This window comes from Telopea speciosissima, chromosome 3, assembly GCF_018873765.1.
Source record: "Telopea speciosissima isolate NSW1024214 ecotype Mountain lineage chromosome 3, Tspe_v1, whole genome shotgun sequence".
NCBI classification, from domain to species: Eukaryota; Viridiplantae; Streptophyta; class Magnoliopsida; order Proteales; family Proteaceae; genus Telopea; species Telopea speciosissima.
The window spans coordinates 59,587,091-59,731,269 of record NC_057918.1 but is presented as its reverse complement, the minus strand read 5'-3'; the positions used below and the strand labels follow the sequence as shown (position 1 = coordinate 59,731,269).

At 40.3% G+C, this 144,179-nt stretch overlaps 4 protein-coding genes and 1 pseudogene across 4 annotated transcripts; 2 read left to right on the top strand and 3 right to left on the bottom strand.

The window, feature by feature from the left end:
* Positions 1 to 36,871: 36,871 nt before the first annotated feature.
* On the bottom strand, positions 36,872 to 37,860 carry LOC122653596 (protein translation factor SUI1 homolog 1-like). The gene is made up of 4 exons (XM_043847489.1): positions 37,741 to 37,860; positions 37,432 to 37,637; positions 37,282 to 37,335; positions 36,872 to 37,177 (listed from the first exon to the last, which is right to left on the bottom strand). Exons 1-4 carry the CDS (start codon positions 37,775 to 37,777, stop codon positions 37,133 to 37,135), a joined length of 342 nt encoding a protein of 113 aa, XP_043703424.1. The 5' UTR covers positions 37,778 to 37,860; the 3' UTR covers positions 36,872 to 37,132.
* Positions 37,861 to 74,671: 36,811 nt separating this feature from the next.
* On the bottom strand, positions 74,672 to 75,596 carry LOC122656775 (ubiquitin-NEDD8-like protein RUB2). The gene is made up of 2 exons (XM_043851424.1): positions 75,015 to 75,596; positions 74,672 to 74,948 (listed from the first exon to the last, which is right to left on the bottom strand). Exons 1-2 carry the CDS (start codon positions 75,585 to 75,587, stop codon positions 74,691 to 74,693), a joined length of 831 nt encoding a protein of 276 aa, XP_043707359.1. The 5' UTR covers positions 75,588 to 75,596; the 3' UTR covers positions 74,672 to 74,690.
* A 31,324-nt stretch (positions 75,597 to 106,920) lies between these two features.
* Positions 106,921 to 107,671, bottom strand: LOC122655362 (annotated as a pseudogene).
* Positions 107,672 to 117,982: 10,311 nt separating this feature from the next.
* Positions 117,983 to 125,095, top strand: LOC122656464 (gibberellin 2-beta-dioxygenase 8-like). Its single transcript, XM_043850980.1, has 3 exons — positions 117,983 to 118,466; positions 124,443 to 124,764; positions 124,847 to 125,095. Exons 1-3 carry the CDS (start codon positions 118,003 to 118,005, stop codon positions 125,075 to 125,077), a joined length of 1,017 nt encoding a protein of 338 aa, XP_043706915.1. The 5' UTR covers positions 117,983 to 118,002; the 3' UTR covers positions 125,078 to 125,095.
* A 14,373-nt stretch (positions 125,096 to 139,468) lies between these two features.
* Positions 139,469 to 141,739, top strand: LOC122655361. The gene is made up of 6 exons (XM_043849562.1): positions 139,469 to 139,801; positions 139,922 to 140,155; positions 140,248 to 140,776; positions 140,917 to 141,203; positions 141,314 to 141,423; positions 141,604 to 141,739. The coding sequence occupies exons 1-6, from the start codon at positions 139,469 to 139,471 to the stop codon at positions 141,737 to 141,739; spliced, it is 1,629 nt and encodes a 542-aa protein (XP_043705497.1).
* The last annotated feature ends 2,440 nt before the right edge of the window (positions 141,740 to 144,179 follow it).

Here is a 144,179-nt window from a genome sequence, read left to right as displayed (position 1 = left end):
GAGACTGAAAGGGAGCGTATGATGAGGGAGAAAGTTGAAAAGCATGAAATTGCTGTTAAGGATACGGTTCACGAGGAACTTGAAGATGACTTAGTGTTCTTCCCTGAAGGAAAGATACCCAAAGATTTCAAATGGAAATTGGATAAATTTGATGGTTCAGGTGATCCTAAAGCTCACCTCAAAATCTTTGCTACAGTGGCTAAATCTTGGGGCTTCACGAAAAATCAAATGGGGCAGACTTTTCTCTACTCGCTTGCTGGACCTGCTTTGCGATGGTTGACACAGTTGGATCAGGCACAAACTTAGACTTGGTCAATGGTGGTGAAAGCTTTCACAAAGCAGTACTCATACAACATTGAAGTGGATGTCACACGGAGAGAGTTGGAGACACTAAAGCAAGGCCCTACTGAAGGGTTCTACAATTTCATTATGAGGTTTAGAGAGAAGGCCGTAAAGATGTGGAATTGCCCGACAGAAGCAGAACAGGTGGAGATGATCCTGGAGAATCTGTATGGAGAATATCACGATTGCCTTTACTACCAACACCTCAAGACTTTTGAAGAGCTAATGGTTGTAGGGAAGCATATTGAGGACAAGTTGTTCAGAAAGGCATATGGCCAGTATAGCCACACAATACAATATCAGAACCAAAATTTGGAGGTGAATATGGCAAATTCAAGACAATGTGAGTTCACCGATTTGGGTGTGGCTAGGTCTCTTACATATGCAGAATTGAAGAAACTGGGACTTTTGGGCACAGTTCCTCCGTGATCGGTCAGGGATCCTCCACCAGCTTGGTATGACTCAGATCAATACTGTGACTATCACACCCAAGAGGGGCATCCCACTGATGAATGCATTGCGCTTGGACATGCTATCCAAGACATACTGGAAGCAGGAAAGTTCAAGTCAAGGGCAAAACAACAGTCTGTTAATCAGACAATCAATCGAAGAAGATTTAGAAGGGTTTGATCCCACCTCTTTGATCCAAGCTTTGCCGGTTCCTTCAGAAGAGGTATTGACAGGTCAAAAGTTTCCATCAACGATGTTCGCCCAGGATGTCCATGAATACTCTCTTCCTTCAACAACCGATAGGACCAAACTGACTAGATCTAAAGGCCATGAAGAGATCAAGAAAGAAGAGGTTTTGGCAGGATTGCAATCTCTGACCTTTTACCTCTCCATCTCCAAGAAAAGATCATGCATCAGGTCTTACAATCATGGAGTGAAGATTGCCTGGATTTGTTTCATGAAATTACTCTCCTCAATCGTGGGAATGACGACCTCCGAGGACTTCCTGTCCATCCAGATTTTCCTTTCTTCAATATCTTCAGGATAAGAGACCTCTACCAGTTGTCTACTGAAGCCCTTTGTTTCCTTTTGTACCTTTGCGAAAGGTACATGGTAGCATTCAGCTTTCGTGTTCTAGAATTGTTGACCTATATGAGCCAGGACGTATTGCATCCAGAATTTGTTCCTCCTCGGTCAAACACAATGAAATTTCTTCTTCGGTTTCAGACACAGACTCAATGGCTCGAGCAATTATTCAGTTATGTAAAATGGAATGTCCTCTATACCCTCCATGACCCTTATTAGATACAGGAGTCGTGAGAAGAACCAAATGCGAATCTGATCATGCGTTAACCTCACTGCACCTTTCATTTTGGTACAACATTCAATTTGGTGGATTTCTTTAATAGAGGATACAAAAAGGATGATTGAGAGAAGATAAGGAATCATTTGTGTGAGATTAACGGAGTCCCTAAGGAGCAGATTCCTCCAGGATTATGGGAAAATCCTTTTGATGCTACCACCAATTTTAAAAGAGAATACTTCTTTTACATTGCCAGCCTGCACAGTGGTAGAATCGCCGAAGAAAGTTCTCCGTATTCCTCTGATGGAATAGGGACAAACACTAATTGAGGACATCACCATTGCCCGAAGGCGTTAAACTATGATCATTAACTTGATGAGTATCAGTTTTACTGGCCGACTTAAAATGGATCCAACACTCAGCTCTAGTTAGAAGGGCATTTTTCATGGTACAAACTGCATAGTCCCATGACAAAGCAGTAATAGTACTTCACTCTTGTGTAGACTGGATCGCACTGAAGACATCATCAGGTCTGCATCCCTTAGTTCTTTAGGTCTTTTCATTCAGTCAAATTTCCTTCTGTAAACTCATCCACCGTGTATTTTTCATTAGCCGTCAATGAATATGTTCTCTTGTCCATCTACTTGTTCTCTTTCTTTTCTCTTTCATCCAAATAACAGTTTATGATGATCTCATGACTGCTAGTTTAAAAAAAAAAAAAAAAAAATTTATTACTACCCTTCTTTCCAATGTCAAAGTCTTGATGGTCAAAGATCTGGAGCTTTCCATACATCTGATCCCCTTCCAACGAGTTGGAACCCTAGATGAAGATTTCATCTCATATAGGCTGTTAAGGGAGGCCCCCTTTGGCCTCTAGTCATCTCAAATAAACCCTGAGACAATAAAATCCATTAATCCCCCAGTTGTGCCTTAGCCGTTCCCTTTTAAAAAAAAAAAAAAAACTCACTTTGGCCCACCCACACCTCATTATCCATGTGTCCTCTTGCTCATCAAAATGTCTCATTGGCTTCTAGGGTCTAACCTGAAGAGGTCTCTCGCTGAAGTAAGATGTCACAAGGGCAATACGTTTCCGAAGGATGCACAAAAAAAAAAAAAAAAGAAAGAAAAAAAGTGAGTAGCTCTGTCTCCACAATCAAAATTGGACCAATCTCAAAAAGAAAAAAATGGGAGTTCAAAATAAAAGTGTTCACAAAAAAAAAAAGAGAAAAAGGTTTTAAAAAAAAAAATGACAGCAAAAAAAAACATAAGAAAAAAAGGAGAGCAAAAAAAAAAAAAAAAAAAAGAAAAAAAGAGAAGAAAGGATGCATTGGCTCAAGGCATTGCAAATAATTGGGACCACTTAGACTATGGGGCAAAAATAGCCACTTTTCCTTTGGAGACAATATTGTCAAAATTATCAGGGTTAAAATTACCAAAGTCTTCAGTTTAGATACGAGAGGGATTGCCAAACTTCTTGATTACATTATTAAAAAAGAAGAAATTTCCCAACAAGTTCAGTTACCAGAATCTTGGTAAAGTTTTGGGAGCAGAAGTATCGAGTCATGGTTAAACCCTAGGGCCATATTTAAGCCTTTACCATCCTTTGGAACCCAGTCCTAAGCCCCATTATAACCTAGTAAAGCCCTCCCAGGCCAAATGGTGATGAGACTCTCGTCCACAGCTTCGAGCTCACCCGGCTATGATGAAACTTAATCATCAAGGCTTTGATATTAAGGCATCTTTGTCCTAAACTACGTTCGATCTGATCCCTATTTGGGGTACGTAGGCAACTTGATGAAGTGATAATCAAGTTCGGTCCTCCCACATGTATAGTTTTCCGTTCGTCCATGTACAACTTTTTATTTTTGCTCACTTGCATCATATCTATCATATTTCTACTTTTTTTCCTTTCCCACTAGTATCCCTCTCTCTTTGATGCGATCCGATGATGTGAAGAAAAAGAAGCACATCTACCAAGATCATGAAGATTTCTGAAGAGATGATTAGAGGATTAAATGCCAGCAGCATTGTACTCACCCTCTCAACCAGTAAGACGACCAAAAGAATTAACTTGTCACTGAGGCAATCTCTATCCAAGATAAGAAGGACAAAGGAGCATAAGGAAAAAGAATTTGTTTCCTTGGGGCAATCCACCAGGCAAGAGCATGTGAAATTAAAGGGGCATGTTTTCCATGAGGATCGACTCCCAATCATGAAGAGTCTCAGCCTAAAAGATAAAATGACCATATAAGAAGAGAAGGATGATACTGTCTGGGATAAACTACCATGACTCTCCATGAAGGGAGGAAAGAATGACCTATCCACCCATCTTGTTTATACACATTCTCTCAATTTACCCATTTGACTTGCTTTGTCAAAAATTAACCCCACACCCGTTCGATGTTAGACAAGCGATGTTTGACGAGTCTACGTGTGTAACGAGATGAGAATAATATGTCTATGTGGAATTGTGCATTATTAGGTCAGAATGTGAATAACCATAAGTTTACAAAATAAATTTCTCTCACGAATAAAATTATTTTTTTTTAAAAAAAAGGGTTTGAGTGAATCTCAGATTTCTCTGCCTAAGTTTTTTTTTTGGTAACGTATAATTGTGCACTAAGCTTTTATGAAGGACAAGTGTTGTGTAACACAAAAATGGAGAGCATATGGTAAGTGTCTATGGTTGTATGTGATTACTTTTCACTTGCTTGTATTTGTGTCATAAACATTTGCATAGAATTGATTACTTGCATAGGGTTATGTTTTCCTTTTTGCATGACATAATTTGCATTAGGACTGTGATTCTCTTTGCATACTAAAAATAAAAAAATATATATAAAAATATACAAAATTGCATGCATAAGATTATTTTTTTTTTGTTGCATTTTGGATCATAATGCAACTACCTGAGTTTTAATGGTAGACTTCTTTTCCATTGTCATCATGGCTACTGCACATGCATAGGTTGCATTTTCTTGACCAATGCCTTGATCATATACCATCTGAATTCTTATTTCCGTTGCACTCGCATGCAACCTACTTAACCAATCATGATAGAATTCATATACAGTCTGGGCTCTGATCATTTAGTTCCATCGGACCTGCATACTTCCTGCATTCACGTGCAGTTGGACTATCTGATCACTGTTGAATTCATGTACAACTCGATCTCCAATGATTTGGCCCCATGTACAGTTTGACCAAGTCCTTAACCACTTCTGCACTCATGTGCATTTGGTTTTTTGGATCACTATTAGTTTGATCTTTCGGTTATACCAGATTCACGTATGGTTCCGCACTCGTGCAATTTGATCCTTTTGATCCCTACTATACTCGTGTATAGTTCGATTACCATTTGAATCTTCTGGTCCCAGCTGTACTCGCGTACAAATTGATTGAACCTTTGACCCTATTAAACCCTGCTATGCTTGTGTATAGCTTGATCATTCATTGGTTTTTTTTATCCCACTATACTCACGTATAGTTTGATCACTCTGTGACCTTTTCTGATCCTTACTATATTCGTGTATAATTTGATCATCTCATTAATCTTTCGATCTCTGTTGTACTCGTGTACGGATTGATCCATCATTTGGTCCTTCTCGTACTCGCATACAAGTTAATTGTTGAACTTTCTGACCTTCACTCTACTTGCATGTATAGTTCAATCATACCATGAATTTTCAGTCTCTATTGTACTCGTGTGCAAATTGACCCATCATTTGATCCTCATTGTACTCGTGCACAAGATTGATCCAGTATCTGATCCCCCTTGCACTCGTGTGCAAGTTAATCATTGACATTTCTAATCCTCGCTATACTCATGTATAGTTCAATCATACCATGAATCTTCAGTCTCTATTGTACTCGTGTGCAAATTGACCCATCATCCTGATCCTCTTTGTACTCGTGTACAGGATTGATCCATTATCTGATTTTCCTTGTACTCGTGTACAAGTTAATCATTAACATTTTTTATCTTCACTATACTTGTGTGTAGTTCGATCATCTAGTGAATCTTTGGTCTCCATTGTACTCATGTACAGATTGACCCATCATCCTGATCTTCTTTATACTCGTGTACAAGATTGATCCATTATTTGATTTTCGTTGTACTCATGTATAAATTAATCATTAAACTTTTTGATCCTCTCTATACTCGCATGTAGTTCGATCATCCCATGAATCTTTCGGGCTCCATTGTACTCATATACAAATCGATCCATTTTAGTCTAAACCCATGGACATTTTATCATCCAAATCATTATTTTGTCTGGCCACTACTGAACTCATGTATGGTCTGATCGTCGTGATCTCTTGACCACTTCTGCACTTGTGGGTAATTTTGTCATCCAACCATTGTCAAAACTCATGAATAGCCTTTCAGATGAGACCTGTCCCTCACTGAAACCATATCTTTCCCTCGGAATGACTGGAGTGTATCGTTCCATAGGTTAGCCAGATCGGCTATAAGTACGTCATACCATTGTCTTAGATTGATTGAAGAGTGGCTTTCCACATGCCATCATTGACAGAATGATGTCTATACCATGCGAGCACCTTCTCTATGCCATAATACTTCTTCGGCATAAGGAGGGTCTTACCCTATAGAGCAAAAAAAAAAACAAAACCTAAAAAAACAAAAATTTCAAGAAAGGCCCTGAAAAGGGGAAAAACCCTAAATATTGAGGAAAAATTCTTATGCATCATGAATTATACTAACTCTTGTTCAAGATGTTAGCGCCAGGCTTAGTCGAGTCCTCTTGCTCCCAACCAAGATCAGTCGAGTCCTCTTGCTCCTAACCAAGATCAATCGAGTCCTCTTGCTCCTAACCAAGAGCAGTCGAGTCCTCTTGCTCCCAACCAAGATCAATTGAGTCCTCTTGCTCCCAATCAAGATCAATCGAGTCCTCTTGCTCCCAATCAAGATCAATCGAGTCCTCTTGCTCCCAGCCAAGATCAATCGAGTCCTCTTGCTCCCAATCAAGATCAATCGAGTCCTCTTGCTCCCAATCAGGATCAATCGAGTCCTCTTGCTCCCAATCAAAATCAATTGAGTCCTCTTGCTCCCAACCAAGATCAATCGAGTCCTCTTGCTCCCAACCAAGATCAATCAAGGTAATCAAGATCAATCGAGTCCTCGTGCTCCCAATCAAGATCAATTGAGTCCTCTTGCTCCCAATAAAGATCAATCGAGTCCTCTTGCTCCCAACCAAGATCAATCGAGTCCTCTCAATCAAGTTCAGTCTAGTCCTCTTGCTCCCAATCAAGATCAATTGATTTATCAAAAGATTTCATCGCAGTTAACTGCCTATTTGGCAACTCTGGTCGAGTGGTGCCTTATCTAGATCTTCGGTCTAGCAGTGCCTTATCACCGTCAAATTTGATCTTTGGGCCAAGTGGTGCCTTATCTAGATCTTTGGTTGAGTGGTGTCTTATCACCCTCAAAATTCTATCCCTAGTGGAGCCCCTCATATTTGATCATTTAGCCAAGTGGTGCCTAATCTAGATCTTCAAGCCGAGTGGTACCTTATCTTGATCTATGGGCCGAGTGGTGCCTTATCTAGATCTTTGGGCCGAATAGTGCCTTATCTTGATCTGTGGGCCAAGTGGTGCCTTATCTAGATCTTCGGTCGAGCGGTGCCTTATCACCCTCAAATTTGATTTTTGGGCCGAGTGGTGCCTTATCTAGATCTTTGGTCGAGCGGTGTCTTATCACCCTCAAACTTGATCTTTTGGCCGAGTGGTGCCTTATCTTAAAATTTGGGCCAAGTGGTGCCTTACCTTGATCTTTGGGCCGAGTGGTGCCTTATTTAGATCTTTGGTCAGGCGGTGCCTTATCACCCTCAAATTTGATCTTTAGGCCGAGTGGTGCCTTATATAGATTTTCGGTTGAGTGGTACCTTATCACCTTCAAAATTCTATCTCTAGTGGAGCCCCTCATATTTGATCATTTGGCCGAGTGGTGCCTTATCTAGATCTTCGGGCCGAGTGGTGCCTTATCTAGATCTTCGGTCGAGCGGTGCCTTATCACCCTCAAATTTGATCTTTGGGCCGAGTGGTGCCTTATCTAGATCTTTGGTCGAGCGATGCCTTATCATCCTCAAACTTGATCTTTTGGCCGAGTGGTGCCTTATCTTAAAATTTGGGTCGAGTGGTGCCTTACCTTGATCTTTGGGCCGAGTGGTGCCTTATTTAGATCTTTGGTCGAGCGGTGACTTATCACCCTCAAATTTGATCTTTGGGCCGAGTGGTGCCTTATCTAGATCTTCGGTCAAGCGGTGCCTTATCACCCTCAAAATTTGATTGAGCAATGCTCACAAGATAGAGATTTGGTTTTTTCGAGTTTTTCTTTTGAGGATTATCGAAAGATTTCATCGTGATTAACCGTCTATTTTTAGTAACTCTGTCGCCTTTGAGCAAAGCGTCAGCAGTACATGCTCTTGGTGATAAAATTAGTCGGTCTTTTGTCTTTACCCTTCGGCTGTTGGCACAGGCCTCGGCTAAAGAGGGGCAAATTGTAGACACTGATTTTTGTCACCCCCTAATTGGAGATGAGGACAACGGGACATGGACGATGGACGACGTACTCTCCCTCTTTCTAGACCCAAGATACCTGACCCATAAGACCGAGAACCATGCTGAGCACAAAATGACCCATTTTAGGCCCAAAAATAAGAAAAAATGGCACTGCGCCCCCACGGCGCCGTGGACTCCTTCCCACAGCGCCATAGACCCCTTCCCACGGCACCGTGGGGATGTGTACCGGATTGCCACGGTGCCATGAGAGGGTGTGACATCAGCTTGCTGACGTCACACACGGCACCATGGAAAAGTCCCCCACAGCGTCGTGGAGGACTTATCTAGTCAGGAGAGAGAGGGGATCCCTCCCTATAAATAGGAGGGTCCCCCTCCCTCATTTTCTAAGGAATTTTGGGTAGAGAGACCCTCCCCAAGTGATTTCCACCCTCTTTGTATCATTTTTTTTATCCTCTTTTCTCTCCTGTCTCTTATGAGAGTATGAGTGAGTGAAATTTTCTTGGTCATGGATAGATCCTTTGATTATCCCTTCCAGCATAGAGCACTCTTGCTCCTAGGCGTTGTTATCCCGTCAGTGCACGGATAACCATCAAAACTCTTTTATTTCAGACGTTATTTTGTCTATTTTCTCCCCTCCAAATCATTTGAAAGAGCTGTTACTTTACCTAAAAAGAATCGGCGTCAGTCCATTCATCTATCTCCCCTGAGCCAGGGGAATACAACCGTACAGGTATAATTACTGCATTCTTGTTGATTCAATGTAGTCCTTTCATATTTCATCATTTTAGTCTGTATTTCTTATATATGTAATGTAGTTTATTATGTTTTAGTTCAATTCATACCATCTGAATGTAGTTCATAATATCCCCCATCCCCGTAATAAAAGAGAGAGAACATTCGTCTTTATGTAGCATCTAATACAGAGAGACCGGCTTCGGCCGGGTGAGGTGGGTGTTTAACACCTTCCCACACTCGTAACCTGACCCCTTACCCGAACCTTTGGTCAAATCATATGGAGTCATGTAGCCCGATTCTGTTCACAACGGATAGGGCTACACTTAATGGGTCCTAGGCCCTAACCCTAGGTGGCGACTTCACATTATATTAGTATATTTTAATGCATGATCCTAATCCCCCATTTATCAATATTATACATTGAAAATATTATCTATTATCCATCCATATATATATATCAAACCCATGTCGCCCATAAGGCTAAGGAACCCTCATCCCGAGGACCACGGTACTTACAGCTACTTAATAGGAAGCTTGTTCTTGCTCTTTATTAATTATGTGGTTGTTATGTTGTCTATGTTAAAATAGGAGAATGGGTGTCTTTAATGGTTTGCTTATTTTTTTTTGAATGTATATAATTGTGTACTTGGTTGAGCTTTTATTATAATTTGTAGAGATTCATGATGAAGTACCTTAAATATGAAATATGTTTGAATTTCTCAATTCTTAGCTTGTAGCATTGTCACATGTAATTCAGGGTCAGGACCAATATATGGTCTGCCAATTCGGGCTAGGCCGGGCCGGGCTGGGTTTAGGGTTGGCTTGGGTTTAGGTTAAGGTCCCTAGGGTTGGGCTAGGGTTTAGGACAGGCTGAGTTGACACCCCTAATTTTTTAACTTGAAATATTCACATGAGTACAACCAAAACAATATCAATTTTTTGACCAGAAATACATTTGTTTGCTATTTCATGAAATCAATCCGACAGTAAATATTTTTAATGGCAGGTTAGAAGAATGTCCACGTTGTCATGGTTATTAGAAACATTTGTGCGCAAACCCTGCTTAACGTAAGTAATTTCATATATTTTTTATTTTAAATAATTATTTTAGATTATATATATATTGTAGTACGAATTTTATGGGAAGGAATTAATGACCTTTCAACATCTCATGCACCACATTTTCGTACGAGTTGGACAGCTCAGGTATACTCCCTTTTAGGTTATCATATTTATTTCTCAAATATGTGTTTGGTTGGATTATGTAAACCCTTACTCTGTTGTACTTGGTATTAATAATACCAATAATAGTTCTCGTTTTTGTTTAATATTTATTCAATCCTGTGTAGGTGAGAGTAGAAAATGAAACTTGCTTGTCTCCCCATCTTATATCCTATTCACCTAACGTTAGAGCATTGTTATCTTTTTTATTACTGCTTGTTTTGTACTGAGATAATTTCCCAAATCATGATGGATATCACACACGGTATACTCGATTGAATGTTCAGAATACAGTATTGAAATCAGATATGAAATTTTGATGATTTTAGAAAATATTACCTAGGCAATGACTCCTTGAATGAAATCAATGGAAATTAGATTTTTGAATGCTTGTCAATAGAAGTGTTATCATGCAGGCCTAATTTCAAACCCCAAACCACCCCCTAGGCGGGTCGGGCGGGTAACCCGGATGTCGAACCACATCCGCCGAAACTCCAGGATCCAGAAGCAAACACCACTCAACAGACATGCACCACATTTACAATATAAAATTGGAAACAGAGTGCAATGGAGGCTAAGTGTTATATTTACATAGAAGAGCTACCAAAAGTACAGTGTTCAATAGTAGCTCACAACCCACAGTACAACCATAATTACAATGTCTAACAGAGGCTCGTACCTACAGTGCCTTATAACAATTACTTACATGGTGTTTTCATAGCCCAACATCATAAAATAAAATATATAAAAGTTGCATCTGTAAGCTATACAAAAGAAAAGCGTCAATCGGCTATCCACAAAAAGAATGTTCTATGAATATCAAAAAGAAAGGAGAGCCGCCATCAGATAAGCTCCTCCAACCTAATCCTGTGCACCCGCATCAGAGGGATCACCTCCGTAGGGGTCCACACCAGAATAGTTATGATCACCATCACCAATTTGTTCGTAATGATCCTCCCACTCAGGGAGATGTCCACCTGCAAAATCATCTCAAAGAAACAATCCACGAGGTGTGAGCTCGACCGAGCCTAGCGAATGAATAATAAATCATGCAAGCAGGGACAACCATCACAATCATCAATCTACACGTTGGGTTCAATTTTATTAGTCTAGTCCACCTAACATCACAACTAAGTCACTAGGTATATGCTACTTGCAATGATTCGGGTAACAACCTCAGTCGCTCCCTTATCGATCTTCGGTTGCAACCTCAATCATTGTGGGTGGAACCCACGCTGGTCTGGGAGCACCGACTCCCTCCCTTGGCAGACCCCAAGTTAACTACGACAACCAGACCCGGCTTCTGCTGCCCTCTGCTGTTCAAGAGGCCATGATCACCCAACACCTGCACCCCTGCTAGGAAGGGTTGTAGCATAAGGGTATGTTCACCTAGCCCAATGATCTATATGATAAGTATGAGTTGAGTGGTGTCAACCGTATCCCATTCTACGGGCTACCACAAACCTCATTTTCAGTATGAAATGCACGGTGCTCCCGCAGCCTATACTACGGCTCACCATGCCTTTCATTTCCAAGCCGTCTATTACGGTATCTAATCTAGCAATTCACATACCATACATTTTGGTTATCAATCAATTTAGCAACATGCTCATAATCACAATCCACAGTACATCAGAATTTCAATGTCCAAAAGTAAGTAAATAATAATTATATCACAGATATAAATAATGAAAAACAATTTGTTATCTTTGGCATGTTCACAAGGTCACACCTACAAAGATGATCTAACATCCACTCACCTTGGCTATAATCTGCCGGATCCGAAGACTGCTGATCTATAAGAGTGCACGGATACGCGTTGTCGGGCCGACAATCAAAGCCTAGGTAAATAAATTAGAAAAATTATGTTAATACATACTAAATTGCCCGACGTAACTAGGGGTGACCTTGGTCAATCCTCCAGACTAAAGCAGGACTCAAAACTGTCATGACAACAGCAGTGGTCGATTGGCACTGGTCTGTTCAATGGACTAGTGGCAATGGACCAGTAGACTGTTGTGGCCAAAAATCAATAGGGGTTTATGGTTTTAGACCCATAGGGTGCCCAAGTGCTGTTCTAAGTGACTACAGAGGTTAGGGTCAGGTTCTTCATCAATGGTTTTCACTGGTTCATTGGACTGGTCTATCCAATGGACCAGTGGCAATCATCCGATTGCTCCAAGTGTACGAACAGGGCTGGAAAGATGTGTTTTGCATTGGGGTTTATACCAAAGGCTCTAAAAAGAGTGTTCCAGACCTTGGGGTAGGTCTGAGATAGCATAGGGTTAGGTTCCCAGTAGTGGTTGATTGGTACTGGTCCATCCAATGGACCAGTTGGGGTTTCAGACACAGAATTGGATGGGGTTCATACCAGGGGTTTTAGATGGCACTATGGTAGTTCTAACAGTGGTTTGGGTCATAGTTCCATGCTAGATATGAGTTTGGTTGCCTGAGACCTGTCCCGGGATGCCAGATTGGCTCTAAATAGAGGTGCAATGCACTATTTTTAGCTAAGATTTCATGTGGGACCCTATGTAGGGCATCACAGACCTAAGGGTAAGCCTGGGGTGATACAGGTTCCAATTTACTGTAGTGGTTGATTGGTACTGGTCCATCCAATGGACCAGTAGCAATGGACTAGTGCAAGTTCAGTTCAAAAATTTAAATGTTTTAGCTATTTTGGCTTAGATCTACAATTCAGGGGCATGTATGGATGATCAAGGGTTACAGTGGGGTTCCATGCATGACATCCAACATATACATGATGATAAATTCAACATCTATGGGGTTCTTGGGGGTTTGGGTACCTATGCTGGCATGCTTGGCTTGTGCACCAGATCAACAGATTTTTATACATATTTATCAGTTCTGTAATAGCTCTGGTTTAGGAAATAAGGTCATGAATTCATTATACATTTAGGTATTGAGGCTCTTGCACCTATATGGACCATTCAAGGCTAGCAATGGGAATGGGAATTAGTTATGCAAGCTGCTAATATCAGTTACAGCATGTATTCATCATGGCAGAGGTAGATAATAGGCCAAACATACCAGATTCATACTTGAATGTAAGAATCTAAGCATCAAGTTTAGCAAAACTTGATTTTTAGTATTGAACTCATGGGAACATGGCTGGACAGCCAACAACAGAGAAGAGACATGGATTATAGCCATGGTATTGGCTAGGAAGTAGCACCAACAGCTAGGTTTAGGGGAAATACCTTGTTGGATTCTAAGCACAAGGGTCCAAAGCCTTCCTTTCCTCTTCTTCTCCTCTCTTTCTCCTTCTCCTTCTCTTCTTTCTCTTCAACGAAATAAGCAAAGGAGGTTTTTGGTCTAAGGCTGGCTTATTTATAAGCCCAGCCACTAAGGATTGTTTGGCTTAAACTGATTTTTAGTGAGAATGCATTCTAAAATCTCATTCTTGAATGCAAATGGCTCCCAAATGGGCCCCACATGGTCATAGTGTGAGGGTAACATCCCCACAAGTCATTCTAAGCACGAGGAGGTGGTCCGGGGTGCGAAACACTAGGCCCTTTGCAGCTGCGATGAATTCTGAGCAGTGCAGCAGTATTGGTCGATCCAATAGACCAGTATGGATGGGCCAGTTGGTAAAACCCTGTTGTTTTTGCATTTAGGCCCCACTGAGGCCTGTGCCATGCCTAGGGCGTTGTCCTTGTATAATTTGTGGCCATTAAACCATGTTTAAACATTTAAACATGAATTTATTCTTATTTTGGTTAAGCAGGGGTTATACCTTAGGTCGTCCATCAATTTGTGTATGGAACAATGACCCAAGTCTGGTAGCTACCTCCGGATGGGTAGGTATGACATCACCGGAGATTCTCCTTAAAAATTGATCATCGGGTTGGTGCACCATAGGTTGTTAGTGGGTAAGACCCAGGATCCATCGAGTTTTGGACCTACATTCGGAGTTCGGGTCAAGGTCCAAGCACAAATGTAACATCCTCCCCCCTTACAAGAATTTCATCCTCGAAATGGACGTACCTTGTAAGCTAAAAAGGTGAGGGTATTCTTTACGCATTTCTTCTTCATTTTTCCACGATGCTTCCTCGGGGGTGTGGTTTCTCCATTGAACCTTGACATTAGTAACGGTGCGGTTGCGGAGCTTATGTTCCTTCAGAGCCAGGATCTCTTCGGGTTGCTCCACGTAGGTCAGGTCAGCGTCAAGATGTTCTGGTTCAGCCAAAAGTACATGTGTCGGGTTGGTGATGTAATTCTTTAGCATCGACACATGGAACACATTATGTACACCTTCAAATGTCGGAGGTAGAGCTAGCCGGTATGCTACTGGTCCAACTCTTGTTAGGATTTCGTATGGACCAATATACCTCAGGCTCAACTTCCCTTTCTTGTTGAAGCGCGCGATGCCTTTGGTTGGTGATACTCGAAGAAATACCTTTTTGCAGACCGCGAACTCAATATCCTTCCTTCTGTTGTTAGCGTAGCTCTTCTGCCTTGATTGAGCCACTTTGATCTTTTCTCTAATCATGTTCACCTTCTCACATGTGACCTGTACTAACTCTGAGCCTATCATGCGTCGTTCTCCAACCTCATCCTAGTAGAGAGGCATGCGGCATTTCCTCCCATATAGTGCTTCGTAGGGTGCCATTCCAATAGTGGAATGGTAACTATTATTGTAAGCTGATGAGCACATTTATGTATGAAATCTTAGGGCATAAAGCATATATTTTACCACATTGGACAGAGTTACTCGGTGCTTTCTTGTGCTTTTCAGGTTTTAGGTGAATTCTTGTGAAAATGGAGGAGATGATGCTAAGAAAATGTTTTTAAGCTATTTAGAGGTGTTAATGGCATGGATGCATAGCCCATTGAGTCAGCTTCGTAACAGTTCAAACGGCACTTGATTCCGAGTTGAAACGAAGAAGTTACGACCGTTTCCGTAACGAAGCACGAAAATCGTCTGTAGGGATTTATTTGTAATTATTGATAGTCGGCTAGACACAAAGTGAAGCAAAAGTTCGGATTCCAGGGGCCTTAACGCAATAACCAGAAGTTATATTTTCTGTACCCGAAAGATTCCATCTGGACAGTCCAACTTCAACTTGAGATATCTTGGGCTCCCAAACTCCAGATTGGACGAAATTTGGGTCTATTTTGGGTGATTTTTCACAAGGAACACAATGGTGAGGCCTATATAAGCACCCCATGCTCCACGTTTTCTGAAGGACAGAATGGGTATTTTATTTATTCTTGAAGGAATCCTAGTCATCACCCTTACTTTCTCTCTCCTCCAACTTCTCAAGGGCACTTCTGGAACTTACTTGGGATAGATTTATTTTGAAAGATATTCTCTCACCTATGGAAAGTTGGAAAATTAAAGATGCTTTGATTTTATTGCTTGGAGAAGATATCTACAAAGAAAATGAAGCACTTGTTAGAATTGGAAGTTTACTTTTCTAGAAATAGAAGGTCTATGTAAACAATCTTCTCTTCTTCTTCTTTCTATTTTTTCCTTTTTTCTTAGGATTCAAGGCATTGTAAAAGAGGAAGGAGAAGAGAATATTCTCTTTTTTTAGGGAATATTTCTCCTACACTTCCCTCTTCTCTCTTCTCCTCTCTTCCCCCTATAAATACCCCTTGCCCTCTGGGTTGTAAGAAGTTAGTTTTTTAATTCAGTTTTCAGTTAGTTCTAGCTCAATTTTAATTCCTTTTTTAGTGTAATTTTTAGTTCAATTACTTAGTGAAATTTCTTCTCTTCTTCTCCTTCTAATTTGTGATTTTTGGCTTTTCTAAGTTCTAGTTTGCTTTTATGATTTTTAGTTAATGGTTATAATAGGTTTTATTTATGTTTTAATTTCAATTTAAGTCTTCAATTGGGTTGTAATTTCTTAATTCTAGTTTAGGTTTTAAGCCTTCTAGTCTAAGTTCTTAAGTTGATGACAAGATTTGAAGATTTAGAAAAAGAGGCCATGGTAAGTTTATGCAAGTATTCAAGCTTTTCAATTACATTCATACAAGCACATCCAGGTTTTACTATCTAAACTCTCAATCTCATTCTCCATCTCCTCTATCTCTCTCTATCTTCTTCTTCTTCCCCCTCTATTCCTTTTATTTTAATTTTATATGGTTGTGGTTTATGGATGCATTTTTATTCCCTTATTTTTTTTTTATGTGGTTAGTATGTGTGGTTGCATTTTTATTCCTTTCAATTCGCTTTAGTTTGATAGGTTAGATGCTCATGTGTTCGGACGCCGATTTAATCCCTTAATTTTGTTAGATGCTTATAAGTTAGGATGCATTGATTTTCGTTAGTGTAATTAGTTTAATTTAACACTTTAATTTGGTTTACTTTGCATTACTTTTAAGTTAGTTAAATAGAGTGGCGTATATCTCCTTGTGTTCGACCCGTAGCTACGATTGATCCGTACGCTTGCGGTTTTATTTTAACTCAAACAAGTTCTTGGCGCCGTCGCCGGGGAGATTATTGTCCACTTTATTTTTCTGATTTTTAAGTAGTTCGAAGTGTTTTAGTTTATTCTCTTCTCCTCTTTTTCTTAAAAACAAAAGTTTTTGAAAACCTCTTCTTGTGTCTCTTCCGTTTCAAATAGTGTGCGTCCAATCTAAAGTCCTTCATATGCCCAAACCCAACCAATCTTGGTGCCCCTTGATTCGTTGGGTGGTTTGGATTGGCATGTGATTTATCTTTGGAGGTGACCACTCTTGATAACAGGAAAGCGACATAGTGAAAGCGTTGGAAACATAAACGTATAGTAGTCCTCCACCCTACATCAGAATCCATTTGGAGTCGCCCGTAGGTGGCTCGTGAAGACTATACGGGTTCCCTTGCTGTCAACCTATATGGCAACCTTACAGCTTTGGAACCATTGTTTCGATTTCTGAGGGATAGATGCACTATCTACCTTGGGCTCCTTCTTGTTTTTAGTATTTTTTTCTAGTCTTTTATTTTCTTTAAACTTTTTTTTATGGGAGACCTCGATTTGGGATAGGTGGTTAATTTAGAATAATGGGAGATACACTTCCATATAAGACTTTGGGGGAAAGATGGACCTATGCTAAGGCAACCATAATTTTGGAGGAAATGTTTAAACAAGTTAGGGAAGTCAAAAGTAGTGAGATAGAGAACAATTTTGCACCACCCCAGTACAATTTTGCTCCCCAACCCAACTATGGGCTTTCGGAAAATTTTGATTGGTCACTTCCCCAGACAATCCATGTTATGGAAGGATACCCTAATCTTTATGGGGGTAGCTATGGTGATGAGAATGTGAGTCCCCAATTTCAATACAATTCTTTTGGCACTTACAATCAGGGGTGGAGTGATCATCCTGATTTCTTGGGGGATCAATGGAATAACCAAGCTGGACCACCCAATTTCCAATATCATGGTCAGTTTGGTCCTCCAATGCCCAACCCTCCATTAAATCTCAATGGACCACCTCTCCTTGAACCATATCACCAACCCCTTAAGTTTCAAAACATGGGTGAGGAGGCCAGACCGAATGAGCTTGAGAAATACATAGACTTTCTCACAACAAGCCAAAATACCATGGAGAAACAACTCTCTCAACTGATAACCATGGTGCAAGAGGAGAAAACCGGTACATTACCTAGTCAGCCTGAACCACCCCATCCCTAATTTAATGATATTGAAAGTCCAGCACCCCCGTTTGAGGTTAATGAGAGTCATTCCCAACAAGCTGCTTTTCATGATGATTTATTTGTTGAGATTGAGTCTCCTCAGGATATTAGTGAAGCGAGATTTGATGAACTACCTGGGGAAGTCCAACTTTTTCCTATTTTTGATTTTAGTGAGCCTAGTGTTTTTATTAATTTAGAATTAGATTTTCATGATAACATAGAAACCCAGGAAATTCGATCTCCCCCTCTCTCTTTGGAAAACTTAGATAATTATCATTTTGAGGATTCCATTGTCTCACATGTTGATTTGTCCAAACCTCCTAGGTTTGACGATTTTATTGAGGAGGACAATGTTAGTCATAATGCCTTTCAAGCATATTTCCATGATCCTTATTTGACAAACCAAGTTATGCAAAGAGCGGATAGTTGTATTGCTAGGATTGATTTGAGTAAACCTCTAATTTTTTATGATTATTTAGATGAGGTTATTCATAATCCTTTTTATGCTTATTGTGATCCGTTTTTTGTTGGTATTTCAAAGAATGATAGGTGTTCTACATTGCAAATGGGAGAGAAGGGAAGGATTTATGGCCTGAGTTTTATTGCCTTCATTTTTCACTGTCTCATGAGGACAGATTTTTTTATTGGATATTTCTCAGTTGTGCTTAACTTCCGTATTATTTATCGCTTTACTAAAATTCATGGTCGAGTGTTTTTTGGTTCTGAAGCTATTTCTCCATTTACTGGCCATGGATTGAGATTTCTATTGCTGCTCTTAGCACTTTTTGTAGAGCTCATGACTCTTCATGATCCTCTTTGTTGATTATATCTGGTAAACCCCTTCATCTCCTCCCGTGTCCTTATTTTTTTTTTTTATGCATGCATTGAGCACACTGCATGAATTAAGTGTGGGGGAGATGTTGGGCTTAATTGATGAATTTTGATTGTGGCAATAGTTTGGTTTTGTGCATATGTCTCTTTGATTGTAAAACGAGAGAGAGAGGGAATTAGGTGTCCTAACATACGAAATAATAAAAAATTCATTTTCAAGGACGGTGGTTGATTTGTATCCAGTGAGAGTGATTGAATTGAAAAATATGAGCATTATTTCATTTGATGGTTAGATTTCTCTATGTATTTTATGGATCCTTTGATCTTTTGGCTAGTAGTTGAGATCAATTTGTTTGTGGCAAGGCAAGGCATAAAAGTGAAAGAAAAAAAAAAAAAAAAAAAAAAAAAAAAAAGAAAGGAAGGTGGAATTCCTTGGGACTAGACAGGGCACTGTGCCTCATGAAGCAGGGTGACTTGATCGAAATTCCTTGGAAGGAAACTCAAAAAACTCTTGCATCAATGTCTCAATATCTTATGGATATATGCAAAAAGCGAAGCTACCAAGTATTTGGGTGTCTGGTGTATGCTCCACCATGTCATTCAGAGAACAGTAGTGGAGTAGAAATAGAGTTTGTGGTTGAGAAAGAAAAAACTTTTGCCTTAATGCCTGAAAAAAAAAAAAGAAAGTATGGTCAACAATACTCAAAGCCTAAGTCTTTGGTTCCATCGATGCTATGAGTGGTTTACTTGAAGGTGAGTAGTGTTCAGAAAATATGAGGAGATCCCTTGACCTTGATGCATGCTTGTTACTTGAATTGATGTGGGGTGATAAAATTCAAGTGTGGGGGAACCTTTGGCTCCTTGATCTTTAGTTGAACACTTTTTGGGATTATGTGCACTGTCCTACTTATGCCATGATTAAAATTTACAGCATTTATTTACAATTGAATTTTGGGTGTACATTCACTGCAAACACCCACGAGACACAACTCGTCCACTAGGGGTAACCTAGGGGTTTAAAGGCTTGTTGCACATGCTAAGGGCAACCGTGATTCCTACGAAAGTGAGTTAGGATTTTCTACATTCTAGGTTAGTTTTTATTTTTGCTTTACTTGAGGACAAGTAACGTTCAAGTGTGGGGGAATCTGATGAGTACATTTATGTGTGAAATCTTAGGGCATAAAGCATACATTTTACCACATTGGACAGAGTTACTCAATGCTTTCTTGTGCTTTTTAGGTTTTAGGTGAATTCTTGTGAAAATGGAGGAGATGATGCTAAGAAAATATTTTTAAGTTATTTAGAGGTGTTAATGGCATGGATGCGTAGCCCATCGAGTCAGCTTCGTAACGGTTCAAACGACACTTGATTCCGAGTTGAAACAAAGAAGTTACGGCCATTTCCGTAACGAAGCACGAAAATGGTCTGTAGGGATTTATTTGTAATTATTGATAGTTGGCTAGAGACAAAGTGAAGCAAAAATTCGGATTTCAGGGGCCTTAACGCAATAACCAGAAGTTATATTTCCTGTTACCTGAAAGATTCCATCTGGACAGTCCAACTTCAACTTGAGATATCTTGGGCTCCCGAACTCCAAATTGGACGAAATTTGGGTCTATTTTGGATAATTTTTTGCAAGGAACACAATGATGAGGCCTATATAAGCACCTCATGCTCCATATTTTCTGAAGGACAGAATGGGTATTTTATTTATTCTTGAAGGAATCCTAGTCATCACCCTTACTCTCTCTCTCCTCCAACTTCTCAAGGGCACTTCTGAAATTTTACTTGGGATAGATTTATTTTGAAAGATATTCTCTCACCTATGGAAAGTTGGAAAATCAAAGATGCTTTGATTTTATTGCTTGGAGAAGATATCTACAAAGAAAATGAAGTACTTGTTAGAATTGGAAGTTTACTTTTCTAGAAATAGAAGGTCTATGTAAACAATCTTCTCTTCTTCTGCTTTCTATTTTTTTCCTTTTTTCTTAGGATTCCAGGCATTGTAAAAGAGGAAGGAGAAGAGAATATTCTCTTTTCTTAGGGAATATTTCTCCTACACTTCCCTCTTCTCTCTTCTCCTCTCTTCCCCCTATAAATACCCCTTGCCCTCTGGGTTGTAAGAAGTTAGTTTTTTAATTCAGTTTTCAGTTAGTTTCTAGTTCAATTTTAATTCAGTTTTTAGTGTAATTTTTAGTTCATTCACTTAGTGAAATTTCTTCTCTTCTTCTCCTTCTAATTTGTGATTTTTGGCTTTTCTAAGTTCTAGTTTGCTTTTATGATTTTTAGTTAATGGTTATAATAGGTTTTATTTATGTTTTAATTTCAATTTAAGTCTTTAATTGGGTTGTAATTTCTTAATTCTAGTTTAGGTTTTAAGCCTTCTAGTCTAAGTTCTTAAGTTGATGACAAGATTTGAAGATTTAGAAAGGGAGGCCATGGTAAGTTTATGTAAGTATTCAAGCTTTTCAATTACATTCATGCAAGCACATCCAGGTTTTACTATCTAAACTCTCAATCTCATTCTCCATCTCCTCTATCTCTCTCTATCTTCTTTTTCTTCCCCCTCTATTTCTTTTATTTTAATTTTATATGGTTGTGGTTTATGGATGCATTTTTATTCCCTTATTTCTTTTTATGTGGTTAGTATGTGTGGCTGCATTTTTATTCCTTTCAATTCACTTTAGTTTGATAGGTTAGATGCTCATGTGTTAGGACGCCGATTTAATCTCTTAATTTTGTTAGATGCTTATGAGTTAGGATGCATGTTAAATGCTTATGAGTTAGGATGCATTGATTTTCGTTAGTTTAATTAGTTTAATTTAACACTTTAATTTGGTTTACTTTGCATTACTTTTAAGTTAGTTAAATAGAGTGGCGTATATCTCCTCGTGTTCGACCCGTAGCTACGATTGACCCGTACGCTTGCGATTTTATTTTAACTCAAACAAGTTTTTGGGCAAATTATATCAGGGGAACATGCGAGTCCCAACTATCCTTCATCTCCAAGGTACATGCCCTGAGCATATCTTCCAATGTCTGTATGGTCCGCTCGGATTGCCCGTCGGTCTGAGGGTGGAAGGCAGTACTTAGGTTTAACTGAGTGCCCATAGCTTGTTGAAGGTATTCCCAAAATCTTGAGGTGAACCTAGGGTCTCGATCAGATACAATGCTGACTGGCACACCGTGTAGGCGAACCACACCAATGAGGTATTGCTGGGCTAGCTTGTCCAACGAATAAGTAACCTTCATAGGAATAAAGGGGGCCAACTTCATCAATCTATCAACGATCACCCAAATTGCATTCATGCCTTTCTTTGTCATTAGTAGACCAGTCACAAAATCCATAGTAATATGGTCCCACTTCCACTCAGGGACCGGTAATGGCTGCAATAGCCCATGTGGCCTGTGCCTTTTCGCCTTTATCTGTTGGCAGGAGAGACATTCCGAAACGTATAGGGCTACGGTTTCCTTCATTCCGATCCACCAGTAATACCCCTTTAGGTACTTGTACATCTTTGCGATGCTCGGGTGTATGGAGTAGGGCGAATCATGGGCTTCTTTGAGAATTAGATTCTGCACATCATAATCAACTGGAACGCACAATCTATCTCTAAATTTCAGTGCTCCATCACTAGCAATCGAGAAGTCTGGATCTTCCCAAGTTCCTTGTTGGATACCTCTAATAATCTTCCACAACTCTGGATCTTTCGGCTGTTTTTCTATTATATCTTCTCTGATTGACGGTTGGACATCCAGGGCTACCAACAATACTGTTGTCCCATCAATCATGAGTTCTAAATCAAACTTTCTGGCTTCTTCAGTCAATTGCTCACTAACAGCTAGAGAGGCAAGGGATTGTGTCGGGGCCATCCTGCTTAATGCATCTACGACTACGTTGGCCTTTCCAGGGTGGTATTGTATGTCATAGTCATAATCCTTTACTAGTTCCAACCACCTTCTCTGTCTCATGTTCAGATCCTTCTGTGTGAAGAAGTACTTCAGGCTCTTGTGGTCGCTGAAGATTCTGATTTTCTCGCCATATAAATAATGCCACCAAATTTTCAAAGCAAAAATCACCGCCACTAACTCTAGGTCATGAGTGGGGTAGTTCTTCTCATGTTCCTTTAGTTGCCTTGATGCGTAGGTGACCACCTTCCCTTTTTGCATCAATACACAGCCCAAGCCAGTTCTAGATGCAGCTGTGTACACAGCCATGCCACCTGTGCCATCAGAGATGGTCAAAACCGAAGCTGACACCAATAATGTTCTAAGCTCACGAAAACTTTTCTCACAAGCATCCGACCATTCAAACTTCGCTCCCTTCCGGGTTAGACGAGTCATGGGCGCCGATATTAGTGAAAAGTTTTCAATGAATAGACGGTAGTAACCTGCTAGTCCCAGGAAACTACAGATTTTCGTGGCATTCTTCGATGTCTCCCATTCAAGGAACACCTTGACCTTCCCGGGGTCGAGTTTAATGCCCTCACTCGAGACTACATGCCATAGGAATCCTATCTGGCGGAGCCAAAATTCGTACTTGCTGAATTTTGTGAACAATTGATGTTCCCTCAGCCATTGGAGTACAAACCTCAGGTGATGTGCATGATCCTCTGCATTCCTCGAATAGATTAAAATGTCATCTATGAAGACTATGACGTACTTGTCCAGAACGTCATGAAATACTCTATTCATCATATCCATGAATGTTGCAGGGGCATTTGTTAGTCCGAAAGACAACACCAAAAATTTGTAGTGTTCGTACCTCGTTCTGAACGCAATCTTATGGATATCACTACTCTTGATTCTCAGCTGGTGATACCCGGATCTGAGGTCAATCTTTGAGAAAACACTTGCGCCTTGCAGCTGATCGAATAGGTCATCGATGCACGATAATAGGTATCGGTTCTTGATTGTAAGTTTGTTCAGCTCCCGATAATCGATGCACATACGCATACTTCTGTCCTTCTTCTTTACAAACAGGACCGGCGCTCTTCAAGGCGACACACTAGGTCGGATAAACCGCAACTGAATTTGTAATTCCTTCAATTCTATTGGAGCCATATAATATGGTGCTTTTGACACCGGGGTTGCTCCAAGGACCAGATCTATTGCAAATTTTGTTTCTCGTTCTGGTCGTAGTTGAGTTAGGTCTTTGGGAAACACATCAGGAAATTCCCAAACTACATCTAACTCTTCCAATGGCTTTCCCTTTGCCTCTGTATCCATGACTGTAGCCAGATACCCCTAGCACCCATCATCTAATAACTTCTTCGCTTAGAGTGCGGATATCATCACCTTCTTGGGCTTCCTCACCGGTTCACTTTTGTAGGTAAATTCATCTCCTTCCTTAGGCTTACACACGATCTTTGTTTCCGTACACATGACACTTGCTCCATGAGCGGACAACCAATCCATTCCTAGGATTACATCAAAGTCCTTCATGTCAAACTTGATCAAATGTGCCATCAAGTTCCACCCGTAAATTTCTCTGGGGCAAGCATCAAATACCTCTTTCAAACTTATTACACTTTTGGCTAGGGTGCTCACTGCAAACTTGTGCCCTATATTGCTTGGAGTTATGTTCATTCTACTTGCAAAGATACTAGAGACAAAGGAGTACAATGCGCCAGAATCAAATAACACATATGTAGGGATGGAAGCTGGGTTTAGAGTACCTAAGTTTGGATTAAGATAATGATGCAATCAATAGTCTACTCAGTAATATATAACTTATCTAACTTTATTCTGTGGTTCCTTTTGAAAAAGAAATACCTGTCATTACTTTCGGATCTGACTTTGCTTCCTCGTTGGTCAGCGCATACACTTTCCCTTGTGTCCGGCCGTCTTGGTGTTGGTAGGGTTGGCCAGATGATTGGAGTCTTGAGGGTACGTTGTTTTTCCAACGCACACAGTCTCTTGCAAAATGACCAGGCTGACCGCATCTGAAACATTGGATGGGATCGGTAGATTGGGAAGGAGGTACAGAGCAGGCAGATTGAGAAGAAGCTTGACTTGCTTGGCTTGTCGCCGACTGCGGAGTCTGGACCGAGGTCGTAGTTTGACCAGAGGTCGGATGAACATACTGATTTGACTGATTAAAGGTCAAACGGTATGGTTGCGAGTTCTGGCCCGCTTCCGGCCACCTGTATTGCAGGGGACTGGGGCTGCCAGGATTCTTGAAAGTCTTGTTAGGCCAGTTGTAATTCTGGAAATTGCTAGGTCTCTTAGTTGATCCTTGTGATGCAATCGACTTATCCTTTAGTCTGTCTTCAACAGTCTTAGCCTTAACCACCATTCGAGCATAGGTTTCAATCTCCATAATTGACAACATAGCCCCTATTTCATGTTTGAGTCCTTTCTCAAACTTCTTGGTCTTGCTTGCCTCATTCCTCAAGTGATCTAGTGCAAAATGGAGCAGATCTTCAAACCGTTGTTGGTATTCCAGTACTGTCTTTGATCCTTGCGTAAGGACAGAGAACTCTGCTTCCTTTCTATCTCTGAGGCTCTCAGGGAAGTAATTCTTGAAGAACACTTCTTTGAACTGGTCCCATGTTGGGTCAGGATGAGTTGCCTTGAGATTCGGCCAAGCTGATTTCCACCATGCCGCAGCTTCATTTTGCAACTAGTACCCAGTGCATATCAGTTTCTGGGCGTTGGTACATTCTAGCACTTCAAAAGCCTTCTCCAGGGTACTAATCCACCTCTCAGGTTGTAGTGAATCTGATTCAACCTTAGAGAAAGACAGAGGGTGGAGTTTCTTGAACTTCTCCATCACTTTAGCAGTGGAGTTTTTTACTGTAACCTGAGGCACCAGAGGAGGAAAGTTTGGAGGGCGGTTAGGTTGTGGCACTGCTCTCTGCTGCATGGCAGCAATGAGTTGTGCGTTCATGCTAGTCATCAGCTCTTATTGTTGTTGTTGAATTTGCAGTTGAACTTGCTGCTGTTGTTCCATGGACTGCATCATAGTAGCCATGATTGCAGAGATCTCTTCGGCGATTATAATTGGTGGAGGTGGGGGTGCTTGAGCCGGAGGGATCACAGGTGTTGGAGGAACTTTGTGAGTTCGGGGAGGAGGGACCTCAGGCACGCTCTCAGAGGTAGCAGATGTTTCAATGGTTGGGCCCGGATCACTTGATGGTCGCACTTCTCGTACGAAATGAGGTTGCTCCTTGCTACGAGCTCTCTTGCTTGCCCTTATCCCAACCATGATTACTCTCTGAAAAGAGGGTGGAGGGCAAAGTGCTTACTACATATATGGATTGCATATATATATTTTTGTATTCCACAGTATCTAATAATTTATTTATTTTATTTTTTTATTTCTTAAAGCAATTACATATCATCATTGCACACACAGATATACACATTGCTGTATTATAAACCCAATCTAGCACGCATCTTGCACTTTATTATAAGCCTGCCCATGTATTTGTGTATACGTGTAAGCATTTTCATGTACTTGGACTTAGCACACTAGGCTCTGGAGTCGCTATCCGGTCATATATGCGTGCAGGTCTAGGTAGAAGATGTCGTCTCTAGCCTATTCTGCTAACGTGAGGAAAAACTCCCGTTCCTCGATCCTACAGACTTCAGCCTAATCTAGGTGTTCTCTTAGTACTCTCTTGGCTGCAGCCTTAATTTCACGGATTCTGTCTAGCCTTTTCCTTAACTTACTAAGGTAACGCATGCTGCTGGAATTTTGCCAAGTCCAAACAACACGACCATTACCTGTCATAGGAAAATCAGCCGTCAGTTTACTAGGGATGGTTTACTCTATGATAGGTTATCGGTCTCAAGTACTTATCAACACTTACAAAAACAACACGATTTTAGTAGCATAACAGCATACATATATATGGTCTTAGACAACCATAACAATTTCAGCATAGTACACTATTGGGGCTCACATACCCAATTTTTTTTAAATTACCCATTCCCCAGGTGTTTTACAAGAAGTTTACCATGGCCATCCATTAAAATTTTTTTTTGTCCTAATTTAGAACAGATGGATGTATTAAAACCGCTCACTCATAAGCTACTATGTACATATGCTACATGCATTTACCCCTCCATTTTTTTTTTATAGCTAATTATACAATCTTGCATATTTATTTTATTTGTACATATGCTTTTTTTTTTTTAAATGAAAAAGTTGCAAAAAAAAAAAACCCAGATTTTTTGCCATGATTGCTGCAGAAATTTATTTTTTTGAATTCCTGCTGCTGTTCTGCTACTGGTCGTTTGGTACTGGTCGATTCAATCGACCAGAGAATCGAGCAGGTTATAAAACAGCCCATGGTTCATTCCCCTTCAACTTAATTTCTATTTTGGCTAAGGGAAAGCTCCAGGAACGACCAGAGAGGCTTGAAGCACTCATCCCCCACCGTTCCTAAGGATTTTCCAAGGATCTTTGCACCCAACTCCAAGATTCAAGGTGGGTTTTCATAAAAACTCAAAATTTCCTCATCTTTGTTGCTGTTTTTTTTTTTTTTTTTTTTTGTTTCTAGTTCCTCTCCAAATAGCCTAGGGTTTTGCATCCCTATTTAGTTTTTTTTTTTTTTCATTCAAATGCATACCTTTGTGAATTTGGAGGTTCCTTGGCATGATTCTCATTGATATTCATCCCCCTTACTGTTTTTTTGTTTTTTTTTTTTTTTCTCTTCTTGCTCTCTCTAAATAACCTAGGGTTTGCATCTCTACATATTTCCAATATCCAAATGCAAAGTTGTGTGAGCCAAGGGTTCTTTAGCTTATTATCATTATATATATATATTTTTTTGGTTGATAAAAGTCTATGCCACCATGCTGTTTTATTTTTTTTACTTGATTACTTCATGTTCCCAACTCTCAAATGCTTGTCTATTTTTTTGAACTAAGGGTTCTTTAGTCTATTTTTTTTTCCCTGATGATATCCATGCCACCTTGCTGCTGTATTTTTTTTACTTATGGCATTCCTGTTTTCTCTTTTTTTTTTTTTTTTTTTTTTTTAGATGTCTACTCGCTAGACTCGAAGCAAGGGCAAAGAAATTGCAGCCAGCAAGCGCCAAAGAGTTGAATCTGAGTCTTCCGCATCAGAAACCCCATCTCCAGAGTCTGAGGAGCATTCTTCAGAGCATGACTTATCTTCAGAAGAGGGTGAATATGATGAGTTTTGGATCTCCTGCCACCAGCATGCTCGAGATTGGAGGAGCTTCCAAGATAAGAAGGTAGAGAAAGGAAAGATAGTGAAAGTAGAGGACTTCCCACAGTTTAAAATTTATGAGAGGTTCAATGCAATGGGTTGGGCTCCAATGCTTAACCCCGAGCTTCCTTGTTACCCTAACCTAGTTAAGCATTTCTACAGCAACCTCAGGCCAGCTTGTGAGGATGAGTACCAAGGCTATGGCCTTGTAAGTTTGGTGAAGAGAATCCAGATTGTATTTAATTGTGCCGATTTAGCCGCCATACTTCATGTAGCCAACATAGGCTCCAGGCTCTACTGCAGGCCCAGGGCTGACACTAGCGAGAACTTCCCCATGTAGTCCCGCGGTCATATGTTTAAGGCGTTGACTGGCAAGGAGGACTTCCCGAGTTCAGAAGTTGATTTTAAGCCATCAGCCCGGTTGTTGAGCAGGTGTGTTCAGTACAACATCTGCCCCAAGGGTGAAAACAGGCGAGGGGTTTCTATACTCCGGGCCTTTATTACTTTTTGCTTGTATAAGGCAGGCACAGGGGAAGCTCCAGAAATTTGCCTGCCATATCTGATCATGAAAGTGATGATGTATCACACCAGGCACCCATCAGACGGCAACCTGCCATATGGTAGGCTTCTATCCCAGGTGTTCAGGCACTTTTGGATTGATTTTACTGGTGAGGTTGAAGGAGGGGAGGGAAAGGCTCCAATTAGTCGGACTACAATCAAGAAGATGGGTTTGTTGGGTGCCCCAGGGAGCGATGATGAGGGTGGAAATGCAGGTCAGACAGATGCTCTAGTAGCGACAAATCTTCAGGTAGGAGACCTTCCAGGTGGGGAGCAGTTCACTGACACGACCTCTCAGGCAGCACCTCCATCTCCGGAGACCTATAGCATAAGGGACATGATGATGGAGCTCCGTTCTATGGGTGGTCAGCTTAGAGAGCTTTCTACCACTATGCACAGGGTTTTTCATCACTTGGTGGTAGGGTGAGCACCATCGAGCAGAGGTTAGACTTTTGGGATGCACATTTTCGGGTTGATTCGCATTCACCTCAGCCACCACCTGATCCAGTTTAGCAGTAGTTTCGCTTTGTTTCTACTAGGAATCTCTAGGACTTTACTTTATAATTGTTTTCTGCCTTTCAAGCTTGCTAGTTGTCCTTTTTTTGTGAACCTTCCTAGTATGTAATTTGGGAAGTAGTACTTCCAATTTTTGATGTAATGGCTTAATGCCCCCCTCTAAACATTTTGTAATTCGAAGTTATGGACTTGAATCAATTCCCTATTATGCAATTCTATTTTCTCGTTGTCTATCTATTCCAATGTTCTTATTTTTCTCACATCTAGTTTTACTTTCAATCCTATTTCCGCTGTCTGTGAGTTTAGAGAGCTTCTCGCTCTGATACCACTCTGTCACACCCCAAACCACCCCTAGGCGGATCGGGTGGGTAATCCAAATGTCGAACCACATTCGTCGAAACTCCAGGATCCAGAAGCAAACACCACTCAACAGACCCACACCATATTTACAATATAAAATTGGAAACATAGTGCAACGGAAGCTAAGTGTTAAATTTACATAGAAGAGCTACCAAAAGTACAGTGTTCAATAGTAGCGCACAACCCATAGTACAACCATAATTACAATGTCTAACAAAGGCTCGCACCTACAGTACCTCATAACAACTACATACATGGCCTTTTTATAGCCCAACATCATAAAACAAAATATATAAAAGCTGCATCTGTAAGCTATACAAAAGGAAAGCGCCAATCGGCTATCCACAAAAAGAATGTTCTATGAACAGAAGGACAGTCGCCATCAGATAAGCTCCTCCAACCTAATCCTGTGCACCCGCATCAGAGGGATCACCTTCGTAGGGGTCCACACCAGAATAGTCACGATCACCATCACCAATTTGTCCGTAATGATCCTCCCACTCAGGGAGATATCCACCTGCAAAATCATCTAAAAGAAACAATCCACGAGGGGTGAGCTCCACCGAGCCCAGCGAATGAATAATAAATCATGCAAGCAGGTACAACCATCACAATCATCAATCTACATGTTGGGTTCAATTTTATTACTCTAGTCCACCTAACATCACAACTAAGTCACTAGGTATATGCTACTTGCAATGACTCGGGCAACAACCTCAGTCGCTCGCTTATCAATCTTCGGTTGCTACCTCAATCATTGCGGGTGGAACCCGCGCTAGTCCGGGAGCACCGACTCCCTCCCTTGGCAGACCCCAAGTTAACCACGACAACCTAACCCTGCTTCTGCTGCCCTCGGCTGTTTAGGAGGCCATGATCACCCAACACCTGTACCCCTGCTGGGAAGGGCTGTAGCATAAAGGTATGTTCACCTAGCCCAATGATCTATATGATAAGTATGAGTTGAGTGGTGTCAACCGTATCCCATTCTACGGGCTACCACAAACCTCATTTCCAGTATGAAATGCACGGTGCTCCCGCAACCCATACTACGGCTCACCATGCCTTTCATTTCCAAGTTGTCTATTACAGCATCTAATCTAGCAATTCACATACCATGCATTTTGGTTATCAATCAATTTAGCAACATGCTCATAATCACAATCCGCAATACATCAGAATTTCAATGTCCAAAAGCAAATAAATAATAATCATATCACAGATATAAATAATGAAAAATAATTTGTTATCTTTGGCATGTTCACAAGGTCACACCTACAAAGATCACCTAATATCCACTCACCTTGGCTATAATCTGCCGGATCCGAAGACTGTTGATCTGTAAGAGTGCACGGATACGCGTCGTCAGGCGGACAATCAAAGCCTAGGTAAATAAATTAGAAAAATTAAGTTAATACATACTAAATTGCCCTACGTAACTAGGGGTGACCTTGGTCAATCCTCATGACAGCAGCAGTGGTCGATTGGCACTGGTCTGTTCAATGGACTAGTGGCAATGGACCAGCAGGCTACTGTGGCCAAAAATCAATAGGAGTTTATGGTTTTAGACCCATAGGGTGCCCAAGTACTGTTCTAAGCGACTACATTGGTTAGGGTCAAGTTCTTCATCAATGGTTTTCACTGGTTGATTGGACTAGTCTATCCAATGGACCAGTGGCAATCAACCCATTACTCCAAGTGTAGGAAAAGGTTGGAAAGATGTGTTTTGCATTGGGGTTTATACCAAAGGCTCTAAAAAGAGTGTTCCAGACCTTGGGGTAGGTCTGAGATTGCACAGGGTTAGGTTCCCAGCAGTGGTTGATTGGTACTGGTCCATCCAATGGACCAATAGCAATGGACCAGTAGGGGTTTCAGACACAGAATCGGATGGGGTTCACACCAGGGGTTTTAGATGGCACTGTGGTAGTTCTAACAGTGGTTTGGGTCATAGTTCCATGCTAGATATGAGTTTGGTTACCTGAGACCTGTCCCGGGATGCCGGATTGGCTCTAAACAAAGGTGCAATATTGCACTATTTTTAGCTGAGATTTCACGTGGGACCCTATACAGGGCATCACAGACCTAAGGGTAAACCTGGGGTGACACAGGTTCCAATTTACTGTAGTGGTCAATTTACTTTGCATGTGGACCAGTGCAAGTTCAGTTCAAAAATTTAAATGTTTTAGCTATTTTGGCTTAGATCTACAGTTCAGGGGCATGCATGGATGATCAAGGGTTACAGTGGGGTTCCATGAATGACATCCAACATATACATGATGATAAATCCAACATGCATGGGGTTCTTGGGGGTTTGGGTACCTATGCTAGCATGCTTGGCTTGTGCACCAGATCAATAGATTTTTATACATATTTATCAGTTCTGTAATAGCTCTGGTTTAGGAAATAAGGTCATGAATTCATTATACATTTAGGTATTGAGGCTTCTACGCCTATATGGACCATTCAAGGCTAGCAATGGGCATGAGAATTAGTTATGCAAGCTGCTAATATCAGTTACAACATATATTCATCATGGCAGAGGTAGATGATAGGCCAAACATACCAGATTCATACTTGCATGTAAGAATCTAAGCATCAAGGTTAGCAAAACATGATTTTTAGTATTGAACTCATGGGAACATGGCTGGATAGCCAACAACAGAGAAGAGACATGGATTACAGCCATGGTAATGGCTAGGTAGCAACACCAACAGCTGGGTTTAGGGAAAATACCTTGTTGGATTCTAAGCACAAGGGTCTAAAGCCTTCCTTTCCTCTTCTTCTCTCTCTTTCTCCTTCTCCTTCTCGTCTTTCTCTTCAACAAAATAAGCAAAGGAGGTTTTTGGTTTAAGGTTGGCTTAGTTATAAGCCCAGCCACTAAGGGTTGTTTGGCTGAAACTGATTTTTAGTGAGAATGCATTCTAAGATCTCATTCTTGAATGCAAATGGCTCCCAAATGGGCCCCACATAGTCATAGTGTGAGGGTAACATCCCCACAAGTCATTCTAAGCACGGGGAGGTGGTCCGGGGTGTGAAACACTGGGCCCCACGCATCTGAGATGAATTCTGAGCAGTGCAGCAGTACTAGTCGATCCAATAGACCAGTATGGATGGATCAGTAGGTAAAACCCTATTGTTTTTGCATTTGGGCCCCACTGAGGCCTGTGCCATGCCTAGGGCGTTGTCCTTATATAATTTGTGGTCATTAAACCATGTTTAAACATTTAAACATGAATTTATTCTTATTTTGGTTAAGCAGGGGTTGGACCTACCTTAGGTAGTCCATCAATTTGTGTATGGAACAGCAACACAAGTCTGGTAGCTGCCTCTGGATGGGTAGGTATGACATCATCGGAGATTCCCCTTAAAAAATGATCACCGGGTCGGTGCACCACAGGTTGTTAGTGGGTAAGACCCAAGATCCATCGGGTTTCGGACCTACATTCGGAGTTCGGATCAGGGTCCAGGCACAGATGTAACACCTAAAGCTGTCGATGATTCTTTGTGTTCCTTAAAAATCATTTGGGGGGGGGGGGGGATGGGGGATGGGGAGGGGTAAGGGATGTTGCCTTCATTTTCAATTCCGATAATTTATAATAATAATTCACAAGGATCCCCTTATCTATTGGAAAACACTATCCATGGTATCTGATTAAACTACTAAGATCAAAATATTTGAACCTACACTTGGTATTAACCTTGTGGAGGTCATTTGCATTCCAAGTGACAAGTAAATGCAGCCTATGTAAATTATTTTTTACTTTTTATAACAAAACTCATCTCATTTCAAGTGACAAGTAAATGTAGGTCTCAATTCAAATTTTCATAGGCTGTGAATTACATTTTTGAAATAAGCCTCAACATACCTTGCAAAGGAACGAATGTGAATAGTTGAAACAAACCAGTTTTCTGATTGTAAGGCTAATCTGGTTAGTCTGTTGATCGAACGTATATTGGTTCAATGCCCTGTTGAATCTCTCAAACCATTCCAAAGATCTTTGAAACAAATCAGTTTCCCATAAATAAATAAATTTCACATTAAGTCCAGCAGTTCAAAATAAATATAGGTTCCATTTATTTTCCCATAGATAAATAAATATCAGTTTTCTCATATCATTGAAGGAACTTATATTATTTCAACATGTCTTGTTGAATCTCTTAATACATTCCAAAGATCTTTGAAACAAATCAGTTTTCCTATTGCCAGGCTGGTTTGACCATAAAGAGATGATGAATATCATCACCAAACCAAAGCTATTCGAATAATGATGAACACTAGATCCATTCTTACCAAACAAAATCAATATTCCCATGAAGAACACAATAAAAGAAAATTTGATTTGAACACATAACGGTAAAATGATGAAAATTTACCGTTACTGGAATACTCTCCGGTGGAATCGGTATGAATAGGGGACAAAATGCTCTGCAAATCAAAGTGGAAATCAGCTATTTGTGATTCTAGGGTTTAACAAAAAGAGGCATTAGGTCCAAAGAAGAAGAAACAGAGAAGACGAAACAAAGAAGAAGAAGATCATCGAAGAAGTTGAAGTTGTGGTCATACGGTAACATATGATGGTATCAGAGAAGTGTTCGAAGTTCACCTTTCTTGGTGTCGCTGCGATGAGATAGGTTGTGAAGTTCAACCAAAATTTCGGGCCTCTTGTGTTTTTAGTTCCCTTCATTTTTCGGTATTGACAAATCATTTCATAAATTCTCTGCAAACATGCTACCAGAGCATTTTAAGGCTACTTTGATTAATGAGAGCATGGAATCAGATCAGACCTACCAAACAGAATTCCTCTCCAAACTGATCTAGTGAATCAAAAAACAGTGAAATCTCTTATTGAGAGTGTTACCACTTACCACTCTGGATTTCATCAGTTTTTTCATTACGTGGGGATATTCATTTTAAGCATTAGCTTTTAATGATCTTTCCTTTAGACACGCACATTCATCATACTTTCTAGTTACCAATTATACTCAAGCCTCTAAGAATTTGAGGCTCAAGAGGAATATCATTCATGTATCATGGTTTGCCCCACCCTCATTGGACATTATCAAAATTAATGTTGATGGCTTGTGCCTTGGTTCTCCAGATCACGAGAGTGTAGATGGAGTTTTTAGTTCTCACCCAGGTGGTTTCCTTCCAGCCTTCTAATCTATGCTTTTGTCCCCAAAGCTCTTGCTGTTCGGCATGATCTTTTTATAGTAGTTTCAAGAGGATTTTATTCAGTTATTCTAGAAAGTGATTGTAAACTAGACATCAATTTACTCACTAAAGCATGGCAGAAACCCCCTTGTTGGCATTGCTCCTATTATTGCTGCAGATCTCTAACTTTTGGCTTTCCGTTTATAAGATTTTGCCACATACACAGGCAGGGAAATATAGTTGCCATTGTTTTGGCTTCCTTCGAAAGATAGCTGGTTGACCTCTCCATAGGTTACCCATTAGCCTAATGGTTCTAAATTTTGTGAAATCAACATTTTCGATTCGTAAAAGTCAAAGGGACACATGCGAAATGACAAGATTTATTCTTCTTTAACATAAAAGTAAATTATTCACACTTTAAAGGATGTCAATAAGAAAATCTTAAAATTAAAACCATAATTACTAATTATCGTTTGTTATTGCTTGTATTTTATTTTCTTCCTTCAGGTTTTTTCCTCCCATGTAACAGTGGAATACATTAAAGCCTTGCTGATCTACTTCTAGAAATGATTGGAGCTTTAAAATTGATGTTAGAATTGATCATTTGTTGTATGATTGGAGCTTTAAAATTTGTGTTAGAATTGATCATTTGTAGTTTTGTTTCCTGACGCAGGATCATGCAGTCAATTGCCACTAGATCCCATGTGAAGATCATGGCTTGAACATCTTCACAAGCTAATATAAGATCTAAGAGTGTCAATTAGGTTGGTTTCGAATATTTGATTTCATTCAAGGGGATTGCTAGTGTGAACCGATTACTCGAGCCAAACCTATTAGGTCAGTTTTGGTTTGTATTCGGTTCTAGTATCCGGCTTAGTATTCAATTTACAATCAGATTGAACCGACGATTGGTTCATGACGACTACAAGCGGTGCATTTTGGATAACACTCACATTAGTACAAGGACAAAAGATTGTTAACTGGTCATGTAGCGCCTGCATTAATTCGAGGCCAATGAGAACCCATGCAAAGACATGGGGAGCATTCTGATACTTTCCCACACTCCCATGTCTTGGTACAGGAGCCACGCAATCAGATAAAACACTGGTAAATAAAAAACACTGATCCCAAATCATTTTCCAGGTGACCTTTCCCCGATCCTATACCATACCCTTGAACCATATACTATGGACTCGCAACATGCCACTATGCTCTTCATCATATAAGAGGAAATATCTGAGAAAGAATCATGAAGTGGCATAGATTGAGCTTCCCCAGCCAATTTACAATTGCCCTGTGAATCAACACCGATAGCCTACAAGCTCATGTTTTTCCTCTTCAAATAGAGGACTCCGTATGCTAAAATCAATATAAGCAAAATGGGCTGACTAAACTTATAGGACCACCATTCTGATAACCTTCTAACAAAAAGGATCCCTACTTGTTTGTCAAAGCAACTATAGATACCCGAAGTAAATTAAATATGGGCAGCTGTAGTAATCAAATAAATACAGATTGGAAAAAGAACGCGAACTGGTGTTGTGCCTTGACGTGTACCTGTTACAAGACACAATCCAACGCAGAAAGACCGGCACATCCCTGGTCCTCCACCTTTCCAAGGAGTAAGCCAGTCTTTCTATGATAGACTTTATCTGGGCAAAGCCAGATATGTACACGCAGCCCCAAGTGAGCGATTAGCTTTTTTTTTCTTTTTCAATACGGTCCATCTGGGCAAAGCCGGATAGGTACATGCAGCGCCAAGCGAGCAATTAGCTTCTTTTTTTTCCAATACGGTCTACAAACTGCAGATGGATGTACAGACATGATTGTGTAATTTGATTGAATTTGAAACTGAAATTTGAGACAATTAAAATCATAATGTACAACTAATCCAACAATCAACTGGCCAAAACTTTAGCATCCAAGTTGCTCTAAACAATGGACCAGCCTAAGTTCATCACGAAGAACCAACATAATCTGAAAGGGAAGAGTTCTCTGTAGGGGAGCATGGACCCTCAGGGAAGGGGCGATCATTTCACCACCCTTCTGTGTCTCCGCGCAAAGGCCACTCCCCCACAAACCATTTTCGCTAATTGAATTAGTCACATGTCACAGCCTATTTCATTCAAATACTCACGCCATAACTCCATATATATCTTCCCATGTATATGCTTGCCTATTTTATTCATACCCACGCAACCACCCATATATGGGCAAGCATTCATTCAAATACCCTCCTTTCAACATGCATGCATTCATTCAAATACACTCTCCTATGAACATGCATGCATTCATTCAAATACACTCCTATGAACATGCATGCATTCACACATTGATTCACCCTCCCATACATTGGCATGCATCCTTGTATACCTAAGCACACCTACCAACCACTGACAGACTCACATAGTCCAGATTTTTCAAACTCTGTTTGGGAAATCTGGAGTCTACCAGTTAACAAGAATCAACCATTTAGGCATGAAACAAAAGTAGGAAGAACAATTAGGCATGAAACTATTTAGAAATAGACAGATGGGGGAATGATCTGTGTACCCTTCGGTAGCTGTTATTATAAATAATGATAAAGGCCAACGAACAACCCATACTTTCCACACATTACAAAAGAAGGTTGAGAAAGATGACCTAAAGCATCATATGTAGAGTAGCAAATCATTCAAGAGTATAGATCTATGGTATGTTATATATTTTCCTAGTCCAGATACTAGAGTTCTTGGTGTGCACAAACACCTAAATAGATAGAGATTACTCCAGTTGCCAATGCTGTTAAAGGACCTGCTCAAAAACCATGAATCTTGATGTGTTCCTTCTTCACAATTCCAGCCTGTTAACCCATAAACAAGTGAGGGAGGATCAGTAACTATTTAATCTGCAAGTGACAAATTCAAAAGCAGCGACAGTAATTGTGTAAGTGGAGAAGAGGATCACCTGAACAAGGAAGGTGGACACATTCTTCCGCTGATCACCTTGGAGCTGAATTACCTGCAGCCACATATAACAGAATATCAATAAGACACAACTCATTACCAACTCTTTAACAGAAATTTATAAAGAAACATAGAGGGATTATCAACAAACCTGGCCTAGCTCTGGGTCCTGGACAACGGTCCCATTGCAGCAGAATTCTTTCTTGAGGTCCTTGAGGATCTTATTGTAGCTGAATTCCTTCTTCAAACCCTGTACTGTTGTCAGGCTTTTCCTACCATTTCGCTGCTGTACACGGACATGCACATACTCTTTTGTACCAGCACCCGAGTCGTCAGCATTTGCCTCTGCAAAAGGGTCTGCCTCCCCCACAGAATAAAACCAGTTAGCTTGGCTGAAATATATAAAAGAATAAAATAATCCAAAGAAATAAAGACACATGCTAGATGGAAGCAATCATACCGAAGGCAGTTGGAATCTGGTCGTCGAGTTCAGACATGAACCTTGGTTGTTGGAAGTTGAAAAGTGGCAACACTGAAGCTTTATTCACTATCAACCAAATATATGATTAGAGCTAGAACAGTAAAAGTTAAAAAATAAATAAATAAACAGCATAGATTAAAATATAGCCTCCCATTAGAAGTGTAGCAATGCAAATCCCAAACTGTGCTGCCACATACAAGTGACCAATGCAACCAAACTCAGTTAAACCTAGGCACTATCACTACATAGGAAGAAGGATTATACGGTTCTCAAGAGTTGGAAGATGATGTTCAAAGACCAGAATTTTTGATAACCTCCCCCATGGTAATTTCATGGGTATTTGTTTGGTTGGATTGGGAAGGGGGTAACTTCTTGGGTATTTGTTTGGTTGGATTGGGAAAGAGGGTAACTTCATGGGTATTTGTTTGGTTGGATTGGGAGGGTTAACTTCATGGGTATTTGTTTGGCTGGATTGGGAGGGAGTAGGGGAAGAGCTAAAAAGAGAAATGAAGATGCCAAAAAATCACCAGAAGCCGTCTTTGTTAATTTAGACAACAAAAGCGAGGAACCAGCACGGTAAACACCAACCATGCATGATAGTCCAATTTTAACAGATGGGGTAACAAGAACCTAACAGGGGAAATAGGACCCCGGGCCATAACAATCACAAATTACAGGTGCATCAGTGTTTCATAACCCCAGAATTATACTTCTTCGAACAGGGTAATCATCCTCATCCAGAGATTCCAACAAATCAAAAGCACAGCATTCCAAACTAACACTGAACAAGTTTGTACCAACCATATACAAAAAATTACAGAACAGTATTTAACATCTTGTACAATTTTCCTTCTGAAAAGGATAAATTTGCAAGCAAATAATAAAATGTATGGCAAGAATTTTCAATCCGACAGCCAGAAGCTTGTGTACAAGAACAAATAAGGAAAAACCAGCTAGCGACCATGAATTAAATCCTTTAATCAAAAGATTTTGAGATAAACCCCAAATACAACCAAATCTCTTCACTGCATGGAAAATACACTTAATAAAAATAAGGACATAATAAATACTAACAGATCAAAACTTTTGCAAGGCTTTGATACCACATAAACCAACCACAAAGAAAGGGCAGGGCGATCATCAAGAATAAGCGAAATTAAAATCTAAAACCACAAAGATTAACGCGAGAAAAACCCTAACATACAATTACAAACCTAACATAAAGAAAGGAAAGTAGAAGCCTAACACACAATTACAACAAATCTAAACAGGGTAAAAGGCAAAACATGATCTTCGTAACGATCATAAAAATGAAGTCAACGGTTATAGAAAAAATAAATTTATATAGAAGCATAAAAATTGCGCAGATCAGATCTTAAAATATTTAGATATAATAATAATAATTCATTAAAAAAATTAAATCAAATCCTAAAAGGCAAAGCGATGCAACAAGAGAGAAAGATACCTTATCTGAAAGTTTAGGATTTCGGGTGCCGAGTGTTTGGAGGATGAAGATGAAGCAAAAGAAACCCTAAATCGGAGATATCTGAGCAAAGAAGAAATTCGGAGGAAGAGAAAAAGAAAAAGAAGGCAGGGTAGTTGTTGAGGTTACAGATCTGTGTACCCCAACTAATATACGGTAGAGAGAAGGAAATAAACTCAACCCCACCTTCCTTCCTTCTATTTCCAGACCTCTTTAGATTAGTGGGTTATATAATTGGCCTTCGCCGCCTCGTGTGGTATGTCGGTTTGTTCTCGTTATTACTATCTTTTGAATCTTTCTACGTCACGTGTTGATCAGGAGAGTAGAGCATGGAACAACGAATCGGTATCTGATAGATCCGGTATCGGCTGAAGTCAATATCGATTCTTGGCCGATCTTTGTTAGAGTATTCGTATCGGTATTTGGATCAGTTATCGATCCGGCTCAAAAAAAATTTAAATTACACATCAATTTGTAAACTGACCCAGGCCGATGCAGGTTTAATACACATCGATCCAAACCTATATTAAACTGATACCGAATTCGAAAACCATGATAGTGACCGATTCCAAAAAGGGTACCTTTTTTCTCAACTCCAACCCTATCTGAGCATGGGATCAGTATCATCTATCGTGTCCAATGTTGATTACTAAATCCCTATAGTGGAGATAAGGTTTTAAAACTTGGAATCGGTTGGATCCAAATTGGATTAAATCAGTTTAGGAATTGAAAATTTAAGCTATTTTATGGTGAAAATCTAATCAGTTCAGGAATCGAGAATTAGTCATGAATTGATTTGATTCAAAATGGATTATAAAAAAATTACTACAAATCAGCCAATTCAGATAATTCGATTTCCAATTCAAGAAGCAATGAGTAGGAACAATGGGAATTAGGATCGGTGCCAGTCGATTCTGATCCATATCCGTCAATTCCCCGATCTTATTCCCGATTTTTAAAACCATGATTAGACTAGAGTCGATTTTTATTTTGTCTGCGTGGCTTTTCATCTCAATTGGACATGTCAGACATGAGAATCAGAGAGTGGGAAACCCCGCGTGGTACGCACGCATAGGTAGTTAGGTCGTACTCCGACCTTAAGCTGTTAGGGCGTGTTTGTTTGTCACGAGGGGTGGACGGAATCTTTGCGCATCAACTCAATCCCATTGGGCCGTATTCCTTATATCTGTCTGACTTGGGCTTTGTCTATAAAGGACCACATACGGCCCACTGAAAAGTCAAAAAGACCGTGAATTAGGGCCGGGATAGAGTAGTAGATGCAAAGATGTGAGCTAAGATCCTAAGCCTTATTTCAAGGTTTTTATTTTAGCTTAATTGGTAATCAGAAATCAAAAGAATTAAGGCAGCGTTTGGTATGCATTCTTGGAATGCATTTTTTTTTTTTTCCGGTCAATTTTGCATTCTTAGATGATAAAAATAATTGTTTTTATCGTCCAAGAATACGAAATCAACTTAAAATGCATTTCAAGAATACATACCAAACACAGTCTAAGTGTTTGCAATTTGAGCACAATTATAAGAGCTAAACAAACAAACGATGGGTAAAAAGATTAGGAGAAAGATTATCTCAAGTTAGTGACAAAAGACAGAAATGCTTTAAGTTTTAATGATACAACAACAACAAACTCAGCCTTATCTCAATATAATGGGGTTGGCTCCATGGATCCAAGCAAAACCAATTAGGAAAAACTGATGTCGATCTAAATAAAATGGAATAAAGAGATGGGAAAAGAGAGATAAGAAATGTAAAATATAAAATGACAAATGAAAGATGGACAACAAAGGAAAATGAAAGAAGAAATATGAAAGTAGGATGAAAGAGGCACAACCTAGCAAGATAGGAGAATTTCAACTAAATGTGGTTTGCTAAATGGATCCTTACCCTCTAATAAGCTCTATTCGAAGTCATACTTGGAACAAGACCAAGATCATGCATGTCCTTCCTTACAACTTCTACTATAGTCATTTTAGGCATGCCCCTAACTCTTTTAATTTCTTAAATCGGGATCTTATCACTCCTCCTTACTAGGGCGTCCCTAGGCCTTCGTTGAACCTGACCATGCCACCTCAAACACCTCTCTTGAAGCTTGTCATTGATCGGGGCAATCCCCAAGTCAATTCTAATATTTTTCATTCCTTACTTTGTCCCTCATAGTTTTTCCGTACATCCATCTTAACATCTTCATCTCTACTACACATAGCTTCTCAATATGACACTTCTAAGCTACCCACCATTTTGCCCCATACATCATAGCCGACGGTACAACAATCCTATAGAACTTTCTTTAGGCTTTAAAGGAATACGTCAGTTACACAACACTTCAGACACACCTCTCCACTTAAACCATCCCACTTTAATTTTCTGTGAAACATCATTCTCTCTATTACCTTCTTTATTTATGATTGACCCCAGATATCTAAAATAGCCACTTTGTGATATGTCTCTTTCCTTAATTCGCACTATGTCAGTATACATTATATTATGCCTAAAATTATACATCATATACTCCGTCTTCGTTTTACTGATCTTAAATCCTCTTGTTTTCAAGGTTGATCTCCATATCTCTAACTTTGCGTTAATCTTTACTTTTGTCTCATCCACCAAAACGATATCATAAGTGAAGAGCATAAACCATGGGACCTTGTCTTGGATACTCTTGGTTAGGTATTCCATGATAGGTGCAAACAGATAAAGGCTTAAGGTTGATCCCTGATATAGTGTAGTCGTGATTGGGAATTCCTTGCCCTGACCTCCTACAGATCTCACACTAGTCACACACACCCCTCATACATATCTCTAATAACATCTATATATTTACTTGACACCCTTCTCTTCACTAGAACACGCCAGATTAAATCTCAAGGGACTCGATCATAAGCTTTTTCTAGGTCAATAAAGACCATATGGAAATCCTTCTTGCTATGTTTATATCTTTCCATTAGTCTCCTCAATATATAAGTAGATAATTTTTGTCATGGATCTTCCTAACTGTAGATACTGAATTTTGTCACCCCCTTGGCGATGATGACAAAGGGACACGGATGAACGAGACCGCACCGCTAACCCTAGAGAAGCCCTTAAAAGATGGCCCACAGGCCCAGACAGAACCCCAACCCTAGAGGAGCCCATTTAAGGCCCAAAAGAAAGTAAAAAGTGGCACTGCGCTCCCACGGCGCCGTGGACACTTCCACGGCACCATGGAGGCCCACCACGGTACCAGTGTACTTTTTCCAAGGTACCGCAAAAGCGTGTGACATCAGCTTGTTGACGTCACCCACGACGCCGTGGAGGTGTTATCTGGCTAAGGATGAGGGTCCCCCCTCCCCTATAAATAGGAGGGTCCCCCTCCCTTATTTTTCATGGTTTTTCGGGTTGGGGATCCTCCATATATGATTTCACCCCCTTTCTCCTTTTTCACCCCTCTTTTCTTTCCTCTCTTTCTCCGGTGATTGTGTGAGTGACCGAAGGCTCTTTGGTGTGGGTGGATCCTTCGATTACCCGTCCGATGTTAGAGCAATCCCGCTCTTAGGGCTGGTTATCCCGTCAATGCATAGATAACAAGTGAAACCCCCCATTACAGACGTCATTCTGTCCAGTTGTTTACAATTAAACCATACATATAGAAGAGTCGTTATTCTGCCCAAAAGGAATCAACGTCAGTCCGTTCATCCATTCCCCCTGAGCCAAGGGAATATTCGCACAAGTATAATTACTGCATTTTTATCGATTCAATGTAGTCCTTTCCCGTCTCGTTGTTTAATGTACATTTTGTATACGTAGTGTAGTCCATAATGTCATAATGTAGTTCATAATATTCCATCCCCGTAATAAAAGAGAGAGAATATTCGTCATTATGTAGCATCTATTACAAAGAGACCGGTTTTGACCGAGCTAGGTGGGTGCCTAACACCTTCCCACACTCGTATCCTGACCCCTTACCTGAACCTCCGGTCAGACTATATGGAGTCACGTAGCCCGATTCTGTTCACAATGGATAGGGCTACATTTAATGGGTCCTAGGCCCTAACCCTAGGTGGCGACTTCACATTGTTTTAATATATTTTGATGCATGATCCCAATCCCCTTATATCATTCTTGTACATTGACAATATTACCCAGTTTGAATCCATCTGCCGCCCATAACGCTGGGAAACCTCATCGCTATGAGGACCACGGTAGTTACAGTGGCGACTCCACTGGGGAAGATGTGGACTAACATCCACTCGAGGTCAAACTTTCTAAAATAGATGCTACCAACAAATGCCAGAATACTCTCTACGAGTTTTTGTGTAAAACTAAAATATAAATATATATATATATATATATATATAAAATAAAATAACAATAATATATGTGTGTGGCTAGCCCTTGTGTGTACTAACCGCATCATGAATAGTACTCAAAGTGAAATCAGACGGCGAGGGTACTCCCTATCGTGTCTCTACCCCCGGGGAGGTGAGGCACGTCATACTAAGTACTCTGAGATCGAATGATAGCCGCTTCCTGTACCACTTTTTCGCACACACACACTGCATGGGAACCCCTTTTACCCCCGTAGTTAGTCGTTGGACCCCATGAGTAGTCATGGGTAATTCACGGTGAAGCTACAACCCTTGATATTTACTGTATGAGTTTAGGATCACAAGCGAGGGTATTCACTAGTGTGTTGTGGGGTGCTTTCGCCACTCAAAAAAGACACTAGCCTGATTACTCTGAGATTGTGTGACCTACTCTCTAGGTATATTAAAAGAACCACGTGCCTACAATTTGCGACCACGAGCGATAGGTATATCGGTTCTGTCAAGGGTAACCTTGTTCTGTTCTATTAAAGCCTACACATTACATGCATCATGTAGGAAAATAGACCATATATGATTAGGGAATGCCACAAACTAACCCTTGTTAGCTGTAAGAAAGGCCAAGTTTAGGGTCACTTGAAGATCAATTTGGCTTCAATACGAGATGCCACCTGAAGTAAGGAATTCCATAGTCCCTCGATGGTCCCTCGAAGAAAAATGGAAGCCCGCTTCCATATGATGGAACCTTACATGCCCCTCGAAATAAGGGCCTCTCGTGTTGACTCCAGACATAATCATCAGGAACCTGGTAACTAGGTTCTTTCTTTGTTTGATTACTTTTGTTGTTTCCAAAAAAAAAACAAACAAAAAAAAAATTTGCTTAGGCAATGATGGCATTCGAAGTCCGGTCTCAGAGGGGTTCTGCTAAAACTCTGATGACAGCTTCGATTACTTGAGCCAAACAAAATAACGAAAAAACAGAAGAAATTTTATGACATAAATAAAAACAAAATACAAAATATATATATATATATATATAGATATATATAATAGATAAAAGTGATAAATAAAAAAAGTAAAATACAAAAATTTTTCTGGATAAGCCTTCTTAGGATCTGAATTAGAACTTCTTCTCTTTTTCGTAGAAGCACAATTCCGTTCTTGCCCACTTGGATCCGACGCAATGGAAGGCTGACTTGGGCCAGTCCATCATTCTTCTCCAGTTCTCCATTCTCTTCTCATTCCTCTAGTTCATCGGCTGAGATATCACTTGTAACAACATGGACCCGACAGATAACCATTTATCTGAAAGTCATGTCGAGCACCAAGTGGATAGGTTGCAGATAGACATGGCCGAAATGTGACAACTCATGGCACAACTGGTGCAGTCAGTCAATGAACTCTCTAAGGGCAGATCCATATCTGGGCCGATGGAGCAAGGGGTCCGAAGAACCAACTCTGCAACCCCCATGACTCCAATCACCATACTAGTGGAGGAGGGGGATGATAGTCACCCTACGGATGCCCTGAAACTGAAAGGGAGAAGAAGATGAGAGAAAAGGTAGCCGAACTAGAGGTGGCTGTCAAAGGTAAGGTTAAGGAGAAAGATGAAGAGGATTTGGTGTTCTTTCCCATAGGAAAAATTCCTGAAGATTTCAAGTGGAAGTTAGACAAGTTTGATGGGTCAAGAGATCCTAGAGCCCACCTCAAGATTTTTTCCACCATCGCTAGATCGTGGGGACTCTCTGAGAACCAAATGGGGTAGGCATTCTTGTATTCCTTAGCTGGATCTGCTTTAAGATGGCTAACACAGCTCGATCACACTCAAACCCAGTCATGGGCCTCTGTGGTTAAAGTATTCACAAAGCAGTATTCATATAATACTGAGATGGATATCACCCGAAGAGAGTTGGAGACTCTGAGGCAAGAGCCGAGCGAAGAGTTTTCAAACTACATCATGAGGTTCAGAGAAAAAGCTACAAAAATGTGGAACCGCCCTACTGAAGAGGAACAAGTCGAGATACTGCTAGAAAACCTATATGGGGAGTACCGTGAGAAGATATATTATCAGCATATCAAGACATTTGATGCCTTCATGACAATAGGAAAGAAGATTTAAGACAAGATCTTCAAAGAAAGGCAAAACCAAGGTGTGACCCGCGAGACCACAGGAGGTTACTCTGCAAGGAAAAGTCCAAGAGCAAGGGGAGGAAATGTAGCAGGGTCCAGTAACCAAGCAGCAGAAGTCTAGGTAGTGACCACGGGAACCACACCCCTTGTAATCCAAGCTGAACCTGAACCTCCTAAAAGGACTTTTAACTTCGGAGGGATGACGCCCTCATTGTTATTTACCAAGCTTAAAAAGGAAGGGATGATCAGTTCAGTTCCCCCTAGGCCCGTGGATCTAAATAATCCACCTGCATGGTATAAGCCCAATCTTTGTTGCCGTTATCATGACCAGAAAGGCCATCACACTGATAGGTGCGCATTCCTTAAGCATGCAATCCAAGACTTGCTTGATGAGGGTAAGATAGAATTACAGGTAAAGCAGCAGCCGAATGTTACCCCAAACCCTTTGCCCGCTCATAGAGTAAACATGCTCCAAGAAGATGTTAAGCATGCGGATCCTACTACCTTGATTCATCCAGTCGGAAAGAAGAGGAGGTTGATGAAGGCACATATTTATAGAGCAATTTTGGCCAAAAGACTCAAAGAAGAAAAGAATGTCTGGTTCAGGAGGAAATTTCTCAAGAAGTGGATCGACCAGATTCCCCTTTCTATCATCCAAGGTTAGAAGGTGCCACGTGGGTAGAATACCCGATACCTGCATGGAAAGTACCACAACCACTTTTGAAGGGGACTTATTCTCCAGAATCATCTACGAGATAGGTAAACATGTTACGAGAAGAAGCACCAGTCCAGGATCCTACCACACTAATCCAGCCTATCCCATGGTATTTAGGGAAAGATGAACAGTCATGTCAAGTACGGGCAGAGAAGATGCAAGTCTGCGTCTATTGTGCCAGAACCAACTGTGATGGGAATGTCTGAACAGGTGGATAACCGTGTGATCATGGTACGAGCATAGCATCCAACAATCGACTCTGAAAGTTGGATTTCTTGGAATTTGGGTTAGAAGGTCTCGATACAAAGGCACCGTTATGCATGTACGGCTTCTCGCCATCCGAAATATGTCACTTAATCCCTGAAGAAGTAGAGGAGAATGAGATCACCAAAGTCACTCCCCATCTTCTCAAAGTAGTTTCTGCACTGGCCATTGCTCAAGTTCTATCAAAAGAAGTCTCTCTTATGCACATAGGGGGAGATACTGATGACAGTTCAGAGGAGGCAAATGATTTAGAAGTTCATGAGCAGTGGATGGAGTACGCTGAGAAAGAACAAGATACGGCAATGGATGATGAAGGATTCGGTACAATGGATTGGGTGAACAACATCGAGAGCGATGATAATAGCGATCTAACCAACCTCATCCAACCCATATCGTCAAATGATGACGAAAGCCGAGATGATGAAGAGATATCCTCGCTAGAAGTTCTAAAAGGGGATTGGACTGTGTCTAGAGAAGATTTCAAGCGATGAAGCATGAGTGTGTTCTACCAAGTAGCAGACATATTGGACATCTCCACCAGTACTCAAGAAATCCTCTACAAGGCCACTTCTTTGTTTCCAAATCTGGTGTGTAGCAATTTTACGGCATGTTGTGAGAGGTTGGTGATGCCAAATGAGAATGATGTGCTCGCTCGAACCCTCCATGAATTATAAAATATGACCTGGTTAGCCAATGCGTTAGCTCACAATCTGTTTGGAACCCCTCCTGAAGATCTTACCCTATATTCGAATTCATTTCCCTATCCTGATCCACCTCGAAGAAGTGAAACGTGGGATGCATGGATTAATGACATCAGTCTTGGAGAATTTCAGATCGACCTAACTGAAGGTATCTTTCCTATGGATGTCGACGATGGAGGTGATGAAGATTCAAAAGGAGAATAGTCATCCGAAGAAGATGAAGGTGAGCAAGAATTTGTACCAGAAGGATCGGATAATGAAGAATCCGAACAAGAAGAAGAAACCGAGGATGAAGAATCTTGGCAACCAAGAACACGTCTGGAAAAGTACGAGAACATCTGTGGGCCAGCACCATGGGCCTTGTCATTTCAGGTGAACAAAATCCATCGAAATGTGGACAAAATTCAGGAAATGCTTATGAGGACGGTGGTTTTAGATGATAAGTACCAAGAGGAACTCCAACAGCTGGAACCAGCCAAAGAATAGTGGTCACTCCCTTAAGCAATCCATCACTTGGAGAACTCTATGAAATTGACTCTGGCTTTGGCACAAGATTTGTGTGGGACTCCTCCTCCATCCCCGAACCAGGGAAACAAAGAATATCGTACATGGGCAAGAGCGCATGATGAGTTCCATATGTGTCATGTTAACGAGGAGGGAGCAGTTAATGATCCAACAGGGAACATTCACCCAGTTATTTCGAGTCCTCAGGAAATATTCGAAAGTTTGAATTTCCAAGAGGAAGAGAAGAACCTCAACTTTTACAAGTCCTTGGCAGAAGCAAAGAAAATGTACCAAGCTACCCTAAAAGTTTTTCAAGCCATTAGCCAATTGATACCAGAAGACTCTCACATGGTCCAGCAGGTTACTAAGAAGCAAGAAACTCTGTCTGAAATCCTAGACCAAGCCCAGAAGTCTATTGTAGTCCTGTCAGACAAAGGTGTAGAAGTATAAGGTCATCCAAAGGGCCCTATTATCATCACCGACAGTGATGAGGAGGATGATAACCTTTGTCCAGTCAAATTGGTCATTAAGGGAAAGGAATAAGAAGTCACGGAGACCAGAAGTGGCAAAAACTTCAAGAACAAGGATTTAACGGAGGAAAAATATCAGTCTAGTGAGTCAAGGGCGATTGTCGAGCTAGAAAATTGAGTGTTGGACCAATTGAAAAAGGCTCAAGCCAATATCTCAATTTGGGGATTGTTAATGGCCTCACCCACTCACCGAGAAGCTATTTTGAAGCCCTTACCAAGGTGCAAGTGCCCATAGAGATGGGACCAGAGGAATTGTCTCACATAGTGGGGGCCACTTATGCCATCCAGTCACTCTTTTTCTCAGAAGAAGATTTACCCCCAGGCGGAAAGAATCATAATAGAGCACTCTACATCACCGTGGAATGTAAGAAGAATCAGGTCCCCCAAGTGCTGATCGATAATGGGTCCGCTCTCAATGTGATGCCTCTCAAAGCTACAAGATGCATGGGTTTACCTCTTAAAAAAATGAGGCTATCCAGTCAAACCATCAGGGCATATGATAATTCTAGGAGGGAAGTGATCGGGATTCTCTCCACTGATGTCAAGATTGGGCTAGCCTGCTTCACCATGGATTTTCAAGTTATTGACATTCAAGCATCTTTCAATATGTTGCTTGGGAGGCCATGGTTGCACTTGACAGGAGCTCTAGCATCAAGTCTCCATCAGAAGCTGAAGTTCATATATGACCAGAAGGTAATCACCATCTTCAGATATCCAGAAATGGTGCATACTCTGGCTAACGTAGAGGTGGGACGTTTGCATTTACAGGAGGTGCAGCTGGGAGGATTTGAAATTGGTCACATTCGTACTACCTCTGCAAATGAAGAAGATTTGATTTCAGAGAAGTTCCCAATGATATGGAGCGAAGCCTCTTTGAAGATCATGAAGAAGATGAAATACTTTTCAAGACTGGGGTTGGGAAAGAATCAACAAGGAATACCAGTGTTCCCAGAAATACAAGCCAACACCAACCGTTATGGATTAGGATTCAATCCAAGGGATCTAAAGAAGAATACCTTAGGACAAAGGAGCGGTGCAGCAAGAGGTATCCCATACTTCAAGACTCTGAACGGATACTTCATGAAGGAAGGCGAGAACTTTCCTTATTGTGGAAATCAAGAGCCATGGTTTGATCTGGAGGAGGGCAAACGCCTACCAGGGCTTGAAATATTCTTCAAAAATGAAGTGAATTAAGTGGCCATGGAACTGGATCAAGCAAGCAAGAAAGAAGTTCAAGGAGATCAGGGGATTGGCGAGCTGTTCGAAGTAGCAGTGATCATCGAGGAAGAAGAAGGAGGACCAGCACCACATCTCCTCATACAGCCTCTTCAGGGATCCATAGCAAATTGGGCAAGAATGATGAAAAATTTTCATGTCAATAAGTCTGAAGTTGTAGCCAGCTCTAGCTTAGTCCTGTCTGAGTTTGTCTCCGAGTCTATATCCGAGTTTGGAAATGTTCGATTTGTTGAGTCTGTCTGTACTCTCCCTCTTATCATGAATGAAATTGCCGATTCTGATGAAGACAATATTCTTAAACATCATAACCTGTTAGAATAATTAGAGCAAAGAAGAGCTCAACCCGTCCGAGAGGACACCAATCTCATAAATATAAGGACTAACTAATGCCCTCGAATGATTAAGATTGGTTCTTCTCTCAACAATGACGAAATATCCCAAATGATCTCTCTTCTTAAGGAATTTGAGAAAGTCTTCACTTGGTCTTACAAGGACATGCCAGGCATTGACACAAAGATTGTGCAGCATAGGTTACTGACCTATCTGAACGCTCATCCAATCAAGCAGAAGCCAAGGAGGATGCGGCCAGAATGGAGTGAGAAGATCAGGGAAGAGGTCATCAAGCAGTGGAATGCAGGATTTCTCCAAGTAACCTAATACCCTCAGTGGTTGTCCAACATTGTCCCAGTTCCAAAGAAGGACAGGAAAGTCAGAATGTGCGTGGACTTCCGTGACCTAAACAAGGTCAGCCCTAAGGATGACTTCTCGCTACCCCACATCGACATCTTGGTGGATAATACTGCAAGTCATGCTCTGCTATCCTTCATGGATGATTTCTCAGTATATAACCAAATCAGCATGTGTCTGAAAGACAGGGAGAAAACTTCCTTCACCATGCCATGGGGAACATTTTGTTACAAGGTGATGCCTTTTGGGTTGAAGAAGGCTGGGGCAACATACCAAAGAGTGACCACGGCCATACTTCATGACATGATACGCAAAGAAGTAGAAGTGTATGTCGACGACATGATAGTTAAATCCGTTGACCGACAAGGCCATTTTGCAGCCCTCAGAAAGTTCTTTGAAAGAATAAAAGAATACAAGCTAAGGTTGAATCCTCAAAAGTATGTGTTCGGAGCAAGAGCAGGAAAGCTGCTGGGTTTCCTCATTAGCGAAAGAGGGATAGAGATCGACCCTGACAAGATAAAGTCCATCACAGAGATGCCTCCACCAAGGACGGAGAAAGAAGTACGAGGGTTTTTAGGCCGCATCCAATATATCAGCAGGTTCATATCTCGCCTAACTACGATGTGTGAACCCATCTTCAAACTTCTAAGGAAGAAGGAGCCAAAGGAATGGAATAACAAATGCCAGGATGCCTTCACGAAAATCAAAGAGTACTTATTTTATCCTCCTATACTGGTCCCTCCTGTGTTAGGAGAGCCTTTACTCCTGTACTTGTCAGTAGGAGAAGCATCAATCGGATCAATGATGGCACAAATTAACAAAAGAGATGGAGAAGAGCATGCGGTTTACTACTTAAGCAAGAAATTTCTAGAGTATGAAACCTACTACACTCCCATTGAGAAGACATGCACGTCCCTAGTTTGGGTAACTAAACGTCTAAGGCATTATATGATATCACACCCAGTCAAATTGATCTCGCGAATGGATCCAATCAAGTACCTCTTTGAGAAACCAGCATTGACTGGAAGGATGGCCAGGTGGTTGCTGCTATTATCAGAATTCAACAAAACCTATGTCAATCAAAAATCTGTGAAAGGGCGTGCAATCGCAAACCATTTGGCAGCATTTCCTGTAAAAGCTGGTTCTCAACCAATAAAAGATTCCTTCCCAGACGAAGAGTTGCACTCTATAGAAGCGAAACCAAATGAAGAATGGCAATTTTATTTCGATGGGGCCGCAAATCAAAAAGGATTTGGGGCCGGAATATTGCTGATAACTCCAGAGGATTTCTATTTGCCAATGGCATTCCGATTAGAGTTCAGTTGCACCAATAACATAGCAGAGTATGAAGCTTGTGTCATCGGGTTGGAAATGGCCTTGTCTATGGGGGTAAAAAAAATCAAAGTTTACGGAGATTCTTCTGTTGTGATCTGTCAAACTCAAGGGAAGTAGAGGACTAAGGACGAAAAGCTGAAGCCCTACCAAGTTTATTTGGAGCAACTGACCCGATGCTTCAAGGAAGTCTCTTTTGAATATCTGCCCAGAGATAGCAATCGGTTTGCCGATGCCTTAGGCTCTCTAGCATCCATGGTGGAATGTGATACTCGGGATAGGATTCGACCTTTTCTGATAGAAAGAAGGACTAGTCCAGCATATGGAGAGCCAATCAATGCGCTTACTGAGGATGGAAGGCCTTGGTATGCTCCGGTAATTGATTACATCAGAGAAAGGAGATACCCTGAATATTTTTTAGAAAGAGAGAAGAGACAGTTGCGAAAATATGTTACTCAATTCATTCTCCAAGGAAATTTGCTATACAAGAGGTCTTATGATGGCATCCAATTGTTATGCATGGATGAGGATCAGGCTCAAACCATAATGAAAGAAATCCACCAAGGAATATATGGACCACATATGAATGCAGAGATGCTTGCCAAGAAGATCCTCAAAGTGGGATATTATTGGGCAACAATGGAAGCTGAGTGCGCTGTCTTTGTGAGACGATGCCATAAATGCCAGATATTTGCCAATATTATTCATATCCCTCCAACAGAGTTGCACTCATTAAATGCCCCTTGGCTGTTCTCTACTTGGGGAATTGATGTAGTTGGTAAAATAACCCCAAAAGCTTCTAATGGTCACCAATTTGTGTTAGTCACCATCAACTATTTCACAAAATGGGTAGAAGCTCAGTCTTATATAGTTTTAACTTCAGCTAAGGTGGCAAAGTTCATAAAAGAGAACATCATTTGCAGATATGGTGTGCCACAGCAATTGATTTCAGACCAAGGTCTGCATTTTCGAGGAAAAGTGGAGGAACTCTATGACAAATTTGGCATTAAGAGGCATAAGTCTACTACTTACCGTCCACAAACTAATGGGGCTGTAGAAACAGCCAACAAAAATATGAAGGTCATATTGCAAAAATTGACAGATACACATAATGACTGGGCGGAGAAACTCCCACTGGCCTTATAGGCATACCGGACGTCCATCCAAACCTCTACTGGAGTAACCCCATACTCTCTTGTATACGGAGTAGAAGCCGTACTGCCTATAGAAATTTAAGTCCCCTCTCTTCGAGTCTTACTCGATAGCCAGTTACCAGAAGGAGAATGGTTAAGGACCAGATATGAAGAGCTCAACCTCTTAGATGAAAAGAGGATGAAAGCCATGGACAATCTCAAAAAGTATCAGCAAAGAATGGCTAGGGCATTCAATAAGGGGGTACGCACCCGAAGCATTGAAGAAGGAGATTTGGTCCTAAGAGAGCAGCGAGCTCCCATTCATGACCCAAGAAGGAAGTTTCGGCCTAATTGGAGTGGACCTTACAAAGTCAAGACTATATTGCCAGGACAGGCGGTTCAACTCTCTGACCTTGATGGAGAAGATCTTCGGGGATTAATCAGCATGGATCAATTAAAGAAATATTTTGTCTGAGTTGTTTGAAGTAATTTGAACTACGTTCAACCTGATTCCTCCCAAGGGATACGTAGGCATCTCGATACGTTCGAATGCGGTCTCAAAAAATAATAAAAAAAAAGAGGGCATTGTGTTGATTTCCTTCCACAATTCTACCACCCGGCATCCCCTGCAAACATGGGTAAATCTCGCCATTTGGCCTTCAATCCATTTTTCTAGACTTAGTTTAGGTATAGGGTCATTTAGAGCTGGTTATTGACAAAGGACTTATTCATTCTATGTCATAAATCCTTGATGCAGGTAGCATGCGGGGACCAAAGAAAGAAGGACTAGACGAGCAGCTGCGCTAGTGGACTCTCCGGATGCATATGGATGCTCCTACACTTCTAGATGATCTCCATCTGACGATACTGGGCAGGATCAGATGCTTCAAGCTTCATCATGACTTACTCAGGGAAGTGTCGAAATACTGGGATCCTCAGTTACATGCCTTTCATTTTGGAAAAGTCAAGATAACTCCAACTATTGAAGAATTCTGGGCTTGTATATTGGCACCCCCTTGAGGAAAATTGTTCCTCTCGATCATGCAGAAAGAGCAACTCTTCAAAAATCTGAAAGATTTCTTCGTCATGAATAAGAAAGAGATAAAACAGATTCTCAATTATGACAGGGTGGATGCATTGAAAGTTGCAAAAATCTTCAGCAACAACAGGTCTAAAGAAGAAGGTCAGATCCGATTCAGGAAGTGAGCATACCTATTCTGTATGATCGGGAAGTGCCTGCTAACAGCTCTAGGAAAAGGCATGTCTCTAATGATTACGAAAGTTGTTAAACAAATAGAAGAAGGATACAACATTGTCCCCACCATCTTAGCAGAGACTTTCAAAGGGTTTGATATCATGAGTCAGTCTCAAAAATTTGGAACAGATTTCTTTCACGGATCTCCGGCGGTGTTCCAAATGTGGCTGATAGAAAAATTGAAATTGGTAGAGCCGATTCCATGTCCTCACCTTTGACCCATACACTATCAAATGAAAAGAGATAAGTCAGAATTTCACAAGATCCAAGATTGGAAGAAATTTTTGGATGGAAGAAGTGTTCAAGAAATCCAATGGAACTGCCCTTGGATGAAGGTCAAGATAGAGAAACTGGAAACACCTGGATGCAATCACGTGAGATTCATGGGCTTGACTCACACTAGCTTTTATATTCCCTCCTTGGTGTCCCTAAAGCAAGAATAGCTTAAGTTGAGGAACTTCAGGGCACCCGAGATTTTAACTCAAGAAGTGGTGATTCTGTTGTCCTAGGCATGGGAAAAATGTTGTAAATAAGTTATATCAGACCAATGTTTCTTTTGTCCTTTCTCATGTAATTAAAACTCCTATCAATGGAACTTGTGCTTCTAAAAAGAGAGATTGATTTGATATAAGAGTGCATACACAAAGAAGGAAAGAAACATGCAATAAATATATACAAAATATATGTACAAATAACCCATTTTCCAAAAAGAAAAAAAAATATACATGATGATAATGTCAATATTATCTGTACAAAAAAAAAATGTAATAACAAAAGCCAAAAAAAAAGGGTCACTCCTCAGGAGAATAGTCCTCTACAGAGACATCCAAACCCCTGTCGTCACCACTCTGAGATGCTCTCAGGGCCTCTGCCTCTACTTGAGCGCGGGCCAAATCAATCTGGAGTCCCTCGATCATAAGCCTCTCCTCTCACTCTCCGATAGAAATCGAGCTCGATCCTCTGCAAAAAAGGAAACCGAAGAGTTAAGTATCGAGAGACAAATGCCTAAAAAAAAAAAAAGAAGAAGGCATGAGAATAAAAGGTTTACCTGCTGATGCACCGCCTCTCCATGAGTGATGATCACCTCATCCAAGCTCGCCAACATACGCCTCATGTCGGCGTATCGATCGGCACTCACCTAAGCAAGGAATACATCAATAAGGTCATCAATCTATCAAGGTGTAAACAAATAACAAAAAGATAATGATGAGAGAATCCACTCACCCCATCATACGGTAAGGGAAGGCCTAGGTCCCTATCCTCAAAACAGGGAGGCTCTAGGACGATCTTAACTCTCCCAGGCTCAGGATGCCGAACGAACCACGAACGGTAACTCGGGATGTGATCATCGAGTCTGGCGATCCGTAATGCGGGGACCCTACCAGAAGTCCCAGCCTCAGACTCTGCTCCCACCGCCCGAGAGGCATGGGAAGAGCTCCCACCACCAAAGACCCCTGGGTATAGGGGGCGATCAAGATACTGCAAGAAAAATAAATATAAAAAAATAAAGGTTAGTTTAACAATCAGAAAGGAAAGAAATAATAATAAAGGAGAAGAGTAATGAGTCATACCCGAGGTCCCTCTTGAGTAATGGGGGCGCAGACCGTCTCCCAATAGAGGAAGGTGGTGTAGTCTGTGTTGACCAACAGCAGACCAATCCCTGGCTCACCGGCCCACCAGTGGTCAATCTGCTCTTGATCCATCTAGGATGGATCATGGACCCGAGCTGGAGGCGGGCAAGGGACCAATCGAGCGTCGGACCACTGCAAGGACACTCGTTCTCCCATCTAGAAGGAGAACCCCCACAAACCCTCGAAGAGAATCTGGTAGGAGGAGAGAGCCGAGGCCTTGGTAAATAGGTCCGGCTCCAGAATGATCTCCGCCAAATATGAGTGGAGAGAAGTCTGTCAAATCAAAGGCAGTTCAGCACAATAAAACAAAAAAAAATAAAAAGGAATAAGAAAGAGGAAAGACAAGTTTGGATGTACCTCATCGAGCCGCAGATCGTTCAGGAGGCCGCATATGGAATCAAGATCCCTGTGGTGGCCACTCCTGAGAAGATGGGTCTTACGCCATTGCGTAGACCTAGGGAATGTGGTCCTTGGGTCATCCTCGATCCTGATAGTGGGGACCCGGAACCAAAGAACCTCATAGCTCCATGTCTGCAATAAACAGAAGTGAGTCAATGAAACAAGACCTGATAAATAAATAAATAAAGCACTGGGAGGACTCACCCAGAGGACATAGCAGTAGCTATATCGAAGTCCTCAAAAAAATGGATGTAGGCGGCGTCGACAGTCACCCTCCCCGTCATGTTGCTAAACACGACCTCCGCCAGTAGAAAGAGGAGGAAGCACCTAGCCATTTGGTCGAGCTGCTCAAGGGGCGATCGATCCGTCACCACTCTCTCGTCCCATGAGCTCTTCAGGACCACTGTAAGGATCTCCCTATCAGCTACCTGAAACCCCAATAATCGTCTGTAGTAGTCAAGAAGCTCTGTAGGCTCCATCAAAGCCACGACCCACTCCTCTGGGGTCAACGTCACGGAAACCCTCCAAAGGGAAGCCCGGTGATCATATAGAAGTCTAGAGGGGTGACTGTCACCTCACCCAAGGGAAGATGAAATGTGTGGGTGCTCAACCACCACCTTTCTATCAAAGCCCTCGTTGTCGGGCTATCTAACTCTTGAGCAGAGCATGCAGTGATGTACCCTAGCCCGGTCCTCTTCACTTTGGCCTGCACCTCCGGGTAGAGCGCTCTATCCCACTCGGACACCTTCTCCAGCCCACAGTACTTCTTGGGCGGAGGAAGGGGTTTGCTCTGCAAAAAAATCAAGAAGAGATGGTTAAGTAAGATAACTCAAACAATAATCAATAAGCAATAAAAATTAAACAATGAAAATAAAAATGAAAAGAGGAGTGGTGCCAATAGGTGCCTAGGGTGGTTTCTAAGGGCGTCATCTCAATTTGCATGCTAAAAGATACTAAGGGTAGTGTCTAATGGCCTCTCCTCGGTTTGTGTGTCGATAGGTGCCTAGGATGGTATCTAGGGGGATCGCCTCGATTTATGCGTCAAAAGATACTTAGGGTAGTGTCTAATGACCGCACCTCGGTTTGCATGCCAATAGGTACCTAGGATGGTATCAAAGGGCGTCGTCTTGATTTGCATGCCAAAAGATACTAAGGGTAGTGTCTAATGGCCCTGCCTCGATTTGCATGCCAATAGGTGTCTATGATGGTATCTAGGGGCATCACCTTGATTTGCATGCCAAAAGACACTTAGGGTAGTGTCTAATGGACTCTCCTCGGTTTACGTATCGATAGGTGCCTAGGTTGGTATCTAGGGGGATTGCCTTAATTTGTGTGCCAAAAGACACTTAGGGTAGTGTCTAATGGCCCTGCCTCGGTTTACATGCCAATAGGTGCCTGGGATGGTATCTAGGGGCATCGCCTTGATTTGCATGCCAAAAGACACTTAGGGTAGTGTCTAATGGCCATGCCTCAATTTATGTGCCAACAGGTGTCTATAATGGTATCTAGGGGCATCACCTTGATTTGCATGCTAAAAGATACTTAAGGTAGTATCTAATGGCCTCGCCTCAGTTTACGTGTTGATAGGTGCCTAGGATGGTATCTAGGGGGATTGCCTCGATTTGCATGCCAAAAGACACTTAGGGTAGTGTCTAATGGCCTTACCTTGGTTTGCATGCCAATAGGTGCCTAGGATGGTATCTAATGGCCTCGCCTCGATTTACACGTCATAAGTCCTAAGAGGGAGGAGTACCGAAAGGAACACCCCGTGTCGTGCCATACCGACACTTCATCCCTCGATGAAGTTAGCATCGTAGTGAGGAAACTCTTGGGGGGTCACGGAGGACACATCGTGACGGAAGTGGGGTAAGTTACTGCCCCTCTTAGTGAGAAATGGATGGATATAAACCAGTTTTGGCCATTATGAATCTTCGTAAGAAAGATTTAATGTTCTCGGGTTTTCTTTTGAGTTTTAGCGAAAGATTTCATCGTAATTAATCGCCAATTTTCAGCAACTCTGCCGCCTTTGAGCAAAGCATCAGCAGTACATGCTCTTGGTGACAAAATTAGTTGGTCTTTTGTCTTTACCCTTTGGCTGTTGGCACAGGCCTCGGCCAAATAGGGGAAAACTGTAGACATTGAATTTTGTCACCCCCTTGGCGATGATGACAAAGGGACACATATGAACGAGACCGCACCGTTACCCCTAGAGAAGCCTTGAAAAGATGGCCCACAGGCCCAAACAGAACCCCAACCCTAGAGGAGCCCATTTAAGGCCCAAAAGAAAGGAAAAAGTGGCACTGCGCTCCCACGGCGCCGTGGACACTTCCACAGCACCGTGGAGGCCCACCACGGCACCAGTGTACTTTTTCCATGACACTGCAAAGGGGTGTGACATCAGCCTACTGACATCACCCATGGCACCATGGAAAAGCCCCCCACGGCATCGTGGACACCTCCACAGCGCCGTGGAGGTGTTATCTGGTCAGGGGTGAGGGTCCCCCCTCCCCTATAAATAGGAGGGTCCCCCTCCCTTATTTTTCATGGTTTTTCGGGCTGGGGACCCTCCATATGTGATTTCACCCCCCTTTCTCCTTTTTTATCCCTCTTTTTTTTCCTCTCTTTCTCCGGTGAGTGTGTGAGTGAGCGAAGGCTCTTTGGTGTGGGTAGATCCTTCGATTACCCATCCGATGTTAGAGCAATCCCGCTCTTAGGGATAGTTATCCCGTCAGTGCACAGATAACGAGTGAAACCCCCCCATTATAGACGTCATTCTGTCCAGTTGTTTACAATTAAACCATCTAGAAGAGCCGTTATTCAGCCCGAAAGGAATCAACCTCAGTCCCTTCATCCATTCCCCTTGAGCCAAGGGAATATTCGCACAGGTATAATTACTGCATTTTTATCGATTCAATGTAGTCCTTTCGCGTCTCATCATTTAATGTACATTTTGTATACGTAGTGTAGTCCATAATGTCATAATGTAGTTCATAATATTCCATCCCCGTAATAAAAGAGAGAGAATATTCGTCATTATGTACATCTATTATAGAGAGACCGGTTTCTGCCGGGTGAGGTGGGTGCCTAACACCTTCCCACGCTCGTAACTTGACCCCTTACCCGAACCTCTGGTCGGACCATATGGAGTCACATAGCCCGATTCCATTCACAATGGATAGGGCTACACTTAATGGGTCCTAGGCCCTAACCCTAAGTGGCGACTTCACATTGTTTTAATATATTTTGATGCATGATCCCAATCCCCTGATATCATTCTTGTATGTTGACAATATTACCCAGTATGAATCCATCTGTCGCCCATAAGGCTGCGAAAACCTCGTCGCTGCGAGGACCACGGTACTTATACTAACATAAATCCAAATTGATTCATCAAGATATAATTATGAGTCTCTCTTCTCAAATGAGCTTTAATAACCTTCTCCCAAAGTTTTATAGTTGAGTTTGTGAGAAACCTAAGAAGATGAACTGGTAAGTCAATGCTGTATTAACAAATTTGGAACGCCATTAGCTTTAATATGAGGGGCAAGATGGGTACCCCACATCCTCATTATTCTTGATAATAGTAGAAACTGTCATATTTTTCTAGTTGGAGCATCGTTGTATACATCATGAATGTAATCCCCTCTAGAGCTTGCTCTTGTGGGTTTTTCTCTCCTATTCTTTCGCCCCTTTCCTACCTTCTTCAATCTCATGTGTCTTTGTATTCTTTATGCCTTTGTTGAATAAATGCCATTCACCAAAGAAAAAAAAAAAATTAACTTTGAACTTGACTCAACTTCCTAATCCTACAATAGCTATCAACAAGAATAAAATAATAATGAAATAAAATTACAAAATAACCCCAATAAAAAAATCCTTAAATATCCTTGGTGGTCCAAAAGCTAGGTTTGGAACTATTTCTTCTCAGTCGGAGTCTGCAAACTAGGTCAAGCCGGTCTAGCAATAGAAATGCAACTACAAAAGAAAAGGTTTGGATTTTTCTTTTTAGATAGGAAATATCAATTTATTGTAAAACAAGAGGAAAAAGAAGGAGGATGGGGATGTATAAATATAACCTACCTCTCACAAAGAGGCCCCAAAGAATCTCGGCACAAAATAATAGGGGTAAAAGACAACACTCTCAAAGTCAAAGAAGTTGAATGTCCCATTTCTCCACCAGGAATAAATTCCAACCGGATCTTGTCCCTTAAAAAATGGAGGCCTTGAATGTGTCATGAACATCCATCTTGATATATCTCACAATCAAGGGTTTAGGTCTTGTTTTGTTTTCAAAACGCCTTGATTTCTCTCTCCTTTCAAATTTGAAAGATAGTAAAACAAAATGCTAATTTACCAATGGGAAATTATCAGCGCCACCCCCTAAGTTACACCCTTATTTTACTGCAACCCCACTAAGTACTCAAATATTAAAACCAACCCAAAAACTAACGGGGTTAACAATGTTAAATACAAATGACTAGAATCCCCCTAAACTAAAACATATAAAACCAAATTCTTTCAACACACTCACCCTCACTGCCGAAAGGGTGAGGGTCGATAAAGCCCTTTTGCCAAAATCGCTGCAAGTTCTGACGACAAAAGAGAGATGTACTCTTTTCTCTCTGCCATTTTAAGCAAAGACGGTGGTGACGCCTTCACGTTTGAGGTCTTCAACGAAGACATTAGAACCTTTATAGGGTTCGTCAAGTGCAAATCTGGAGAAGAAGCTAACACTGGTGGTGGTGGTGGGGCATTTAGGATTGGAGTTTGAGAGGGCATTGGTGATGTCAAGAGAATGGTAGGGAGAGGAGTTGGGGTATATGTGTAGCGTTCAATAAGAATTTTTTTCTAAAATTATAGAGTAAAAGGAAGGAATAATTCAAGTTGCAGATTGGTAAGTTAAGGGTTTAGACTTGCAGATATACATGGGGCGGTGATTCGGTGGTACAAGATTGTTTCTTTCTCTTCAAGATTTCAGCCCAAGGACGGTGTCAATACAAGGGCTATTTATATAAGGTTGTTTAATCCGCAATCCCAATCTTGCAACTTGCATCCTCTTAGGCCAAATCCAACTTTGAGTCCTTTCACATTCACACCTGGGCTCTTTTGGGTTCGTGTTTGTTCAACCAAATTAGCATTCCATTATTCACAGAGGTTTAGGGATTACCTGAACTGAATGGAATCACAGTGGAAGGGATGATTGAATGTGGCTTGCAGTTACGAGCAGATCACGAACACGAACAATCTCAAAAGGTTTCTCCACGAAAAAGAACTCCACACCATAAAACCCTAGGCAATGATGGAAACCCTAGGATAACACAGAACTTGAAAGAGAGGGAGAGAGTTTCTAATTGTGTTCATCTCTTAGAGTTTGAGCCAAATAACTTATTTATAGGCTAAACCCCTAGGGCTCCCCAACTAATCCGATTCTCACTGGGAATCTAAATCAAGGGATAAGAAGGGGGGAAGGAATCGATCACTTAAGTGATCGTTCCTCCCTCTCTCAACTTGGGCCTGCGATCAGCCCTCACATGTAGGCGATCAAGCTGGGCCCAAAGCCCATATTTTATTACATCTCCCACTCGCCCACATAGGGCGCATAAATTTAATTATGCATTCAAGTTTCTCTCATTCTGTGTTTATCCTTCATACAGGCAATGAGGCGAGCGACCTGACGAGATGGTACAAGGTAGGAGTACTATATCAAACTTCCATCTAGCCAACATAGTACATCACTCTCAAAAGTCTCGAAATACCCCAAACGATCACTTACACTCGATCTAACACTCTCGACCCCTCATGATGAGCAGTGTTAATGCTTGGTATGTAATGTACTCATGAGTGCGTCGATCACAAATACGATGTGTCGCCAGGGCAATGAGTCACATAACAAAGGTGTAACATCCAATGGTTTTCCTTAAGCCCCTTATGTCAATCCAAATATCCCCAACAGCTTTCCCAATCGGTTCCTGCTAGACCGCATCATTCATGGTCCTAAGGAGAACGTCAAAGTAGTGTCATTGGGTGTCTTTTTCATGACATTGTCTCAGGTGATAAGGGTACTGTGGGATTAATATAATCCACGTGGCTCACACAGTGACGAAGCAGGGATCCATTTGGTCACTCTCACAATTGATCGATATAAGCACATGCAGTATGATGTGCATGCTATAGCGTAACTCCCACTAGGGTGGGCATGTCACTCACAATAAATAAATATTATACAGACCTTACTGAGTCTCTAGCGCAGTCACCCTCATGGTGTCTGCCTAGAACCTCAAATCTGGCTTCTAACAGGCTACTTGGAAGTGTGGTGTCTTCCAAGTTGGACCAAGTAAAGGTCTCATCTTAGCTCTAACTAAGGCGCCATAGAGCACACATGCTCATGGGTTCATCTCGTTCACTACACCCCAGCATCGAGGTGAATCACCAGTGTGAGTGGGTCGTTTCTAAGCCTGGTGACATCTTTACAAACAATGAATGTATACACACAAGATTACTCAAACAAATATATGCTCATCAATAAATGTAAGAGAAATACAAATAAATGTCCATCACAAATAAAGTGTTCTCAAAGCAAATACATATCAGATCCGCCTAAGTCCCAAGTTCCTAACGTGAACTAGGAAAATATCACTGGCAATGGGCTTAGTCAATGGATCAGCCAACATATTGCCAGTGGAGATATGCTGTAGAACCACTTCACCTTGCGCTACCATGTCTCGAATGTAGTGATACCATATGTCAATGTGCTTGGCTCTACCATGGAACTTAGGGTCCTTCGCAAATGCAAGCGCTGCCGTGCTGTCACAGTGTATAAGCACAGCATCGTCTAAGTGAGCAAAAATGCTAAGTCTCTACAAGAACCTCCTAAGCCAAATAGCCTCCTGCACTACTGCCGAACATGCGACGTACTCTGACTCCATCATGGATAGGTCGATGTAGGTCTGCTTCTTACTGCTCCAAGTGACAGCCCCGCCTCCCAGGACAAACGCATACCCCAAAGTGGACTTTCGCTCATCTCTATCACCAGCCTAATCAGCATCACTGTAGCCTCTCAGTCTCAAGTTTGAACCACTGAAGGTGAGCGAGAGGTCTGCAGTGCCCCATAGGTATCGAAGTATCCTCTTTATTACTTGCCAATGAGCTGGCCCTGGGTTACTCTGGTAACGGCTCACCATGCCAACGATAAAGGAAATATCTGGACGCGTGCACATCATTGCATACATCAGACTGCCTACTGCCACTGCATAGGGTATTTTGGACATTTGGTTTCTCTCTTCATCACTCTTAGGGCATTGGTCTAGGCTCAAAGTGCATGCCTTGTCCATTGGAGTATCAACGGGTTTCGAGTTGCTCATATGGAACCGCTTCAGGACTTTCTTTATGTAAGTATCTTGAGACAAACTAAGAAGTCTCCTAGTGCGATCCCTCACAATCTTCACGCCCAACACAAAGTTGGCCTCACCCATGTCCTTCACCTCAAAAGTAGAGGACAACCACTCTTTAGTGGCGACAATCATTCCAATGTCATTCCCAGCCAATAGGATGTTGTCAACATACAATGATAGGATAACAAACCCTGCCTTGGACCGTTTAACATACACACAGTGGTCCTCTTCAATCATGTCAAAACTCGCAGTGGTAATGGCATGGTGAAATCTAATGTACCACTGCCTGGACGATTGCTTAAGGCCATAGATGGAACGTTTGAGATGACATACTTTGCGGTCATGTCCCTTCTTCTCAAAGCCCACAAGCTGAGCCATAAAGATCTCCTCGTCCAGTTCTCCATTGAGAAAAGCAGCTTTAACATCCATTTGGTAGAGCTCCAAATCCAACTTTGCGACAACGGCTAGAATGAGGCGTATTGAGGCCATTCTCACCAAAGGGAAGAACGTCTCATCATAGACTATACCCTCCTTTTGGGTATATCCCTTCGCCACAAGACGTGCCTTATACTTGTCAATTGACGCATCTGCCTTTCGCTTGACCTTCAGGACCCACTTGTTCCCGATGGCCTTGCACCCAGGTGGAAGATCAACTAACTCCCAGACTTGGTTCTTACTCATAGAACTCCCAAACTTGTTATTGAGTTGGTTATTATATGGTTTCTTGATCTAGGGATAAATCATATTTTTATTATGCATGTAATTTGATATATGTATTGTTTATGATTTGTTCTTATGGACCCCATCAAATTTTGGGGATCTCCCTTGTAGAATTTTTTGTTTTTGGGGTATTTTATTTATGTCATATATAACCCCCATTAGTGAGAAACCATTTTGTGAGATCCATGGGAGAAAAATGGGAGATAGGGTTTTGCCCCAAATTGTCCCATATTTTTTCCACGTGTATAGGAGATCACCCAGGGCCAATTTCTTAATAAAGAAACATATGATTCCCCCCATTGCGGTACAGCCCTGTTTGACGCTGTCATTAGGGTATCGCTGTCAAACACCCTATCCCATGCACACCATGTGTTTTATTATTTTTATATCTTCATGGGATGGATTTGGTACTTCAAGTGATGTGTTTATTTGGATAGATGTGTGTTAGAGTTAGTATCTGGAAGTGATACAAAGTGCAGTGCTCGCCGGTAGTTTGTAGTAGGGATCTTAAATGTAAAGAGCTGATTGTAATTTTAATATTTTTTGAGAAGCCATGTAATGGGAGCTATTGCATTGTGTATCACAACCTTGTACCAACTCTGCATATCACTTCGAGTATCAAATTTGGGTCTCTTATGTGAGTCCCTTGCGCACCCATATGTATGGCGCATTAAACAGTGGTTAGGGGATTCTTATTTTTCTCCTACATTTGTTCGAAATCAGTTAAAGTTATACGTCCCCAGACCCACACATTGTGAGATTTGATTACCAGCTTAGCGAAGTTTTTTGGTCTCACCGTGTGGGAAAGGGTACCATTAATTTTAATTAGGGTTTCTTGAACAAATTTATGGATTTATGGATGTACACTAAATGTCCTCCCTTGCACATTGTAGTGATGACTTCTAAGACTATTGTGGCCGACCTTAACCAAGACAACAAGTTGGATGGCACCAACTATGACATGAGGCACCGAAAGGCCAAGTTCTTACTTAATGAGCAAGATTACCTAGACATCCTGACATCTTAGATGGCCCCACCCGAAGTGGGTACTACCGCCCGTCACCGTTAAGAAAAAGAGGCTTGCAACATTTGGTTTAAGAGAGATCATAGTACATGCTTTCTTATGTTAAGCACGATGCACGATGATCTTATCGACCAGTATGAGAAGTGCGAGACTGCCAAGTCCATGTGGGACCAGGTAAGGCTTGACTGTGGAGGTACATCCACGACCATACTTAGGTCCATGACCTTGAAGTTTGAGATGTACCGTAATGACCCCAAGCACACTATGGTTAAACACCTCAGGGTCGTGAAAGACATGATCCAAAAATTAGATAATGTTGGGGTACACCTTACCGATGAGTAGCAAGTACAACCCGTCATCAGGACGTTGCCTGATTCCTGGGTGCAGATGAAGATAGTTCTGACACATAACGACACTGTCAAGACATTTAATGACATTGCCGCTCATGTGAAACTAGAGGCGGAGCGCCTAGATGCAACCCAATCACATGCCCTTGTCGCCCAAGCGGGGCAGCGCAAGAATGGGTCTAAGCACAAAAGACAAATGACCACTGGGAATCAGGATCAAGCTCAGAAAGCTGCGCCAACTGGGAGTAAGACCACCAAGCATCGACATGGCAAGCGAGGTGGAAAGAAAGATATCACCAAGGTCAAGTGCTATAACTGCCAGAAGATGGGGCACTTCGCTCCTGTACTTTTGTATGTACACATGTTTTGGTTTTCCAAACCCAATCTAATTGGATTGTGGATACAGGTGCAACAAGACACACAGCGCGAGATCGAGGAGGGTTCATAGATTATAGAAAGATTTTGAATGGCGCCCAAAGTATATACATGGGGAATGGCACTAGTGAAGCAATTCGAGGAGTTGGTACCTACCAGCTCACCTTGCGCACTGGACGCATCTTTCTACTTCACGATGTGCTATACGCACCAGAAATCCAGCATAATCTACTTTCAGTTACTGCATTATTGACTTTAGGATATTCTTTTATTTTTTATGGTGACACTTTTGAGATACGATTGGATAGTAGTAGTTTTGGACATTGTAGGCTTGAGAATGATTTTATTAAATTAGATTTGATAATTCCTATTATTTCCTCTTCATCTTTTGTAGCTGATTCTAATACTAGTCCAGATTCAATTACTTGGCATGCTAGACTAGGACACATAGGTCGAGATAGGATGGGACGGTTAGCTCGAGAAGGCCTTCTTAGCTCACTCGCTAAAGTCAACCTACCAACATGTGAGGCCTATTTAGCGGGTAAGGCCCACCGGAAGCCTTTTGGAAAGGCTAAACGGGTAACCCAGACCCTAGTGCTTGTCCATTCGGACATCTGCGAACCAATGAACGTGAAGGCACGTTATGGTGCTTCCTATTTTCTCACCTTTATCGATGATTATTCGTGATATGGTTATGTGTATCTGATCGCTCACCGCTATGAAGCGCTAGATTGCTTCAAACGCTTTGTAGCAGAGGTTGAGAATCAGCAAGGCAAGAGTTTAAAGAGATGTGTGAGGAAAAAAAAATAACTAGGCAGCTGACTATTTCCCACACTCCACAGTAAAATGGTGTAGCAGAGCGAAGGAATAGGATGCTTTTAGATATGGTTAGATCGATGATGGTGCAGGCCAACCTCCCAATATCTTTCTAGGGGGATGCTATGTTGACTGCTGCCTATGTCCTTAATCGTGTGCCATCACAGTCAGTTCCCTCCACTCCCTATGAATTGTGGAAAGGCGTAAAGCCCACTTTGGGGCATATGAAACCATGGGGATGTGCATGATATGTTTATAGTACCTCCCATAAGGTTGGGAAACTTGGCTCTAGAGCTAAAAAGAGTATCATTATAAGATATTTCGATACCTCAAAAGGCTAAACAGTGTACGGTGAACATCAAGATGGAGGAATAAAAGAGAGTGAGTCCCGCGATGTGGATTTTCTTGAGACCGATTTCCCTAGCATCAGTGATGTAGGTAGAGACCTTGATCTCTTTGAGATAGAGACTGATGAAAGCGTCTCACCTACTCTTGGCAAGGGTGGGGAATTAAACACTCATCATGAGATCGCCAAAGAGGGTGAGAGTGATCATCAACCTAGTGGGAGTACGCTACTTAATGAAAGTGCACAACCCGTAGGTCACCCCCTCTGCGCGTGAGAACGCATGTGGACACGTTCTCCGACGTCGTTTTGATATTGAAGGGGACGCTGCCCTCTTTTATGCCCCGAGGGATGAGGATGAGCCAGCCTCAGTGAGTGAGGTGCTCTCTTCTCTAGCTAAGGAAATGTGGCAAGCTGCTATGGAAGATGAGTTGAGTTCTATGAGTAAGAACCAAGTCTGGGAGTTAGTTGATCTCCCACCTGGGCGCAAGGCCATCGGGAACAAGTGGGTCCTAAAGGCCAAGCAAAAGGCAAATGGGTCAATTGACAAGTATAAGGCACGTCTTATGGCGAAGGGATATACCCGAAAGGAGGGTATAGACCATGATGAGACGTTCTCCCCTGTGGTGAGAATGGCCTCAATACGCCTCATTTTAGCCATTGTCGCAAAGTTGGATTTGGAGCTCTACCAAATGGATGTTAAAACTGCTTTTCTCAATGGAGAACTGGCCGAGGAGATCTTTATGGCTCAGCCTGTGGGCTTTGAGAAGAAGGGACATGAGCGCAAAGTATGCCGTCTCAAACGTTCCATCTATGGCCTTAATCAATCGTCTAGGCAGTGGTACATTAGATTTCACCATGCCATTACCACTATAGGTTTTGACATGATTGAAGAGGACCACTGTGTGTATGTTAAACGGTCCAAGGCAGGGCTTCTTATCCTATCATTGTATGTTGACGACATCCTATTGGCTGGGAATGACATTGGAATGATTATCGCCGATTTATCTCTAACCTCGTGACGTGTAGATGGTGCTACCATGTATGTTGGTGAGTTGTTCTCAATGATGGTCAATCCCAGCTACAAGATCATTGAATTTGACACGGGTTTGACCGTCAAGGAGAGGTTTCTCAATCGGGAGTAGGGGGAATTCGTCGATAGCGACTTCATCGACTAGCCTCCTAGTACAAGTCCAAAGAGGGAGGAGTACCGAAAGGAACACCCCGTGTCGTGCCATATCGACACTTCATCCCTCGATGAAGTTAGCATCACAGTGAGGAAACTCTTTGGGGGTCACGGAGGACACAACGTGATGGAAGTGGGGTAAGTTACTGACCCTATTTACTATTTGTTACCATCCCCCTCGTAGTTCTGGAGGTCTGGGCCAACCTGTGGAGCTTTGACCGAGTAGTCGAGATAAAGGACATAAGCCTGTTCGTGAGGACCTACACATGGTTAAGAAGGCAAACACAAATTCCTTGCAATTGTACAGTTCACCACCAAATGTATAGCCTTCGGTAGGAATAATGCCTTGATTCTAAGGTCCTATCCAAATACACATTATAAATTACCTAAGATACATGTAGGTGGGTGGTCACGCGAAGGCCTTGGCCTATGGATGATCTGACACAAAACAGTAGAGTGCTTTCAGCCTGTTTTGGGTTTGAGATCTGACTAGGGTTATGAACAAGTTCTAGTCTAGGTTGGGGTTGGATCATCCAAACCCTCGCATGTCATGATGAGAACTCAATTCCTTACATGCTTGTTAAATCCCAATTCGAATGTCAAATTCTTATATTCTGGTAGATTGACCCATGTTCAGCTAAAATGACATAACTGCACCATCTAAAACTCGATTGCCTCGATTCTTGATTTGTTATAAACTAGACTCATATGAATTCTTTTTGTTAGAAGAAACCATTTTCCAATTCTCCCTCCTAGTGATCTAAAATTCCACTTCAAACCCAAACTTTCCTACTATTGTTGTCACTGGTCGATTCGCACTGGTCGATTTGGATCACCCAGTCCGATCAACCAGTGTTGTTGTTGTGCATATTTTTCATCTCTGATGTATGGGGCCCAGTGTTTCCCACCATGAATCACCTCCCCTCATCCCAACTAACCCGTGGGAATATTACCCTAGCAATGTGACCATGTGGGGCCCACCTATAGGCTTAAGTGCTTAGGAATAGGCTATAGAATGTGTTTTTAGCCAAAATGACCTTAGCCAAATAGGCCTTAAGCCAGCCTCTATATAAACCCAACTCTATTACTAAAACTCATTTCTTTAGCCAAAAGAAATCGTTGAGAGAAGGAGAAAAAGAGAAGAAGAAGAAGAAGAAGAAGGGAAGGGAGGAAACTTGGATTTTCTTCCTTGCACTTGGATCATCAGGTAACACTCCATGGGTTCTTTTTCTCTGTTGTTTATGTTGTGTTCTTGATTAGATCTTGATCATTCTACCGATTCCTTTTATCTAGCCATGATCCACCATGTCTATGTGGTGTAATTCATGAGTTCACTTACTTAGGAACTACGGTCTTCACATGCAAGTCGATTTATACCTTTCTAGACCTTTCAGATGTCCTACTCTGTGCTCAGACTTCAGTAATTACCTATTCCAGCCTAGGAATGGCCATCTACCATGCCATATAGTAAGCTTGGGTTGTAGTTTCATGATGTAAGACTTGTTTTCCCTCATTGCATGTTGAATCCATGACCAAATACCTAAATCAAAACTGTTAGGGGGTAAGTTAAGCCCTTTCATGTTTGGTTTCTATAATCACTCATGTGAGAAACTCATTGACAACCATGCATGGCCACCTCTATGAGCCATGAGCCCAAAACCTCCATACATGTTAGATTTTTCTACATGACTATGAAATTTAGCTTAAATATAACAAGCCTATGCTTGCTGATCATAAATCCCAGGTTTGGATAAGTAGAATTAAGATAAAATACTGAAACCATATAAAATCCTCTAGTTGTACAGTACCGGTCGATTGCCACTGGTCCATTGGATAGACCAATACCACTCGACCACTACCAGAAACTTGAACCAAATCTGAGCCTGATCAGTCCCATGACTTGAAACATCATATGGGAGGTCATTCATGTGAACCAAATAGGAAACCATGCCATGTTGCTACATTTGAGCAATGGGTTGATTGGATCAACCAGTGCAAAGCTTTTGGGTGAAACCCTGACAAATCATGTGGGTACTCTCCAAACTATCACTCAAAGCCTAATGGTGTGAAACCATATGTAAATCCAACAAAACCCCTCTGTTTCGTTGCTGCCAGCACTACTGGTCGATTGGATCGAACATTATTGCTGTCTTCTTCTGATTTGAGTCTGGCCTTGGTTTGGACCTTAAACCAAGGATCCCTTGGACTCCATGTCCACTTAAACAGTATTTAATACTTGCTTTTGATGCAATCAATCTTAGGATATAGCACTTTGCTCGATGAAGAGTATTGGAGTACGACCGAGAGCCGACAACTAGTTGAACAACTAAATACTAGAAAATGTGAGTGGGTTTGGGTGATTGTTTGGGTTTGACTATATCTATGCATATCTATTATTATACTGAATTGCATTCAAGCATGTTGCATACTTGCATTATATTCTTGATTGATGGAGTATATGATTTTGGTTGTGAATTATATTTCATTACTTATGCCGGGTTACAATGCCGAGAGTGCCGGTACCGGAAGCCCACAGAATAAATTGCTATTGCTTGTCATATTGGCCTGTATGCGCCGTATCGTGCTGGTACCTGGGTGCTAGATGGTATGGGACATTGATGCACTCGGAATACCGCTCGAGACGATAGGATTTTGCATGTAGTATAACTGCGGTTAGGTTTTATTTCTCCTATGCTACGACCCTTACCAATAGGGATTTAGGTGTTGGGTGATTAGGGCTCCTTGTTGATTGCGGGGGAGAGAGGCCAGGTCAGGGATGACCACTGATCATTGGGGTCTACCTCTGGGTGGATTTGGTGGCTTCGATCGACTCAGGCCCCTAGTAACAATTGAGGTTTCACTGTAGTGATAACATAAGTGACCCATGGTGATTCTCGAGTTGTTATAGTAGCATATATCATTGACTTAGTTTGTGTGTTAGGTGGAAAATCTACTAACAATTGACTTTTTTTTTGGTAATATAAATACTATTTGATTATGAGTGAATATATCATAAATATAATAAGTTACAACTAATAAATGTAAATCTAAATGTGTAAAACAATAAAGACAAAAAATGCTTTTTGGATCTCTCTGTCTCTCTCTTTCTTCTTGGAAATTGTCATGTAGCATTTATAATTTTGTATATAAATGAAAAGAAGCCATCTCTCTCTCTCTCTCTCTCTCTCTCTCTCTCTCTCCACATTGCAGTCTTCATCATCCAATCCATAACAATGTAGCATTTATTCTTATTTTTTAATAATATAAAAAAACATGACTCGGCTTAACCAGGTTTAACCGGGTCGAATCACCAGGTTTTCTAAAAGGCAAGTCGAGTAAGAAAACCTGGCCTTCCAACCATGAAGAACAGAGGAGGGCCATCGATGAAGATAGGCAACCAAATTTTCCATCATGCCCATATGAAAAAATGTTAAATAAATTAATGATCCGGCCAACAATTTAGATTTTTTTTTTGTTTTTCTTGAAATTCCCTACCAATAATCCATTATTTGAAAATTTAAATAAGAATCGATTTTGAAACAACCATGAATGCATTTCAATTTTCATTTTTTCTTCTTTTAATCAGTAAAATAGCAAAAAAAACTAGACTTATTTTAATTGCTAAATCAAATACTCAAAAAATAAAAAAATCTATGAAAATATTTGCTTCTTCTTCCCAAAAGTCCAGTAGAATCTAGGGTTTTGGACGATTTCAACTGATTCTGAATTATAAATAGAGTTTCTAACAAAGTGGAGAATCCTACCTCCAAGAAACGAACAGATCAAAGAAAAATATGTCATAATCCACCGGTTACTATTCCATTGAAGATCTCAATGGTATCACCTTGATGCCCTTCATGCCAGCGGAAAGGGCGATCCTTGTCCATCACGTTCTGGCTGAAGATAAAGAAATTACTTTCTGTTGGAAGATTGGGATGACTATGCTGCTTTTGCAGCTTCTGAAGTTCCTTCTTTAGTTCCCCCACATTGTCAGATGCATTCACTCGGCCAAGATGAAAAATGATGCGACTTGGTATTGACTTGCCCGAGTCAAGCAAGACTCGATTTTTTAATCCTAGTCACTTTTAACCATAGTTATCAAGGCGGGAATGCGACCATGGCGTTTTAGAAGGTAAAAAATCAAGGCCACACCGCCATGGCCGCAAGGCACCCGCCGTGGCGCCCAAGGCGTCCAAGGTGATTAAGGAGCCAACGCCATGTCGTCGCTGCCAAGGCGACACCTTGATAACTATGCTTTTAACTAGGCGAGTTGTGTCAATTTTTTAATACATAAATGCTACTTACTTTTTTTTGGTAATATAAATACTACTTGATTATGAGTGAATATATCAATAAATATAATAAGTAACAACCTATTGTAAATCTCAATGTGTAAAACAATAAAGACAAAAAATACTTTATGGATCTCTCTCTCTCTCTTCTTCAAAATTGCGATGTAGCATTTATAATTTTGTATATAAATGAAAGGAAGCCATCTCTCTCTCTCTCTCCCCGCGTTGCTGTCTTCATCATCCAATCCATAACAATATAGCATTTATTCTTATTTTTTAATAATAAAAAAAAACATGACTCGGCCTGACCAGGTTTAATCAGGCCGAGTCACCAGGTTTTCAGGTTTTCTAAAAGGCGAGTGGAATCAAAAAACTTGGTTTTCCAACTATGAAGAACAGAGTAGGGCCATCGATGAAGATAGGCTACCAAATTTTCCATCATGCCCATATGAAAAATGTTAAATAAATTAATGATCCGACCAACCATTTAAATTTTTTTTAGTTTTTCTTGAAATTCCCTATCAATAATCCATGATTTGAAAAATTAAATAAGAATCGATTTTGGAACAACCATGAATGCATTTTGATTTTGACTTTTTCTAGTTTTTTCTTCTTTTAATCAGTAAAATAGCAAAAAAAACTAGACTTATTTTAATTGCTAAATCAAATACTCTAAAAAATAAAAAAAATCTATAAAAAATTTTTGCTTCTTCTTCCCAAATCCATTTTCAAGGGTTTTGGACTGCAATCAGAGTTTCTAACAACAAAGTGGAGAGTCCTACCTCCAAGAAAGGAAGAGAGAAAAACATGTCATAATCCACCGGTTACGATTCCATTGAAGATCTCAATGGTATCACCTTGATGCCCTTCATGCCAGCGGAAAGGGCGATCCTTGTCCATCACGTTCTGGCTGAAGATAAAGAAATTACTTTCTGTTGGAAGATTGGGATGACTATGCTGCTTTTGCAGCTTCTGAAGTTCCTTCTTTAGTTCCCCCACATTGTCAGATGCATTCACTCGGCCAAGATGAAAAATGATGCGACTTGGTATTGACTTGCCCGAGTCAAGCAAGACTCGATTTTTTAATCCTAGTCACTTTTAACCATAGTTATCAAGGCGGGAATGCGACCATGGCGTTTTAGAAGGTAAAAAATCAAGGCCACACCGCCATGGCCGCAAGGCACCCGCCGTGGCGCCCAAGGCGTCCAAGGTGATTAAGGAGCCAACGCCATGTCGTCGCTGCCAAGGCGACACCTTGATAACTATGCTTTTAACTAGGCGAGTTGTGTCAATTTTTTAATACATAAATGCTACTTACTTTTTTTTGGTAATATAAATACTACTTGATTATGAGTGAATATATCAATAAATATAATAAGTAACAACCTATTGTAAATCTCAATGTGTAAAACAATAAAGACAAAAAATACTTTATGGATCTCTCTCTCTCTCTTCTTCAAAATTGCGATGTAGCATTTATAATTTTGTATATAAATGAAAGGAAGCCATCTCTCTCTCTCTCTCCCCGCGTTGCTGTCTTCATCATCCAATCCATAACAATATAGCATTTATTCTTATTTTTTAATAATAAAAAAAAACATGACTCGGCCTGACCAGGTTTAATCAGGCCGAGTCACCAGGTTTTCAGGTTTTCTAAAAGGCGAGTGGAATCAAAAAACTTGGTTTTCCAACTATGAAGAACAGAGTAGGGCCATCGATGAAGATAGGCTACCAAATTTTCCATCATGCCCATATGAAAAATGTTAAATAAATTAATGATCCGACCAACCATTTAAATTTTTTTTAGTTTTTCTTGAAATTCCCTATCAATAATCCATGATTTGAAAAATTAAATAAGAATCGATTTTGGAACAACCATGAATGCATTTTGATTTTGACTTTTTCTAGTTTTTTCTTCTTTTAATCAGTAAAATAGCAAAAAAAACTAGACTTATTTTAATTGCTAAATCAAATACTCTAAAAAATAAAAAAAATCTATAAAAAATTTTTGCTTCTTCTTCCCAAATCCATTTTCAAGGGTTTTGGACTGCAATCAGAGTTTCTAACAACAAAGTGGAGAGTCCTACCTCCAAGAAAGGAAGAGAGAAAAACATGTCATAATCCACCGGTTACGATTCCATTGAAGATCTCAATGGTATCACCTTGATGCACTTCATGCCATCGGAAAGAGCGATCTTCATCCATCACGTTCTGTCTAAAGATAAAGAAGTAACTTTCTGTTGGAATATTGGGATGACTATGTTGCTTATGCAGCTTCTGAAGTTCCTTCTTCAATTCCCCAACATTGTCAGATGCATTCACTTCAACAGGAATTTTGGTTCCTCCTTTCAGCAACACCGTTAACTTCAGTTTCTTAGAACTTGAAGCCGCCGCCGCCGCCACCGCCACCGCTGTCGTCGTAGTAGCAGGTGATGCGGCCGCCGCACCAGCAGAAGTAGATGGTGTAGACGTAACAAGAGAAGATAATGACTTAATGACATTAACCTCGGCGTGGTCAGATATCGCATAATCTCTAAGAGATCGATCTTCCATCAAATCAACACCCATGAAAGATAAATTGAATCGATTGAGAGAAAGTCCTTCTAACTCATTCACCTTCTCCTTCAACCTTAAAACTGTATCCGTCGGATCCATAGAAACAGGAAACTGTCTCTTGGAATTCTTAACTAGGATTTGAAGTTTTCTTGGTGGAGAAGATGAAGTTGATGATGACTCTTCCAATTTCACCACAGAAGCTGAAGATGCTGGTGGTTTATTTGAAGCAGGAGGTTCGGGTTCTAGAATGAGTTGGATACGAGAGCGATGTAAGACTTCATAGTATTCAGTGTCATGCTCGTCAGCCATGACTTGACCATTAAAAACTAGGATTTGTCGAGAGATTGGAATACCTTCGTATTTATGGATCTTTTCTTTCATCTCCAGTACTGTATCGAAATAACCCACTTCAATGGTGAATCTCTTCCCTTTAGGGATTTCAAAGAAGACATCCATCTCTGAATCTGATCTCGATCTCTTCGTTCCCAAATCATCATCTCATACTCTCTTAGGTCTTTCTTTCTTATGTGTAACTGTTAAGCCGATTTGGAAGGAGTTTGGAGAAGGGAGATAAACAGTTTGTTTCATCCTCATTGATACACATTCCACCCACATTATTTAGCTGGGCAAAGAATTGTTATCATCTACGGTTCCCTGATCGGTACGGTTCCTAGTGACTCTCACAAGAAGGGGGTGGGATCCACTCAGGACACCTGACCGAATACTCTGCCCGGGTGGAGTCCACACTCCTCTTGTGATACTGCATTTTAGGTGGTAACTGTTACCAACCAGGTTTATCGATTTCCTAAATTATAGTCCTTTTCAATTTTGTGTAACGTACCTATGAGAGTCATTTGGGAAACGGAAGTGATAATTTTCCTGACCTCCTGAATTCAGCCCACCTTGGGAATTCATTAGCCTTGCATCGGGGTAGCCAATGAAAGTACAAACTTGGATGCGATTTTTTATTTCAGTGGAGGCTAACCGATTAACGTTCTTTTTCCTTAATTTTAGGTTTTTAGGCTCCGTTTGTTACGGCGTAAAATTAGAACAAATATCTGAGCCATTTTTTTGTTTACAAAAATAAAATTAATTTATTTTTACATTTTATTTAATGTAATCGTCTGGTCCAAATAAGGATGTTAATGTAGAATCAAAACTGAACAAAGTTGAACCAAAATAAATCGGGTAGGTTTTGTTTTCAAAATTTGAAATTTTTTTCAGTTTGGTTCGGTTTCATTTTCAGGATTAACACGTTGAAGCGAACCGAATTACTTATTTTCAAATCAAAACCAAAACGAATAAGGAACCAGGTAATTTGAATGATAAATTCTGTTCTTTTTAATGTTTGGAAAAATTTTAATGTGTTATGACCCTAACCAATATGGGTTTTTTTGCTAATTAAGATGGAAAAGGTTAGCCTAAACATATAAAAAAAATCCAAACCGAATACAAACTCGTTAAAAGCCAAGAAAGGAATCGAATGAAATCAAACTGAGACCGGACCATGCCAGTTCGGTCCTGATTTTGAAAATAGGCACTTTTTCGATTTTGGTTCGGTTTCATTTCCATATGTTCTATCTTGAATCAAACCAAAACCGAAACTGAACCAATTGACACACCCTTAGTTCCAACTCTATAGTACTGGTGCACATTCATGGACATACAGGAAGCATGCCAACACAAAAAAGGATATTTGATTAAAGAGAATGCGTTCTGTGTCCGGGAGCATGGCCCCTGTGCTAATGCGTTGGCCATTGGGAGCACACGGAAGCATCAACAAGGGTGGGATTTCCATCTTTCATGGGGACATTGCGGTCATTTTGCTCCATCTTGGGTTTGGGCACCGGAACCATACTCCTACAGAGCATCTTTTTTCCCCTTGATTAAATTAGACTCTAAAATTTGACATGTGGCTAATCTAGACTATGTCCTCTCTATGCAACGGTCAGAATGGACACATCATTTGTCCACAAGTCAAAATAGATGCCTTGTGAAGTTTGGATAAATAACCGACCTTTATGATAATAATAATTTACCTATTTTATTTCACACACACTATAGAATAGATAGAACTACCATATTTTGTTTTAATTTGTACCATATTAGTGGTTGTTAAAAATCCTTAATTACTTAAGTTTTTCCTCGAATTTAATTAGTGCATGTTTGGTTTCAATTCTAATTCTCATTTCTAATAAACAGCCAGAATTAAGAATAATTACTACGATGATGTATAGGTATGTTTCGAATTCTAGATGACAATTCTTAGAATTAAGACAGTATTTGTGAAAATATGGAAGAGGATTTGTATTGATTCAAGTAGAAGTTTACAAGGTTCGCTTCTTATATAGTGCAAGAAAGAGAAGGAGAAGATGGAAAGAAATCAGAAGCTATCTCATATCACATGTGATAATAGAAAAAATTGAAGGTTAACTTGGATTGAACTTCTATAATCGTATATAATAAGGATATAAACAAATATGAAGAGATAAACTAAATATGGAAGGTGATAAGACTGTAAAACTAAGAGAGGTCGTTGGGTGAATGATTTCACTAGATTATGCTCTCAGCTATTGAGAGTTATATACAGTAAATACAAAAGAATATTCTTGGAGGAAATCTCTCCAAGATAAAATCACAAGAAGATCTTCCTATAATGGGGAAGATAATCAGGAAAAATAAAAGGAAAGAAATAAATTACAGTAATGGAGATATACACAAGAGGATAAGGTAGGTGAGGTAGGTGAATTTGATGAGCTGGGCGTGCGTGCGCTAATACTCCCCCTCAAGTTGGAGCATGGAGATTGGAGATGCCCAACTTGGACCGTAGATACTGAAACTGCTCATGGCCAAGAGATTTGGTGAATAAGTCAGCTAACTGATCTTGGCCGTACGAAGGAATCCTTGCTGAATCTTCTCACGAACCACATGACAGTCTATTTCGATGTGCTTAGTGCGCTCGTGAAAGACCGGATTGGCGGCGATGTGAAGGGCTGCCGCATTATCACAATAAAGGGGGATGGGTGCACTGATGGAAATCCCCAAAATCTTTTAGGAGATAAGAGAGCCATGTGAGTTTGCAAGTTGCCACAGCCATGGCGCGATACTCAGCCTCAGCCAAGGATCTAGAAACCGTGGTTTGCTTCTTGGTCTTCCAAGAGATGGGACTTGAGCCAATGAAGACACAATAACCTGTGGTGGATCAACGGGTCATTGGACAGGCCGCCCAATCAGAATCACAGTAGGCCCATAAAGAGAGATCCGATTGGCGGGGAAAGAAAATGCCTTGCCCTAGTGTAGCCTTGATGTAGTGAAGTAACCGTATTCCAGCATCAAGGTGAGAATGGCGAGGGTGATGCATAAATTGACTCAAAATATTGACTGTGTGCACAATGTCAAGCCTGGTGACCGTCAGATAGATTAACCGACCAACCATCCGTCGATAAACAGAAGGGTCGGGAAGAACGTCACCCTCGGAATCAGATAACTTCAGATTCTGCTCCATAAGAAAATCAGCGGGTTGGGCACCAGAGAGTCCCAAGTCTGCAAGAATATCCAAGGCATATTTGCGTTGCAAGACATAAAGGCCAGAGCTGGAATGTGCAATCTCTAGGCTAAGAAAATACTTGAGGGTCCCAAGGTCCTTTGTCTAAAATTGTTGACAAATTAGATTCTTCACAGTGGTGATGGAAGAAATGTCAGAACCAATAATGACGATGTCATCCACATATACTAGGATGAAAACGGAGGTGTTGTGCTGATGACGAAAGAAAAGTGAATGATCAGCCTGAGATTGTGTGAACCCTGAGTGCAGTAAGGCCTATGAAAATTTGGAGAACCAATTGCAGGAGGCCTGTTTGAGGCCGTACAATGATTTTTGTAGGCGACACACAAGTTTCTCCCCCTTTCGCTGATAACCCGGGGGGGGGTGTCATGTAGACCTCCTCATTTAGGTCCCCGTGTAAGAACGCATTGTTTACATCTAATTGATGCAAAAGCCACCTGCGAGCCACTGCAATTGCTAGGAGAGCACGAACAGTTACTAACTTCGCAACGGGGGCAAAAGTATCATGATAGTCCACCCCTTCAATTTGAGTATACCCTTTTACCACAAGGCGTGCCTTATACCGTTCAATAAAACCATCAGATGCCTTTTGATTTTGTAAACCCATTTGGAGCCGATGGCTCGCTTGCCAGGTGGGAGGGGGACCATGGTCCATGTGGCATTTTTTTCAAGAGCCACAATTTCAGCGTGCATAGCATCACGCCACTCCAGTAATTTCATAGCTTCGGTAAAATTTGCAGGTTCACTATTTAGGGATAGGGAGCTAAGGAAAGAAAAATGGTTAGGACTAAAACGATCATACGATAGGAATTGAGAAAGAGGGTGAGATGTACCTGAACCAACAGTAGATGAAGAGCATGCGCGGGCAGCAGAAACATAGAAGTCCTTTAGGTAAACGGGTGGGGCACAAGTCCGGGGTGGTAGGGTTCTCTTTGGATGATCGGTTGGATGGGGTTGAGGTGGATATAGTTGTGGGCCAAGTTCAGTAGGGGTGGAGGAAGAGGGTAAGTCGAAGTCGAGGTTTTGGGGTGGTGGTGGGGATTTCAGAATAGTAGGGTCGATGAGTGGTGGTGGGGTGGGAATCTCATCAGAATCGTCAGTGAGGGGAGGGAGATGTAAAACAGGGGATGAGGGGGTGGTTGTGAGCATGTTGTAAGGAAAAATTGATTCACGAAAGACGACATCCCGTGAAACGTAAATTTTTTGAGTGGTAAGGTCAAAAATTCTATAGCCCTTCTGACCATAGGGGTAGCCAACAAATATACCAAGGGAAGCATGCTGATCAAATTTATGCTTAACAGTAGGGTTGCGACCAAAACAGAGACAACCAAATACCCGTAGTGTAGAGAAAATGGGTTTCTTGTGAAAAAGCACTTTATAGGGTGTTTGGTATTTGAGTACAGGGGTGGGTAAGCGGTTGATGAGAAAGGCGGCTGTGAGGATGCATTCCCCCCAAAAAGATAATGGTAGATTTGCTTGGAAACGTAAAGCGCGTGCAATGGTGAGTAAATGATGGTGTTTACGCTCCACGACACCATTTTGTTGTGAAGTGTGAACACAACTGGATTGGTACAGAACCCCCAATGAGCGGAAATAATCAAAATTTTGACTATTAAAGAAATCCTGGGCATTATCAGAACGTATTTTACAAACTGAAACATTAAACTGTGTTGTAACCATTGCCATAAAATTTCGAAGGAGGGTGGACACATCAGACTTGTGATTCATCAAATAAACCCAAGTAGTCCTAGAAAAATCATCAACCACAGTTAAGAAATAACGAGCACCAGTATGGGATGGGGTACCAAAGGGTCCCCAAACATCGACATGAATCAATTCAAAATAACATGCAGTTTTAATAGTACTAGAAGGAAAAGGTAGGCGAGTTTGTTTTGCCAAGGGGTAAATAGTGCAAGTGCACTTCTTGGAAAAAACAACATTATTATCTAAATTTTGCAAATTAGGAAACACAGATGTAGCCGGATGACCAAGGCGCCAATGCCAAAGGTCAAAATGGGATCCTGTGACTATGGCGGCAGTGAAAGTAGACGAGGATTCCAAGAGGTAGAGGCCACCATGTTTCCTACTAGTCGAAAAAGTCTTCATCGAGTGTTGGTCCTGAAAAACACAGGAGTTGTCACAAAAAATTACATGTAGGTTGGATGTAGAGGTAAGCTGACATAGGGATAACAAATTGCAATTAAAATGGGGACCATGTAAAACATTATGGAGAGTTAGATGTGGAAAAAATTTGCAAAAATTCGGTCGGGCTTTAGTATACGAAGAAAAAAAGGATAGATTAGACACCATATGATTTGTGGCGCCACTATCAATAATCCAATATGGGTGGGAAAGGGCTGCGAAACAAGAGGGATTACCTACAAAATTTACCAAACCATTAGAGTTACTGAAGGGAAGTAAGGCTAGAAGTTGTTGCACTTGTTCGGTTGTGAAGGAGGTCAATCCAGTGGTTGGACCGATGACAGTGTCATCCAATGGAGTCGAAGCAACATTGGCACGATGGTGGCCACCATGGTTGGATGAAGAACCTTTACGTGGGAACCCAGGTGGGTACCCATGTAATTTAAAACAGTGGGAGTTGGAGTCACTGTCCATATTGCAGTGAGTGCAATGATATTTCGGACGAGAACTGCTGTCCGATTTAGAAGAGGGGCGTGGATGTGCCTGCGAAATCATGGCAGCGTGCTCTGGTTGAGGAAGCCAAGATTCAGTTAAGCTTCGTTGTTGCTCTTCTTGAAGCAAAAGAGAATAGCCTTGTTAATGGATGGAAGGGGATCCATCAACAATAGTTGGCTGCGGGCAGCGGCATAGGACTTGTTCAGCCCTTGTAAGAAATCCATCAAATTGTCTTCAGCCAATAGTGTTTGAAGAGGTGCGAGTGCATTACAAGTGCAAACCGGCAAGGCACGATAAGAGGACAACTCATCGTGGAGGGCTTTGAGATCAGTATAAAACTGGGAGATGGACCTAGTGTCTTGACGGAGAGTAGCAATTGCCCGTCGGATTTCAAAAATCCATGGGGCGTTTTCTTGAGAAAACCGATCAGAGAGTTCCTTCCAAATAGCAGCAGAATTTGTGTTCCATAGTAGGCCATTCGCAATAACCGGGGAGGTCGAATGAATCAGCCACGATGTCACCATGCTGTTGCATCGAAGCCAGGCAAAGAGAAACGGTTCTGCAATAGGTTTGGGAATGGTTCCAGTGATGAAACCACTTTTGTTTTTGGCCTAAAGCGCCATAGTGATAGCCTGGCTCCATGTGGGATAGTTATCGCCGGTGAGGAGCTGGGTCACCAAGGGGCTGCCAGGATGATCAGAGGAGTGTAAAAAATAAGGAGAGGAGGGATCAGCCGTGGGCACCACACTGCTGGAGGCAGTAGCAGCAGCTTGAGTTACTGCATCCATGCTGATACAAAGATCATCTAGACTGTTGATACCATGATAAGACTGTAAAACTAAGAGAGGTCGTTGGGTGAATGATTTCACTAGATTATGCTCTCAGCTATTGAGAGTTATGTACAGCAAATACAAAAGAATATTCTTGGAGGAAATCTCTCCAAGATAAAATCACAAGAAGATCTTCCTATAATGGGGAAGATAATCAGGAAAAATAAAAGGAAAGAAATAAATTACAGTAATGGAGATATACACAAGAGGATAAGGTAGGTGAGGTAGGTGAACTTGATGAGCTGGGCGTGTGTGCGCTAATAGAAGGCATGCGCTGGCAGAGTTGGGGTGGGTCTCTTCCAGAAGATCCCGCTAATACTCCCCCCTCAAGGTGGAGCATGAAGATTTTGAATGCCCAACTTGGAAAGAAGAAATAGAAACAGGTCTCGTCCGAGGGCCTTGGTGAAGATATCCGCGAGCTGTAGGCGAGAGAAAATATGGGAAGTAATAAGGCAGCCAAATTGGATCTGCTCTCAAACAAAGTGGCAATCGATTTCAACGTGCTTCGTTCGTTCATGGAAGACCAGATTAGTAGCAATGTGGAAGGCAGTCTGATTGTTACAAAATAAGCGCATGAGCATTGAAGAAGAAACCCCCAAATCCTTGAGCAAAGTATGCAACCAAACGAGTTCACATGTGGCTGAAGCCATAAACCGGTACTCTTCTTCAACGGAGAAACGAGAGACCGCAATTTGCTTCTTGGACTTCCAAGATAACGGACTGCTACCAAGAAATGAGATGTAGCCATTAATGGAACATCGTGTAGAGGGGGCAGGTAGCCCAGTCAAAGTCAGAGAAGGTGGTGATAGTGAGCGAACTTACGGCCGAGAAGAAGAGTCATGTGCACGGTGAGGTCTTGATGTAATGAACAAGGCGTAGAGCCGCGCTCCAGGGAGGCTATCGTGGCCGATGCATAAACTGACTCAAGGTGTTCACGGCATATGTGATGTTGGGCCGTGGGATGGTCAGATAGATAAGGCGACCAACGAGACAGCGATAAGGAGATGGATCGAGCAGTAACTGACTAGTGTCAACAGCCAAGCAGTGATGCTGCTCCATGGGAAATGCCACTGGATTGGCTCCTAAGAGACCTACCTCAGTTAAAATATCTAGAAATTTTTGCAGGTTAATGAATATGCCTGTACCACTACAAGTGACTTCGATGCCAAGTCAATACTTCAAGGTCCCCAAATCCTTTAGATGGAACCTATGGTGAAGAAAAGAAATCAATGTCCGAATGGACAAGGGATCATTGCCAACAACAATGATGTCATCAACATACACAAGAACTATAGTATAACTGGTCAGAGTAGACTTGACGAAGAGAGAATAATCAGCTAAGGATTGGCGATACCCGACAACCAATAGAGACTTAGTGAGATCAGAAAATCAATTGCGAGACCTTTTTGACTATAAGGTATGTACTTTAATGCTACCAACCCCAATTCATTATACACGTAGATCGAGAGAATATGTGATTGCGATCGTACGGTCGCAAAACTTTGAAATAAATTAAATTTATATCAAAAATAAATTCGTAAAATATTTCAAATAAACACTGGATCTAGACCGTTTGACCAATCACTGACTTTCTATCTCTTGGATATTGCCCATAAATGGGCAGTGGAATTCGTGTTGAGCGTCCTACATATTTATAATGCGGGACCACAAATCCAGTGCACTAGTGTACAGTCCTAACGGAAATCAACCCTTGGCTTACCAAAATTCGTGATGCCACATTGCAACAAAAAATAATATCTGAGGTCAAAGGGTCAACGGGTGGCGGGTATGTATATTATTTTCAAACAACTGGAAGCACTACATGTGATATACATACTAGATTCGTAGATATACACATTCTCGATGTGTACCCACATCCATGCATTGAAATCACCATTTCTGGTAACATGCGATATGACGACCATATAAACGGGATGTCCAATACCGTCCCCAGTCGAGACCCATTTTAGGTTATGACTTATGGAACGTACTTATATGCCCAAATTTAAATAAAATCCATGCAAAAATTAAATTCATTAATTTAATAAGTCAGATTTTGATGGACACACTTTCAACAACCTCATTGAAGAAATATGGGATTACATTAAATGCCATCTCTTTTGGTTTTGTTGCGACAATGATCTCAATCTCAATGTTTCTTATCATGACCATCTTTGAATATTTGTTGAGGCCAAAACTCCCTTTCTCATCAATAATAGTTGTGCTATTATGGTGATGGGTGCTTGTTTAACCTATTATGTAGGTAGGATAATTGATTAATTTTTTTTTGGCTTTTCTATTCTATGTCATAAAAACACCATAAATGTTTTTTTCTATTCTTTTCTATGTCAACCAAACAATAAGAAAAGAAAAAAATATATTTTCTATTATTTTCTTTTCTATCCATTTCTATTTAACAAAACACAGCCTTGGTGACAACAAGATGCACCATAAAAGGCATTTTCTAGGCTTCACTATGAACAATGAAATGTAACACTTTACTATCTGCAATGTGGCTGGCCGGTCCCATCCATGTTATGCCATGTAGCTGATAGTGAAGCTTAACACTTCTTTATCCATAGTGAAACTTATGTAGTAGATAGATAGTAAAGCAAACGACTAGTAAAATGCAATTTTTCCTTAGGATGTTCCTAAGCTTCACTATGCATGGTGAAGTGTTAAGCTTCACTATGCATGGTGAAGTGTTACGGTTCACTATCAACTATGTGGCCCCACTCATGTATTGCCCCATGGTAGATAGTGAAGCATAACACTTCACTAGGCATAGGAAGTGTAGTTTTTTCCATATAAAAAAGGTATGATTCAGGGGGAGGACTGGTGTTATCAACCTTCTCATAGATTGGATTCATATTCCAAGGGAATCTACGTAAAAAATGAGAGTCATGCATTTAAGTTCCAACCAAAAAACCTTCTCATATAGATTATCACCTGACTTATTGATGATCCCAGGTCGACACTCAGGGGGTGAATTAGGGTCTCTAAAAACTTTTCAAATTCTCCCAACATTGTTCTTGATATCCTTGTATTGATGACAATCCCTGACATAGTTGTTCACAATCACCCAAATGCACTACACTGAACTTGTATAGAACTGCTAACACTGATGCACTGATACACACAACCTTCTGTACTGTCCACTTGTCACACCCTGCACAAACACCGACTGGTTGGATTACCCCAATTGTACCAGTCTATAGCTCGTGTGCACCCTTGCCTCATAACCAACATAATAGCTAGGTCTCCAAGGTGTGAACACCCATCTTGCAAGAAAATGCACTCCAATACAATTGGATAAAGTAAACAAAGTACAGGACACAGTGGTTTACATGGTTAGGTAATATGCCTACGTCCACGGTGCAATACCCTAACAAGGGTTTCGCATATTGCATGATATACTACTCAATCTCGTATGGCAACCACCATCCAAGAACTCACAATCCCTGCTTTAGTTTGTGTTACCACACAAACATGGGCTACTATCCCAATCTTCTGTCAAGCACCCCACTTGCTGAAGTTACAATGACTAAATGCAATTAACATAAGCAAATCCCCCTGATATAATCGCCAAAATAGGCTTACAGTCCAACTAGGTATCTCAACACATTACACAACCTAGAATCACAAATGGAGATTTACAATCAGGGATTACCTCTTGCAGAGTAATGCTGCAATCACCAGTACCTCTAGAATAGTTTCAGAACATTACACGCTTCCCTATTAGTGTGGAAATCAAGAAGACAACCCCTTCTTGCTCTTTCATGCACAAAAGATTTTTTTTGCAGATTTTTGTTTTGACGTTTTTCATCATTCAGACTTGTTCTTCTCGTTTCTGTGAGTGCACAACACTTCACGACTCATAAATTGGAGTCTGGATGGCCAATATATGGCCTTGCAAAGTTAAACAGGTCAAAAGTGGTAACTCGGGGGCAAATCTATAATTTTGAAGATTGTTCGTGACATCTAGAACCTCACCAGCGGCGGTGTTACAGTTTGTAATGTAACGAACTCAGGTGGGTCAAATTTTGATCGTCCAATCTTCTTATCAAAACACGGGTGTAATAATGAGGCTCAAATCAAAATCTTTTCGATCAACTAGAGTGGGGCTGTTCACAGCCAAGGAAATAGAATCTCGTAAGAGCACATGATACATGGACGGTACACCATAGTTGTTGTCAGTCGATTATGCGATACAGTGTATCACGATCTATGAAAGCCGATGCACCAAACCAATAATACATCAGGTGCGAGAGTCTTTTGCATCACTGCAACTACACCGTAACACGCACTAATAACTATCCTGGATTTGGAATCTTCCAATCTGGGCCATCTAATTATGATACGATGTATGACAAAAACACCGGAACTCCATCCTCCCTGCCAACCAAATGCCAGAATTGGAATCTAGGCTCAAAAATTGAGGTTTTGACACACAAACCAAGGAAAGGAGAGAGAACAAGGGCCGGGGAAGGCATTAAGCTACTGTAACCACATTTTTTTTACAAGAAAACAACCAAAATACTCCCCAAGCTCATCCAAAACCATTCAACCCCTTCTCAATGCACTCCATTTTTGTGCAACTAAACAAAAACTTTGGTAACTTTCTCGTCCGACATCAAAATGACGTGAAAGATTTCTCCGCCAAGTTCTGTCATTATACCTTCCAAAAATGGCATCAATGTGGCTACCAATACATGCATGAACCTATGAAATTCCAACTTTAACTATATGGAGCCTTCACCTTCTGCTTCGGCCCTTCACCAAACACTATGTGAGGACCTAATACATTGTCAAATGGTGTCCCACAAATCCGAATGCTTCTGTAATCCTTCCAAATTAAATGACCAAACTCTACTATTATGTTTGTTTACAATACAAAGATCTCAAATGTTATCTAAACTATTACCTTCTTTATTTATGTAAGAAAACTAAGGCTATGTTAGTTCCCAAGAAAAGAAAAAGAAAAATTCAATATTTTTTTTTTAATTTGAGGTTAGAGAAAAATATAAATCCATCATTATATCATCATGATTTTTGTCTTCTTATTATTATTTTTTTCTTTTTATTTCTTGAGAATCATGTTAGACATTTTCTAATGACGATATGTGGGCTTGATTAATTATCGGATCGATCATTGATGGGAATCAAGAAATACAGGGGCTGACGTGACTTGCTACTTATTTTATTGAAATGGACCGGACCGGCCTGGCCCATTGTGGAAGTGGGTTAGGGTTTGGAAAGTATTATAAATACTAATGATGAGGGGTCCCTACAATTGTTATTCTCTTTTCTCTTTTCTCCACAAGAAAGAGAGGTGGACGGGAGTCTAAGAAACTATAGAAGATCCCCATCGTGGTTGTCCAAGTTTCTACACGGACTCGCGTTGTTCTTTGTATTCTTCATCAACACACAAAGGATTATTCTTATTTGTTCTTCATTAGCCTACGTGGTGAAAGGTACACATCTCCCTCATGGTTATTTATTTGTTTCACTGTGTTTTAGTTACTCATACAGAGATCTGGGATTGGGGTTTTAATAAAACCCATGGTTTTTCTAACAAGTGATATCAGAGCTAGACTGTATGGATTTAGAATCAGTGTTAATGAAACATAAGACATGATTAAAATTGATTTGAATCGTCGTTTTGGGTTTTGATTATAAAATGGTGAAAGACGGGTAGGGTTTCGATCGTTCTTGAGTTTCGGTCAGAATTTTTGATCGACGAAATTCGTAGATTTTTATATGGGTGTGTAGGGCTCGTCGAGACAATCGCAAAGATATGTGATCGTGGCGATATGTGATCGTCACCACAGGACTCACCGTCACTCATCGAAGGCAGCGACGAGTGGATCTCACTAGCTGATTTGTTTTTTCAAAAAAAAATATTCAAAAGAATGAGACGTGTCATGTTTTGTTTTGGGTAAAACCGTTTTACTTTTAGTAAAGCGTGTTATGTACGTTGGTAACCTTTATTTTTTTTTTAAAAACATTTTCAAAAAACGTTGGTACAGTATCTTTCAAAACAAAAAAAAAAAAGGGAAACTGAATATGAAATATTCCTTGGGAATATTTTTGCTTGTGGGTCAAGTTTGACCCATTTGACCTCACTTGTTGACCAACCCTAAACCTAACCCATTGACCCGACAACAGACCCGTTGCAAAAATACAAACCAGTTCGAGCCAGGTTGGACTAACCCGGGGTGGGTTAAAACTAAACCAATTTGGCCCGAATCGAATAATGGGTTGGACTGGGCCGAATAAGATGTGGATGTGTCGGATCCGACTCGACCCGATCCTTACTGACGTGGTAGGTCTGGCCCGACCTAGAACGCCTGTCCTGAAAACCCAGAATGTTGACCCAAATTTTTGTCTAGTGGGTTGGCTAAAAAACCCATCGAAATTTGGTGCCAGCGGCGGGGTTTCGTCGGCGTTTTGTAGATGTTGACCGGCTTGGCTGGTGCTGACCAAGACTTAATAAAAAAGGAAAAGGGAATCTTAGGAACAGAATCAGTTGTTTTTAAACCAATTGTCAACTTTCTCTTCAATAGTCATCCTTTCAGATTTATTGAGCTAAGTTTTTGTTCTTGAGTAGGGGTCCGTCGTATTCTCTTATCACTAACTACTAGAGATGAAGACATTGGTGTGGTGGTGGAACGTTCTATAGATACTCTATTGAGAGAGACATTAACCGTTGGTACATCATGAATCCAGTGCACCGTTATATAATCTGAGGGACATCAATTGTTGGTATACTAAAACCCATAATGCCTAGCTGCAACGATAAGGACCTCTCAAGTCTTTAGACCAATTGAAAACTATCAATGAGAATATTGTCGTCAAGCAACTTACAATATTTCATTCAAGATTCTGATGTAATCATATTCAATGTACACATACATGTGTACTTGAATCAACAGTCATGAGCCCACACAATACGATGACCATATGAACAGAATGCCAATTCTGTCCTGAGTCATGAAAAGATTTGAAGTGGAAATTTATGGGAACCACAACCCGTTGCCATGCAATCATAATTATAAATAATCAATTTATTTATGGATTTTATGGACATATTTCCAACAAGAAGATCCCCACATCAAAAGAAAATCATATTGCTAAAAAATACAAGAAAAAAAAAAGGTATTTGAAGTCAAGCTCTTTCTAGCATTTGCTTTATATTAACATGCACATATAGTTATATCGATGCTCACCTTGTTCATTTTGGCCTAACATGAATAGGGAGGGCCCTTCAAGATAGTACGTAACTTTATGTTTAAATTAAACATCCTTGCTGACATTCAAAAGAAGGAAATTTTTTTTAAATCACCAAATACAATAAAGGAAAAAGAATTTTGCTGAACAAAATTAACACGATGATATATTAATTTTCATTTAACATAATCTTTGAAGTTTTGAAAACTCCTTCGGTGACAATAACAACCCCCATCCTAAGAAAAAAAATTCAAGACCACCTACTTAGTTTATGAATCCTATCATAAAATAATCATCAAGGTTTACATAAAACTTCAATTAAGGATTGAGAAATGAAAATTGATTGATGTCAGTGTTTGGAAATGGGGTTACCTTACTTCAAAACACCTAATTATAGGGTTCTCAACTATTACTAACATCAATATTTTTTCTTTTATATCCTTGGAATTTTCATTATTTCTTTTATTACAAGAAGAGTTACCTTGGTGCTTCTGTCTCCTCTCTTTTTCCCTTTTATTTTTAAACCAATTGCCAACTTTCTCTTCAGTAGTCGTCCTTTCATATTTATTGAGATTGAACACCAATGTCTTAATGGTTCTCATACTTGGATACTTATTCTCCTCATAAGCTTTCAACAAGAGCATCTTTTGTTCTTGAGTAGGGGTCCATCGTGTCCTCTTATCACTAACATCTAGAGACGAAGATATAGGTGTTGCGGTAGAGCCTTCTGTAGATACTCCATTGAGAGGAATATCATTCGTTACAATTTTACATTGCTCTTCAAGTGTTCCTTCAATTGTGCATAATATTCATTTCCAAATATTTTTTATGAATCATAAAAACTAAACCATGAGAGACCATTATCAAACAAAAAAGAAGAAATCAAGGAACATAAATTTTTCTGAATATAATTATGGCTTGTTTTCATGCACGATCTGTATTAAATGTAATCAAATTGGCATAACTGCCCATCTGAAATGACATAAACACACCTCTTCCCCCTCTAGAGAATCTCCTGTATGCGAATACATTTCCCTATAATTATTAGGGAGCACGACTTCAAAAGAAACCACATCAAACCTAAGAAAGTAGTTATAACAATCCCTAGGTTATTTATAATCAATTGTGGGTACATCAATAATTATTATTCATACACATGTCATAAAGTCCAAACCTTGTGTATCTCATGCCGTTTGTTTGAATGAATTTTTGTTTACCAAAATAAAATACAAATATCAGAAATTAATATAAAGTGTTTTAACCCAATGACATTTCCAAACTATAGTCATAAAATAAAATTAAGGAAAAGGTTTTTTAAGATGATGTTGGTGTGAGGAGGAAAAGAGCAAGGATTGATAAAATTAGAGCGGTGGAAGGTAATTGGATTTCTGGTGTTGATGAGGTGAAAGCAAAAGTAGTAAGGCGCTTCTCGTCTACTTTCTCTTCTCAAAGATGCCAGTTTGATGAAGAGGTGCTAGAATATATACCTAATCTGGTTTCCTAGGAGAAGAATAATTTTCTCCTCCAAGCTTCAACCCTGGAGGAGGTTAAAGATGCAATTTTCTCGCTTTCTGTCGATGGTGCACCTGGTCCTGATGGCTTCTCAGTCTAATTCTTCACAGCTTACCCATATTGTTTTTGTGCCAAAAAAAGAGAACCCCGAGGTAATGCCATTTTAAACCTATTAGCCTCTGTAATTTCTCTTATAGAATTTTTGCAAAAATTATTTCGACGAGATTAACGATAATTCTACCAAATTTAATTTCGGAAGAGCAAGGTGCTTTTGTAAAGGGCAGGTGTAGCCATGATAATATTGCTCTCGCTCAAGAAGTGGTGTAGGATCTAAATAGGAAGACCAGGGATGGCAATGTTCTGTTGAAGCTTGATATGGCTAAGGCGTACGACAGATTGGAGTGGGACTTCCTCTATATGGTGTTGACCAGGTTCAGGTTTGCTAACTCTTGGATTTCTTTAATCAAGAAAACCATTGAAAGTTGTTGGTTTTCGGTGGTGTTAGAGGGAGGCCCTTATGGGATTTTCAAGTCGTCAAGGGATTTGAGACAAGGGGATCCCGTATCCCCGTCTTTATTCATTCTAGGAGAAGAAGTGCTTACCAGGGAATAAGTCTATATTCGTTGAGGGTAGAGCGGCACATTATCACCTTCCCCAAGGATGTCCTGTTATTTTACATAGCCTATTTGCTGATGATACTATTGTTTTCACTAAGGGGCTGAAAAAATCTTTGAAGCAAATTTTGGGATTTATTGTTAGATATGAAGGTTTTTCTGGCTAGGTTGTAAATAGGCAGAAAATTTGTTATGTAATGAGTGCCAAGACTTCAGAGGCTATGACCAGTTGGGTGGGGGTTATTACGGGCTTTGTTAGGAGTTCTCTTTCGATCACTTATTTGGGAGTGCCTCTATATACCGACAAACTCAGAATTTGCTTCTTTAATGATTTATTAGCTAAAATCAGGAATAAGATGGTGAGCTGGAAATGCAAACTCCTCTCATCAGGGGGTAGAGTAGTGCTGTTTAAACATGTCCTTTCTTCTATGTCGGTTCATGGTGTGCTATCCACTTTAGATGTTCCCAACTCAGTTATGGCAAAATTTTATAGTATATGTACTGATTTTTTGTGGGGTCATTCAGAATGGGGAAAGAGGCATCATTGCGTTCGATGGCAAAAGGTTTGTAAGCCACTGGAGGAAGGAGGTCTCGGGATTCGACTGCTAGAGGATGTTGGCCTCTCTCTAAGATTCAAGGGTTTGTGGTGTATCATCTCTGAAAGGTCTCTCTAGTCTTCCTTTTTTAGAGCTAAATTCCTTAAAAATGAGCACATTATGATGGCAGGGATGAGGGCCGTTGGTTCTATATCATGGAGATGGGCCATGGATCTTAAGGAATTCATGCTTGCAAGATCCAGGTGGTTGATTGTTGTTGGCGGTGTCAACTTCTGGCTGGCCAACTGGTTTAGGAGGGGCCCTCTTATTGATTTTGTTTAAGGGGTGCATCAGGTGGACCTCTTCGTCCATATTAGGGATGTCCTCAATAATGATGGGGTGTGGGACCATGCCGTGTTAGATTAAATTGATTTCCCAGAACTGCGCCAAAGTATCATTCAAGGTAATTTTACCCGTTCAAGCAATTTGGATGGAGTGGTTTGGATGCCTTCCAGTGATGGTATTTTCTCGTCAAAGTCAGCTTGGAGTAAAGTTATAAGGCGTACTCTGACAGTGTCTGATGCGCATTGGATCTAGAATCAATGTTTTCCCCCAAAAATTGTTTTTTTCACTTGGCAGCTCCTAAATGACAAAATTCCAACGGATGACTCGTTAATGTCCATTGGTATCCTGCTAGCTTCTAAATGTGTTTGTTGTGGGATTCCCAGAAGAGAGTTGGCAATCCATTGTTTAATTACGGGTGGAACGACAGCGAATATGGGCTTTCTTTGCTAGGTTGTTTGATGTGGAGGTGGTGTCCACTCAAGATATAAGGAGCAGAATTTTATTTTGGCATAATCACACAACTGTTAAAGGGTTATGTCAATATATTACAGGTTTGGTTCCCTCTATCATTTTGTGGGAACTTTGGCATGAAAGGAATAATAGAAGCCATTGAGAAAATGGTGTACGGCAGCAACAATTGTTGAGAAGGTGAAGGACTAGGTTAGTGAGCTCCCTTACCTTGTGAAGTTTAAACAAACGCCCCCATTAGAGAACAACTCATTCTTAGCTTCTTTGAGCTGGTTCCCCCTGAAATTAAACGGAAACCCCCTGCTCTTATTTATTGGTGTCCGCATTTTAACTCTGTTAAGCTCAATGTGGATGGTGCTTCCAAAGGAAATCTAGGTTCGGAGGGAGGTAGTGGAGTCATTAGAGCTAGGGATGGGAGTGTGATAGCAACATTCTCAAGCTTTTATGGTGATTGCAATAATGCAGTGGCTTGAGGTTGTGTGCGGAGCTTGGTTTTTTTTATTTTCATATTAATTCCAACTCCTCTACAATTGTTAGTTTCGTAACCTGAAAGACTTCTAATATATGGTCCTGGTAGTATTGGTTTCAAGAGGTTCCCCTTCTTTGTGATGTCCTTCGCCCTCTCATCTCTTTCTCTTATTGAGAGAGTAATAAAACGGCAGATTGGTTAGCAAATTATGCTTGTGACTGCTTCAACCTCTATGTTTCGGTCTAGAGAGGAGCTTTCGGTGGCCCTTCGTCGTATTATTTGGGAGGACAGATTGGGTTTGTCGATTCTTAAAAATTAGGTGCTATATATGGTTGTTATTTTTTGTATATATGGATTCCTGGGTGAGGGTGGTCCTTGTTTGAGAGTTTGAGAGTTAGTCCTATCGAGTTGGGGTAAGGTGGGTATATCCCCCCCCCCTTGTATTCTTTATTTTTTCACTGCTCATTAATAAAATTTTAGGGGCTACCCCGGGTCCCAGATAATATCCGGATTAAAAAATATATATATGATGATCATATGAACAAAATGCCCAATTCTATCCCTAGTCATGAAAAGATTCACTGTGAAAACCTATGGAAAACCACAGCCTGTTAAATGTTACGCAAACATAATCATATATAAACAATTTATTCATGGATTTTGCGGACACATTTTCAACAAGAGATGCATTGAAAACAAAGATTTCCACATCAAAAGAAAATCTATTGCCCAAAATTACAAGTAAAAAAAAAAGTATTTGAAGTCAAGCTCTTTCTAGCATTTGCTTTATGTTAACATGTACATATAGTCATATTGAGACTCTCCTTGTTCATTTTGGCCTAACATGGATAGCGAGGACCCTTAAAGACAGTACAAAATCACCAAACAAAAATAAAGGAAAAAGAATTTGCTGAACATAATTAACACGATTATATATTAATGGGTAAACTCCTTCAGTGACCATAACACACTCCCATCCTAAGAAAAAAAATAATCAAGATCACCTACTTAGTTTATAAATCCAGTCATAAAATAATCATCGAGGTTTACATAAAACATCAAATAAGGATTGAGAAAGGAAAATTGATTTTTTTTTTTTTTGGTACGAGAAAGGAAAATTGATTGATGCTACTGATTGAGGCCAGTGTTTGGAAGTGGGACTTGCCTTACTTTAAAACACCCACTTATGGGGTTCTCAACTATTAATAACATCAATCTATTTTCTTTTATATCCTTAGAATTTTTATTATTTCTTTTATTACAAGAAAAGTCACCTTGCTGCTTCTACTTCCTCTCTTTTTCTCTTTTATTTTTAAACCAATTGTCAACTTTCTCTTCAATAGTCATCCTTTCAGATTTATTGAGATTGACCACCAATGTCTTGATGGTTCCCATGCTTGGATACTTATTATACTCATAAGTTTTTGTTCTTGAGTAGGGCTCCGTCGTGTTCTCTTATCACTAACTACTAGAGATGAAGATATTGGTGTGGTGGTGGAGCCTTCTATAGATACTCCATTGAGAGAAACATTAACCGTTGGTACATCATGAATCCAGTGCACCGATATATAGTCTGAGGGACATCAACCGTTGGTATACTAAAACCCATAATGCCTAGCTGCAACGATAAGGACCTCTCAGGTCTTTAGACCAATTGAAAACTATCAATGAGAATATTGTCGTCAAGCAACTTACAATATTCCATTCAAGATTCTGATGTGATCATATTCAATGTACACATAATATGTACACATACATTTGTGTACTTGAATCAACAGTCCTGAGCCCACACAATACGATGACCATATGAACAGAATGCCAATTCTGTCCTGAATCATGAAAAGATGTAAAGTGAAAATTTATGGGAACGACAATCCGTTGCCATGCAATCATAATTATAAATAATCAATTTATTTATGGATTTTATGGACACATTTCCAATAAGAAGATTCCCACATGAACAAAAATCATATTGCTAAAAAATACAAGCAAAATAAAAAAAAAAAAAAGGTATTTGAAGTCAAGCTCTTTCTAGCATTTGCTTAATATTAACATGTACATATAGCTATACTGATGTTCACCTTGTTTATTTTGGCCTAACATGAATAGGGAGGGCCCTTCAAGATAGTACATAACTTTATGATTAAATTAAACATCCTTGCATACATTCCAAAGAAGGGAATTTTTTTTTTTAAATCACCAAATAAAATAAAGAAAAAAGAATTTTGCTGAACAAAATTAACACGATGATCTATTAATTTTCTTTTAACATAATCTTTGAAGTTTTGAAAACTCCTTCAGTGACCATAAAAACCCCCATCCTTAGAATAAAAAATCAAGACCACTTACTTAGTTTATGAATCCAGTCATAAAATAATCATCGAGGTTTACATTAAACTTCAATTTTAAGGATTGAGAAATGAAAATTGATTGACGTCAGTTTTTGGAAATGGGACTTGCCTTACTTCAAAACACCCAGTTATGGGGTTCTCATCTATTACTAACATCAATCTATTTTCTTTTATTTCCTTAGAATTTTCATTATTTCTTTTATTACAAGAAGAGTTACCTTGGTGCGAGTTACCTTGGTGCTTCTGTTTCCTCTCTTTTTCCCTTTTATTTTTAAACCAATTGCCAACTTTCTCTTCAGTAGTCGTCCTTTCATATTTATTGAGATTGACCACCAATGTCTTAATGGCTCCCATGCTTGGATACTTATTCTCCTCATAAGCTTTTGACAAGAGCATCTTTTGTTCTTGAGTAGGGGTCCATCGTGTCCTCTTATTACTAACTTCTAGAGATGAAGATATAGGTGTTGCGGTGGAGCCTTTTGCAGATACTCCATTGAGAGGAATGTCATTCGCTACATTGTTACATTGCTCTTCAAGTGTTCCTTCAACTATGCATAATATTCATTTCCAAATAAGTTTTATGAATCATAAAAACTAACATGAGAGACCATTATCAAATCAAGAAAAAGAAATCAAGGAACATAAATTTTTCTAAATATAATTATGGCTAGTTTTCATGCATGATCGACATTAAATGTAATCAAATTAGCATAACTGCCCATCTGAAATGACATAAACACTTCTGCCCCTCTAGAGAATCTCCTATGTGCGAATACATTTTCCTATAATTATTAGGGAGCACGACTTCAAAAGAAACCACATCAAACCTAAGAAAATAGTTATTAACAATCCTTAGGTTACTTATAATCAATTGTGGGTAAATAAGTAATTATTATTCATAAACATATCATAAATTCCAATCCTTGTGTATCTCATGCTGTTTGTTTGAATGAATTTCTGTTTACCAAAATAAAATACAAATATCAGAAATTAATATAAAGTGTTTTAGCCCAATGATATTTCCAAACTATAGTCATAAAATAAAATTAAGGAAAAGGTATTTTAAGACGATGATGGAGGGTACTCTCTCTAAGGGTGTCAAATTGGAATTAAAACAAAATACTGAATAAGCTGAACTGAATTGAACCAAATAAATTAGGTCTGAATTTGGTTATAGAATGTAGGAACTGAATAAATTTGGTCAAAATTCGATTCTAGTTAGGTATAACCGAATCAGAATCGAAACTGAACCAAACTAAGAAAGTTTGGTTTGAGTACCAAATTCCCTTGGATTGAATTGAAACCAAACCAAACTGCTTAACTCTCTCACTCACTCTCTCTCTCTCTCTCTGACACACGAAATAGCTTCCCTATCCCTATTTACAAAAACCATTCCTCTACTCCCTCATTGATTCGGGTCCCATATATAGTGCTTGCTCAAGACTCCTCTTCCATAAAATATTGTATTGTCCAGGGATTTTTTGTCATGAGAATAGTGCTTTGAATGAGTCAGGGGTCCAAAATCAACAGGTGATGTGGTACATTTTGGATTCAACTTGATCGGATCAGATCGATCAAATAAGTGTTGCACCTTGGAAAATTCTGCCTTATCAAGGGGGCATGGCGATCATTTCAGCACGCACCTAGATATTGTTCTTTCTTTCATTTATTATTATCATTGTTTTGTTTTTTATTATTATATTTTTTTGGTTGGTTCACTCTTCTTTAAAACACACTCCCAAATAAGGTGACCACACCTTATGACGCAAGAAGATAGAGTTTGAGAACAATGCATATTTCTACAATTTGAGAGAAATGCAAACACTATGAAAAACTAATTTTATAGATGACTAGATCACAACTGTTAAACATGGTTTTAGGTATCGGTATCAGATCGATGGAATCGTCTGATCATTGGTGGCCCTAAATCTTTATTCAAGAGTGATCCCATATCAATGGATCAGTGAATCAGTATAGACCAAGGGTAAAATATTTAAAATATATATATATATATATTTATTTATTTATTTATTTATTTTAAAACCGATTTGGATTTTTAGTATTAAACCGTGTTTTGGATTGGATTTTGACTTTGGTATTGGGCTCTTATTTAATTGCTATGGGTTTGGGCTTGGTTTTATATAAAACCAAATGTTGCTTAAAATTGGGCCTAAAAATGTAATGAACCCATATTGGCCTTAACTGCCATATAGGGAGGGTTATACCTTGGGTTTGTTTTTTTATGTTGTTGTCGACTCTCTAGCTAGGAAGGTCCGGTCTCTGGTGTGTACGATAGTTTGGCCTATTTCCACTCTGTAATTATAGGAGATTTGTAATCCTTCTACCACGTGCTCTTCGCACTCAGATCAATAGATTTCTTGTTATCAAAAAAAAAGAAAATGAAACAAGTATGTGTTGCTTCTACGAAGAGAAACAGTGACCAGATGACTAGTGTTCCAGGCTGAAACTAAAGCTTCAGTCACACCTTGTCTCCTGTAGGGACGACCAACAAGAACACGCCCATCAAGAGTTAACGTCGGACACTGAGACAATCTATCTTCGAACTCATCATCAAAGACGAAGACATCATCATCGACCGGAAACTCTTCCTCCGTAACATCATCTGGAGGTGGTGGAGATGGCGGAATACGGGTTGGAGGTGGAAGAGAAATTAAGTTGGTGATGATCCATCAATAGAGCAGAGAAAACAATAACACAGGAAAAACTTCAAGTAGACAACACGCTAACAAGGGAAACAAAAAACAAGCTAGAGAGGCGGAATCTAGTCACTACTTCTTCCACTTAGAAGTCTAGGGATTTGGCTCTCCTCTAGCTATAGCGGGAGCTGGAGGATCCAGCACCCCCTTCAAATTATGACATGTGACATTAATAATATCTGACGGTCTAAAAAGATATGGATAATTTTAAGCCAAAAAAATCTAGGAAGGGGTTTCCCTTCCACCCGACCCGATTTTATTTCTCATATCTCTTCTCTATGGCCATGGAAATCAAACAAAAACTCAGTCGTATGTAATTAACCTACATGTATAAATATTCAGAAGGAAATTCAATTGTAAAATTTTCATATTTTTGAGTGAATGATTCTTGTATTTTTTCAGCAAAAGGAAAAAAGGTTATACTAAGAAGAAAGGGCAACTCTTTGTAATCTGTATGGTATCTGAACTGTAAATTCAGACATTGAGAAGAGTCAAAATATTTAACTACAAGTCTGTACAAATGAAAGGAAAGATGGTTCTCCTTTTTTGGAGGGTTTTTCTTTCTCTTTAGTGCTCTCACTTCAGGTTTAAGTGTTCAAAGACTGCCATCCACTACACCCAACAAAACACTTTATTTTTGAAATGGTAAAAGAAGCCAAAACACTTTGAAATGGTAGAAGTAGAAAACACCGATCAAAAAAGAAAAAAAAATTAGTAAGAGCCAAAACACTTTGAAATGGTGGAAGCAGAAAACACCGAACAAAAAAAAACAAAAACAAATTTTTGCCAGGTTGCGTTCTTTCTCCTACTGTTTGGACGAGATTTTCTGGTTGCAGTTCGTTGTTCGAATGAAGAGAACTGTCGCACAATGCATTACTGCACCGTACAGTAACATGAGAGGAGAACGCTACCTAGGGTTTTTGTTTGATTTCCATGGGCAGGAGTCATAATCTGAAGGGGTGCTCACATGATTCCTTCGGAATAAATGAGTGATCTTGGTGCAAGGAAAGTTTGACGATCGAAATAACTCACCCTGATAAACAGGTAAAGAAAAGGAGGGAACCCAATATTATATATGCCCACATCCAATCCTTTATGGAACCGATGTGGGACTATTGCACAGATAAATGTTAAGTATAAAATCACATTGAAAAAAATCCAACAACACAGAAGGCAGAGAATATAATATGAGAACACCAAAGAAAAGAAAATCGACAAATCAGAAGTGATAAAATTGAATATTAGGCAAGTTGAGAAGAAGCCGTTAATGGCAGCGAGAACGATCTCAGACTTTGAGATGTCAAATTTTTGTTGAGCTTTCTTGACCCAAGCGATCCCATCAAAGAAGAGAGATCATGTAGACTTTCTCTCCTTTGAGTTGGCGCCCACCTGTTTTTTTCATCAGAGATCTTGGTCCTCCTCTCACTCCTCCATGATCAAAAGAGTGATTTCTACATTCTTCCTCTCTTGTTCTCTTCTCCTTCCTTTAAATCTCGCTCTGGATTGATCCAAGGAAACAAGGAAAAGGCGTCGAAAAAGAAGAATTGAGAAAAAGATTGGTTACAATGAAGAACGTGGGAGAGATGTTATGGAACAGAGGGACGGAGAGACGGGGAGGGTGGGCATGGTAGTGGATTTGGGTTGGAGGGAGATAGTGGCCGGTGGAGTTGGTTAGGCGGTGGTGTTGCAGGAAAAAAAAGATGAAGGGGTAGGGGAGGGGAGGGGAGGCGGTAACGTGGGTCCCTAAGTTTTATATTAAAAATAAAAAAATAATTATTTACAGGGTAAATTGGGAAAAAGAAAAAAAAAACACCTCCACCATTAAAGAATCTAAACAAGTTTTTCCTGCAAACTTAAAATTGCAGGATTAACACTAGCCGGAATGTGAGCTTTACCGCTACTCGAATGGGGCACAAGTCTAGTTATTTCAAAACCCTTTTTTTTAATGTTTATATATATATATTGAATAATCCGAACGCCTTGTAGGCTTCTGAAACTGAGAGGTTTATTAAGAATGTAAAAGCACACTAACAACATCCTTTTCACAAAAAACAGAACTGAAATTTTATATCTCAAAAAATAATCAAACTCTCATGAAATAATTAGAAGATTTCATATTAATGATAATGAACATAATAGTATTTGGCATAAAAATAATAAAAGAAAGCAAGAAGAAAAAAAAAAAAAAAAAAAAAAAAAGAGAGATAATCAAGATAAGAAAATTTTGCTATATATATTCAGAATTAAAAACAAAAAGATGAAAATCTTACCATAATTTGAAGGCTCCATGTGCCCAAGATGTTTTTCCAATTTCACCTTCACAATTCTTCAAGCTCTCGCTACCAATTTCGTGTAATAAATTTTTTCTCCTAATTGTTAGTTTATAGTTTGTAACGTTTATTTATAGTGACAGTGTAGGATTCGTTGAGTTTCCTGTTGTCATAAGGTTCCCGTTTGGATAGGGTTTCCCTATCTATCTTCTGTTTTTACGTTAAGTTGTTCTCCCAAGTCCCAAACTGTCTATGAGTCTAATACTTTAATGGGTTTGCTTTACTTGTAGATGGGCTCTTGGGTTTTGGCCTCTTTTACATAACACATGGTTTTGAATCTTGCCCAGGTCTTTTAAAACCGATTTGGGTTTTGTAGTATTAAACCTTGTTTTGGACTGGATTTTGAATCTAGTATTGGGCTCTTATTTAATTGGCATAGGTTTTGGGCTGGGTTTTATATAAAACCAAATGTTTGTATAAAATTGGGCCTAAAAATGTATTGAACCCATATTAGGCTTAAGTGACATATTTTTATATATTCAGCCCAAATGGGCTTGTAATTTGAGAAGTTAAGAATTGGTTTATGAAACCAGTCACCCATTAGGCAGCATGGACATTCTCTTACCTAAATTTTCTCTAAACTTTGGGTCAAGCCCTATTAGGCCATATGATGAGACATGGACATTTTTTTTTTTTTTTTTTTTTTTTAAATATGTTTGCTTTATTTGAGTTTATGTGACTCAAGTGGGCCCAAGGATATTTGTTCCCTTAAAATTAAATAATATTAAATACTTGTGCGTGCTAGAGCACGTAATTCGTCGGAGTAAGCTTTAGCGGAAGTTGCAGGGACACATTCACAAGAAGAGGATGAAGAGAATCAATAACGACAGCAGGTGATGTCGCCATGAACGGAAAAAAGAGGAAGAACTCCTGAGAGTGTAGAAGGCTCAAATGCCATGTATATATAATTCATAAGGTGAACGAAGAATAAATATAAAACTAAATACGAGAAACAGTTATAACAACGAAACAGTTGTCCTAGTCTAGAACATTTCTGTCCTACTAGTCCTGACTAGGTGATGGCGTGGGAGCCTGATACAGCTGGACAAAGGTTGCTCTGAGTGTGTGAGGGGATATCACTAATAGTGGACAAGGATTTAGTAATTGATATCGGATACAGTATTGGTATTGATCGATACTGATCCTATTCCAATCCAAATTGGCTTGTATCGATCAGATGGATTTGGCCCTGGTCTGGTTTCATTTAAAAAACCAAAAAACAAAAAAAATCATTTACCTTGGTTCTTACCAATCCACCAATATGGAATCGATCGGGTATTGGTATCGGCACCTGTCAATATAAATAAAAATCGTCTGAACCGATACCGATTCCTCAAACCATGATCGAGGAGGGTGGGCACTCAAAGAATTTATAATAAACTATAAGAGAAATGCTAAATTATGTGTCCCATGACTCTTATACTGCAACAACAAATTGGAAAAATAATTTATTTTTTAGACAAACTCATTCAATCTCATGACCCCTCTTTTTATGTTTTTTTGGTAAAACTCTTAGGGCCCTTCTCATTATACCACATAGAATGATGATGTGACAATTCTAATGATTGAATAAAATAATATATGATTTGGATTAACCAAATGTCAAATTTCATATTCTGATTCAATCAAATAGCCTTCTATGTATTGATATGTAAGCATTTCAATATGTTTGTTCATGCTTAATTATAGTACTAGGATGACTACTTCTATGCATTTTTTTCGTCTTTTTTGATTTTTTTGAGGATTGCTGTCTAGCTACATGACATCTACACAAGTGTAGATGAAGAGTGGGGTAATACGAGCACACGTAAGGGTATCCAACAAGGGTGGCAATTTTCAATTCATAGAAGTAGGGTTGTCATTTTGTCCTTCATGGGTAGTCAATGGGTGCCATACAGCCTGACAGCCTTCTTGATTTTTTTTTAAGGTCATTTGACATACTTTATTTAAGTTAAAATTTCACATATGAGCGAGAGACATTGAATCTTATCTACGACACAATTCAAGTCCCATCTGATCTGTCATGTGACAGATATTTTATTAAGATGACATTCTCTCTCTTTCATCAAAAAGATGACATTCTCTCTATAAAAATAAACAAAATTTTTGAACCAATTGATTGATGAAGACAAGTCATCTGATCTGATTAATAAGTATATACATGTCATCATTCTATTGGAACTCCTTAAAGGTTCCAATGTCACTTAACACAATTCCTCATAGCCAACTAAGTCTTCTTACTCAATCATGACACTGTACCCGATGTGAGAGAAAGAGAGAAAGAGAGAAAGAGAGCCATCAGCCAAGACTCAATCATGAACTGTACCCGATACGAGAGAAAGAGGGAGGAACCAAAGAATCCGTACTTTACCGACGAGAAAGAATTGAAAGAGAACCGAACTTTCTTGAACTTTTAATCATTGGCTGCCCAAAATATGAGAATTGATAAGAAGGATATTAATTCATGATTTTTACCAAAACATATATATACATATAGGGAGAATGTTCTCTCTGCGACAACGCAGGCTGCGTCCAAGTACATGAACCTGCCATTCAGAGGGCAGGGTGGTCATTATGCCCACCCCCATGTGACTGGGCGCAACCTATGCTGTGGCACAGAGAACAACGCCCCATACATATATTAATTCATGATTTTTACCTAAAAAAACAAAAAGATATTAATTCATGGTGGACAATGACATTGCACCCATAAATTACGAACCTTCAATTTTGTGGATGAACAAAACTAGGGAAATTACTGCCGACGTTGAAATCAACTGTTGCTTAAATATCTTTGTACGTAGAAACTAGAAAGCAGGAAACCAACAAAATGTAAGGATGGGGTCTAGGTGTGGTGATTGGGGGGGGGGGGATTACTCCGGAAAACCATATGTGACGAAACCGGAACCATCGGAACCAGTCTTTTTCGACAGCAGTCTAAGTAGGGGAGGCACTAGCAATCATAAGCAATCTTCTAGAAGGTTTCTCGAACAGTATGGAGTTTTTGTTGGTGGAAACGGATTGTAAGGATCCTCTTATTTTACTAGGTGTAAGTTTATTAAAATTTCTAACGAGCTTAATAGTTGACTCCTTAGCTAAGAAAGCTTTGTTGGTGACATGTACGACAGTATGGCCTAATTCCATTCTATAGTTTTTAGAGAACTGTAATTCTGAAACTAAGTGCTCTTCACGTTCTGATGAATAAATTTGTTTTCTATTAAAAAAAAAGTTATGAATCAACATTAAGAAGTTGGTGTTCTTGTTAAATATGGCAATGCCAAAATATGGAGCTATATTAGCTTGATTTTATTGAATCTCTATGGCTGAATATATATACAAGTCACAAGAATCAATTAGAATAAATTACTCCCTAATCTACTGCTATGTTGGGATTATACACATATACATGACAAATTTATTCTTCACGTTCTGATGAATAAATTTGTTTTCTATTAAAAAAAAAAGTTATGAATCAACATTAAGAAGTTGGTGTTCTTGTTAAATATGGCAATGCCAAAATATGGAGCTATATTAGCTTGATTTTATTGAATCTCTATGGCTGAATATATATACAAGTCACAAGAATCAATTAGAATAAATTACTCCCTAATCTACTGCTATGTTGGGATTATACACATATACATGACAAATATAGATACAAAGAGAAAAGGATGGGAGGAGGCATGTGTGGGCATGATATGCATGTGATAATACTCCCCCTCAAGTTGGAGCGTGAAGATTTCGAACACCCAACTTGGATGAAAGAAACTGAAACTGATCCTGTCCAAGCACCTTGGTAAATAATCTACAAGTTGGAGACCGGTGGCAATTTTGCTAGGTCATATCAATCCGGTTTGGGTTTTCTCACGAACGAGGTGACAATCGATTTCAATATGTTTTGTTCGTTCATGAAAAACAGGATTAGCGGCAATATGGAGGGTCGTCTGGTTGTTGCAGTGCAAAGGAATAGGAACAGAGCATTCAAGACAAATGTCGTGGAATAGAGACATAAACCATGTGAGCTCACAAGTGGCATTAGCCATGGCGCGGTATTCTGCTTTGGCTGAAGAATGTGATATGCATGGTATGTCGTTTCTTAATCTTCCAAGAGAGTAAGCTTGAGCAAAGCAGAACACAATATCCAGTAGTGGAACGACATGTCATGGGGCAACTTGCCCAATCAGAATCATAGTAGGCCTGTGGGTGGAGATCAGAGTTTGCCGAAAAAAATAAGCCTTGTCTTGGTGTATTCTTCAAGTATCAAAGTAATCGATGAGCAACATCAAGATGGGGTTGTCGTGCCTGATGCATAAATTGACTTAGAATATTAACGGCCTGAACAATATTAGAGCGAGTAACAGTGAGATATATCAAACGGCCAACGAGACGACGATAGGAAGAGGGGTCCGACAAAATATCACCCATGTCATTGGTGAGTTTGAGGTTCTATTTCATAGGGGTGGAAGCGAGACGTACACCAGTATAACTGCTATCCTGTAGGATGCCAAGAACATATTTTCGTTGACATAAGTAGAGACCTTGTTTGGAACGAGCAACCTCAATACCCAAAAGATATTTCAACGGTCCAAGATCTTTAATGTGGAAGCCGGCACGCAACATGTCTTGGACTTCTTATATCAGGGAGGGATCTAAGCTGGTGATGACAATATCATCAACATATAAGAGGACAAAAACAGTCGCGATGGGGCGATGTAGGATAAATAATGAATGATCAGCTGTGGAATGAGAAAAACCATAAGCACATAAGGCCGTCAAAAACTTAGAAAACCGTTGGCGGGAGGCTTGCTAAAGACCATATAAAGATTTGTGGAGGCGACAAATAAGAGACTCCCCCTTGCGACGATAACTAGGTCGAGGTAACATGTAAACCTCCTCATCCAGATCACCATGTAAAAAGGCATTGTTCACGTCCATTTGATGGAGAGGCCATCCCCAGATAGCTGTGATAGCGAGGAGGACACAAATAGTGACAAGCTTTGCCACTGGAGCAATTGTGTCATGATAATCGACACCTTCGAGTTGGGTGTACTCTTTGGCCACTAGTCGCGCTTTGTAGCGTTCAATGGTGTCATCCGACTTTCGCTTATTTTTGTAAACCCATTTCGAACCAATTTGTTTCTTACCCTATGGTAGAGGAACAAGGGACCAAGTATTGTTGGCGGTCAAAGCTGCAATTTCAGACAGCATTGTCGTTCGCCACTCCTCAAAACACATAGCTTCAAAAAAACTACTGGGCTCAAAATGAGTTGTAACAGAGGTGAGAAAAATGAAGTGGGATTCATTAAAATGAGAATATGTCAGGAAATGACTAAGAGGGTGAGGGATACCTGACCCTGTAACTGAGGAAGATGATGGTAATGTAATAAGAGAATATTGATAATCCTTTAAATAACTCGAGGGCTGCAAATTGAGTTGCGGGCGGGTGGCAGTGCTGGGTATCGATGGTGGAGGGGTTGGTGTGATATCAGGTAGTGTAGGGGCTGGATGTGTAGCTGGTGTTGTTGGTGGAGGTATGACCAATGGAGTGTCAGGGGGGATGGGATTGATAGGAGGTGTAGCAAGAGTGTCAGGTTGGGGAAGGGGTAGGACAGAGGTTCCACTGGGAATTGGATTGGGTAAAAGGGGATAGGGAAAAATATTTTCATGAAAAATAACATCACGGCTCACAGAAATCTTTTTAGAAATGAGGTCTAGTACACGATAGCCTTTCTGGCCACGGGGATGCCCAATAAAAACACCCGGGGATGCACGTTTATCAAACTTATGATGAACGACTGAATTTCTCCCAAAACAAGACAACCAAAAACCCAGAGATGATCAAGACAGGGGGATTTGTTAAAAAGGATTTTTAAACGGAGTCTTCCCATAGAGAACACAAGTGGGATGACGGTTAATTAAAGGGAAAATTACACTGCCACCCCTGAGGTTTATACTAAATATAGAGCGACCCCCTATGTTTCTAAATTATACAGCTGCACCCCCTGAGTGGACGCTATTAAATAATACAATGTAAAATGCCAACTTTGCCCTCTTCTAATATCCTGTTAAATAATACTCAATGGGAAATGCCAACTTTGCCCTCTTCTAGTATTATAAACCAAAAACCTATTCAATTCAAACCCTATTCTATGGCTTCTCCTCCTCCTTCGCTGTCGCCGTTGCTTTCATCGCCGCCATCGCCATTCCGGCCAACTCAGCAGCTCCACGCTTCTTCCATGAATTGTTAGAGCTTGAATGGTGAAGTTCCCAGCAGTCGAATTCACCCAACCGAAGAAATGTGTCTTCACGAAACTATTATTCCTTGACAGAGTCAAACTCTACTGAAGCCCAAGCAACTTCACAAAATCAGGCAAAACCATCAGAATCTCCGAAACGGGTCTGCTAGAAAGCCCTTGAACAAGAAATGTAGCGAGTCCCTTAGTAAGAACCAAATCAAAATCAGCCTCGAAGTGAACGATCCTGTCTAGGTCGAGATAGCTCTAACCCAGACCTGAGAGACGCATCCCTAAACCTTGTTCTCAGTGGTCTTGAACTTGGGATCAAGAGGGGAGAGGTTTCGACCATAGAACAAGAGTTGTTCATATTTGGCTTTAGGTTCCTTGACGGATAGGAAGAGTTTCACAATTTCTTGGAATTTTGGTGGGAGCTCTTCGATGGATTGAAGAGAAGCAGAGGTAATAGACGATGATGAAGAAGAAGAGGGGAGCCTAGTGGTTAATCTTTCGAGTGAGATTGAGGTAAAGAAGAGTCTCAATGGAATAGTCGTTGAAGTAGTTAGGGATTTGGAGGTTGGGATGTGGGATTTTAGGAATTGTGGTATTGGGGAGAATATATGGAACAAAAAGGAAGAAACTGCCATGGCCGAATGGATTTCTATTTTCTCTAAATAGAGAGAGAGAGAGAGAGAGAGAGAGAGAGCTCTAGCACTAGTGAAGTTGTTAGGTATTTCCTATGTTTCACTTCTACTTCTACCACTAGGTTCACAAGATATGAACATCAATTTCCTCGCTACGGATCGCAATTCCAATGTTCCTTCTTCAATTAAAGGTCCCAATTTTTTGTTGGAAGACCAATCTAGTGCTCCAGATTGAACCCTAGCTGTGCTCTACCCATAATAAAGCCGAGAGATGTGGATGGACTAGCAATCCGATAGGTCAACCGCTATCGGATCCCCAGTTCAAAAAGACCCAGTTCCAATCTGCAAGACGCATAAAGGGGTGGATGGCGTGGTAGACACCGGTTAAGATGTTGTTGACGATATTCTCGAGCATGACTGAGAGGGTGAGATTGGAGTAGGAGAGAAGAGAGGAGTATCTCGTGACATCCTTCCTGACCTTCTAGAAGATTCCAGAATCGATAGGCTCAATGGTGCTGATCCGTAGAATTTGAACCCCATCGAGCCAAACACTGACGATTCCCTGTCGAGAGAAGAAGAGAAGCAAAGAGTGAATCCAAGCCGCAACGACTCCTATCGCCTACCACCGCAACTCCCATGGTCATTGCACCTCACCGCAACAACTCCTTGTCACCTCCGCTGTTGCCGTTGCACACAAATGCGACCCCCTAGTCACTGCCTCCTATCGCCGTTGCACCCAAATACGACCCCTTAGTCGTTGTGCCTTCCTGCTGTAGCCTCTCTATCGCATGTAAGTTCGAGTAGCAGGGGAAGGGAAGGGAAGGGAAGGGAAGAGGAAGGGGAAGGGGGTGGGAAATTTGGGCTTCCCTAAGGGCAAAATGATAAGCTCATACCCCATTAGGGGTATATTTTTCATTTTAAGGCATCAATGGCCAACACATCAGCAACTAACGGACATGTTGATGGGGGTTGAGTGTAACAAGTACCCTAAACTCAGGGGTGCTGGGTGTATATTTTTAAAACACAGGGGGTTGCCCTGTATTTAGTACAAACCTCAGGGGGTGGTAGTATAATTTTCCTTTAATTAAATAGGTAGCAGTGAGGACACATTCACCTCAAAAGTACAATGCTAAATTGGATTGAAAATGCAAAGCCCGTGCAACATTGAGAAGGTGTCGGTGCTTGCGTTCCACTACCCCTTTTTTGTTGGGGGTATGAACACAACTAGATTGTTGGATAACTCCCAATTGTTGAAAAAAATCATGGGTTTGGGTATTAAAAAATTCCAACGCATAGTCAGATCTGATGCATTTAATGGAGGGGTTGAATTGTGTTTTAATCATGGCAAAAAATTAAGGAATTAATTTGTTAACCTCATATTTGGAAGTAATTAAAAAAAGCCATGTACTACGAGAAAAAATCATCAACAATGGTAAGAAAATAACGTGCACAAACAATGATGTAGTTCTATAGGGACCCCAAATATCAAAATGAATCAAATCAAAACAAAGTGTACTAGTAACCATACTTGAAGAAAATGGAAGCCGTGAATGTTTGACTGAAGAACAAACAGTGCAAATGCACTTCTTAGAAATAGAAATAGTAGAGTCTATGTTATGTAAATGGGGTTGGGAAAGAAACCAAGGTGTCCCAAATGCCAATGCCAAAGATCGAAGTGTACCCTAGGAGAAGCCGCAGAAACGAGTGGAGCTGCCCAAGCAATTTCAAGGAAATAAAGTCCACCATGTCTCTTACCCGTTGCTAAAGTCTTTTTCGATTGAGGGTCCTGAAAGACACAGGAATCACAAGTAAAGGTAATGAGAAATTTAGAATAAGTAGTCAACTTGTTAATGGAAAGGAGATTATAGAGAAATGATGTAACAAGTAAGACATTATCTAGAAAATTTTCAGAAGTCAAGGAAATAGCGCCTGTATGGGATACAGGGGCTTGGGAACCATCAGGTAAGGAAATCGGTAAGCAAGCATTATGAGCATGAAATTGGGTAAATAAAGAAGAATCAAAAGTTATGTGATTTGTGGTTCCAGAGTCCAATATCTAAGTGGAAGAAGAGTTCAAACAAAACTGGTTACCAGTCATGTTGACTAGAGGGGGGTTACCCGATGGAATGAGAGCTAGAAGTTGTTGAAGTTGTTCAGCTGTGCGGGTGGGAACCGAAACCGAACTAGGAGCAATAGTGACATTGGCCGTCAAGGGCAGAGAAGCAAGAGGACAAGCAGATTTTGAACAACCGTCCTGGCCAGTCTGTTTAGATCCATTGCTGTCTTTCGACCAATCAGGGTACCCGATCTTCTTAAAACACTGAGAATCTGAATGCCCATCTCTACCACAATGGGAACAATGGTAGAAAGGCTTGGACGAAGAACTAGAGCGTGGCTGATCCAAGGAAGGACGGGCAGCAGCCATGGCTGCAGCGATAGGGACAGCCGAGTGGGTATCATGGATGGAACGCTGACATTCTTCTTGAAGAAGCAAGGAATAAGCCTTGTTGACGGAAGGCAAGGGGTCCATGAGAAATAGTTGACTACGGACTGCAGCATAAGAGTCGTTCAGGCCTTAAAAAAATCCATGAGGTATTCCCCATCAAGAACAGATTGTAAAGAAGACATAGCACCGCATGAACATGCTGGAATGGTGCGATAAGAGAACAATTCATCACGATAACCCTTGATTGTGGTATAATAAGCAGAGATTGAGGCAGTCCCTTGAACGTGGGTAGAGATGACCCAGCGGATTTAAACACCGCATTTTTTTGTGAAAATTGATCATGAAGATCGGCCCAAGCATCCTTCGCCAAATTAATCCAAAGAATACTATGGGCAATTGAAGACATAGTCGAATGCACGATCCAAGAACGTACGATGCTATTGCAGCGTACCCAATGAGAATGATCAGGAGATGTGAGATCAGGTTTAGGAAGAGAACCATCAATGAATGCTAACTTGTTCTTCGCTTCCAGAGCCATGATCATTGGCCGATGCCAGGTAGGAAAGTTATCTCCATCAAGGAGAGGAGTAACCAAATAAGAACCAGGCTGATCGGAAGAATGTAAGAAGTAAGGTGAAGAAGCAGGAATCGCCTATGACAGCAACAATGGAGGATTGGAGATCTCCCATGAAAGAAACCTAGGCTGATACCATGTTAAATATGGCAATGCCAAAATATGGAGTTGTATTAGCTTGATTTTACTGAATCTCTATGGCTGAATATATATACAAGTTACAAGAATCAATTAGAATAAATTATTTCCTAATCTACTGCTTTGATTAAGATTGTACACATATACATGACAAATATAGATTCATAGAGATAAGGATGGGAGGAGGCATGTGTGGGCATGATATGCATGTGATAATAGTTCTATTGAAAATCTTATGAAACCCTAATCCACTTATTGCAAGTCATGTAGATTCAAATAGGAGTACTGAAGACATAAGATTAATTCAAGTTTCACTCGTGTTTTCATAATAGATAAAGGGAAAAAGGTTCCCCACAATGCCAATGTGGGAGAATCTCCCACGCCATATCAATGGTGATGCAAAAAATTATATATATATATATATATATATATATATATAGGGTTCAATCTGAGGTTTCAATACGATACACAATAAGAGTACTAGACTTATAAGGGAGGGACTCTTGTTGGAAATTAAAGACATCATATATTTGTCTTTTTAACTTTCACTCTAATAGAATGCCATTGTATTTTTTTCTTCTCTTTTTGTTGGAAGGGGTAAAAGAAATTATAGAGACGGTCTTGATACCACTTTCTACATTCATCAAATCCATTTAGGAAGGTAGATAACTTAAGGTGTCTACATTGTAGAATAAAGCATATTACCCAAATGTACAAATTATTACATTATTCACTTATAAAACCTAGTAAATAACAAAAATATACACCAATCATCTATATCTTTTTTTTTTTGGGTAGAACCAATCATCTATATCATGTATGGGAAAATGTTGGTCTAACCAAGGTTGGTGAAAAGGAACCGTAACCTTACTTTTTTGCCCCTGTAGTACAATACAATTTTGTTTTCAATTAGGGTAATCAAATCCTATGATTTTACATGTCTACGTGATAAATATGCAACTTTTAATGGTATAATAATAAATTACTTTCAAATTATTTTAAAATCCCTTTTTAACCCTACATTAAATAACTCTTGGAATAAGACATGGAGAATCAGAAGAAGGTTACAAGTACAAGTTCTTACTTCACTATTTCGGTAACAACAAGATGTACCCATTACGAATATAAAATATATGGACAGAGGATTGCCACACTGTCAATATGAAATGGATCCCACGCAAGCCATTAAGGGCACGAGAGGAGAAGCCACAATTCATTTTTTGAGTCCAACATAGACAAGGAGGAGAGAGAGTATGATAGGGATGGTCGCGTAGCTGTGGGCATCATTTTCCCATAATATATATCTATAATAAATTGGATTTATCAATTAGATGGGATAAAGTCAATCTACCTAGCTATCTAATCAAAATGGAACAAAACTTTTAGTCTTACCTTTCAAATGATGATTGGGATAAGGTAGGAAGGACATAAGATGGGTAACTTTTGGAGCCCCAAATGGGATGTTCCCACACAAACAGAAGCATAAAGTAAAGAAAACAAAAGAGAAAGTTTTTCTTCTCACTACGTGGTGAAGGTTCACCACACCATCCTAGGGTTCACAAATCCTTATAAGGTTTTTAGTATGTTCTTCAAAATATCTTCTTGATATTCTTCTGTGCTCAAAACTCTTATTTGCCTAATCCCAAAGGTGAACAACTTGGAGACTGCTGACCAACTCTCCCAATTATCCTGTGCAATGTAATTTTCAAGCTCATAACAAAGATTATAGCCGATCGCCTACATGGAGTACTAAATCAAGTTATTTCTCCAAACCAATCGGCATTCATCCCTACTCGCTTAATCTCAGATAATGTTATGGGGGCACATGAGATGTTCCATTACATCAAGATGCATAAGAAGGGGAAGGACAAATTCCTTGCATTGAAGCTGGATATGCGCAAAGCATACGACCATTTGGAATGGAGCTTCATTGAAGTAATGACACTGAAGTTGGGATTCAACAATGTTTGGATGGACCGAGTAATGACTTGCATTCGAACAGTGTCTTATAATCTTCTAATTAATGGCTGCATCAAAAGCGGAATCACTCCAACTCGTGGAATTAGACAAGGTGACCCAATATCTCCAGCAATCTTCATTCTTTGTTCTCAAGCTCTATTTTCGGTCATCAAGCAAGTAGAAGACTCGGGTGCTTTCCATGGAATCAAGGTCTGCCACAGGAGACCTCCCATTACACACCTCCTTTTCGCCGATCATTGTTTGTTATTCTCAAAGGTAAAGCTTCAGGAAATTACATCTTTTAAGGCTTGTCTTGATTTATACTGCAAGGCCACAGGTCAATCCATTAATTTGTAGAAATCACGCCTCACATTCAGCCCAAACACACATGAGAGGTTCAAGAGATGGTTTTTCCATGTGCTAAAAATCCCGTATGGTGATAGACCCACAAAATATTTGGGTTTACCAACAGAATTTGGAATCTCAAAAAAAAAAAAATCTCTTCCAAGATGTGAGAGAAAACTCTAAACAAGCTACAATGATGGAAGAAACATCTTCTTTCACATGCCGATAAAGAAGTTCTTCTCAAGGTAGGGATCTCTCCAATGTCAAACTATGTCGGATCACACTTCAAGCTCCCTCCCTCTCACCATGATTCAATTAGTAAAGCAGCCACTAATTTCTATTGGGGAGATTCGAAGAGGGATTCAAAAATCCATTGGATATCTTGGTCAAGGTTATGTTGTCCAAAAAACCGGGGTGGTCTTGGTTTTAAGGACCCAAGACTTCAGAATCAAGCTCTTTTGGCAAAAGCAGTGTGGCGCCTATGGTCCTCACCCGAATCCCATTGGGCCCGATTTATAAAATCTATTTATTTTCCTAATACTAATTTTCTTAATGCAAGAATAGGAAATAAACCATCATGGGGCTGGCGAAGTCTCTTGCAGGGAAGAGATACCTTGATAGAGGGGTTGATTTGGAGTATTGGGGATGGGACCATGGTAGACATTTGGAATGATAGATGGATTCCAACATTACCCCATCACAAGCTTTGTCACGCACGGCCAGCAGGGTGCACACTTTCAAGAGTTTGATTTAATAGATCCGATCTCTAGATCATGGAGAATGGATTTATTACAACAATATTTCCAACCCATTGGCATTGCAGCAATCTCAAAAATTCAGCTTAGTCTCTTTCTAAGAAAAGACAAACAAATTTGGGGGGCGTCAAGGAATGGTTTTTTTCTGTTAAATCTACTTATAATCTCTTGGTGAGTCTAAATGATGAAAGACCAACCTTAGGGCCATCTACATCTCGTTTATACAATTGGGATCAAATTCTTGAAAGTGTATGGAAGAGGATTTGGTCTCTTCAGACTCTACCAAAGATAAAAGCATTCATGTGGAGAGCATATAACGAAGGTGTGGCATCAGGCGAGGGTCTCTCCAAATGCCGCATCCCAATTGACCCAACTTGCCATAGAAGTGGTGCGGTTAAAGAATCAATGGATCACTTACTTTTTTAGTGTTCTTTTGCCAAAGCAGTTTGGTACAGGAGCTCTTTATCCTACATTCCACCATCAGATAGGACTCCAAAATTATCAGAGTAGCTGACCAGTTGGGACCTCTTAGAGCACCAAGACAAGAAGCTTGCTCGAAAAACTCTCCCGTGCCTCTTTTTTATCCTAGTACTTGTGGTGTGCTAGGAACGAGTGGGCTTTCAAGACTAAGGATTGGTCACCTCTTAAAGTAGTATCAGTAGCTGAAAGAGCATTTCTTGAATACCAGTTGGTCTTTACCCCTCCACAATCTAGTGCTAACTCTAATATTAATGGAACTTATCACAGAGAAAGGAAGGAGGTCCCTCCCATGGGCTCAATCAAGGCTAACTGCGACGCTGCTCTTCCTCAAGGTTGTGCTACTGGAGGGGTAGGTATTGTGTTCAGAAATCACAACGGTCATCATATAAAAGCGTTTTCCATTCCCCATGTTGTAGCCTCTGCAATTCAAAGAGAAGCCTTAGCCATTAGATCAGCTCTTAAGCAAGCTCACAATTCAAGAATCATAAATCTCCTTGTCAAATCAGTTAATAAGCAGATCATCAACTACATTAAAGATCCTACTCGCATCCCCCCTCTTGAAGTAGCAGCGGTCATTGATGACATTAGAGAACTGGATTCTTCTTTTGTTTCAATATCTTTTCTTTTTGTTCCACGGGCTATGAACTCTGGTGTTGATGCCTTGGCAATGAAGGCCCTGTCTATCATGTGTATGATAGATTGGCCAACTTCCACTCCGTGGCTTCGTCCGACGCCATTGATTGTACACATGTCTTCCATCAATAAAGCTTTTCCTTACCAAAAAACAAAAACAAAATGAGAATATTCACCGTGGCTTAAGGAAAAGTCGGTCCAAACAAAAATAAAAAAATAAAATGCAAGCATTTATTGGTCCTTCGGCATATTTTTGGATTTTTTTTTTTTTTGGATACTTAGATTAGAATGGAGCATGGCATTTTTTTATCCATTGACAGAGGAAGGTATGTATGACATGTTTCCTTAATAATGGACAAGGAAGATGGACAAAATATTTAAAAATAAATTATGAAAGTTCAATATTACTAGAAAGTGTTGGGCCCAAGGTCAAGCCATGTAATGGGCTTCAAAGTCTTATATCATCCAATGAACTGAATTCTGAAACAGGGTCAAATTTGTTGGTTTCCATGACCTGATCTCATAAGCCCTTGATTTATTGGTACTAGTGTTTGTGTATTTGCTTCTGGCCTGAGTCCCAAGTCCCAAGTCCCAAGTCCCAAGTCCCAACAGAGAAAAAGCAATCTAATTACCCGGTTAAGGTAGCAAATATAAGGAAATATATTGTGAAACCAAAGAGATTATCACCAATCTCCCCGATTAAAAATTTGTAATCTGAAATTATTTTTTGTCAGAGAGTTTTCTGAGCAAGCGGTATAAAAGAGTGCATCAATGCGATAAAACGGTGTCCCACATTATAGGATAGTGATATATTTGCCATCGTCTTGGCAATGATCGGTGCAGTGCAGATTAAAGTGAAAGGGCACTAATAGACGGATTAAAATCCTCAAGTCCGGACATCTGGCGGTGCACTGCAGTGTAGCCCTGAGAGCTCGACATGTTGGAAGAAGCTTCATCCAATGGTGCGAGCTCAATGTAAGGTAGTTTTTTTTTTTTTTTTTTTTTCTTTTCTTTCTTCTTCTTGAGCTTGGCACCGTTGGATGTCACGTCTTCCACGTGTTGAGCTCTCAAACCCACATTGCATTGAACCGCACCGCACAGTCAGATTTGGGCACTGCAAAGAATTTTTTTTTTTTTTTTCTCTAAATAGACTAAGCCTTTCATACCCTCCTCCCTCCCACCTTCCCCATAGATTTTTTTCTTTAAAAAAAAAAAAAAAACTAAAGCCTCATAACTCATGTGTGATGAGTGTTGACTGTTGACACAAAGGCCTGAGTGTCTTTGTCCAGTGGACAAAAGCACATGACCAACTAATTGGTCACCTTACCATGCGGACGTGGAAGTCAGAATCTGCACGTGAGACCCCAGATTTTGTTAACTCTGCCACATAAGCATGCAGACATGGAGAGGGAGAGAAAGGGTTTTGAATCCTATACAGCGCGACACAGTGTGTAGTTCACATTCCGCCGTGTATACTCGGGCACACAGCCCAACGCAAGAGAGAGAGAGAGAAGCAGAATAGTGGTTTCAATTGGTGTTCATTTAAACGGGTCTATCTTCATCTTTCGTTTGGTCGTCCTTTCTCCAAGTCTCTCTCTGTCTCTCACTCTCTCTGTCTCTCTCTCTCGCACACACACAATCACAGAAAAGGTCTCATCGATCTACATTTGTATCAATCAAGAGGTAGAGGCACTGTTGAGATTTTTTTCTTCCAGAGAGCACTAATTTCTATGATAATATATAGAGACGCGTGTTCTACTCGTTAACCAGAGATTGTCAAACCGCGTATCCTTCTTTTTCTCCTTCTTAATTTGTTTGTTATAATTACTCACTAATGATTGAATGATTGGTGTCCCTACTTCTTCCCCCCCTCCTTTTCCTTTTAAATGCTGCCAATCCCTCTCAACCAATCCTCACTTCCCAATCCCTTCTCTCTCTCTCTCGTCTTCCTCTTGGTTCAATCTTTCTTTCTTTCTTTCTTTCTTTCTTTCTTTTCTTGTTATGAGTTTCAAGCCACAACAACGCTCTTCTGTAAGTAATATATCTTCTGTAATTACTTCATTTTTATCACTAATTGCCAAAACCACACTGTGGATTAGCTACAGGAAATGGGTATTATAGTGTTTTGGCGGTAATGTAGCCAATCGATCTTAGATTTTTTCCTGCCCTCTTCTCTCTTTGTTTTGCTTTGTTTTCTTTTATAGTATTCTAGCGAAGCCTGCCATGCAAATTATATTCACGTCTGATATTGACCTTCTTCATGCATATGTAGAATAGCATTACAGCCGCCTTTCTTAATTTCTTGCTTTTTGAAACCAATTCAGATCCTCTACGGCGCAGTTGCTGTAGCGGCCTGTGCAGCGCAGACTGGGCTGCACGCATAATGACCACCTTATCCCTGCTCGGGCAAGGTATTTGGGCAAGGGTAAGGCGGTATTTGTGTGCACGGCTCAGTCTTCGCCGCTACGGGCAGCTCGCCGTAGAAGGTCTAGATCCTTTTGAAACGGATCCAGATCCTCTACTGTCGCCTAGATCCAACTCCTCTACTTTTGCCTGTTTGGTACTGTCGTGCGCCTCACACACAAATGCGATGGAAAGTACCATCTTACCCCCACTCGGGCAGGGGTAAGGCGGTACATTCCGCCTTGCTTGTGTGTGGGGCGCACACAATAGTAGGGGCAAGCGAAAGTAGAGGAATCGAATTGCTGCCGCCTGCCTGTCCTACCCCATGCTACGCAGACACAGTAAGACATACAATTACCGCCTTACCCCTACTACCCCTACTCGGGGCAGGGGTAAGGCGGTAAAGTAGAGGATCCAAATTGTTTTGGAACGACATATAGAAAATATGATACGACGGTTGTGAGGCAGATTCATTCACCCCCTTTTTTGGGTTTTCTTTGATTCAAAACAACGACTAGAAGAAAAGAAAGGAAACCAGTATATTCTTTTTAATACTTGGGCTTCTCAGCTTTCTAATATAATAATCCATCTAGCCCTCTCGTTTTTTCTTCTTTTTTTTTTTTTCATTCCGGGGACCTTCACTAGCCGCCACTAAAAATGGATTCAGAACCACCATTTCAAGAGGCCTACAAGTCTCTCTTGAAGGAACAAGAGAATTCTATAGCAGTGAAACTGATTGATGATGAGGAGGTTGTTGAAGAGTGTGAAGTCCCTGTGATAGATATAAGCCGTTTAAATGGACGGAACGAAACAGAGAAAGAAGAGTGCAAGAAGGAGATAACAAGAGCTTCAGTAGAGTGGGGATTCTTTCAGACAGTAAACCATGGAATACCTCAAGATGTTTTGCAGAGGATGCAGCGTGAGCAGGTGAAGCTGTTCCGGCAGCCGTTTGAGAAGAAAACCGGCGAAGGAGATAAACTATTGGGTTTATCGGTAGCAGGGAATAGCTACCGGTGGGGGACTCCGACCGCGACATGTCTGAAGCAACTCTCATGGACTGAAGCTTTTCATATTCCTATCACCGATGTTTTCACTTCTTCAGCTCAACCCAACAGGCTCAGGTACTTTATTAAAACACATTACACATGCGTATTAGTTATTACTTGCTTTTGTTTGTGTGTTACAAATCCATATCAGTCATATTGGTGATGATTTCATAAAAGAGATTTGATGTGAGTTGATATGGTCTTGAATTTTCATCTCTGAATTTGATTGTGATCCAAATACGTCATCGGAATCCACTCAAGCGAAGAGACTCCCTCTCTGCGTCGTGTGAAATTTTTATCTTAGTGTTGTGCATTAAAGTGCATCGAACCATACACTTCATTTGTGTGTCTTTAAAAATCCAATACATAAGGGAGGCGCGTGTGTGTTTTTTTTTGGGGGGAGGGGGTTAGTGGGGGTTAGCGCAGGTTAAGCGTGCACCTTAACCTGTGAAGCACGCTTAACCTGTAATATCGAAAGAAAGTATCTAAATGGAATAATTAAAAAGCAAATTAACCCCATCTGTAGCTTCAACCTCTTCCTTTTCCACCCAAAAACAAAAAAGCTTCAACCTCTTCCTTTCATATGCTTAAAAAACACATTCTACATACATGTTAGGTTTTATCTTTCCAATATGTTTATCCCAAAAAAAAAAAAAAAAACAAAAAGTTTCCTTTAGGGCAGGAATCCCATTGCGAGGCTGGCTTAGGTTCTCGTACAAGAACCATTATCATACAGGCCTGAGTAGCATAGATGGAATTCAAATGTGGGATCCATCTATGCGTGCTCAAGATTCCATCAATACAGCTTAGGCCCATACAATAATGGTTCTCGTACGAGAACTTGAGCTGTGCTCCCCCCTATGATTCTTCCACAAGTGCTCTCATTGGCCCCTATATGCATAGTGGCTATGCTCTTCCACAGAGAACTCTTCCCCTCCAAAAAAAATCTTTCCTCTCTCTCATTCATTCTACATATGTAAGTTTAATCTTTTCTATCTGTTTATCCAAAAAATTTTAAAATAAAAAGGGAAAAGTTTCCTGTGGAACGAAATCCCACCCCCATGTTGCTTCAGCATACCCTCTCTCCCACAGAGAAATCTTGCCCAAAAAAAAATCCTTCTTTTCTCTCTCTCTCTCTCTCTCTGTCTCTCTCTCTCATTCATTATACATATGGAAGGTTTAATCTTTTTTATCTGTTTATCAAAAAAAAAAAAAAAACAGAAGAGAAAAGTTTCATGTGGGACGAAATCCCACCCCATGTTATTTTCGCATACGCTCTATCCCACAGAGAAATCTTGCCCAAAAAATATCTTTCGTCTCTCTCTCTCTCTCTCTCTCTCTCTCTCTCTCTCTCTCTCTCTCACATTATACATACGAAAGGTTTAATCATTTCTATCTATTTATCCAAACAAAAAAAAAAAAAAATTCCTATGGGATGAAATCCCATCCCATGTTGCTTCCGCATATGCTCTCTCCCATAGAGAAATCTTACCCAAAAAAAAATCTTTTCTCTCTCTCTCTCTCTCTCTCATTTATTATACATACGGAAGGTTTAATCTTTTCTATCTGTTTATCAAAAAAAAAAAAATTTCCTGTGGGATGGAATCCCACCCCGATGTTGTTCCTGCATATGCTTTCATTGACCCGTACACAGAAACCACGCTCCCCCAGAGAACTCTTGCCAAAAAAATCTAGGGAAAATTACATGATTAGCTACTTTTGGGTTTTCATTTACAAAACTGTCCAGTCTTTGTTTGAGTTAACAAAAATAGACAAAAACAAGTTTAGTTTTACAAAACTAGACAAAAGAGTGACTCTCCTTCCTTCCTCGACAGTTCCCCTTTGAAAAAAATCTCTTTTTTTTCCCTCTGGTACTTGGGGTAGCAAAGAATGGCGGTGGCTGGGACAAGGGTAGGGTTGCAGGGAACGGAGGATGCTTGGGCGAGAAGGCAATGACAGGGGTAAAAATGTCTAAAAAAAATACGTGTGGGAGGGAGAGATACTATTTTGTCCAGTTTTGTAATCCTTAACTTGTTTTTGTCTATTTTTGTTCACTCAAATGTAGGGTGGACAGTTTTGTAAATGAAAACCCAAAAGTAGTTAATCATGTAATTTTCCCAAAAATCTATCTCCCTCTCTCACAGGATGGCGCAGATGATGCATGCAGCTTTTCAGGTGAATGGTCCAAAGCATCCAAAAAGAATAATTGAAAAGCAAAATAACCCCATCCATAGCTTTAACTTTTTTTATTAGAGTTATCACATTCAACCTCTTCCTTGCATATGATAAAAACATGCTCCCTTTTTGGTAGATATATATATGTAAGACTTTTATTCAACATAAAAAAAACAGCAAATTTCAGATAGAACCGTCCCAAGAGAATAACCTCCTATCAAACCAACAAAATGAAAATATTATGAGCAAAACTCACTAAGCCTCTAGAACACTATAATGAAGATAGAGATGTAAATCTTACCGAAAAAAAGAAGAAGATAGAGATGTAAAAGCTAAAGATATTCTCTTTAAGTCTTCCATCCGGTAGTTCTTCTCCCAGCGGGTAATCATCCCCACAGCCCCACCCCATCTCATGCCGTCCATGGGGTGTGGGGACACCCATGTGCAGTTTCGGGCATTGGAGGAGGTATTATGAATAGGAAGGGTATAAAGAACATGTTAAGGGGGTGATGTTACAGTGTCTTGGGCAGAGAAATCAACGCCAACGTGCAGTTTGGGTTAGTGTTTTAGGTGGAGAAACCAACGCCAGCATGTAGTTTGGGTTTTGTGCCAACATGTGAAGAACTTAAACCCATTATTTATTGGACCGAGTTTTCATCCATCCATGATGAATGGGATCCCATGAAGTGCTATGAACCCTGTTCCACCGGTGGCACGATATTGTCTGTTTAGACTGATGTACCTCACGTTTTTAAGACACATCATCTCAAATAAGAGAAATCATAACATATATGCGGATTCTAAGACACATCTTCAGAGAATATAAGATGATTTTTCATGGTTTTACATCTCATTCACCATTTTGGGAACATATCAAAACCCTACAAGGGTTTGTGAGTCCTATGACGATAGATGAACCGTCATGGATCCATGGGTGGAGAGAAAGTTTGTCCCTATTTATTTACAGATAATACGACAATTTAATCACTGAGCAGCAGTAGATGAATTTAGCAGCCTTAGAGGACACTGCCATTAGACAGCCTCACAAGAAGTACGATGAGCTTCAGTGTGTAAAACCTAGCTAGGTTGAAGACTACATTTTGTAGGTTATATAATTACGGAATTACCCACTCTTCTTAACATGTGGATCATGGATCCCTCCAACGTTTTCATGTCTCTTCATGAGCAAGACTCCTAAGCCACACCATTCGTTTGAATCTGTATCACATTCACGTCAGGTTCTGGTACGGCTTTTGATTGACGCGTGGATTCCATCAAAACCAGAGAACTATGCTACCTATCCTTTCCTTCTCTCTCTACACTTTATTAATTCTTTCTCATTTTTTTCATTAGTTTTTTTTTATTAAAACTCTTATATTTTTATTTCTTTTCATCATTTAATTCATTTTTTAAATTTTTTTTATTTAAAATTCATTTTTTTCTTTTTATCCCATTTCGATATAATGGTTTTACGGATCTGGATCCTTTACTGCCTAGCTGCCCGGTAAGACCGTGCTATCCAGACACAGTGTTACGTGTAATGACCGCCATATCCCTGCCCAAATGCCTTGCCCGAGTGGGGGTAAGGCGGTCTTTGCGTGTAACACCGTGTCCGGACAGCTTAGCAGTAGAGGATCCAAATCCTGATTTTACATATCAGTTTCAATTGATACAGATTTGATACCAATAAAGATTAAAAAAATAATAAAATAATAGTAAAATTGGTATTGAATCGATATTGTCCCCAAATGGTCCGATACCTATACATGACAATCAATATAGCATTATATGATGATTTGATACCATGATTATTTGACGGTATGACAATTTAACGATTTGACAATATGGCACCATGATAGTGATTTGACGATACAATGATTTAGTAATATGGTGTCATGACAGCGATTTCCCAATATGACGACATGACGACAATTTAGTGCCAGTTTTTTAGAAGTATTGGATAGGCTGATTTGTTTCAGTATCAACTGGGGATGATACCGATCCAATATTGATTGTACTAATATATATATATATATATTTTTTATCAATATATTTAAAACTATTTAATAACAATCCGACTCCTCTACTCCCGCCTGCCCGGTACTATCGTGCACCTCTACACACAAATGTGATGGAAAGTACCACCTTACCCTGCTCAGGCAAGACACTCGGGCAAAGGTAAGATGGTACATTCCACCTTGCTTGTGTGTGGGGCACACACGGCAGTAGAGGCAGCGGAAGTAAAGGAGTCGAATTGATAAACCCTGATAGAGATAGAGAATGAGTAGCATCCACAAGTGGGGCCTAAGGGGTGTACGAGAGTCGAGAAACATAGACTCCGATTCGCTTGGACTGGATTGGATTGGATTGCGTAGGATGGGTCCAAAGACCATCTTTAGAGTTTTAATTTGGAGTCGGGCCCCTCTCTGTCGGGTGGTAAGAATCCACCTGTACTGATAGCATTTAATATTCCTATATTGATTTTCCGACTGGGTGATTGAATTGAAAGAGTCATGGGGTTCACATAGTCTGGCAAGATTAACATTTTTCTTATTTCAGTCTTATATTCTCCACATGGATCAGATCGGGTATTCAAACACCAATCGTCGTGATACTAGTTAATGCCTCATAAGGCAAGAGTTCACTGTTGGGGAACATGGTCCCTGTGTGTGTGTATACGGGGTCAATGGAAGCACATGCGATGGCATCAACATGGTGATTGTTGTCGTCTTTCATGAGGGCGGGTCGATCATTTTACCTGTATATGTCTGGACACAGAAGAGAAACTCTCCCACAGAGAACATTTCTCTTACCTTATATAACTCATGAAAACGTGTGTAATGTTTGTGCGTCTAAATATGCCAAGATGATAACTTGTATTTGTAATTAAAATTTTCTTATTAATATACTTTGTTGATTTCTAACCAAAAAAAAAAAAGATCTTCTAAGGTATAGATTTTTTTCTTTTTTTGCATATTTTTAGAAAGTTTTAATTACAGAAATAACTTAAATAATATATAGTTTTCATAGTTAATATTATGTATGTGGAAGTGTGGAATTTTATCATATATTTTTTTAGTGTTTTCTTCCAGGCCACTATGCCTAGTGAAGTATAATGCTTCACTATTTGCCATATGGCAGTACATGGGTTAGTTCGAATTTTTTTCCTCTCCTGTCCGCTGCCCGAATAGGACCGTGTTGTCCCCTCACATGGGAGCGCGAAAGGACGACTTAACCTTGCTCGGGCAGTGTGTTCGGGCAGGGGGTTAGGTCGTCATTTCACCCCCCCATGTGAGGGGACAGTACGGTCCTGTCCGGGCAGCGGACAGGAGAGGATAACGATTTGGGTTAGTCCATATGATAAATGACCACACAAGAGAATCTCATTAGTAAAAATTTTGCTTAAAATGAGTAGGGGAAGTAGCTAAAATTACAAAAGTTGTCATTTTGTATTTTATAGGTTTCTCCATTTGATGGTATTTTGAAAAATTTACTGGAATTTTGAATAAGAGTTTGAGCAACTTTCTTTGCTTACTTTGGACTAAAATTTGGCCATTGAGATATATGTGGAGCCCTCTATCACATTGACTAATCCATGTACCCATGTCCTCCGGCCTCAAGCTTTCTGCTTCTTAATGACCAACATAGGTGACACCTAGAATCATATTTCCCATAAACCAAGCGACAGAATACAAGACATCTTACCCCCAACACAGGTGACACCTAGAATCATATTTCCCATATCTGAAATGCTCAATGCTGGTTTTTAATCTCCCCTCTACTTTTCAATATTTTGTTAATTAAAGTGCTTTAACCCATTTAATACCCTTTGTGTTTTCTTTCTGAGTTATTTCTTCTGCAATTCTTTGTTCTCAGCTTGACCATAAAAGAGTTTGCCGCAACAGTTTCCTCTTTGGCCCACATAATAGCTGAGATTTTGGCAGAGAATTTGGGTCTAAAATCTGCCTTCTTCACAGAAAATTGCTTGCCAAACACCTGTTATCTTAGAATGAACAGATACCCACCATGTCCCTTACCCTGCAAGGTCTTTGGATTGATGCCACATACAGACAGTGACTTTCTCACAATCTTGTACCAAGATCAGGTTGGAGGATTGCAATTGGTTAAAGATGGTAGATGGGTTACTGTTAAACCAAATCCAGAAGCTCTAATCATCAACATTGGTGACTTATTTCAGGTAAGATTAGTGTGATTTACTCTTAATTTGTTTAATTATGAGGAGTACTACTGTTAAGCTAGTCTTAGGACATGACATGCAGGCATGGAGCAATGATGTTTACAAGAGTGTGAAACACCGAGTGGTGACCAATGGACGCGTGGAGAGATTTTCTGTGGCGTATTTCTTCTGTCCTTCTTATGATACTATAATACAGAGTTACAGAGAGCCTCGGGTTTACAAGAAGTTTAGCTTTAGAGAGTACAGAGAACAAGTCCAGGTAGACGTTCGGACAACAGGCAACAAGGTGGGGCTTCCTAGGTTTCTCCTTTGAAAGGAAATGGAGTATCAATTGCATCCTTAAGCTTTAGGTAGAATTGAACTTAAAGTCTTCACCCCTCCCCCCACAACAAAAAAAAAAAAAAAAAAAAAAAATCATTTGAAGCATATCAACCGATCTTGAGAATCCTATCTGTTATAGATACTCAAGATCGGTATCACCTCATTTTAGGAAACACATGTGATATGGATTTCTCCAATCACATGTGATATTAGTTTCTATCTTATGAAAGATTGTATTAATCTTCCATGATCTCTTTGTAATCCTCAAAATCTCACCGACTAGGGCATTGCTTGTAACACTTATATATACTCCATATAGTGGAGAATCAGTTTAAGGAATAATGAATATCTCTTGAATTATCATGGTATCATAGAGCCCGTTTCTTTTTTTTCTGCTCCACTGAGCAGCTTCTTTGGCTCCAACGAGCTTTACGATCCACACCTAGGGTGGTGTCCTCTTCTCATCCCTAGTCGGTTCTCTCTCCAATGTCAACCGATCTCTCCACAGAATCTTCCACTGCTGGCCCTCTTATCTCCTCATCAACCACCACCTCCCCACTCACCTTTCCCTCAGCAAACCTCTTTCTCTCCATTCAATTAACATCCACCAACTTTCTCATCTGGCGCAAACAGGTGGTGCCTTTCTTGAAGGGTCAAGGCCTATTTCAGTTTCTAGATGGGTCTCATCCCTGTCCTACCGATCCTGTAGCTGCTGCTGCCTGGATTCAACAAGACTCTCAACTTGTTAGCCTTCTAGTGGCATCATTGTCTGAGTCTCTTGTTCCTTTATTACTGGACAAAGAAACCAGCCATGAGTGCTAGACTGCATTACATGAGGCCTTTGGTTCTGCATCAACAACTAGGCTCATGTCTCTTCATCTTGATTTACTAAATCTGAAACAAAAACCTGATGAGGGTGTTTCTCTCCTTCTTCAGCGAGCCAAGTCCATCGCTGACGAATTGGCTGCCTCTAGTAATGCTCTAAAGCCGAACGAGTTCAATATGCATGTTCTTCGTGCACTTCGTGATGATCTTCAAGACCTTGTCTCTGGAATCTTGAATCGGCTTCAGTCCCCTTCTTACACTGAACTTCATGCGCTTCTCTTAAGCCATGAAAGTATGCGGTCTTTTCGAAAGCTCTCCATTCAACACACTGCAGCACCAGCCCCGACACCAGCACCTTCAGCCAATACCGTTCAACGGTCCCCCTCCACCAGGGAATCTGTCTCTTCCACAACAGGCCGTGGTTCCTTCCGTGGTCATGGGGGGCGTGGCAGGTTTGGCCATGGCCGAGGTGGTCGTGGCTCTTTTCAGGATGGACGTTGATTTTGTACCATTTGCCATCAGACCAATCATATGGCCCAGACTTGTTTTTATCGCCCACCCAACCTTTATCCATTTCCCTCCCCCTTTCAACCTCACTATCCCCCTTCGCAGTACTCTCCCCAGGCCAACCATGCACAACCCCCTCTATTCCCTTATCCTCCTCCACCTTCTACCTCTTTAACCTGGTATCCAGACACCGGCGCAACCCACCATGTAACCCCTGACTTACAGTCTATATCTTCATTCGACACATACAGTGGATCTGACAATCTTTATGTTGGCAATGGTAAGGGACTGCCAATATCTCATGTTGGTAATGGTATTCTTTCCTCTCCTTCTTTTTCCTTTCAGTTATTGCATATACTTCATGTTCCCTCTATCACCAAACCACTTCTGTCTGTTCAAAGATTTGCACAAGATAATGGTGTTTTTTTTGAATTTCACCCCTCTTATTTTTGTGACAAGGATCAGGTAACCAAGGCGACCTTACTTACCGGACCGAGTAAGGATGGACTATACACTCTCCCCTCCTCTCCAACCCCATCTGCTAGTATTGCCGAACGGACCAGCTTGGTTGGGTGGCATTCCCATTTAGGTCATCCCCATGACCGTCTTCTTCGCACAATGTTGTGCGCCAATAATTTACCTTGCAGCTCTTCTGGCCTCCGCAATCTTTGCCCTGCCTACCAGTTGGGCAAGGCCAACCGTCTTCATTTACATGAATCTAGTTCTCGTAGTTCTTTTCCCCTTGATTTAATTTTCAGTGATGTATGGGGTCCTTCCCCTGAACTTTCGATTGATGGACATCGATATTTTTTTATTTTCGTGGATGACTATTCGAAATTTATTTGGTTTTATTCTCTGCGCAATAAATCTGATGTGTTTGGCATTTTTCGTCAATTTCAATTAATGGTTGAGCGTCTCTTCTCCCGCCAAATTAAGTCCATTCAGACCGATTGGTGGGCTAATTTCGCTCCCTCCCCAATTATTTTGCATCTCTTGGGATTTCTCATCGGATTTCTTCCCCTCACACTCATGAGCAACAAGGCTCTGTTGAAAGGCGTCATCACCATATTGTTGAGACGGGGTTGTCTTTCCTTGCCTATGCATCGGTCCCACGGCAATACTGGCATTTTGCCTTTGAAACTGCTGTATACCTTATCAACTGTATGCCATCTAAGGTGTCCATTCCAACTGGTTTTTAATAAGAGTCCGGATTACACTTTTCTTTGAATTTTTGGTTGTTTATGCTATCCACTGTTGAGACCCTACAACCGCCATAAAATGGATTATCGATCCGTTCCTTGTGTGTTTTTAGGATACAGTCCCAATCACCATGGTTACTGCTGCCTCGACTGTGCCACAAGACGTTATTATATTGCCCTGCATGTGCAATTTGACGAAACAATTTTACCTTTTGCAGCCCCATCTATCCTTGGACCCCCGCCCTTCATCCAATTCCGGTTCCAACTCTCCTTGGGATGTAGCCCCATTACTGTTCCCCCTACCATTGTTGCTCACCCCATCTTACCACCTATCCCCCCGACCCCACAACCCCCACCCAATCGTGTGCCACCCCCTCCCCACCACAACCCTTACCGGTGTCTCCATTGCCAGCTCCCCAACTATCCACGCCTCCAACTCTCTCTCCAACTCCAACTTCTAACTCACCTGCACTGCTCACACATCCTCTTCAGGACTTCTATGACTCCCCTCCTGCTGGTTCACCAAATACACCTGCCCCACCACCCCTACCTCTATCGACCAGCCGTGTGCACCCCATGCGGCTTCACGCCAGGTCCAATCCTCCTCGTGCCCTTACTTCTACTTCACCATCCACTTTCTCTCCTGAACAAACTTGCTTTTCTCAGGCAATAAAATCCCTGAATGGAGAACTACAATGACTGAAGAATTTAATGCCTTGGTTCGCAATGGCACATGGTCCTTAGTACCACCCCGACCTAATATAAACTTAGTGGGTTGTAAGTGGGTTTACAAGGTTAAGCGCAAAGCTGATGGAACACTCGAGCGCTACAAGGCCCGTTTGGTGGCCAAAGGTTTTCACCAACAGCATGGAATTGACTACACTGACAAGCCCTGTAGTCAAACCCACAACAATCTGAACCATTCTTTCCCTTGCCGTTTCCCAAAACTAGCCGATTCATCAACTGGATGTTCATAATGCTTTTTTACATGGGCATCTGACTGAGGAGGTATATATGACCCAGCCTCCTGGGTTCACTGACCCAACCCATCCTCATCATGTTTGCCGCTTACACTGGTCCCTATATGGCCGTAAGCAGGCACCCCGGGCTTGGTTCCAACGCCTCACCCAATTCCTCCTCCAGTTCGGATTTATTGCTTCCAAAACAGATCCCTCACTTTTTATTTACAAACAGGGTGGCACCTTGTTATATGTCCTAATTTATGTAGACGATATTTTGCTTACTGGAAGCAACTCGACCCAGATCACTCGCTTGTTGTCTTCACTTGCAACCGAGTTCTCCATCAAAGATTTGGGTCCATTGCATTTCTTTTTAGGGATTGAGGCTACACCACACACTGACGGGCTATTTCTCTCCCAGTCCAGGTACATTGGTGATTTGCTAGATCGATCGAGCATGCCTGATTGCAAAGGTGTTCTAACACCCATGGCCACTACATGCAAACCGTCTGATCCAAGCGGTGAACTATTTTATGATGCTACATTATATCGCTTCATCGTTGGGGCACTGTAGTATGTCACCCTGACACAGCGGGATGTCTCTTTCTCAGTCAACCATGTATGCCAATTTATGCACACCCCGACTGAGGCACATTGGGGAATGGTCAAGCGAATTCTAAGCTATCTGAAGCATACCAGGGCTCATGGTTTCTTAATCCATCGCACCACTGACCATCGCCTTCAGGCCTTTTCCGATGCCGATTGGGCAGGTGATGGCGATGATCACAGATCTACCGAGGGTTTTGCAATTTTTCTTGGTCCCAATTTAGTCCCTTGGGGCTCCAAGAAATAAAAAACGGTGTCTCGATCCTCTACAGAATCAGAATACAAAGCACTAGCTGATGCAGCCATTGACCTCATTTGGTTTGAGTCACTATTCAATGAAATTGGTTTCCCAATTAAGGCACCGCCAATCCTATGGTGTGACAACATTGGTGCCACTTATCTTTCAGCTAATCCTATATTTCATGCCTGCACGAAACATGTCGAGATTGACTTCCATTTTGTTCGTGAGCGGGTGGCCAAGAAGCAACTTTCGCTTCAATTTATTTCAACCAATGACCAAATTGCTAACATCATGACCAAAGCACTCTCTACTGTGCATTTTGAGTTTCTAAGGGACAAGTTGAAGCTCTGTTCACACCGACCTTTCACTTGAGGGGGTGTATCAACCGATCTTGAGAATCCTATCTATTATGGATACTCAAGATCGGTATCACCTCATTTTAGGAAACACATGTGATATGGATTTCTCCAATCACATGTGATATTAATTTCTATCTTATGAAAGATTGTAATTTTCCATGATCTCTTTGTAATCCTATAAATCTCACCAACTAGGGCATTGCTTGTAACACTTGTATATACTCCATATAATGGAGAATCAGTTTAAGGAATAATGAATATCTCTTGAATTATCAAAACAAATACAAATATATTAATTTTTCGATCATACATTAAGGAAAGAGGGTGTTACAGTAAAAATCAACTTTATTCAAAGGTATACTCATTACCGGTTGTAAGCTACACATGTCTTTCCTCACAATTTTATTATATATAGTCATTTTACACGAGCTCCTAGCTCTTTTAGTTGATCTAATCTCAAAGGTCTCTATTGTATATGTCCATACCACCACTTAAATGATTTTCTCTCAATTTAAAATATATTTAGAGCTATTTTGATTTATTAATTCCTTGTTTTATCTTTTCTAGTATCACCTATCCATTTCAATAGTCTAATTTCAACTACACAAAGTTTATTTATATGTTGTTTCTTCACGGCCTAAGATTTAGTTTCATATACTATTGCTAGTCTTGTAATTGTTCTATAATTTTTTCTCATTTCAATTTTAATAGAGTACGCCAATTTGAATTTGAGCACACATATACAATGCATGTGTGTAGATACTTCAATTTTAATAGAGTACGCCTCTGGAGGTTCCTTGTGCCCCCCTTCCCCAACAGTGATCTAAATCCATAGGATTTTACAATCGGTTAAACTTGTGTTTTGAAAATCATGGTAAAATTCTTTAGGGTGGGGGTGGGGGTGGGGGTGGGGGAGTGGGGAGTTTAATTCTTCTTAAGCATGCCCTGGCATCCATGTCATGCCTAGATGTTCCTCGGGTGGTCATGTCCCGATTTTATTCTATTTGGTCTGATTTCTTAGGTGGTGAGTCGGAGTTTGACAAACGTCATCATTGGGTTAGTTAGCAAAATATATGTAGGCCAATGTAGGAGGGTGGTTTGGGTATTAGAACTCTAGAGGAAGTCAATCTCTCCATGAGGCTCAAAGACCTATGGCGAGTTTTATCTGAGTTCTTTCTTTGGAACTCATTTTGTTTTAAGGCCAAGTTCTTTACGGATGGTCACATTATTTTTTCTCAGCCAAACAGAGTTGGTTCTAAAACTTGAAGGAGTTCGATTGGCCTCAAAGACATCATCTTATCAAAGTCTAAATGGATGATTGGGCATGGTAATGTTTTGTTTTGGTTGGACGATTGAAGTGGAGAGGGTCCTCTAACAGATTATGTGGATGGTGCGATAAATGTAGGGATTGATATTCGATTTAAGGACATGCTCTACGACGATAGCTCGTGGGACTAGACAATGATAGATATGATTGATGATGATTCAATCCTTGAAAAATTATCAATAGTAATGTGAGAATCTCGGATAGGGAAGACAGGTTAATTTGGACTCCGGTTTCTAGTGGACTTTTTCCATCAAATCAGCCTGGAATGTAATTCGAAATCGTTACCCTTTAACTCCCTGTACCAAATGGGTGTGGAATTTGTTAGTGCCTTCCAAAATTAGCTTTTTACTTGGCAAGTTTTAAATGGTAACCTATGCATTGGGAAACATGGGAGCCTTGTGCATTGAGTACGACCTTTAGGTTTTAAATGATAACATTGCAACAGATGAAGTGGTGATGATATTGTCTCTTGGGAATTTCTGTTTTCAGTTCTCAGGAGTTTTGGCTTCTCAAAGAAATGGATTGGATGGATTCATCAGGTTCTAGTTTCGTCTAGAATCTCTATCTTGCTTAACGGCGGACCAGTAGGTTTTTTTGGTGATCCTATGTCTCCCATGCTCTTTATTCTAGCGGAGGAAGTTCTTTGTAGGAGACTTAACTTTTTACTAGCCAACAATAAAATTAAAGCACTTCCAGACTAGAGGTGAGAAAGTTCTTAGTCACCTTCTTTTTGCTGATGATGTAGTTATTTTCATTTTTTTTTTGGGTAACAAATGTGATGAATGCATCTTCCAGGTACATCTCAAATCTCAAGTCCTTCTTGACCATGTATCAAGAATTTTTGGGGCAGCTGGTGAACTTGGAGAAAATTAAAACTTTTTTGGTAGAGTTCTCCTCAAAGGCGGCATATTATTTTAGAGCAATTAGGAATTCCTTAATGTTCACTCCCTACCTGATATCTGGGCATAGAGATCTTCAAAGGCCAAGCGTGACGATCTACTTCCCTTGATGGATAAGATAAAGAGGCGTCTTTTGGGTTGGAAAGGCAAGCTCTTGTCGATGGCGGGTCACCCAGGTGGAGTTGGTCAGATCAGTGATCTCAAGTATTCCAGTTCATAATTGTTCTATTTATTGGTGGCCAGAATCTCTAGTGAAGATCTTGGAGAGATGGATGCACAACTTTATTTGGTTAGATGATTTGGAATCTTCCAACAATTTTTTGTCAAATGGGAGGAGGTTTGTAAACCAAAGAAAGAAGGTGGTCTGGGAATAAAAAAGATTGAGGGATGTGAACAAGGCTCTCCTATGTAAGTTGGTTTGGCAGTTAAAACATGGTGAATCTGCAATGGGGTGATTTTTTCAGGCCAGATTTATTAATCGGGATGATATGCTAAAGAGATGCTATAAATCATCCTCTATTTGGCTAAGGGTTAAAAAGATGTGGAACTTTGTTTTGATGAATGAACGTTGGTTGGTAGGAAATGGGCAAAATATAAGATTCTGGTTTGACAGGTGGTTTGGTCCCTCCTCCGTAGTAGAGCTATCAAACTTGAATCCGGCCATCTTTCAAGGCTATGATAGTAAAGTCTCAGATTTCATCCAAAACTTTTCCTGGTGCTTCCCTCAAGTGGAGTCACAATTTTTAAATGCACTTTTTATTTCTGCCCAGGAGGTAAGGCTGCCTAATCCCTCCTTGGATGATGTTTGTGTCTGGTCCCATTCTCCTCCTGGTGAATTTAGTGTTAAATCAGCTTGGGAGGCACTCAAAAAAAGAAATCCAAAGATGGGTTGGTGCTCTATGGTCTGGCATAAGGGTCTTCAACCTTCTCACTCAGTCTTTGGATGGAGGTTGCTGCATGGAAAGCTTCCTGCAGATGATAAAGTTAGGAATAGAGGGATCGCCATCTCTTCAAGGTGTGATCTATGCTTAAAGCAGAGGAGTCCTTAAATCACCTATTTGTGGATTGTGAAAATTTACCCATGTTTATGGGATTCGTTCAGCTCTTTATTTTGTAAGGGCTGGCAACAGCATCAATCTCTCTCAGATCTAAGTTGGTGGTGGAAAAGTAAGTGTAGAATGGTGCCTTTAAAGGAGGTTTCACTATTTGGTATGATTATAATTCCTTTATTCATTTGGTTAGAGCGAAATAGCAGATATTTTGGGGATAAAAGGGAAGCCATTTTCATATGGGAATCTTGTGAGGCGAGAGCTTAGTGTAATATCCTCTGTATTTACCCAACGTGTGTCATCGATTGGAGATTTTAATCTACCTAGAAGAATGAATCTTCAGGTTCTCCCTAGAAGGCCTTTGTATATGTTGGAGAGGGCATCCCCCCCTTTAAATTGGTTGAAACTCAATATAAATGGGTGTTCCTTGGGAAACCCATGCAGATCAGGTGCGGGCGGAGTTTTTTGGGACTCTCAAGCCAAGGTGATCTTTTCTTTCAAGAACTTTTTGGGTGTCATGTCCAATTTTGAAGTAGAATTCTCAACTCTTGTTTTGTGTCTAGAACATGAAAAAACTCTAGATGTTTCTAATTTATGGGTGGAGTGTAACTCAGTTGCAGTTTCAATCCTAGTTTCCCAAAGAAATATCCCTTGGTTTGTGGGGCAAAGCTGGTCTGCTCTTCAGACTTATCTCTCCTCTATAGATTGGAAGATTACTCCCAGCTACAGAGAAGTGAATCCAGTTGCTGATTTCTTAGCTAAGTCAAAGGCTAAATTGATGGATTCATCGTCAATGGTAGTTTTCCCTTCCTAAGTTAATGATGAGACTTTAGTTGATGCTCAGTGTAGATTGAGATATCGGTGTTTATCACAGTACTTTTCTTGTGTCGACGGATTTGACCTCTTGCTAAAGGCATTGCCGAAGGTGGGAGGATAAATCTTGGCTAATCTATAGTTCTACCTGGTTTATCTTTGTACTCGATATTTTCCTCTTTTTTCAGTACAAATAATCCTTCTAGTGAAAAAAAGTAGTGATGAAGGTAGGTATTCCGATGGCTTCCAACCGTGTCTGTTGTTGGAATCCTTGGCGGGAAACCACCTCCCACGTTTTGGCAGTGAGAGGCACTGCTTCAAGAGTTTGGGAGTTTTTGGTAATACTTTTGATGTAATGGTTCTTCCCATACAGGATATGGGGAACAGAATTCAATTTGGCACTCGCAAGTATCTTCACACGAATTATGTGAATATATTACAGTGACTTTTTCTTCTTTTATTATGTGGGAGCTTTGGAAGGAGAGAAATAACTGTCGGCATGGTAATGGTGTGCGAACGGCTGCAACGACTATTGAAAAAATCAAACATTGGATTCGAGAAATCCCTAGCCCTTCAATTTCAAAAAGAACCCATCAATAAAGGATGAGTTGATTTTGCAAATCCTTCATATCAGAAACTCCTGTCCCATAGCTAGTTCACGTGGTTTGTCATACATACGTGAAGCGAGTGTATGCAAAAGTGTATGACATGATGATGAGGATTAGTACAAACAAGCCCTATCAAGCATGTTTCTCAGATAAGGCCCAAACAAAATGACAAGATAGAATTAGTGAAGTTTGACTTTTCCCCAATGGAGTTGCCACTCTGGAGACAGTGAAGGGTTTAAAGATCATCCTTCCTTCCTTCCTTCCTTCCTTTGAAAGAATGCAAAGGGTCCCTGGGTCTCTATTGACAAGGAGTCACCATCTAGATTAGGTCTAAGACCCATACTAAGGATAAATAAAATTGACTCCACTCTGAACTGATCTAACCATAAGTTAGGTTTTGTGTCAAGTTGTTGTCTAAGGAAGGTGTTAGAAACCTCAGTTCACCTGATAAAAACCGGATTTCCACCCTAAGGTTGTTGATTATGAAACGATCAATTATATACATTAATGCACACAAAAAGTCACATACTAAATAGAGAGATAGAATGGTGTATCTAGATTGTTGTGTTTGTTTTGTTTTTAAAAACTACTTTCACAACATCTCCCTTGCATTTTGGTTTCTTGTTTTGTAGTGTAGAAGGTAGCTAAAGCTTGTGTAAAGTTTTAGTCTATTGGAAGTGAAAGAGAATTGATAGAGGCATATGCACACACGCATCGAGCCGAATCGTGATAGTGCGTTGTGGTGTATTTAATTTTGGTTCACAATTAGTCAGTTCAAAGTTGGCCGGTTCAAAGTAGGCCCAGTCTTGGGTCATTCTTTGGTTCAAAGTTGACCTAGTTTTTTGGCTAAGGGACATGTCTCTTTAAAGAGACATATCCATTTATATAGGTGCATTCATAGCACTTGGATTGGAATCTTTTAATCTAATCCATTGAACCAAGAGACACACCTACCATGGGGTATCTTCAAGGGACACTTATATATAAGTGCTTGGATTGGAATCTTTTAATCCTATCCACTCAAGTCAATGGACACACCCATTCCATGGGGTGCCTTAAAGAGATGCATCCACCATTATAAATAGAAGTGAAATGGACAACCCAAAGCATTCAATTTTGTGGTTTTTCTCTCCTCTCTCTTTGGTTCTTCTCTACAAAAACAGAATATTGTTTTTGTTTTTTTCCTTTGATAGAAATGGTAACTCTAACAATTTCTTTGTCCTCAACGCCTCTTATTTCGAGGAATTAGTCACTTCAATAGTCTTTGATGGTTATACTTCGTCAGTGCATATAGTGGTTTTCTAAAACCATCTTTTGAGTCTGGCCTTGTTCTCCCTCATAACCAAAGTCATGGTGCAAAAGATAACGGTTTGGTGGTTGTTTTATCTTGGAGGTAAAACGCAAAGAACCGCAGTTGCACTGATACAGGGGGCATTTCAGACCTTAAGAAGAGCATCTCTATTGGTGTGACTCAACCACATTTACTGTTCATGATTGGTTTGTGACTATCAACAACTTTATTGCGATCTTATCTTCTCAAAAACGGTTACTTGTTTCTAACAAGCTTTATTGGCTAGCTGGTCACCACTCATCAGGAGAGAGAGAGAGAGAGAGAGAGAGAGGTATCAAGTCATTCTTTGTGTTTTTTAGCAAATTAATCATTCCCCTTTCGATTGCAAGGAGGGAAGGGATGACTTCTTGTCGTCAAACTTGATTAAGGAACAAAGTCTCTTTCACCATCAATTCATTCCCGAGCACACTTTGATGAATTCTTCTATAATGTATTACACCTATTCAATTTTCACTTTCATCAGAAGGGTTTTTAATCACGTCCCCTGTCTAGCATATCCTACTGTTGTTGTTGTTGTTGCCGTTGCTGCTGCTGTTTGTTGTTAATGGTAGTGGTGGTAATGATGGGGTCTTGTTGGTATTTCAAGTAGTTGATACTTGTTTGTTGTTTCAGATTCATAATTGAATGTAGAGAATTCTAGGGTTTGTGACAATTTGTAACCTAAAATTTGGACCTCAAATTTGTGGGTATCTCTTGTACTATTGAATTAATTCTTGTTATGTCGGCTGATCACTGTGGTTCTAGCTTACTTCGAGCTCTACCAGACGATGTATTTGCATCCATCTCTCGTTCCCTCTCTCCGAGGGACCTCTACAACCTCAACCTTTCCTGTGATCTTGCATCCTCTAAGAAGGGTGAACACATGTTTATGGGGCGGGTCATTTCTCCAATCGGGTTTGCTAATGAGTGTTTTAAATTGAAGTGAAGCAAACTATTAACAGCCGCAGGATTGGAGGAATCCACATGGCACTCTCTGAAGGCCGCACTGCCAGATCTTGCACTGCTGAGGATTTTTATTCCTCACTAGGAGGGGGAGTCGCTGGAGAAGAGCTTGACCAATCGTGAACTATGAAAAAAAAAAGATTAATTCCAAATGCCCCCCTGAAAATGGCCAAACGTACAGTTGCCCCCCTGAACTTTCACTAATGCAATGTGCCCCCTGCTTTCCAAACTAAGTACCAATATAGTCCCTCCCGTTAGTCTGAGACATTAAATGATAACAGAACCTAGTTTTTGAAAACTTATGGACCATTCTACCCCCTTGATAGGGTAGAATGACCCATTTACCCTCACTTAAGCATATGATCATATTCCTCTGTTACACTTCATCTTCGCAGCCAACCCTACATCTCATCCTTGCAACTCAACGCTGCAAGTCATCTTCCTCTCTTACACTTCAACTTCGCGGCCAGGTGAGGGAACTGTTCTGCTCTTGCTCTTGCACTTCATCTTCGCCGCTGTTCTTGGAGAAGAAAGGACCGACGATTGTAACAGAGAACTTGCAAGTCTTCATCTCATTACTACAACTTTAACTATCAGAGGACCTCATATATACTGTAAGTGAAAACCCCTAACAAACTAAGGTCTATCTCGTTGTGATTATTGTGTATACTGAAACGATGCAAAACTAGGATTTTTTTTTTGTGAAATAGTTAAGTTTAATTTTGGTGAAATAGGTTTAGGGTTTATATTAAATAGGTTTAGGGTTTATGTAATTTGTTATTCAATTGGTTGAAATTGGTATGATTTTGGTTGAACTTGGATATTTGGATCATATTTTGTTATGTAATTATTGCTTAATTTGGAGGTTTAGGGATCATATTTGGAGTTTGGGTTTATGTAATCTATAAGTTTTATTTCCATCGGATATGGGGTAGGATTCAATCAGATCAGATATCTGTTTGCAATAGACGAAAGATCTCTGTTTGCAACAAAGGAAAGCTCTCTGTTTGCAACAGAGGAAAGAAGAAAATTTCTCCCTAAATCCTTATAGATACATGGATTATTTCTGATATCAAAGTTATTATTATTGATTTGATTTATTTACAATTCTTATATTTGGATCCAAATTACTTGAATGAAATTGGAGGGAAGCATTAAGTTGAATGGAAATGGATGGATTAAAGCAAAGTATTGAGGCAGGAGATTTTCCAATCTATGAATCTGATTTGTATGATCCTTGCTAATTCTTGAAAATTAGACCCAACCCAATGACTTGAATTTGTCTGTTCCAACCCCCATCCTTCATGTCTGTGTTCATACTTGAAGCCACAAAATTTTGAAACTGTTGTGTTGATGGTAGAAGACATTGATTTGTTAAATTGTTAAATCTGATTAACTGTATGTTTGAATCTAATATTTTGTTAAGCACTTGAGTTTTGTTTATGATTACAGGCATAAATTTGTTGAATGGCTAATACGGTTTGCATGGTGGTGTACCATTATATGAGGGTTGAATCTAAATTGGTAGATGTGGATAGGTTTAGTTATCTTGAGATGATTGGGGATATATACAACTCAGTTTTGAGCCATATACCCAAGGGATCGTCTGTCAATTTTAAAGTGAATTATGTAACATCCATGAAAGATGTAGATGTGCAGAGTGACACTGATATAATAAAGATGTTTGATGAGTTCACTGAAATGGATGATATACATCTTTATGTTTACGATGTACAAGTGACTGAGCAAACTGGATGTACTACCATCAATGGACACAAAGTGAGAGTGATTGGTGGTGATATTGTAATAGATCGGCCAGAAGTGGGAGCAGATGTGTTTACTCCTGTTGAGTTGATTGAGAGTCAAATTTAGAGACAAGCAAGTTTTAGTAGGCCACCAAAAGCTGTTGTACGTAGGGGTGGTTCAATTGCAAGATCAGCCATAGCCACAGCAGGTAGGGGGGTTACACCCATAGTAAGGAGAGAGGGGCAGTCCACAGTAGGTATGGGGGGTACACCCACAGTTGGGACTATGATTACACACATTGTGGGGAATGCTACTATGAGGACAGCTTCTAGCCACACTGCTGTTCTTGGAGGACCTAATAGAAGTTTGGTTGGTGTCTCATTTTTCAATCAAAGTAATGTAACAATGAGTGATACTGATATGGCTTTTGAAGAGGTTGGCATGTCAAGTAGATGTGTAGGCAGAGGTGGTGTCTTTGTTAGGACTTCTAGCACAACTTCTACTACCATTGAGCAAGATGTTCCTATAGCTAGTAATGTACATGACAGTGAAAAAGGAGGAGATGAAGTGGAAGATACTGACACATCAGATGATGATTACATGGCAGGAGAATCAGATGAAATGTCTGATAGTACAAGTGAAAATGATTCAGGATTTGAAGAAGAAGGAAATGAGGACATAAGAGAGTAGAAAAGTAATGAAACAACAAGTACAAAATGTGAGTCTAAAAAGGGAGAGGAAATGTTTGACATAGATGGTGTTGTAAACCAACACATTGTACTGAGTGTTGGTCAAGAGTTTATAAATGTTAATCAGTTTAGAGAGGTGTTGATGGAATATGAAGTTCAAGAAGGAATTCAGATTTCGAAGAAGAAAAATGATAAGAACAGAGTTATTGGAATTTGCAGTGGGAGAGGGTGTCCATGGAGGATTCATGCATCACCTAACAGTTATGGGATCACCTAACAGTGATGGGATCACCTTTGTAATCAAGACACTTAATCCGAATCACACATGTCAGAGGCTTAGTATAAAAAAGGAGGGTGTAACTGCAGCATGGATAGCAAAGAAATTGGCTTCCAATGTTAGGGCAGATCCATATATGAACATCAATGTAATGGAAGACTATCTTTCAGAAAAGTATGGTGTGAAAGCTAGTAAGAATAAGTTGTACAAGGCTAAATGTATTGTCAATGAAGAAACTGATGGCAGTCATGCAAGGGCATACAAGAAGTTAGAAAATTATGGGCTTATGGTTAAGGAAAGAAACCCTGGGACAGAATTTGTGATTGAATACCAAAATGCAAATAGATATGGACAAGAGTAGCATGGAGTGATACTAGTAAATCCACAATTCAAGCGACTGTTTATATACTTTGATGTATGTAAGCAATGCTTCTTAAAGGGATGTAGGCCATTCATTGGCCTTGATGGTTGTCATCTAAAGGGAGTATATGGCGGAGTATTGATTTCAGCAATTGCAATTGATGGGAACAATGGAATGTTTCCCCTTGCATATGGTGTGGTTGAAACAGAGTGTAAAGATAGTTGGTTATTCTTTCTTCATCACTTGCTTGGATGCATTGGGATAGTCACACCTGTTTGGGAACCATTAACATTCATGACAGACAAACAAAAAGTAAGTTGTCAATTTGGTTGTCATCTATATAATAATAGTTTGTAATCCAAAAAATAGTTTATAATTTGTTGTTTTTTTATTTTGATTTGTAGGGTCTGATTGAAGCAATTGGAATCAAGTTCCCAATAGCACATCATAGGCACTGTAGTAGACATCTGTATAATAATTTCAAGACACAGTTTGGAGGTGGACCTGCATTGAGGGGATATTTCTGGAGAGCAAGTAAATCATATAATGCTATGGATTTTCAAAGGGCTATGAATGCCATGAAAGAGGAGAAGCCCGAAGCATATGAGTGGTTGATGAAGACTTTTGTCTGTATGTGGGCAAGACTTGCTTTTAATCATAGAGCCAAGAGTGATCACATTACCAATAATATGATAGAGTCATTCAATCAGTGGGTTGGACCCTTGAGAGGCAAGCCAATACTTACCTTAGTTGATCAAATTAGATTGAAATTGATGGGTAGGTTTCAGAAAAGGTATGCTAAGGGTTGCACCTATGAACATGTGTTGACTCCCAGAATGCAAAAGACGCTTGATGTGTTGCAGAAAGATGTCAGGTATTGTCATGCAGTGTATGCTGGAGTAGATGAATTTGAGGTGCAAGATGGTCTGAATAGTTAGTGGTTAACCTAAGAAACAAGAGTTGGGACTGTGGAGTCTGGGTAGCAACTGGTTTGCCATGTAAGCATGTTGGCTCAACTAGTAATTGGACCAGGATAGGAGTGTTGGATTATTGTGACCCATATCTGACTACAGAGAGGTATCTCATGGCCAATGGTGAGATGATTCATCCACTATCTGATGTGAAGAATTTGGCTGACACTGCCTTGCTTACTCCTGTTTTGAAGAGGTCAATTGGTAGACCTAGTAAAAATAGAAAGAGAGAAGCTGATGAGCCACCTAAGCAAGATAACAAGAGGAAGTCCTCCAGTATTAGGTGTGACAGATGTAAAGAATATGGTCACAATAGGAGGACATGCAAAGGAGGTCCAATTAAGGGTAAAGGAAAAGGGCCATCCTCTTCTCGAAGCAGTGGTGTCAAGGTAATTATTTAAAACTTCAAATGTTTGATTTTCATTATATTGTGTTGAGTACTAGATTAATTTACTATTTATTTTCTAGTATCTTATATGTTGGTGATGCAATTTTTTAGAGGAAGCGCATGGATGAAGAGCCAACTCCCTCTCAGAGGGTAACAAGGTCTTCTCAAAATTCAACTACAACCTCTAATGTAGCTGAACAAGATAAGGCTTGGGCAGAAAGGTCAAGGAGGGCTGCCAAAGAAAAGGCAAGGAGAGCTAAGGCAGCAGCCCAACAACAAAGTCCAAGTTGATTTGGTATGTTTCAGCTTTCTTAATATGCTGCTCGTTTGCAACATTGGTCAAAGTTGATGTATAAGCAAGGACTTATGTGTTTTATTTGATGTGATTCATCCATGTCAAGGGTAAGAGTTGCTGCCAAAGGCTCTTGGTTGCTGTCTAGGATGGAGAGTTGCTATCAAGGATGGAGAGTTGCTGTCAAGGAGGGTGTTGCTGTCAAGGATGTAGAAGCTGCCAAGGATGAAGTTGCTGTACTATGAGTAGTTTTATGTGTTTAGGGTGTTGTGTATGGTGTTTTAAAACAATGAGTTGTTGTAATTTGAGTGGTTTTATGTGTTTAGGATGAAGTTGTTGCAAGAACAATGAAGTTGTTATGTGTATGTTGTTTGAAATTATTGAACTTCCATGATTATGATTGTAAGAGTTGATAGTACTGAACTTCCATGATTATGACTGTAATTTGGAATATTTCAATCAAGCATTCAAGCTTCAGTTTGGTTGTACATTCTATTTCCAATTGCTGTTTCTGGAACTTGGTCTTCTCTGTTGGAGATTTTTTCTGTATCTAGAGTACGAGGAGAAGGAAGAGGTTATGAGAAGTTCAAGTTCTCACTACAGTTACTGATGAGCCATCAATAAATGCCACACTAGTATAATGATATTACTGTTTCAACATCTTCTCTGATTCTTCAGGGCTGGATTCCAGAGTTCCCTTGTGGCCTTTGACATTTTTCATGTTCAAGTATCCTGAAAAAATGACATTTTTCATGTTCATTTTCCTTCCCCTTCTGGAAATTTCAGCTTCTTTTTTCATGGTTTGCTGATAAAGCATGGAATAAACAGAGAAGTTACATTTACTACAACATTTTGGTCATTTGATGCACATTTATTCTTATTTTTTTCATGATGGAACCATACAGTGGTGGAGGTTTAGTGCTCACCTGGTGTTATCTTAAATACATTTGTTTCTGCTGTTTTTTCCCTCTCTTCTTAGAGTCATTTCTTCACATATTGAATGATGCTCATTATTGCTGTCTTTATCCAATACCATTGAAGAGAAGACTAAATGGATCTTCAACAGACTATTTTCTGTTTTCCTTCTCTTAAGTAAGTGTTCTATCTCTTGTTCTTACTGGAGATTAAACACAGCAAAGGATCATCACCAAATAGTGTTGGCAGCAACTCTGTTTTGACCCCCCCTTTTGGCTGATATTGATTTATGCTATTGTGGGAATCTGACCAGCAGATTCTCTCCACACATCGGGGTATTAAAGAGGCTATGGGTGCAATATTTCTCCCAAAATCTGGGTTTGGTCTTAGAAAAAGGGAAAATCTCATACTCACATTCTCTTATAGAATAATTTCCAATATAAGCTAAGTCATCAACTCCATCTTTTAACCATTTCTCATTCATTTTCTGTAAATCTAAAGAACTTGAATGGACACATGAAAGAGCCCAAGAAAGCTGTGGAACCATGCTTTAGGAAGGCTCCTCCAAGCATGTCAAATCCTACCCAGAACAAGTAAATTCTTCTTTTCTTGCTTTCAAATCTAAAAATAAGGAGTTGATCATACAAGGAATTGAAGGAGAGATCTCAACAAGAGAGAGCAGCATAGTCTCTGAATTTTTTTAGTTCCTTTTACTCTTTATTTTTTTTAAAATTTCAGTTCTATTCATTCATTCATTCAAACCACAAAGTTTTCAAAGACATACTAGGATCTACATATTACATCTTCAGAATAATAACAACAAGGTTCACTAGAAATAACCCTAACATAAATCCACACATTAACTTCATTGTCTCATTTGACTTCTCTAGAGCCTTCACTCTGTACTTCAGACTGTAAAGCTCTTCCCTACTCTGTGGCAGCATCTTCTGTTGCTCTTCTGCAATGTTTTCACCCATAATGTTAGACCCCATAATGTTTGATGCATCATTGGTGAGAGCAACTTGACTTGGTTCACCCATTTAACCTAGATCACACCATTGAAAGAAGTTGCAACCACCCCTAAATTTGTCATCACAACTGTAGTAGGGTCTGTTTGGGTTCTCTACTGAGTTTGAGACTCTCACAACAACTCTTTTGCTACAATGACATTGCTTGAAGGGTAACTTCAAGTACCTTGATCTGCTTTCATTCACACTAATAGCAGACATATTCCCTGCAAAGTTATCAACTACAATCATTTAACATTCAATCTTAATAGCAGCAAACCTGAATTGAAACTTTTATGGATGATCAAATTCTAATAGTGAGCCCCAGTTCAACTGACTTGAAACTTTTATGGATGATAAGGGTGTTACTCTTAATTTCGGGTTCAAGGTCAGGGATGACAAATAACTTCATGAATATCTGACTAATCATCTAGATAGAATCTGTAGCCTTTTGAGTGTTTGATCAGGGTATTTGCATTTCTTGTCTCTACAGAAGTATCTGTAGTTCTGTACTCTACCATGTTTATTGATGCTATTTTACTTCAACACATTTTTTAGTGCCATCAGCTGCTTTGCATTGTATCTCAGCGACTTCACAACTAACAAGTAGTGTTTTTGGCTAACCAATTTCAAGACTTGTCTTGTTCTTATTCTTCTTTCAGATCTGAATCAGAGGTAATAAGGGGAAATATTAACTAAGAAGTGAGATGCATTACCTTTTTTGGTCTCAACTGCAGCAAAAGGAAGTCTCAGCTCCTCTCAG

Coding starts and splice junctions, on each gene's coding strand:
- LOC122653596 (XM_043847489.1), bottom strand. CDS start 37,777: ATGTCTGAACTCGACGACCAGATTCCAACTGCCTTCG. Junction 37,638..37,740: donor CCAGATTCCAACTGCCTTCG/GTATGATTGCTT, acceptor TGGGGGAGGCAG/ACCCTTTTGCAGAGGCAAAT. Junction 37,336..37,431: donor AGGACCCAGAGCTAGGCCAG/GTTTGTTGATAA, acceptor ATGTGGCTGCAG/GTAATTCAGCTCCAAGGTGA.
- LOC122656775 (XM_043851424.1), bottom strand. CDS start 75,587: ATGGATGTCTTCTTTGAAATCCCTAAAGGGAAGAGATTCACCATTGAA. Junction 74,949..75,014: donor CTACTTCTGCTGGTGCGGCG/GCCGCATCACCT, acceptor TCAAGTTCTAAG/AAACTGAAGTTAACGGTGTT.
- LOC122656464 (XM_043850980.1), top strand. CDS start 118,003: ATGGATTCAGAACCACCATTTCAAGAGGCCTACAAGTCTCTCTTGAAG. Junction 118,467..124,442: donor GCTCAACCCAACAGGCTCAG/GTACTTTATTAA, acceptor CTTTGTTCTCAG/CTTGACCATAAAAGAGTTTG. Junction 124,765..124,846: donor ACATTGGTGACTTATTTCAG/GTAAGATTAGTG, acceptor CATGACATGCAG/GCATGGAGCAATGATGTTTA.
- LOC122655361 (XM_043849562.1), top strand. CDS start 139,469: ATGGGATCACCTAACAGTGATGGGATCACCTTTGTAATCAAGACACTT. Junction 140,777..140,916: donor GGTGCAAGATGGTCTGAATA/GTTAGTGGTTAA, acceptor ATCTGACTACAG/AGAGGTATCTCATGGCCAAT. Junction 141,204..141,313: donor CTCGAAGCAGTGGTGTCAAG/GTAATTATTTAA, acceptor GCAATTTTTTAG/AGGAAGCGCATGGATGAAGA.